The following is a 144,179-nucleotide window of genomic DNA, read 5'->3' on the forward strand; positions in this document are numbered from 1 at the left end:
TTAATTTCTTGAGCTTCAAATTCATTCTTTATCGATATTTAATTTGAAGTATATTAGTGCTCTAACTTGTACTAATAAGCTCTATTGTAAGAGTGTCTTTGTACACAAGAATTTGTTCTTGTTTCTTGTTGTTTTTTACGGTTCAGGTTGGTGGGGTATCGCTTGGAGAGGAGGGATCTATCCTATTTGAAGGAGTGTGTAAAAGGTTTGCTCCGCTCGGTTAGGGGAGTGGTATAGTGAATCCTTGGGTGGTGTACCTAAGGCGAGGACGTATGCAGGTATAGCCAAACCTTGTAAAAACTTGGTGTCACTCTCTTCCCTATTCTCTTTAAGTTACAGCACATATAAACGATGTGGATGCTTATTTGAATTGCTGGATGTTAATTTGCCTTTGGGAATTACAGAAACCATAAGAGAGTACGTTGATTAATCAATATTATTGCAGAAACCACATGGGAGTACATTGATTGATTAATACCAAAGCTCATTAATATATTGGTTGGTTACATACTTAAAACCGAGATACTTATTTGATATCGATGGTTGAATTTTGGAAGCTTTGCGAATTTTCTATTTTTGTGATATCAAGCTAACTTCATTGATTGGATTAATATCAATTATACTTGTGAAGTTGTTGTGTTTGAAGAGTGTGATTGCAAATTAGCTTAAATTGGAAAAGGAGTTAACTTTTAACTAAAGGAACTTGTAAAACAAAGGGATTTCAAAGAAAATTTTAAAAACCCAATTCACCCCCCCCCCCTCTTGGGAGTACACCTAACTTTTCATGATTTTTTTTTTTTTTTTGGTTTTCTATTTGATGTCTGATTGTTACATGATGAGAGTGTTTATGTGTGTTCTGTGAATCGAATACTAGTCGTGTTGTGATTTGAATGCTGGATTGCATACTCTTTGATTTGGGGCTTAGTTGATCTTAGGGTTTCCTAAAGGTTGGAAGATGGGGTTTTGGGGTTGAAGATGAGCTGACTTGTCTCAACTCGGTGAGTTGTGCCAAGGTTGACTCGCATGAGTCAACCCAAGGTGGGTTATGGCACGTGGGGGGAGGTTTTGACACGTGTTGGGTATGATCTTTCACAACTGGGCTCGGGACAGTGTTTGGAAAATATGGGCTTAGGGTGTTTTCAAAATTGGGCCTGAGTCAAAGCTTTTAAAACCGAGCTTGGGGTTACTTGAAAATGGGCTTGGCTTTCTGAAAACGGGCTTGGGTTATTTATTCCTTTAAAAAAAAAAAAAAAAAAAGGCTTTGGGCTTGGTTTAAAAGTGTCTTAATGGGCCTCTGGTATAGAAGACACTTGGGCTTGTTTTTTTTTTTTTGGGTTATTTGAAATGTGCTCTAAGTGTTTTTGTATTTTTTTTAAAAAAAAAAGAAAAAAAAAGGGCCTAGGTTTTGAAAGGGCTATGGGCTATTTTAAAAATGAGCTTCAGGTGAGTTTTTAATCGGGCCTTGGCTCCGAGGCTCAGGTTATTTTTAAAATGGGCTATGGTTATTTTTAAAATGGGTTGTTGGATGATTTAGATGGGTTCGAACTTAAGCTTAGGTTCCAATTCGGATCAAGGTCTGAGATATTAAATGGGTTAAGGTTTTCGAGTGGTTTCTCAGAACGGGTTTGAACCTGAGTCTGGGTTCAGGTTTTGGGGAATTGGGGCTTATTTGAATCATGGTCAGCTCAAGTTCCAGTTTGAACTTGAGGCCTAGGGGAGGAATACTTACATTCACACTCACACACAACATAGTTTATAATTCAAAAGATGATAAGCTCTTATATATTTTGTACCTCAAACCTTCCTCTCCTTTGGTCTTCTTCTTCTTCCTCCCATGTCTGTATGGTGTTAGTTTGGGTGTAGGGACCTGAAAATTATAATAATTAAATAATAGAGAGAAAGGAAAATTTTAAAAGGCAAAGCAGGGTTCGTCAACGAACGCCTTAGCTTCATCGACGAAGTCCCTTATACGGTTCATCGACAAGTCTCAGTGTCTCGTCGATGAAGAGATACCGAGAGGGGGTAATTTAGACCTATTGGTTCGTCGATGAGACCTTCATCGATGAACTTTCTTCTTCGGTTCGTCGAAGAGGCCACGTGTCTCGTTGACGAGGCCACGTGGCCAACCACCTACAAATATGCAAAAATCACATTTCCAACGAGAAATTTCGTCCATTTCTGTTTCTCTCTCTAGAAAACGATTGTTCTGCCTTCTCTCTAAGATTTCAGCTTCGTTTCTCCCCGTTTCAACGATCAAAAGCTACCATGTTGATCCTGGGGAGATTCTCTACAACTTAACCGGAGCAGAATTTTTGTTTGAGAAGTTAGGGCACCCAAATCAGGGTAAGTCGGTTATTTAAGGTTTATTTGGTTAGTAGGCTTTTTTGAGCCCTGATTTTGTATTAAATATTGATATACTAGGATTTGGGATGATTAAACTAAGGTGTTATGATTTCAGGGTTTGGGCTTCCAAACAACGTAGGCATGGGTTAAGGATCCCAGCGGGTGTAATCTTAGGAACTCAGGTAAAATGATAAGTGGTTTATAGTTTAGAAAATGTGAGTATGATGATTATATTAGATGTCAGTTGGTTGACAGGGAAATATATATATATACAATTTCAGGATTTTGTAATTATGAACGTCGTGGGCATGAGTTAGAAATTAGTAGACGAGCTTAGTTTGCCAGGTAAAGGAAATATGCTATGCTAGTAATTTTAGAAATTATTAACAGTAAAGTTTATGTATTTTGGGAATATGGTTTACAGATGTTTAAAGGTAATAAATTATATGTTTTTCCAAATCAGTATATAGTTCGTAAATTATTTTATTACTAGAAAATACAAATTTTAGAATATGGGATATTTATTTATTTAGTTGTATGGCATGAGTTAATATCAGATCAGTACAGATTTTACACAGCTTTCAGTATAACATGATTTACAGTATATACTCAGAAATATATTTTATAATATTTATAAAATACCATGATATACAGATTTCAGAACCATATCATTCAGATACTCAGTTATTCAAATATTCAATCATTCAGTTATTTAGTTATTCAATTATACAGATATTACAGTTGTTTAGACTAGCTTATAAAATGTTATGGTTATTACAGAATCATGGTAAAACAGTAAGATACATATATAGAATAGTATTATATAGTATCAAACCCTGGTGGACCAGATCAGTCAGCAAAGTATGGTACCGTAGCTATTTCAGATCAGAGTGCAACTACATATTTTAGATAGTGTGTGTATTTCAGTCAACCATGCCTTGAAAGGATTGCAGGCTCCCCAGAAGTCTAGGTTGAGGTGGTTGGTTTGACGATGGAGATGTTAGTTACCGAGTCATAGGAGGGATTGCAGGCTCCCTAGTATTCTGGGTTGAGGTGGCCGGTATGATGATGATAGAGTTTAAGTTGACTTATCCTGGTAGGCCAACCGGTGTTAATTCCCGCCTACGGGCCACACAACCCTGTCATGACGGGTTAAATCATGACATACAACCATCCAGGGAAGTCTTCACAGTTATATATATATATATAGAAAGAGAGAGAGAGAGAGATTTACAGAAATCAACAGACTTATCTACAGATTATAAAAGTATGATTAGATAGTAAGTTCAGAAACAGTTATATTTTAAATCACCTAGGTGTGAGTTACACAATATTTTATTTTATATGTCTTCCCAATTCAAATATTTATCAGTATATTATTCATGTAAACTCAATTGTCACACACTGGTAATAGCATATTTCGTCTTATTAAGAATTGTCTCATCCCATTGATTTAAATATTTCAGGTGATCCAGCTAGACGAGTAGATTAGGCTCGAGGGTAGAGAGGTTGTTTGCACTGCCCTGTCTGTAGGGTAAGTGTTTTCAGGGAGATGTATTTTTGAGTGGATTCCAGGAGTTTATGGTAGATGTTGATGGGGAGATGTAGAATTTATGTATATATATGTTTTAAGGAAAATACTGAATTCTGGTATTGTAATTTATGGTTGGACTGTTTTATGTTTTCCGCTACATAGGTGTTTTCCACTAGGTATTATCAGGGGTATCAGAGCAAAATATTTCACAAGATATTATATGTAAAAGAAATGGTATGTATTTTTGGGTCGTTACAGTTTTGGTATCAGTGCCTAGGTTGCTAGGTTCTATATACTCTAGAGTACAGCGGAAAACAATATTTGAATAAAGGAATGGAATTTCGAAGAAGGATATAACAGAATATCAGTGAGTTAATGTTAGGAAACTAGGGTGAGAATTTAGGGTTCTGCTCTGCAGTTCGGAAGTAGGAATTGCGAGGTGGTTTCTATGATTTTCCTAGGTGACGATTTCAAGAATACCATAGTAAACTATCGTCGTTTTATTTTTCCATATGGTAGGACTAGACCTTAAATTAGTGATAGAAGGTGTGAAGATATTTTAGTTAGATTAATGTAAGAATAGTGTTATGAGGTTTGAAATCTCAAAATTGCAGGATGAACCCAGGGGGTAGTAGTGCCCACGCTAGCGGCGATGATGGAGCAGGGCCATCTAGCATGGGCGGCGAGGACTCTGAAGCTGTTTTGTGCAGTGTAGCTCAACAAGTCATGGCTAAGATTGTACGAAGATCCAGGGAGCAAGGAGCCCCGACTGCAGCCCAGGGGTATACGATAGAAAAGTTTAGGAAAATGAACCCTCCAGGGTTTTCAGGAGCCGTTGATCCTATAGTTGCTGAACTGGATGCAACAGATGGAGAAAGTACTGACAGTGCTTCACTGCACCAATAAGTAGAGGGTCCTCTATGCCATGTACAAGTTGTCAAGTGAGGCCGAGAGATGGTGGATGACCATGAAATTATTGGAGTAAAGACTCATACCAGAGCCTATGACCTAGAACTAGTTCAGAGAGATATTCTTTAAAAAATATTTTCCTACCACTATCAGAAAGGCTAAAGTGCAGGAGTTTCTGAGTTTGACTCAAGGACCGTTGACAGTTCAGAAGTATATGGTAAAATTTATAGAGCTGTCATGATTTTCTCCATACATAGTACCGGATGAAGCTAAGAAGGCCAGAAAGTTTGAAAGAGGCCTGAGGCGAGAAATATATAAACAAGTGGTTGTTCTAAAAGTGCAGGACTTCTTTGAACTAGTTGACAAGGTCACATTAGCAAAGGAGAGTGAACAGAAAGATGTGGGAGCACCGAGCCAGAGGAAGAGAACCACGCCTCTTGGATTTTAGGTGGGTTCCAACTAGGGCCCATGGAGAGGAGATTGGTACGGAGGAGGTCAGAGGCAGATGATGGGGCACGGTGGTTCTCAGGGTGGGCAGACTTATCCCATTTGCCCTTGATGTGGTCGGAGACATTTGGGTGGATGTAGAATGGGAGAAAATGTCTATTATCAGTTTGGAAGACCCGGTCCTAGGGCTTGGTCATGTCAGGGATCTTCGGCTCATGTACCAACTCACAGGCTGTTTCGGGGTGGTTACTAGGCGCCCGTGGAGGCCAGTAAAGGAACACAGCACCGGCAAGGGTTTATGCATTGATGCCAGGAGACGCTAAGGCTACTGGAGATGTCATGACTGGTGTCCTTACTGTTTTACCATTTAAAATTGTTATTTTATTTGACCCAGGTACTACCCATTCTTTCGTGTCATCAGGATATGCTAAATTGGCTGGGTTAAGGCACAACTGTTAAATGTTGAATTATTAGTAGCCACGCCAACTGGATCAATAATGAGGCATAGGAGGATACTTAAAAAATTTTGATGGGCATTCAGGAGAAAGTACTACCAACCGATCTTGTGGTATTAGATATGCAGGGGTTTAATGTGATATTAGGTATGGACTGGCTAGCAGCTAACTACACCAGCATAGATTGCCCTCAAAAGGAAGTGATTTTCAGACCCCCCAGGTGAGTAAGAATTCAAACTTGTGGGTTCACGTGTGTGCGCCTCGCCACAGTTAGTGTCAACTATTCAAGTGAGAAGACTGCTTCAGGGTGGTTACCAAGGGTATGTAGCCTACATAAAAGAGCTGTCAAAGGAAGAATTGAAAGAAGTTGATATTCTAAGGGTCATAGAATTTCTATATGTATTTCCAGAGGAATTACCTAACTTACCACTAGACCAAGAGATTGAATTTACTGTAGATCTACTATCAGGGTCGGCACAGATATCTAAAGCACCGTACAGAATGACTCCAGCTGAACTGAAAGAATTGAAAGACCAGTTGCAGGAGTTGAGTTGATGGATAAAGGGTTTATCAGGCCTCGTGTGCCACCTTAGGGAGCACCAGTCTTGTTCGTAAAGAAGAAATATAGGACTATGAGGATGTGCATTGATTATAGAGAATTAAACAAGTTGACAGTCAAAAATAAATATCCTCTTCTCAGAATTGATGATTTATTTGATCAACTTCAGGGAACCCAAGTCTACTCCAAGATTACCATTCGATCGGGATATCACCAGGTGAAATTTAAAGTAGAGGACGTTTCGAAGACAACTTTTTGAACCAGGTATGGGCACTATGAGTTTTTGGTAATGTCATTCGGATTGACTACTACACCGACAGTGTTTATGGATTTAATGAATCGGGTGTTCCATTAGTATTTGGACTAGTTTGTTGTGGTATCTATTGATGATATACTGGTCTACTCGAAAAGTTTTGAGGAACATGAGGATCATCTGAGGCTAGTCTTGCAGGTATTAAGGAAGAGGAAGTTATACACTAAATTCAAGAAATGTGAGTTTTGGTTGAGGCAGGTTATTTTCCTTAGACATGTGATCTCTGGGGATGGCATATTGGTTGATCCGAGTAAGATAGAAGCAGTGGTGTGTTGGGTGAGACCAGTGAATGTTCAAAAGATCAAAAGTTTCCTAGGTCTTACAGGATACTACCAGCATTTTGTGAATGGCTTCTCTAGTTTATCAAGTCCACTGACATGACTCACGAGGAAAAATGTGAGATTTGAATGGACCGACGATTGTGAGCAGAGCTTCCGGGAGTTAAAGTAGCGGCCGATCACTGCACCAATACTATCTATTCCATCGAGAGAGAATGGTTTTATGATATACTGTGATGCATCCCAAAAGGGACTCAGGTGCGTGTTGATGCAACACGGGAGGGTTATTGCCTGCACTTCTCAGAAGCTTAAAGAATATGAAAAGAACTACTCAATACATGATTTAGAGTTAGCTGTAGTAGTGTGTGCTCTAAAGATCTGAAGACACTACCTTTATGGGGGGAGATTTGAAATCTTCACCGATCATAAAAGTTTAAAATATTTCTTCACCCAAAAAAATTGAATATGAGGCAAAGAAGATGGCTAGAGCTCATTAAGGATTATGATTGTACCATTAGCTACCACCCAAGAAAAGCGAACGTGGTGGCTGATGAACTGATCTGGAAAGCAGCAGGAGCAATGATGTCAGCAGTGGCGATTTAGCATCTGATTCAGATAGACTTGGAGAGGCTCGGGGTAGAGCTAGTAGAGGACGGTCACTAAGCATTTATTACCAACCTGGTGTTACAGCCTACCTTGCAAGAAAGAATTAAAACTGCCCAAAGGAATGACGCAAAGTTGGTAGAATTGATAGAGAAGGTTCAGGATGGACAAGGGAAGGTGATCAGTATATTAGATGATGGGGCTGTGAGGTTTCATACCAAATTGTGCGTACCTGTAGATGTAGAGACTAGGAGAGTTATCTTAGAAGAGACGCACAAATCTCTTTATACAGTGCATCCTGGTAATACTAAGATGTATCGAGACCTTCAAGAGTCATTCTGGTGAAGCTGTATGAAAAGGGAGATAGCTGAATTTATGGAGCAATGTTTGACGTGCCAGCGGGTTAAGGCTGAGCACCAAAGGCCGGCAAGACAGTTGTAGCCACTCCACATTCCTGAGTGGAAGTGGGATCATATATCCATGGATTTTGTTACAAGGTTACCACCGGCGTTGTATGGACAAAATGTCATTTGGGTGGTTGTGGATCAACTGACGAAGACTGCCCACTTCCTACCTATTAAAGCTAGCTACCCTATAAACAGACTAGCGGAGATATATATTTAGGAGATAGTTTGACCTGTTGGCCTAATAAGGCTTACAATTCTTATTTTGATGATAACAAATCAATGATGTGTTTAATATGGTTCAAGTAAAAGTTTTTCAGGAAAAAGGCAAAACTTAAAGGAAGTGACAAAGCTCAAGAGCATAAGGAAGCCAATGGATTAAAAAGAAATTTTGAAGCGCATAATAAAGCTTATGGATTACAAAGAGATCTTAAAGAGCATGAGGATTAAAGATATATTGGTGAAAGCTCAAAGAAAAGATTGAAAACTCAAAGATGATCGAAGAACAATATTGAAGATCAAAGGTTCATTATTTTAAAGATGTTCTAAATGTAAGTACTTCAAGTTAATTTCAAATATGAATTGAATTGAAGCTCTCAAAATATTCAGAAATATATTTTTATATATACTCTAAAGAATATTTTTTTTAATCACTGAAAAGAAAGGGTTTTGAAAAAGAAAAACTTTTGAAATAAAGAAAGGTCAGGCGACTGCCATGATATGACAGGCGACTACCAAATTAAGTAAGGGGTTTTTCAAAAAGACAATAGCAAGATAGGCGATTGCCTAAACATGTCAGGCGCCTGCGTGAACATGTCATGCGACTGCCTTGGTTCTGGCAAGCGACTGCCAGTATTCTATGTTGAGAGTTTGTTCTATGACAGGCGACTGCCAAGTCGTGGCAGGTGACTGCCACTCGAACGTTGGCTTAAAAACTCTTAACGGGAAGATTTTTTAAACAAAGTTTTTGGACATAATTATTTTCAAAAACTTGGAAACTATTTTAAGGAAACTTTGGGGCTAAGGAATTGCTTCTAAACATCTATAAATAGCCCCAATCCTCAAAAGTTTGAGACATCCAAGCAATTTTCAAGCAATCAAAGTTCTCAAAGGCTCTCAAACTTTCTTGTGTTCAACTGCTGAATTGCTACTGATTCAAACTCCGAAGCAAAGCTTTCAAAGTCAGAATCTTTCATATTTTGAAAGATATTTTGTGATTCATACTAAGTATTGAGCTTCAAATTCTTTTATATTTGAATTGCTTTGAAGTATTATTGTGCTGAATGTTGCACTAACCTACTCTGCTATGAGAGTGTTTTATTGTAGACAAAATCTTTGTATCTTGATTCTCATTCATAGATGATTCAGGGCTGTAGAATCGTTGGACCAAACAAGGGAATATCATTTGGAGAGGCGAGCTCCAGCCTAACGGAAGGAGTGTTTGTAATCGGTATTGTTCCACCCGTCAACGGAACTAAACTAGTGAATCCTTTGGTGGTTTGCCAAAGGCAAGGACGTAGGTTGGGTATAAGCCAAACCTCATAAAAACTTGTGTCTCTCTTCTTCCTTACTCTTTACTTTTTCAGCAAAGACTTATAATCTGCGTGTATTCTTTTAATTGATTAATTATGAGTGTTTAGTTGTTAAATAGACCGGAAGATAATTTGTTTTTGGTTTGATGAGCATTGATTGCAGAAACCGAAAGGGACTACGTTGGTTGATCAACCTAAACTTATTAATCTAAAAGTTTGTTTAAAACCTAAACATAAGGAAGACTTGTGAGTTTGGAATAAACACAGGGCTTACTCAAATTCAGCAATTTATTACAGGGCTATTGAGATAAAGATTGAGTTTTTGATTATCTTGATTGGTTGTGGTTGAATTTTTTTTATATTTAATTTTTGTGATTGATTGATAATTAATAATTAAAATTAAAATAATTTTAAAAAATTCCAATTCACCCTCCTCTTGGGAACCTATCCTAATTTCAATTAGTATCAGAGACTAGTTATAGCAAATGCCTAACTAGCAGCTATAAAAAGATCTAAATGGCTAACATAGGAGTAGCTCCTTTTGGAGAGGGCCAATCCTCAACTCGTTCACCAATCTTTTGTTGACATAACTAGACCTTTTGGAAAAAAAGAATGCAAATCTACCTCCAACACATGGATTGGAAAGCATGGGAAGTAGTTGTAGATGGAGACCTTGTTCCCACTAAAATAATAGATGGAAAACATATTCCAAAAGAGAAAAAAGATATGATTGATTCAGATTATAAGATGCTTCAAATAAACTCAAGTGCTATAAATGCTTTATATTGTGCCTTAGATGCTAACGAATTTAATAGGGTAATGGCTTGTAAAATAGGTAAAGAAATATGGGACACATTAGAAGTCACATATGAAGGAACCATTGATGTTAGAAACAATAGAATAGATATGTTAACTAGCGAATATGAAGCATTCAAATGAATTCAGATGAATCCATATCAAGTATGTACACAAGATTCACCCACATAATTAACTCCCTAAGTGCCTTAGGAAAAACATATACCACCTACGAAATGATTAGGAAAATTTTGAGAGGCCTTCCCTCAATATGGGAACCTAAGGCTACAGCAATTACCAAAGGAATGAACCTTAAGACTACCTCCTTAGATGAATTCATAGGATCACTTCTTACTTATGAAATGGCTCTAAAAGAAAGAAATCATGAACCAAAGTATAAGAAATCTATTGCACTAAAAGTATCAAGTCATAGCTCAAGCGATGAAGAAAGTGAATCAAGTGATCTGGATCAAGATGAATTAGCATTCATCACTAAGAGTCTAGAAAAGTTTTATAGAAGGAATAAAATGTTTCCTAAGAAGTTCAACAAAAGAAAAACTGAAAAGGTAGAATAAAGTAGAAAAGAAAATAAAAGTAAAAATGAACTTCCTACATGCTATCATTGTAAGAAACCAGGACATATCAAACCAGACTACCCTTTGCTCAAGAAAGACAAGAAGAAAAAGAAGGAAGCTATGAAGGCTACTTGGGATGACTCAAGCTCTAGCGAAACTGAAAACGAATCAAGTGGACAAGAGATGGCAAACGTATGCTTCATGGCAAACGATGAAGAGGTAAACTCCTACTACTCTTCAACCGAATCTAGCAATGAATCTTATGATGAGTCTTGCGATAGTATGGCCTCATACAAAGAATTACAAGCTGAATTATTTTCTTTACATAAAAGATTCATAAAAATTTCCAAAAGAAATATAACATTAAAAGATCAAAATAAAGAACTTCTGAAACAACTTGAATCATTTAAAACTATTGAAGAAGAAAAGGATTCTTGTATAAAGAAGTTAGAATAAGATGTAAGTAAAGCAACTCAAGAATTAACCAAAAATCATAAAGAAAACTTAAGTAAAAAAGGATTTGGGTTCGTAAAACTAACCAAATGAATCCTCCATTGTAGGTATGTTTTAGGACAACATCATCAACGGACAAGTGGTACTTGGACAGCAGATGTTCAAGACACATGATCGGTGATAAGACCAAGTTCACATCATTAAAACAAAAGGATGGAGGATATGTCACCTACGGCGATAATGCCAAAGGTAAGATCATTGGCATCGGGAGAATAGGTAAAGAACCTTCTATTACTATTGATAATGTATTATTGGTAGAAGGATTAAAACACAATCTTTTAAGCATAAGCCAATTAAGTGACAAAGGGTTTGAAATAATCTTTAAGAAAGAAAAATGCGTTATTCAGAATCCCAAAGAAAATAAAATCTTATTTATAGCTCTTAGGATGAATAATGTTTATTGTATAAATCTTGAAAATCTAACAAATCAAAACGTAACTTGTTTGGCAGTTATGAATGATATAAGTTGGCTATGGCATAGAAAGTTAGGACATGCTAGCATGGACTTGTTATCCAAATTATCAAAGAAAAATCTTGTAAAATGATTACCAAATACTAAATTCATAAAAGACAAGATATGTGACGCATGCCAAAAAGGAAAGCAAGTTAAAACTAGTTTTAAAAAGAAAAAGTATATATCTACTAAAAGACCCCTAGAACTTTTACATTTAGATTTATTTGGTCCAACTAGAACCTTAAGTCTAGGAGGAAAACAATATACTTTTGTAATAGTTGATGATTATTCAAGATTTACTTGGGTATTATTTCTATCTAATAAAGATGAAGCTTGTAATATGTTAATTTCCTTATGTAAGAAATTAAAAAATGAGAAAGGCTATAATGTAACAAGTTTTAGAAGTGACCAAGGAAAAGAGTTTAAGAACAAGGAAGTAGATAAATTTTGCAATGAACATGGAATATCTCACAATTTTTCAGCACCTAGAACTTCACAACAAAATGGAGTTGCAGAAAGAAAAAATAGAACTCTACAAGAAATGGCAAGAACTATGCTTAATGAGAATAATTTACCTAAATACTTTTGGGCTGAAGCTGTAAACACAGCATGCTATATTATAAATAGGGTATCTATAAGATCAAGTATAGATAAAACACCATATGAATTATGGAAAGAAAGAAAACCTAATATTTCTTACTTTCATGTTTTTGGGTGCAAATGCTTCATTCTTAACACTACAGATGATTTAGGAAAGTTTGATGTAAAATCTAATGAAGGTATCTTTTTAGGCTATTCTACAAATAGCAAAGCCTATAGGGTCTATAATACGAGAACTCTTACTATCATTGAATCAATACACATAACATTTGATGAATCCAACATTTATGAAAATAAAATTCAAAATGATGAAAAAGAAGATGTTTCACAAAAAGAAGAAGATCTTAAAATAAAGGAAGAAAATATTAAAGAGACCTCAAATGAAAACGTTGTAGAAAGTCTAGAACTACCTAAAGAATGGAAATATTCTAAAATTCATCCAAAAGAACAAATACTTGGAGAAACTTTAAAAGGTATAACCACTCGAGCTTCTTTGAAAAATATTTGTAATCATTATGCCTTTTTTATCTTAAGAAGAACCCAAAAATATTGATGAAGTTTTAAAAGATGACTCTTGGATTATAGCTATGCAAGAGGAACTAAATTAATTTGAAAGAAGTCAAGTATGGGAACTTATACCGAAACCTAAAGATAAATCAATCATAGGAACTAAATGCGTGTTTAGAAATAAAAAGGATGAAAATGGAGTTGTTGTAAGAAATAAAGCTAGGCTAGTAGCTCAAGGATATAATCAAGAAGAAGGTATTGATTACGATGAAACTTTTGCTCCCGTAGCAAGAATGGAAACAATTAGGATGTTCTTAGCTTATGCAGCCTATAGGGATTTCAAATTTTATCAAATGGATGTAAAAAGTGTTTTCTTAAATGGATATATAAATGAAGAGGTTTATGTAAAACAACCTCCTGGTTTTGAGAATTCAAAAAAACCAGATTATGTATTTAAGTTAACTAAAGCTCTATATGGATTCAAGCAAGATCCTAGAGCTTGGTATGAAAAACTAAGCAAGTTCCTAATCCAAAATAATTTCTCAAGAGGAAAGATAGATAGTACGCTGTTCATAAAAACCAAAAACAAAGACATGCTTATAGCACAAATTTATGTTGATGATATTATTTTTGGGGCAACCAATGAGGATTTATGTAATGAATTTGCTAAATCCATGCAAGAAGAGTTTGAAATGGGTATGATGGGAGAATTAAATTATTTTCTAGGTTTACAAATCAAACAAGCAAAAAATGGAACTTTCATAAATCAAACCAAATATATTAAAGATATGTTAAAGAAGTTTGATATGGAAGAAAGTAAACCTATAGGAACTCCTATGAGCACTTCAACTACTCTTGACAAAGATGAAAAAGGGAAACAAGTAGATACTAAGCATTACTGAGGAATGATAGGAAGCTTACTTTATTTAACAGCAAGTAAACCAGATATTATGTTTAGTGTATGTATGTGTACTAGGTTTCAATCAACTCCTAAGGAATCACACCAAACAGCAATTAAAAGAATCCTTAGATATTTATTAGGTACACTTGAACTAGGTTTATGGTATCCAAAGGAAACTGAATTTGAAATGATTAGTTATTCAGATGCAGACTTTGTTGGATGTAAAATAGATAGAAAAAGCACAAGTGGAACATATCATTTTCTAGGACACTCTTTAGTTTCATGGTCTTCAAAGAAACAAAACTCTGTAGCATTATCCATAGCAGAAGCATAATACATAGCTGCAGGAAGTTGTTGTGCTCAAACGTTGTATATGAAACAGCAACTAAAAGATTTTAAAATACAATATCAAACTATTTCCATAAAATGTGATAAAATAAGTGCCATTAATATTTCAAAAAATCCAATATCTCACTCAAGAACAAAACACGTTGACATAAGACATCATTTCTTGAGAGATCATGTGCAAAACGAAGATATAATGCTAGAATTTCTAAATACTAATGACCAATTAGCAAATATTTTCACAAAACCTTAATCTAAAGAAAGATTCATATATATAAGAAGAGAATTGGGCATGCTACATAGTCGTGAAGTAATCTAAACTCTGTTCTGCTTGGCAGGTGACTGCTAGGGTACTGACTTTTCAGATTCCACATAGACAGGCGCCTGCCACATTCTCTAGCAGGTGACTGCCTCGCAGCGGGTAGGTTTAAAACCCTTCTTAAGTCATTTTAACTTCCATCAGATGCCTGCTCATTCATCTTTCTCTCTGAAATTTTTCTTCTCTATCTTTTTCCATACAAATATCTTGTTCAAATCAACTTGAAACAAAGGTTCTAATCCTTCCCACTTACCACATCACAAACCTAACCTAGGGTTTTCCTGTTCTTCTCCTCCATACAAATATGCCACGATCCAAATCAGTTGGCATCAAGGGATCTTCGTCTTCAATAAGGATCAATAATGATGAGGTGGAGAAATGGTTAGTGACTCCACATGCTAAGCAACTTTATCGGAATCAGATTGCTTCAGCTGAACCTATTTTAGGTAAAGTTCTTGATGTAATGTTCTTCAATTCAGATTTTCCTGAAATCATGGAACTCTTTAAGGATATTGGATGGGATAAGTTTATTACATATCAAGCTAAAGGATATTATCCCAATGTTGTTCGGATTTTCTATGCAAATATGGAATGATGTGATAATGGGATCAAAACCAATCTGCTTGGGCAAAATATTCATCTAACTCCCATATCTTTGGGAAAAAGTCTTCGAATCAAGCCAGGAGATTTTGAGGTTCACATTGTTAAGAAACGATGGATTTTGTCCTAGGGTTTTACTCCACAAGAATTTTTGCCTCTAATCATGACTGAAACTCATGTTATTCTTGGGCATCCACCTCTTTACAAATAGCTTAATCTAAAAGCTCTAATCCTACACAAACTCATTACAAACAACATCTTACCACATTCTAGTTCTCATGATCATATTTCATTCCTAGATTGTTTTGTAATGTGGTGTATTCTCAAAGGAAAAAAGATGGATCTTCCAAGCCTAATTATCCAATGGATTATTATGAAAGTCGATGCTTCTCGTATTGTTTTACCATATGCTGGGATGTTAAATATGGTTTTTGCTCACTTTAATATTCTTACACCATCTTTTAACTTTACTAGCAAAACTCATTACAATATTTTTTTCTGATACCATTCTTAAACGTATGGGCTATAAGAACTCTCCTTAAGGATGGTTTCATAAGGGACATCGTCATGTATTATCTGCTCCACCACCTCCTTCATCTTCCATACCAGCACCTTCAGTTCAGCTTAATCCAGAAACTCCTTCATGGTTCGTTCCATTTTTTAATCATTATATGACTTTCAGTGATAGAATGAAATCTGGACTTGGTACTCTACAAGAGAAGGTTTCTTCTATAGAAACTCATTGTTCAAATATTGATAAGCGAGTTAATAAGATTGAACAACAGTTAGCCAGCTCCTCAAAAGGCAAATCTTCTATGAATATTAGCTCTGCTATATCAAGTGATGATGAATCTAGTGAACAAGAGGAAAGAGATGATGAAAGTGGATCTATGGAAGCTTCTGATTGATAAGTTTTCATCTATGAGTTATTTATCACTTTTATGTATTAAAGCTTTATCGGATAGTATGTTCTTGATGTTCTCAAAGTAGTACTTTGTATTGCAACATTTCTCTATTTTTGTTTTTCTTTCTTCTTTTTGATTGATGTCCAAAGGGGGAGAAATGTTTAAGAGAAGTGAGTGCAAAAATATGTTATGTCATGGTTTGTAAAACTTGTACTTATATGGATCATATCTTATGGTTTGTAAAACTTGTACTTATATGGATCATATATTTTGTACTTGTATGCATGGTTTATTCATGGATTATCTTTGGACTTATATGCATGGATTATACCTATAAAAATATATCAAGCTTATTGATAGGGGGAGCCATGAGTATTACTTCTTATTATTTTTACTCTCGATTTGTCATCATCAAAAAGGGGGAGATTGTTGGCCTAATAAGGCTTACAATTCTTATTTTGATGATAACAAATCAATGATGTGTTTAATATGGTTCAAGTGAAAGTTTTTCAGGAAAAAGGCAAAGCTTAAAGGAAGTGATAAAGCTCAAGAGCATAAGGAAGCCTATGGATTAAAAAGAAATTTTGAAGAACATAATAAAACTTATGGATTACAAAGAGATCTTAAAGAGCATGAGAATTAAAGATATATTGGTGAAAGCTCAAAGAAACGATTGAAAACTCAAAGATGATCGAAAAACAATATTGAAGATCAAAGGATCATTTTTTTAAGGATGTTCTAAATGTAAGTACTTCAAGTGAATTTCAAATATGAATTGAATTGAAGCTCTCAAAATATTCAAAAATATATTTTTATATATACTCTAAAGAATATTTTTTTTTTTTAATCAATGAAAAGAAAGGGTTTTGAAAAAGAAAAACTTTTGAAATAAAGAAAGGCCAGGCGACTGCCAAATTAAGTAAGGGGTTTTTCAAAAAGACAGTAGCAAGACAGGCGACTGCCTAAACATGTCAGGCACCCGCGTGAACATGCCAGGTGACTGCCTTGGTTCTGGCAGGCGACTGCTAGTATTCTGTGTTGAGAGTTCGTTCTATGACAGGCGACTGCCAAGTCGTGGCAGGCGACTGCCACTCGAATGTTGGCTTAAAAACTCTTAACGGGAAGATTTTTTAAACAAAGTTTTTGGACATAATTATTTTTAAAAACTTGGAAACTATTTTAAGGAAACTTTAGGGGTAATGAATTGCTTCTAAACATCTATAAATAGCCCCAATCCTCAAAGGTTTAAGACATCTAAGCAATTTTCAAGCAATCAAAGTTCTCAAAAGCTCTCAAACTTTCTTGTGTTCAACTGCTAAATTGCTACTGATTCAAACTCCGAAGCAAAGCGTTCAAAGTCAGAATCTTTCATATTTTGAAAGATATTTTGTGATTCATACTAAGTATTAAGCTTTAAATTCTTTTATATTTGAATTGCTTTGAAGTATTATTGTGCTGAATGTTGTACTAAACTACACTGCTGTGAGAGTGTTTTCTTGTACACAAAATCTTTGTATCTTGATTCTCATTCATAGACGATTCAGGGCTGTAGAATCGTTGGACCAAATGAGGGAATATCGTTTGGAAATGTGGGCTCCAACCTAATGGAAGGAGTGTTTGTAATCGGTATTGTTCCACCCGTTAACGGAACTAAACTAGTGAATCCTTTGGTGGTTTGCCAAAGGCAAGGACATAGGCCCCAGGGTATAAGCCGAATCTCGTAAAAACTTGTGTCTCTCTTCTTCCTTACTCTTTACTTTTTCAGCAAAGACTTATAATCTGCGTGTATGCTTTTAATTGATTAATTCTGAGTGTTTAGTTGTTAAATAGACCGGAAGATAATTTGTTTTTTGTTTTATCAGCATTGATTGTAGAAACCGAAAGGGACTACGTTTGTTGATCAACCCAAACTTATTAATCTAAAAGTTTGTTTAAAAGCTAAACATAAGGAAGACTTGTGAGTTTGGAATTAACGCGGGGCTTACCCAAATTCAGCAATTTATTATAGGGCTATTGAGATAAAGATTAAGTTTTTGATTATCTTGATTGGTTGTGGTTGAATTGTTTTTATATTTAATTGTTGTGATTGATTGATAATTAAAAATTAAAATTATAATAATTTTAAAAAATTCCAATTCACCCCGCTCTTGAGAAGCTATCCTAATTTCATGACCCCATGGAGTGCTAGTATCTATAGTTTCAGATCGAGACCCACGTTTTACATCACGATTTTGGAAGAGCTTATAGGAGGCTTTGGGGTCTCAGTTATCATTCAGCACAACTTTTCATCCTCACACTGATAGTTATATAGAGAGAACGATCCAAATACTTGAGGATATGCTACGAGCATGTGTGCTAGATTTTAGGGGTAGTTGGACCCAGTATATGTCGCTGGTTGAGTTCGCGTATAATAACAGCTATCAGTTCAGCATCGGGATGGCACCTTACGAGGCATTATATGGTTGGAGGTGTCGTTCTCCATTATATTGGAACGAAACGGGTGAAAGGTGAGTTCTGGGACCAGAATTAGTGCAATAGGCGTACGATAAAGTTTGACTTATTAAAGACAAAATCAGTGTAGCTCAAAGTAGGCAGAAAAGCTACGCAGATACTCGCCACCATAAGTTGGAGTTTGATGTGGGGGATCTGGTGTAGAGACCCAAAGAATTTTACCGAATTAAGTATTAAAAGACAAAGGAGAAAATTAGTTTTCTAAGGGAGTTCAGCAAGCCTCGTTGACGAGGAGCCTGCCGTGGCACTTCGACGAGGACACGTATCTCATTGATGAGGAATTACCAAGAGGGGTGTTTCAGGGCCTAAAATTCATCAACGAGGAATAAGTGATCGTCGACGAAACTTCTTGCGCTCATCAATGAGATGACGTGCTCGTCGACGTGTCTGCATTTTATAAATATGCTAAATCCGGATGTGTGGCAAGAAAATTTCGCATGTGGAGTTTCTCTCTCTAGAATTTTTGCCCTCCTCACCTTCTCTCTAACTTTCTAACCAATTCTTAGCTGGTTCGATGATCCCAAGCCGCCACATCACTCCTGGGAAGATTCTCTACAAATCTGCTAGAGTGATTTGTTGGTTAGGTTAACTTGGAAACCATCCCAAAATTTGGGTAAGTTAGTTAATTTCAGTTTTATTGGGCATTTAGTGTTTCTATACTGAGGAGAATATGTTAGGAAGGATAATACTGAAGTTTTTTTGGGGAAATGTTAATTTCAAGGTGTTGTGCTGGAAACACTGCAGGTGTAGGATTGAGTATTTTGTGGGCTTCTTAGTAAGCCAGGTAAGGGGATCAACTAAGTTAGAATTTTCCATTAAATTATTTATTATTTTACAACATGAAATTTTAGGAAAATACGTATAATATATAACTATGTTTGGGAAATACTGTTATGAACATTGATATGATTTAAAAGTGATTTATCAGAAATTATGATTTTGGAATAGATTTTACATTCAAGAGATTACCTATTATTGTGTGACATGAGTTTAAATTTCTATGTAAATATGTATATCAGAGTAATTATAAGCAATACAGGAACCATGATTTTATGATAATTATGTTAAACAGTACAGAAAATTATGTTCAGTATATAATGATATGCCGACGCAAATGTTGTGACTCATGTTATGTTATGCCGGCACAAATGCCATAACTCATGTTATGTTATACCGGTGCAGATGCCGAGATTCATGTTTGCGCAGATGCCATAATCATGTATGATAAGACAAAATTTATGAAATATTAACATGACAAATATACTTTTGAAATACGAAATAGCTATGTTCAGCATATGAAATTTATTATATGATATCAGAACCCGGATGGGATGGTTTAGTTCAGTTTCAGGAGCACGGTACCATAGTTATATATTCAGAATTATGATAGTGGGACCACATGACCAGTAGTGTGGGAGATGGCAGTCGATGTAGCTTTAGTGTAAAGTAGAGTAGTCCTCCTGGCAGTCCGGGACCAGGTAGGGGCAGGCTCATCATACTTATAGACTTATGATTGATCTAGCATGGTCAGTCAGCCATTGCTAGGTCCCGCCTTTAGGCTGCACAACCTAGTCATGTAGGGATAAGACATGACATCAGTTAGCTATCCATCCTGGGTGTTATTTCAGTATTTTATAGTTATATAAAATGATTTTCATGTATAGTAATCTAGTATGCTTTATATGATATGACAATCATGTTTTACTCAGTTCCGTTACATACAATCTTTACAAAATATGCTTATTATACTATTTATATGTATAACACGATAATGCTCATATCACCACACACTGATATTAGTTTATTTCTTTTACTGAGAGGTGTCGCACCCCAGCTTAATAAAAATTTCAAGAAATCCAAGTAGAGGAGCGGATAGAGCTCTGTGACAGTAGAGACTGGCGGGGCTACCCTGTCTAAAGGGTGAGTTGTTAAGCTAGGGTCAGGTTTATTTTTGGTAAAGACCCTAGGGTACTTTTGGTATTTTTGGTGGATGATTATATATATAACAGGTTTAGTGTAACTCTGGTGTTGTGATTGATTGGATGATATGTATATGATTACATTTCCTACTGCTTAGGTATCAGAGTTGTATTTTGGGTATATCCTTGATACCCATGGGTCTAGGTTGATTATGCTATTTAGTTGAACATGATATCAGACTTATTATATTAAATGTTATTTTATGTAAAAAAAAATACATGATAAATTAGGTAGGTCGTTACATCTGGTGTTTTTGAAAGTAGCACCACTGAAATGAGCTATAAGATTTGGGAAGAAGGGTAAGCTGAGCCCTAGGTTTATTGGCCGATTTGAGATACTAGAAAGAGTGAGTCCAATCGCCTACAGGCTAGCTTTACCACCAGCTTTATCTAGAATACATGATGCATTCCATGTTTCCGTGCTGAGAAAATACGTCCCAGATCCCTCCCACGTGATCAGCTGCGAAGAAATAGAGCTCAGAGATAATTAGCATATGAGGATATGCCAGTACAAATTTTAGATAGAAAGGAACAGAAGTTGCTCACTAAAATAATTCCACTAATAAAAGTCATGTGGAGAAATCATGCGTTAGAGGATGCCTCATGGGAGCTAGAGGAGGACATACGACAGAAGTAACCATATATGTTTAGTGAGGATCAGTAATAGTTAGGGATAATAATTCAGATAAAATCAGTATTGTTAATTTCAGTGCAGAGTAATTAAAGTATGAAATGTATACTAGATTATAGGATAGGTAATGTTTTTGGTTTTGGGAGAATTTTTTTTTGAGTGAATACTTGTAATCTCCAGAACCCTAAATGTAACCACAGTATTCCTCCGCCATAAGTGAGGGTTATTAATAAAATAAGTAGCAAATTTTCCTCAGAGGCTGGTGTATAGTACAAATAATAAATTTCGATGACGAAATTTTGTACGGAGGGAAGAATGTAGGGACCCAAAAATTATAATAATTAAATAATAAAGAGAAAGGAAAATTTTAAACTAGAAAAGCAGGGTTCGTCGACGAACGCCCTAGCTTCGTTGGCGAACTCCCTTATACAGTTCGTCGACAAGTCTCAGTGTCTCGTCAACAAAGAGATACCAAGAGGGGGTAATTCATACGTATTGGTTCGTTGATGAGCTCTTCACCTTCGTCAACGAACTTTCTTCTTCGGTTCATCAACGAGGCCATGTGTCTCAACGATGAGGCCATGTGGCCAGCCACTTATAAATATGCAAAAATCACATTTCCAAAGAGAAATTTCGTCTATTTCTGTTTCTCTCTCTAAAAAACGATTGTTCTACCTTCTCTCTAAGATTTTGCCTCTATTTCTCCCCGTTTCGATGATCAAAAGCTACCACGTTGATCTTGGGAAGATTCTCTACAACTTAGCCAGAGCAGAATTTTGGTTTGAGACGTTTAGGCACTATCCCAAAATCAGGGTAAGTGGGTTATTTAAGGTTTATTTGGTTAATAGGCTTTTCTAAGCCCATATTTTGTATTAAATATTGATATACTAGTGTTTGGGATGATTAAACTAGGGCGTTATGATTTTAGGGTTTGGGCTTCCAAACACTGCAAGCATGGGTTAAGGATCCCAATAGGTGTAATCTCAGGAACCCCGGTAAAATGACAAATAGTTTATAGTTTAAAAAATGTGAATATAATGATCATACTGGATGTCAGTTGGTTGACAATGTTAACCTTATAGGTCATTTCTGGTTTTGATAATAACAAATACTCTTTGTATTTGATGACTTTCAAATTTGTGTGCAGGATTATACTAACTGGATCACGTTGATAGCATGCAGCAACTTGAAGAATTATGAAGACCTGACATATACATACATACATATATATATATATATATATATATCATTTGTTGTAATATTATTGGGTCTATAATAATTTAAGTTCAATGGTCTGTAATAATTAATGTCTTACCTGCATAGTAGGATAGATAAGTTCAAGACCATAGATGGAACTTCTACACGCAGAACTCTTTGGTCGAAAAAGATCAAAATGCACAAAAAAGGCATGTTCGGTCGACCGAACTTCTACATGCAGAACTCTTTGGTTAACTGAACCTCCATCGGGTCAACATTTTGACCCTTCGATCAACTGACCATGTAACAACCTGCTTAACTTACTACATAATTAATCATGTTAAACATCCTGATACCATCACTAACAACATAATAAAGTCAACCTGAAACCCATGGGTAATTAGGATGCACCTGTCATACATAGCGGAAACCTGAGTAGCAGTAAAAATAAATTACATTACAATCTCCAAATCATAAATTGCATAATTCCAAAGTTCTCTACAATCCTCCATAATACTGTATATGTCCATCCTCAAAATATCAAAAGATATATCAAGGATCTTTCAACAAAACCCTACTGACCTAGCTCAAAAACTTACGCTCCTAACTGGGTAGTAATACTGCCTCAACGGCGGGCTCGGACCGCCTATCTTTCTGGATTCCTCGAAATAGTTTAAGCTGGGGTGAGACACCTCTCAGTAAGGGAAATAAACTAAATGTAGCTGTGTGGTAACATGAATATTTAGTGCTACAATAGATATACAGTACATGTCACATACTTGAAAACAATGTTAATAGCATAACTAAATAAACATATAATTTCATAATTTTACTAGATCATACTGCTCATAAATCATCTAATATAACTAGTAATTCTGAAATTTTCCCAGGATGAATAGCTAGCTGATGTCATGTTTTACTCCTCATGACGGGTTGTGCAGCTCGAAAGCGGGACCCGACAATGGCTGGCCAACTATTGTCAAGTCAAAAATGTTTGTAAGTACGATAGGCCCACCACACCCTAGTTCGGACTGCTAGGTGGACGTCTACAACTCTACACTAAAAGTCACATCGACTATCCATATCCCACCCCCTCTACTAGCAGGGGCAGTTAGCACAAGTCTGAACTAAACTGAACTGAACTGTATAGTTACAGTATTGTGCTCCTATAACTGATCTAAACTGTCATCCGGGTTCTGATAGCATATAATACATGATATTATAATGTTTAACGTAAATAGATTGATAGCATGTTTTGATTATTGTAATAACATAAATAAATACGGCCTTGCGCCAATTACATTCATAACTACGGCCTTGCACCGAAAACATTCATAATTACGGCATTGCGCCAAAGACATACATAATCCGCGGCCTTACGTCGACTATCATTCAAGGCCTTGCATCAAACATAACATACATACTAATCTAAATATATGTATTATTTATCATGTATTATGAAATCATAATGTACCGTATTATACTATTATTCTTGAAATAATTGCAAATATGTTTTTCCTGTAAACTTGATTTAGCATAATACAATTTGAGTAAAATAATATTCATGCCACACAATGCTGAATAAAACCATAATTTCCATTCTAAAATCATATTTCCTATATAACAGTAGTATTTTCTCAAATATGCATTTTTACCATCACATTCATATATATATATAATACAAGCTTCCTGAAAATTAATTTGTTAATAAGTAATAATGATTTTCATCTAAAATAACTACTTTAGTTTACTCCCTTACTTGACAACTAAAAAGCCCCCATAAAGTTTAGCCTTACACTCGTAGGCTTCCCCGTTCAACACCCTGAAAACAACATCTCCAAAAAAAAATTTCAGTATTTCTCCGTGTACTATATTTCTTATAACTATGGGAAAGTCAAATATTGAATTTGCAATGAAATCCAAATCAGCCCCACCAACGATCCACTCCAGCAGATTTGAAGAGAACTTTTCCAGGAGTGTCGCGGTGGCCTCGGATCCTCCAACCAGCAAGAATTCAGCCTAAAAACTTAGAGAGAATGAGGAAGGGACAAACAAGAGAGAGAGAGAGAGAGAGAGAGAGAGAGAGAGAGAGAGAGATGACCTATTGGTCTACACTACGCAACATATGTTTAGAGTCACTGCCACCCATGTTGAAAGCCCCTACATTGCCACTACTTCTAGCATTCATGTTGCTATTCCCAGAGTCTATTCTGAAAAGAAAATAAACATGGTCTGAGGACCCTATCTTCATAATACAACTCATACATTTATCTAACTAAAATCTCATATCATTTATCAACCTAACGTCCTTATTCTCAATTTAAGATTCAATCCAGCAATTTAGAAACACAACCCCACAATAGTTTACTATGACTTTCCTGAAATCGTCACCCTAGAAAATACACAAAAACCACTATGGAAATGCTGCTTCCCAATCACGGAACAAAACCCTAAATACTCTTCTTAATTTCCCAATATTAACTCATTGAAATTTTGTTCTATCCCAATTTCTATCCTTCTCAAAATTCCATTCCTATATTCTGGTATTGTTTTCCACTGTACACTAGAGTCTACGGAACCTAGCAACCTAGGCTCCAATATTAAACTGTAACGACCCAAAAATTCATGCCATTTTTTATAAATGTATATATAGACTGTATTATATCACTCTGATACTTGATAACATCTACTATAACATCCCGGTCCCAAGGTGGGCACCGAGGAATTCTTGTTTGTAAGACAACACACCTATGCAACGAAAAAAATAACATCATATAACCATAATTACAATACCAAAATTTGGTATTTCCTAAAACATTTATATACATATCTCTCCAGTATTCTCCAATAGATCATCTAGAATCTACTAATAAATACATCCCTAAAAAAACTTACCTTATAGACAGGGTAGCACAAATATCCCCTCTATCTCCGAGCCTGATCTACTCATCTAGTTGGATCACCTAAAATGTGTTAATTTATTAGAATGAGACAACTCTCAGTAAGAAGAAATAAGCTATTACCAGTGTGTGGCAACTGAGTTTACATAAACAATATACTTATAATTAACTGAAACTAAGATAATGTGTAAAATAAAATACAATTTAACTCATACTTATGTGGCTTAAAATAAATCTGTTCCTAAACTTTCTATTTAAGCATACTTTTAGTATCTATAAGTATATCAGTTGTTTTCTATAAAATTGTATACATATATACATAACTGTGAAAACTTCCTTGGATGGTTGTATGTCATGATTTAACCCCTCAAGACAGGGTTGTGAGGCTGCGGGCGGGATTTAACAATGGTTGGCCTACTAGGATAAGTCAATTGAAACCTCTATCGTCGGATTTGCCGCCTCAACCCAGACTACCGGGGAGTCTGCAAGCTCTCCTAAGGCACGATCGACTACTCATAAAATCTACACACTATATGAGATATGTGGTTGCACTCTATACTAAATTAGCAACGGTATCGTGCTCTGTAATCTGATATGTTCCATCAGGGTCTGATAATTTATAATACTATTTAATATATCTTACTGTTTTACCATGATTCTGTTTCAATTGTAATAACCATAACACTGTAAAAGCTGATCTGTATAAACTTTAATATCTGAATAAACTGTAATATCTAAATAAACTGTAAATCTGAATACACTGTAATATGTTATGGTTATGTAATCTATATATCATGGTATTCTATAAATGCTATAAAATATCCTTCTGTATATATATTGTAAATCATAATTCTATAATTTCTGTAAAACATCTTTCCGTATATATACTGTAAATCATGATACTTTGAAAGTTGTGTAAATTCTGTACTAAACTGATACTTGCTCATGTCGCACAATTAAATAAATAAAACCCATGTACTGAAATCTATAAAACTGTATAATCTTTATGCTCTAATTTGTTCAAAAAGCACACTATGAAACTCATAATCAAATACTATAATTTAATGGTAAAATTTCTAATTTAACTAACATAACATATTTCTTTTACCTAGCTAACTAAACTCGTTTACTGATTTCTAACTCACGCCTACGACACTCATGATTCCAAAACAATGAAATTATACATATATGTTTCCCTGTCAATCAACTGAATATTCTAAATAATTATCATGCTCACATCTTTCCCAAACACGCATATATATATATATATATATATATATATATTCATAATTTTCTAAACTATAAACTATTTATCATTTTTACCTGGCCCCTGAAGAAACACCCACTAGGATCCTTAGCCTGCCTGCGGTATAGGCACTAAACCCTGTATTTCAAAAAATCCTAATTTATCAGTTCAACCCCAGAACTACGTTCACATCCACAATCCTAAACCTATACCTTCAATAAATTAAATAAATCAACCATAAACACCCAAATAACATCCTTACCTCAGTTTTGGGATGGTACCCCAGAATCACAAACTGAAATTCCGCTTCGCTTAAGTTGTAGAGAATTTTCCCAGGAACCTCGTGATAGTTCTTAATTGTCAATCCAGGCTTTAACGAAGTGGAAATCGAAGGAAATTGGTGGGAGGGCCGTAGGGTTTTGAGAGAGAAAGAGAGTGTTTTGTTTTAATTTTTCAAATGAACTCTCGAGTTCCCTTTAAAAAAAAAAAACATTCTGCCAAGAAAACCGTCGCCGATTTTCTTTTACTCTCAAAAAATCGTCGTCGATTTTCTATTTAATCGGCCTAGAATTACCATTTACTAGTTATCGTGTGATGCCCCGATTTTCGTACAATTTTTTTTTCATAAATAATAATAAGTAAATAATTTACACGTCATCAATAACATCCACAAATCGGCCAAGTCAACAATCCTATTATCATTCATACAACCCGACCCGCATTGGGTATCGGGTAAAAAGTTATTTTATTTATTCAACCTAATAGCGGGAGACAATATATTTATAACATCCATAATACAATATCCAGAGTATTAACATACATATTTACACAATGCTATCTCATACCCAAAAACAATACAACCCTAGGGAATCACACCTCCCTAGTCCAAACTCACCCTATATATCAGGGTTCCAACTCCCTATGATCATGGAGCCCTATCACCTGGTCTATCCCTATTTCCTGAAAAATTTAGATAATTTGGGTGAGACACATCTCCATAAGAAGGAATAAATTATTTACAGTGTGTGGCCATATGAGTTCAATTATAAAACACTTTACTTTTCAAGCCATCGTTTCATCTGAGAAAATACACTGATCTACACATTCTCATAATCATATAGATACACAACACAAGCTTTTATAAGCTTTAAAATCATTTCTCAAGTTTATTCATTTCTAACACACATAATTACCTGCGAAGTTCCTGAGAATAGAGAAGATTGTCTACCTATACAGGTAGCTTCCCTCTACCCTAACACGTCATGTAGCCAAGAATGGCCACATCTGATATCTATCAGGGCACTCACCTTACTCAGTAAACCCTCAAGCAGAGAGTTTCACTTCGCCTCAATTATTTATTTTATAAAACACACACTTTTTCAATTTTCATAATCATTTCCCATTTTAACTCATTAAATATCTATGTATACATAAATTCACATTTATGTACTTTACATAATACATTAATTCACATAATTCCCATTCTCAAAATATTCACGATTTCCATACTGAGCATACCTCCTCAACGGCATCAGTAGGAATCTCACACACACACATACTGAGCATACCTCCCCAACGGCATCAGTAGAAATCTCACACACATACACAGTCTCCATACTGAGCATACCTCCCCAACAACATCAATAGGAACTTCACACACACACACACAGAGTCTCAATACTGAGCATATCTCCCCAACGGCATCAGTAGGGACTTCACATACACACATAGTCTCCATATTAAGCATACCTCCCCAACGACATCAGTAGGGACTTCACACACACACATATAGTCTCCATATTGAGCGTACTTCCCTAACAACATCAGTAGGGACTTCACACACACACATATAGTCTCCATACTGAGCATACCTCTCCAACGGCATCAGTAGGGACTTCACATACACACATAGTCTTAATACTGAGCATACCTCTCCAATGACATCAGTAGGGACTTCACACACACACACACACATACAGTCTCCATACTGAACATACCTCCCCAACGGTATCAATAGGGACTTCACATACACATATAGTCTCCATATTGAGCATACCTCCCCAACGGCATCAGTAGGGACTTCACACACAATTTCCATACTGAGCGTACCTCCCCAACGGCATCAGTAGGAACTTCACACACAATTTCCATACTAAGCATATCTCCCCAACGACATCAGTAGGAACTTCATAAGACAATTTCCATACTAAGCATACCTCCCCAACGGCATCAATAGGAACTTCACAACACAATTTCTAAACTGAGCATACCTCCCCAACGTCATCGGTAGGAACTTCATACACACAATCTCCCTACTGAGCATACCTCCCCAATGGCACCAGTAGGAAAGGAATACCACCCTCTCGCAATTATTGTGCGGTATTGGTATATCATCAATCATATTTCAGTATATCTCAATTCAGTTCATTGTAAATATTCTTATCATTTTCTATGCAGTTTCATTATCTCTTAATAATATATATCATATTTCACATATTTTCACATTTCTTAAAATACTCATATCAGTAATTTGTATGAACTCATTTTTCATGCCAATAATTTCTGCTCACGTATAAATATCACATCAATCATTCTCCATTTTCACATATTAATTTAAACAGTAATTCTAAAAATACTGTTATAATTTATTCCCCTTACTTGGCTTACTGAGAGTCTCGTTAACACCTAGATCCTACGCCCTTGGCGCCTGAAATTTAACTCCTACAATTTACATTTTTCCCAGGTTAATTAATCTATTTCTCCAAAATAATACCCATCTAACCTTCCCTAGACTTCATATACCTCAAATTAATATTTAAACTAACATTTAACAGCCCCACTTAATTTTCTGAATTTTTCCTGCGGGTCCTAAAATTACACCCGCGACGCTCACCCGGGCCTTAAATTTCAGAAATCTTACTTCAACCCCAGATGCTCAACATTTTAGCATTTCTAAATTAATACAAATTAATTAAAAATAAGTCCCTTAATAACCCCCGTACCCCAAATTTGGGGTTTTACGTACGACGACCCCACGAGCATTCCGTCCAGCTAGACTTGTAGAGAATCATCCCTAAATTCTCGTAGTGGTGTCCGTTCGTCGATTAGGCTTATAATTTGCAAGCAATTAAAGAAAAAAGAAAAATTGGTTTACCCTAGGGGATGCGCCTACGCTGCTCCTACCACCAATCCGCTCCGGTAGAAATGATGGTAGCGGAGAATGGAGTTCAGCGGTATCTTCAGATTTTCGCTCGGGCGAAAATCCGTCACAAAATCAAGAAGAGAGGGAGAGAGAATGAGAGGAGAGAGAGAGAGTTCCTGCACCTAGGAAAAGAGAAGAAAAGAAGAAGACGAAGGAATTAATTAAAAAAACACCTCTTGAAGCTTATTTAAGCTTCAGGAGATAATAATAATAATAATATATTTAATTAATATTATTAATAATATATTTATTAATAAAAATAAAAATAAATTTTAATAAATTTTTTTCTTTTTCTTTTTAATCTGATTAATTAATTAATTAATGTTTTTTTAAAAAAAACATTTTAAATTTTTTAAAATTTTAAATTTTTTTTTTTGAATCACTCCACTAATCTTCTATATCCCTTTTTGGGATTATTACATACCATCCTGTGGTAAATTCCAAAAATCGTCGCCGATTTTCTATTCCCTCCAAAAAATCGTCGCTGGTTTTCTCTGGTTTTCACCTCTTTCAGCCAAAAAACCACTTTTCCAATTTATTTTTTTATTATAATTTCTAGGTCTATATATATATATATATATTCGGTAGATTTAAATAAAAACACGGGCATGATCCATTCCACATATTTAATTTAACTCAAATATATTTAAATAATAATGGACATGATCAAATCTACGTACTTCAATTTTACTCACATATAAATTTAAATAAAACCAATATCACCTAATTCATATACTCAAATCTAATTGAATATAACTAAAATAAAAATGTGTTCAAATCCCCACAATTTAAATTAATTCCAATATATTCCCCAAAAAAAAAATATGTTATGATCAAATCCCGCAGTATAATTTAGCCCAGACATATGGATATAATTAAAATAAAAATGATCAATTTAAATTATACATATTTTAAAATAAAACCTGACCTAATCTAACCCACTTACATTTGCTCTGGAGTGGTGCCTATGACGTGCAAAAGACGAAATTTCTCCGGTTAAATCTTTGAAGAGCGGAGTTGGGACCCGGGAATGATGTTCATTCTTCAATTTGACCTAAAAATGGAAGAGAAATTAAGAGAGAGAGAGAGAGAGAGAGCTTGAAATTGTTTCCTAAAACTTTCCTGAAGCTTCGGGAAACTTATAACATATATATATATATATAATATTATATTATATTATTAATATATTATTAATTAATTTGTTTTTTTCCCACTTCCATGCTTATATTTTTTTTTTGGACGTTACATTCTTCCCTCATAAAAATTTTGTCTTCGAAATTTTGTTAAATATAACTCTAATTAAAATATTGTTTAAAGCGTAACTAACTAATAAGTTTAAAAAATATCCTAACCTATCCATTTTTATCCTCATCATGATTTATGGCTATACTCTGATAAAAATTATTCCTAAAGTTTACAAAATTTATATCCTGGTACTCTAATACCAACTGTAGTCACCCAAAAATTTACTTTGATACCAACTATAGTGATCCAGATTTTATACAACAGAAGACCTCAAATTTATTATACCAGAGTACTGAATAACTTTATTATAAGAATATCTCCAATATCAAATTTAACTCATTCTTAGAGATTCTAAATAGATCAAAAATAACAAATTTAATATTTAATTTAAACTGCGCTTTCTAATCTCACCCACGCTTCCACTACACTACTCTAATTCCGGTTATGTTCCTCAAGGTATCTAAAATGTTTGATAAAAATTGAGGTGAGACACTTTTCAATAAGTAAGGACTAGATTATTATCAGTGTGTGACTAAAATGAGCTTTACAGTGTAAAAATACATTTAATAATTTTACCTTAATAAAAACTGCACTTGAGTAATTGTGTATCAATTATGTAAAATTAAACATACTTTCCTTCAAATCATAATTTAGGCCTAATAAATGGCCCTGATCACATAAATATATATAAATATGTATAAAATACTCCCTTTTGGCCTATGCATGTCATGTTTAACTCCCGTGACTAGGTTGTGCCATCCGAACACTAGACTTAGCTTGGCTGACCAACCAGACTAAATCAAAGTATCATGTTTGTAAGCACGATTCCTCTATCACAACTTGGTTCGAAAATAGGTGTGTACACAACCCTTCTCAGGCCAAATCGACTATCCATCGCCAACACTTCTACAACAGTGTGGCTGCACTAATATTCCTCTATAGCTACGGTACCGAGCATTCACCACATCCGACCCATCAGGGTTCTTAAAACACATAATTGTAATTTATGCAATTAAAATAATATCATAATCTCATCAATATTCCCAATATAAAATATGTACAAAAATGTCATCCTTATTTTCAATCTCATTAATATTTGCAATAAATCACATATCAAACATAAACCGCAAAAATCCCCAACTTGCTCAATTATGCGATAAAATAAAATAAACTCATGTTACATGATTTGTATAATAATTATAATTTCATAAATTACCTGAAAATTTTTTATAAATATATATTTGATAGATTTAAATAAAAACACAGGTATGATCCATTCCATATATTTAATTTAATTCAAATATATTTAAATAATAACATACAGGATCAAATCTACGTACTTCAATTTTACTCACATATAAATTTAAATAAAACCAATATCACTAAATTCATATACTCAAATATAATTGGATATAACTAAAATAAAAATGTGTTCAAATCCCCACGGTTTAATTTGATTCCAATATATTTCCAAAAGAAAAAAAAAAGACCTTATTATGATCAAATCCCCGCAGTATAATTTAACTCAAACATATGGATATAATTAAAATAAAAATAATCAATCTAAATCAAACATATTTTAAAATAAAACCTGACATAATTTAGCTCACTTATACTATCTATGAAGTGGTGCCTACGACGTGCAAAAGATGAAATTTCTCTAGTTAAATCTTTGAAGAGCAGAGCTGAGACCCGAGAATGATATCTGTTTTTCAACTTAGCCAAGAAATGAAAGAGAAATTGAGAGAGAGAATGGAGAGAGATGAGAGAGAAAGAGAGCTTGAAATTGTTTCTTGAAGCTTCAGGAAACTTATAACATATATATATATATATACATATATATATATGTGTTATATTATAATATTATATTATTTAATTAATAATAATTATTAATTATTTATTTATTTATTTTTTACACTTCCATGCATATTGTTTTATTTAGTCGTTATAGTGGCTCAGCCCCGTAATTGAACTGAGGAGTTTTCGCCCTGTAATGGAGTGTAACTGGGGTCGCTTTGCCTGATTAAGTGAGCACTTAGTGGAATCCTCTAGCTGGTTAGCTTGAGGCGGTGACGTAGGCAGTATTGACTGAACTTCGATAACAAATATCGTGTTTGCTTTCTCTTCCCTATACTCTTTATATTTCCTGCACATGTATGTTTATAGTTGATCTATTGTGAATGTTGTGCATGTTTTAAATATTTCCATATTTTGGTATTTGAATTGGTAATCACTTAGAAAGACTTTAGGTAGAGTTATATTGATTGCAAATCTTAAAAGAGAGATAAATTGACCTAGAAAGTTTTAAATTTTCAATTCACCCCACTCTTAGGAATACATTATAACTCTCACTTTTTAACTTGTAAATCTTTTTATCACTTTCAAACACAATGAGAGTGTTCTAAAACTTGAAAAAGGAGTAATTCCATTATATTTTTTTATACCAAATGTGCAGTTTTAGTTTATAGTGGATAACATTCAATAAATATTGTCATGAAATAATGTAAGATATAATCTAGTGGACAAACTTTGCACAAATAATTTTGCCATTTCAAGCTACCAAAATATGGAAGAAAATAATGATAGAGAAAATTCCATCAACATTTATTTAAAAAAAAAATCTAAACTGCATACATAAAATGATAAATGTAGCAACCTAACAATATGACGAATGTAACAACCTAACAATCTTAAATCAATAAAAATAAACTAGTTATTGCAGTGGTAGAAAGGGATTCATGTAACTGACTCTAGACACTGCCTACTAGGATTTAAGGCATGGTTATTTTTTATTATTGTTGTTGGTGGTGGTGGTGGTGTCTTAGACGAAAAGGCGAGCTTCCAAATTATTTACTTATAAATAATCTTCAAAAATGAATATTTAATACTGATTATAGTTTTTTGGCCATTTGAATAAAGAGTTAGGCAGCCAAGAGTCAACAAGAATTAGCTATTTCGAAGTGTTCAATTAGCTATGATGGGAAGTGTTCATTTGAAAGATTGAAAGCAATCATATTCTATTTGGTTCATTGAGTTCATCGAAGAAGTAAGAAGATGCCCTAACTGCATGGGAGCACAAATCTTGCCAAGATAAGGGAACGAAGGTTTTGATGTGAGAGTCTACCTACATAGATCCGTTTATAACAATAAACTAAGAAGATATACATTGGGGCAAAAGGAGTTTGAGTTCCCAACATCAAGCTATCATGAGATGATAGATTTAAACTGCTATAGCTCAACCCTTACACTAAGGTAGAAAATCGAAGCACCTCATGTTTAGATTATGCTACTCGGTGACCTCCTTTGTATTTTAATGGAGCAAACTCATACTAATTGAAATTTTCATTCAATCCTTACATATTAGCATACATGCATTGCATCAAGTAGACATTCATTTTGCAAATCAGAGACCCAAATGTCAAGAAAATAAAAGAAATCATCTAATTCCAATATTCAAGGCTAATGTGCCTTCACAGTTCAACTTGAGACAGCAGACTTCAATGAGCATGGTTTTCTTATGAAGTCCTTGAAAAACCTTTTTTTTTTTTTTAAATTGAAATTGCATTTCCACTTTACACTTAGTTCATCCATTACATAAGGTATAGTTCAATAATGACAGTTGAACTTAACCTCATCTGCATTAAGTAAATCATTTACATCAAGTCTAACATTTGCATTTGCATTGAATTGTCACTTGCATTTAGTTTAGTTTAAGATTAGTGTTTCCATATATCATTTCATTTGCATCGTATTTCACATATACATCATCATGAAAATCAAAACCAAACATCATGTACCTACCTTGAAAGAACATTTTATTTTCATGAAATCCAACACGTTCATGACATCAAATTTAGTCTAGGAAAACCATGATGATGTATGTGTAAAAATTTCGGTAGAATCTCCTCTTAAAATTGAGTATACTCATCTATGTTTGCACCTGTTCAAAGAGAACAATTTTCATCGGCAATCGATAACAGTATTTTCACAACTTTCATACACAACTGTCTACATTCACACTACATCGAATAACTGTAAAAATTTTGGCAGAGTCTCCTCTTAAAATCAAGTATACCCATCCATGCTTGCACATGTTCAAAGAGAACAATTTTCATTGGCAGTCGATCACAGTATGTTCACAACTTTCATATACAAATGTCTATATTCACACTACATCAAATTATTATAAAATTTCGGTAGAGTCTTGTCTTAAAATTGAGTATACCCATCCATACTTGTACCTGTTCAAATAAAACAATTTTCATCGGCATCAATAATAGTATTTTCACAACTTTCATACACAACTGCATAAATTAAGACTACGCAAACAATATTTTCCAATTACATATACATTCTAGGGAACAACAAATAAACATCCCCAATCATACATAAATAATGCAATGAGGTCATACACATGACAACATAAGAATCAAACTAATGTATAATACAATATAAAGTACTATATCATTTAACCCCCACAGAGGGTATCTTGTGGTCACCCGTAATGTATACTTGTTTGGATAAATATGCAAATATTTGTATATTTGTTTAATTTTTAGCTATTGCCAATTTGAATTGCTTGAACATGCCTAGTACTATAACTAACACTATCTACTCCTGTGATAATTTCCCCCCCTCCCCCTATGTACAACAACAACACATGCAGTCATCGAAACACTGCTTGAGTTTCCTGCCATTTAGACCCATCCTCAGGAAATAGTAAATACCTACGAAAAATAGAAAATCGCATACTTTAGACTTCAATTAATTGGAAAATTAGTTTTTTGTATTACTTTGAAATCTATAAATAAAATAATAAACTATTTTGCATAGTTAATATGATATGACTGCATGTCCCCATATTACGCGATTGATGAGCTATGGATGAAAAGGGAACCTAGCTTTGCTTGAAGAGGATGTTGTGGAGATGTTAGATCTTGCCATCTTGGTTGTGATGATAGCAATGAAGAGAATGAGGAAGTTGATGTTTATCCAGTTTAAGGAAGTCATTGGTGGTATGAAGGGTGACGGCAACAACAATCAGGATGAAGAGGAAGATAAAGGGCAGTATAGCCTTTTTTGGACATGTCTTCCTCATGGCAATAAGATGTGGTCTTATGATAGATGATGAGAACATGGAAAATGTTATCTCAAAAAATGCATTGGAGGAACTAAGGGGATGTTTGGTATCTTTTATTTATTTTATATTTTTTGTTTCCATGCCTTTACCATGGAGAAATATGTTGTGTTTTTTTTTTTTTACGTTGCTTGTTTTGTTTCTCTTGCCTTTTTTTTTGAAAAAAAAAATTTAAAAACTAGATTCTTATGATTTTCAGTTTACGACAATTGCCACAATACTTTAATATAGAAAATTAAATTTTGTGGATTAATCATTCATTTTTTAGACAAATTTTAATATGATTAAAATAAAACGATCATCTTAATCATTCATTTTTTACACAATTCTTAATGTGATTAAAATAAAATGATCATGTGAATTTAAAATATACTTAATGTAGAACCCGTCCTTAGGAAATAGTAAAGACCTACGAAAAATAGAAAATCGCAGACTTCGATTAATTGGAAAATTATTTTTTTGTATTACTTTGAAATCTATAAAAAAAATAACAAACTATTTTGCACAATTAATATGATATGACTACATGTCCCCATAGTACGCAATTGATGGGCTATGGATGAAAAGGGAACCTAGCTTTGCTTGAAGAGGATGTTGTGGAGATGTTAGATCTTGCCATCTTGGTTGTGATGATAGCAATGAAGAGAATGAGGAAGTTGATGTTTTAAGGAAGTCATTGGTGGTATGAAGGGTGATGGCAACAACAATCAATGATGAAGAGGAAGATTGGGGGCAGCATAGCCTTTTTTGGACATGTCTTCCTCATGGCAATAAGATGTGGTCTTATTGTAGACGATGAGAACATGAAAAATGTTGTCTCAAAAAATGCATTGGAGGAACTAAGGGGATGTTTGGTATCTTTTATTTATTTTATATTTTTTGTTTCCATGCCTTTACTATGAGGAAATATGTTGTGTTTTCTTCTTCTTTTTTTTTTACATTGCTCGTTTTGTTTCTTTTGCCTTTTTTTTTTAAAAAAAAAATTAAAAACTAGATTCTTATGATTTTCAGTTTACGACAATTGCCACAATACTTTAATATAGAAAATTAAATTTTGTGGATTAATCATTCATTTTTTAGACAAATTTTAATGTGATTAAAATAAAATGATCATGTTAATCATTCATTTTTTACATAATTCTTAATGTGATTAAAATAAAATGATCATGTGAATTTAAAATATACTTAATGTAGAAATATCAATAAAATTTTAAACAAGTTGAAAAAAGAATAAAGCTCATTTTTTTAAAAAAATTACTATTTTGCAATTGTTGTGTACAATAAGATTGTTTTTGCAGCACAAAAAAGTGAGTTTTGAAATATAATAATTAAGGAAAATATTTATGATAGTTTTTATACCATTGATATATTTATGATTATGGGAAAATACCTAGTTAAGCTTTCCTAGAGCATTATGATTATTTACATCCCTTCTCTATCTCTAACATGAAAGACATTACTCAACCCAAAATATATGTATGTCATTTGTTAAATCAATACATAAAATATAGATGTCATATATTAAATTCAAATGCAAAATTAGTAAAATAATTAATTAACAATTACTAATATTAGATAATAAACAACATAAGAACATTTTAACAGTACACTACAGATCCATTACCGCTTCCACTCATGAAAAGCATAGCTTCTAATAATGATTACTTTGAAATTTTAAGCACTATTTTTTTAAATAAATTAAATATAAACAAATTAATACATGAAAAAAATCCTAATCTCAAATTGGGGTTCTCAAATGATGCTTCAAATCACCAAATTTGTTTCAATACAATCAAATTCAACGTATCAAATACTAATTTCTACCACGAACTAACACAAATTTGTACTCAAAATTCTAAATCTTAAAAAAACAAGAATAAAATCAAATAAACTAAATATGAACAAATTAAGACGTGAAAAAACCCTAACCTCAAATTGGGGGTTCCCAAATGATGCTTCATATCACCAAATTTGGTTCAACACAATAAAATTAAACGAACCAAATATTGATTTCTATCACAAACTAATACAAATTTGTATTCAAAATTTTGAGTCTTAACAAAACAAGAACAATGTTTAAATGTAGGAAACATACCTCATCTCCCATACCTTCCCCAACATTCGGATTTCGCTTTGTCTCACAACGGTTAGCTCTCCAATTTGAAGCAACGGTCACCTGCAAGGTTGTCAGATCGTCCGACTGTCCTTTCCACTTCTCACCCTTGGCCTGCTCTACGATTTACAGAGAGAAAGGAAGAAGGAAAACGTGAAATACCAGAGAAAAAAATGCTAGATCATCCAGCATTTTTTGGCTGTCATGCGTCAAACAACGCGTACCTTTCCCAAAGTAAAAAACATCGGACCATCCAATGTTTTTTAGGATCAAATGGGAAAATAAAGTTCTCCAAAATTTTTCTTAAATATTTTTAAATAAAATTAAATTAAAAATGGAAAAAACTCCAAGGTTGTGTCTGTAATATTATATATATATATATATATATATATATATATAATAAATACAAAAAAGGCATGTTGGGGTGGGAAGATGAGATCGCGTATGAGTGCCAACCAGACAAACAATACTTGAGAGAAGATAGCGCCCCCTGTCAGATAGTCAGGCCACCGGAGCTGTCGACTTCTCCTCTTCTTCAGGTTCAATTACATTCTCTGTCAAAAATGGAAATGCAGGGAGAGAATCAAAGATATTTCAGAGAAAGGGAAAGAATGCTCTCTGTATTCCTGTATATGTTTTAGCAAGCGCACAGTTGTGTGCTTATATACAATTGCCAAAGAATATTCTTAACTAACTGAGAAAATACAATACTGCCCTTTATATATAGCTGGGCAAGGAAAATGAGCAACTAACTATGGGAATAATAAAAAAAGAATATGGAAACAGAATGGCAGATGTCAATAATCAGGTGTGCCATGTGCTGTGTGTTGTGCTGAAGACATCTCCAATACCCCCCCCCCCACCAGTACAAGATGGAGCGTAAAGATTTACAACTCCCATCTTGGATAAGTGAGAAAAAAGAACTTTTGAAGGCAAAGCCTTGGTCATGGTGTCAGCAAGTTGAGCAAAGCTAGGGACATAACGAGTGCAGAGGCTTCCATCTTGGATTTTTTCACGAATTAAATGGCAATCGAGCTTGATATGTTTTGTTCTTTCGTGGAAAATAGGGTTCGCAGCAATGTGGAGGGCAGCTTGGTTATTGCAGTGAAGTATAGCTGCCTTAGGATAAGGAACTTGAAGAGCAGATAAGATGAATTGTAGCCATGTTAATTCAGAACAGGTAGCTGCCATGGATCCATACTCTACCTTTGCCGATGAGCATGAAACAACCGATTGTTTCTTAGACTTCCAAGAGATTAGGGAAGAGCCAAGAAAGATGCAGTAGCCCCCGACAGATCTTCTAGTGTTAGGGTAGGGGGCCCAATCCAAGTCACAGTAGGCCTCAAGTTGAAAGGAATAAGAACTAGGGAGAAGGAGACCTTGACCAGGAGCACCCTTGAGGTATTGAAGAACCTTCTAAGCTACCAGGAGGTGTGAATCAGAAGGGTTGGCCATGAATTGGCTTAAAGTTTGAACACTAAAGCATATGTCTGGGCAGGAGATAGTGAGGTACAGCAGGCGATTAACAAGTCTTTTGTACACACTGGGGGTCAGATAAAGGAGTACCAATGGACTTAGTGAGTTTAAGGTTTTGGTCCATAAGAGCCTTAGCAGGATTGCTGCCCAGGGTACCAGAATCTGCCAAAATGTCTAGTGTATATTTTTGTTGACACAAATGTATCCCTTTAGATGACCTTGCAATCTCTATGCCAAGAAAGTAGCGCAATGGGCCGAGGTCCTTTATCTGAAACTTGTTGTGTAGGAAAGCCTTGAAGTCAATCACAACATTGAGATCATTGCTAGCGACAAGAATGTCATCAACATAACTGAGTAAAATAACAATGATGTTATTTGTGTTGTGGGTAAAAAGGCTATAATCAGCTTTGGATTAAGAGAAACCAGATTCAAGCAAAGCAATGGAGAGTTTAGAATACCATTGTCTTGATGCCTGTTTGAAACCATGCAAACTTTTGAGTAACTTGCAAACTTGGTTGGGAGAACCTTTTTTGTAGCCGGGAAGCTTGGTCATGTAAATGTCTTCATGTAAATCCCCATGTAAGAAGGCATTGTTGACATCAAATTGATGTAGATGCCAACCCTTAATCGACGCAACAGCTAAAAGACATCTCACGGTGACTAGTTTTGCAACTGGAGAGAATGTCTCTTAGTAATCGACCCTGTCAAGTTAAGTGTAGCCTTTAGCTACCAATCTGGCCTTCAATCTCTTAACACTGCCATCAGAATTATATTTAATTTTGTAGACATATTTACAGCCAATGGGTACTTTCCCAGGAGATAAAGCAGTGAGTTCCCAAGTATGGTTTGCTTCCAAGACAACCAACTTATTATCCATAGATTGACACCAATCGGGGTCCTTAATGGCTTGTTTAAAAGTTTGTGGTTCATTGTGAGTGGAAATAATGGTTGAAAAGGCTTTATATGGAGGGGAAAAAGATTGATAGGAGAGAGTATAATGTAGGGGAAAGGGTTAACCTGAGGAAGACAGAAACTGCTTGTTCAACTCTAGGATGGGAGCAGCAATAGTAGTTTTTTGGCAATGGAAATCCTACAGATAACTGGGTGCACTTCTGGCTCTAGTGGACCTGTGAAGGAGAAGAGGAGAAGTGGATGGTGGGGGAGAAGCAGGGGAAGAGGAAAAAGGGGTTTGGGAAAGGGGTTGGGGTTCCTTGGGAAGGATAATGGTAGGTAATGATGGAAGAATAGGAAAGGAGGAAGGAAGCTAGTGGGAATTAAAGGAAATGATAGGGTGTGGCATGGTGGTGAGGAGAGGAGATGGAGAAGAAAGAGAAGGGGATGGTGTGTTGAGGAGGAGAGAATGGAAGGGAAAAGTTGTTTCATGGAAGTGGACATCTCGAGATAGAAAAACTTGCTCAATTTGTAAGTCAAGTAATTTATATGCTTTAATGCCGAAAGGATATCCTAAAAAGACACACGCTCTACCACGGGGGTCAAATTTATTCCTCCTATGAGAGAGTGTAGAGGCATAAGCAAGGCAGCCAAAGTCTCGTAAATGTTGGTAACTGGGTGGGATATGGAAGATGGTTTCATAAGGGGTTTTATTATGAAGGAGGGGGGTGGGGGTTCTATTAATGAGGTACACTGCTGTAAGAACATAGTCAGTCCAAAACTTGAGAGGTAGACATGATTGGAATCGTAATGCACGAGCCACATTCATGATATGTTGATGTTTTCTCTCAACAAACCCGTTTTGTTTGGGTGTTTCCACACAACTTCTTTGGTGTATGATGCATTTGGTTTGATAGAAATCTTTCATTTGGAATTTAGAACCATTGTCACTCCTAAGTATCTTAATTTTTGTCTGAAATTGTGTTTCAATGAGATTGCAAAAGGTGACAATACAAGTTCTAGTATCAAATTTATTTTGAAGCATGTAAACCTAAGTTGTTCTAGAGAAATCATCAACGAGAGTGAGGAAGAAATGGGATCCATCAGTTGCAATGGTGGAGTTGGGACCCCAAATATCACAATGGACAATATCAAAAGCATGTAAAGAGGAGAGCTCCGATTGTGGACAAGAAAGATGATGTTGTTTGGCTAAATAACAAATAGAACATGGCATTTTATTATTGTGTTTCAGAGTGCGAGTTACAATGGGGTCATTAATTAAAAGTCATCTGGAAGGAGAGATGTGGCCTAGTCTGTAGTGCCATAAATCTGAACAAGCGGTTGTCTGAGTAGCAAAAGTAGAATGGAGATGGTCTTTGAGGAGGAAAGTAGGACAAGCATCAACAAGAGCAGAAGGTGACACCCATGAGCTGAGTAGATGATAAAGGCCACCTCTAACTTTACCCATCCCAATCGTTGTCAAAGAAGCTAAGTCCTGAAGATAGCAAGAAGCAGACAGAAAAATTAGGCAGCAGGAAGCATGTTGAGCAAGTTGTTTGGCAGAAAGTAAGTTAAAATGAAAAGAAGGCACACACAAGACATGGTTCAGCACTAAGTGCTCAAAAATTCGCACAACACCAGTGTGGGTAACAGGGACTATTGTGCCATTAGGTAACTTGACTTGGTAAGAAACAACAGCGGTTATGGATGTGAAGAGGGAGGAACAACATATCATATGATTAGTTGGCCCTGTGTCAATAATCCAAGGTGGGGTGTGTGAGTTATGAAATATCTGTATGTGTGAGGCTGAACAAATGGCCATACTAGAAACCCGAGAGGTGTTGATATGACTGGAAGACGGAGATGGAGAGGGCTGAGCAGTAGAGAGAGAAGCCATGGGTGAGCAGGGTTCCTTGGGATGCAAAAGAGCAAGAAGTTGCAGATATTGGCTCTTGGTAAATGCCATAGATTCAGTTGGGACAACCTCATGATTAGCCTTTGGCAGAGCATTGGAGTGGGTGGTAGTGGCTGCAAAACTTTTGGGTTCCCCATAGAGTTTGTGTCCCGGGGGGTAGCCAAGTAGTTTGTAACATTTAGCAACAATATGGCCAGTCTTGTGACAATGTGAACACAAAGGAGGTTCAGCATTGCCAATCTTAAAACAATTATCAAAAGAGTGGCCTGGTATCTTACAGTGGGAGCAATATGGACGGCTGGTTTTCTGGGCATTTGAGTTGGAGGACTTGGGGGTGTATTTTGTGGGATTGTATGTAGGTTTGGCCATCATAGCCAAAAGGTCAGAGGGGGCAGAGGTAGGAATGAGTTGGTGTTGTCGTTCTTGTTGCAGGACCATAGAGAACACTTGGTTAAGAGGTGGTAGGGGATCAAGGAGCATAATTCGGTCTCTTGTGTTTGAGTAAGAGTCGGACAATCCCATGAGGAATTGAATGACACAATCACGATTGTAACGATCATGAAGAATCTTCAATTTTCCACAGTCACAACTGGGAAGGGGGTCATAAACAGCAAGCTCATCCCACAAACCTTTGAGACGACCAAAATATATAGCGACAAAATCCTGACTTTGTACTGAAGTAGCTAAATCACGTTTAAGTTGAAAAATGAGAGGACCATTTTGTTAAGTGAAACGATCCCTAAGTTCCAACCACAACATTCTGGAATCATCAACTAAAGCAAGGCTTGATTTCACAGAAGCACTTACAAAATTCTGTAGCCAAGACACAACCAGATCATTGCACCTCTCCTAGGCTTCAAAAAGAGGGTCTGAAGAAGCAGAAGGTTTAAGAAGTGTGCAATTGATGAATTCGAGTTTGTTCTTCGCACGAAGAGCTCGGCTAACAGTATGCGACCAACTGACATAATTATCAGCAGTAAGGAGGTCAGAGACCAATGCAGTAGTAGGGTTATGAGCATTCTCAATTCGAAATGGGTTAAAGGGGTCAGACTTCTCATTGAAGAGTTTGGAAGTATTATCATCTCCAACATGAAGTAGCTGTGAATCCTTCTCTGATACCATGTCAGAAATGGAAATGCAGAGGGAGAATCGAAGAGGATTTCAGAGAAAAGGAGGGAAAAAATTCTCTCTATATTTCTGTACATGTTTTAGCAAGCGTACAATTGTGTGCTTATATATAATTGCTAAAGAATATTTTTTACTAACTGCGAAAATACAATATTACCCTTTATATGGGCAAGGAAAATAAGCAAAGGAAATAATAAGAAAAGAATATGGAAACAGAATGGCAGACGTCAGTATTCAGATGTGTCATGTGCCGTGTGCTGTGCAGCCTGTGCTGAAGACATCTCCAATATTCTCCGCAACTGTACGGAGTCCGCGCTCCAGCACGGGAAAGATGATCTATCGGAGGCTTTGGCAGAGCAATACTTCGAGCTCCGGCCGTCGGTGGTTGTGTTTGCTGGCATCCCTAAGTTCATCGGCGTCACCGATTCCGTCGACGAAGTTCTCGAAGCATGGGACCTTGCTTCTTGGGTTTGCTTCTCAGTCGCTGTCCTCTCGTTACGCCTCGGCTTCGTTTCCTTTGGCTAATAAGCCAATTACTGTAAGTTCGCTATTCTCGTTGTTTGGGATGCTCAGGGAGTCGAATTGAGTGTGAATTTGTCTATTCCTGTAGATATTTTTTTATCAGTCTTTGTTAGATTCTTCGTTTCCTTTGGCTAATAAGCCAATTACTGTAAGTTCGCTATTCTCCTTGTTTGGGATGCTCAGGGAGTCGAATTGAGTGTGGATTTGTCTATTCCTGTAGATATTTTTTTATCAGTCTTTGTTAGATTACCGCTTTATGTAAAGGGTTAAGCTGTTTGGTTGTGTGCCAACAATGTAGATACTCCCCGCACAAGCAGCTCGACACCTGCAAGTGGAGAGATAAACACATGATAAATAACAACCATAATAAGGAATATAATATTTTTTTTTAAATTGCAAGCAACAAGACTAGAACCCAAGAGCTCTTTATTGTGATACCATGTTAGATTACCACTTTACCTACTTAAGCTTAGGTTGTGGGTCAACAATGTATATCAACCTTTAACAGTCTTTTCCTATAAATTTATTAATGGCGTTTAATTCATATTTCTTGCTCTATTTTTTAGTGTTAAATGTTAGTTTGAGTTCTTTGTAGTGATCACTGTTTGTTAGCTGCATTGCTATAAAAAATTTCACTCTGCTCCATTGATTTTTGGCGCAGGAATAGATACCGTTGGTTACAAGAAAATAAAAAGAATATAACAAAGTTCAGCTAACACTCAAAAGTTATGCATGCCTGATGCACTCTAGAAGAATACAAGCCCCCACCTAGTTTATCAAATAAATAAATAAACACTCAGTGTCAATGGCCAAACTACAAATGTGTGAAGCAACTAAACATTGACTAACTATTTTTTGAGAAATCTGAGGATAGTCGGTGAACCAACTAATAGAGCCACTAAGACTTTCTCTGATATTGTTTTGAATTGGTTTTGTTTTTGACGTTGTATTTGTAATTTGAATTTTGTATATTTCTGTTTCATTGTATTCAGGAGTTAGTTTAGGCAGACTTGTTATTTGAATCTTTCTGTTTCATTGTATCTAGGAGTTTGTTTAGGCAGAGTTGTTGTATTTGATTTTCCTTGTAATCTATAAATACTGATCAATGAAAAGTCATCTTGGGTGTGGCCTTTATTTCCTTTCCTATTTTCTACATTTCTCTTTTTATGGTATCAGAGCAATTTAAAATTGCTACTGCTATTCTTCTTTAAGCCACCATAGTTTTAACTAGAAACAATTAATCAAATTCTTCAACTTCCCAACCTGCGATTCACAACACTAACGAGCCAAACAATACCTTAATCACCATCAATATCTCAGCTCAGGCCCCACTTAAACTCACCAACAACAATTACATCTCATGGAAGCTTCAATTTCACACCCTCCTTATTGGATATGATCTCCTAGGATATGTAGATGGATCAAAACCATGTCCACCAGCTACTATTACTACAAACAACACCACTACACCAAATCCTGCTCACATCATATACCCCGATAGAGAAAATCCTTGATGGTCTTGGTGATGAGTACAGAGAACTTGTTCGTGTAGTCCAAGCCTGAGACACTATGATCACGTTTGACGAGCTTCATGCAAAACTTATGAATTTTGAAGCAACTCTCTTTGGAACAAAATCTGAACCTGCTCACTTTCTGGCATCGGCAAATCCTGCAAATTGAACCAACAATGGCTAGTGTCCTTTGAACATCTTAGGGAACAACAATAACAACAATTGGCGTACATCACAATTCTCTAAAAATAGCAACACAGGCTGGTGCCTCTTGTCAAACTACAATAATCGCTCCCCCGCATCCTCCAATGTCAGGCCAAACTTCAGTCGAAATGATCGACATCCTCGTCCCTATCTTGGCCACTGCCAAATTTGTGGGATTCAGGGACATACGGCCAAGAAGTGTCCATCCTTTCGCCTTGTTGCCATTCAGCCATCCACCACCACAAGTGCTTCAATGACCAACTCTCCAAAACCATGGCAGCATCAAGCACACTTTGCTGCGAACACTTCGTCCAACACTCCAACATGGCTATTAGACAGTGGTGCTTCTCATCATGTCACTGTAGACTTGAGCAATCTATTCCTTCATGCGCTTTATACAGGTTCCGACGACATCATGATTGACGATGGCATGGGTCTCCCCATCACTCACATTGGTTCCACTTCTCTTAACACTCCTAGAACCTCTTTTCAATTAAATAATGTTCTTTATGCACCTAACATGAAGAAAAACTTAATCTCCATTTCATAATTTTGTCTCTCAAATAATGTGTCCATTGAATTCTTACCCTCTTCTTTTCTTGTATAGGAACTTCGCTCGGGGGCAACTCTTTTGAAAGGCTAAACGAAGGACGGGGTGTATGAATGGCCATCCTCTTCTCCAGTAGATTCTCCTCTGTTAGCATTTTCTAGTGTCAAGACAACTTCCTCCGAGGGGCATCATAGATTGGTCATCCAACATCTCCTATTTTAAATCACATTCTTTCTCATTATCAATTATACTCATCCACATCATTGTCTTCCAATTTTCTATGTAATGCATCTCATTGCAATAAAAGTCACAAACTTTCCTTTTCTAATTCTTCCCTTGTGTCTTCTCAACCACTTCAAATAATTTTATCTGATTTGTGGACTTCACCTATTTTATCACATGATGGTTTTAAATATTATGTCCTATTTGTTGATCACTTCACCAAATACATCTGGTTTTATCCACCTAAGCACAAATCTGAATTCAAAGATGTTTTTATAAGATTTAAAGCTATTGTTGAAAAATACTTCACACTTAAAATTCGCACAATATATTCGGATAATGGTGGTGAATATTTGGCTTTAGACAATTCTCTTGCTACCAATGGAATCTCTTATCTTACTACTCCACCACACACTCCTAAAAATAATGGCTACTCTGAAAGAAGACACCGTCACATTGTTGAAACAGGTTTATCCCTACTCTCTCATGTCTCAATACCTTTAACCTTTTGGCCTCAATCCTTTGCTAGTGTAGTTTATCTAATTAATAGAATGCCAACTCCAACACTTAATCTTTGTCTCCTCTTGAAATTGTTTTTGGCACTTCTCTAAACTATTCAAAACTTTGGATCTTTGGATGTTTATGCTACCCTTGGCTTTGCCCCTATTCCTCTTCACAAACTTGATGCTCGCTGTAAACCATGTGTCTTTCTATGCTACTCTCTTACACAGTGCATATTTTTGTTTCCATCCATCCACGTCAAAAACATGTCTCTAGGCATGTTAAGTTTGTTGAGTCGGTGTTTCCATTTCACACACTATCCACTCACTTACCTCGTCCACAACCTGATATTGTGTCCACCTGGATTCCTCAGCCTATCACTATTCCTTTGCCAATAGCATCTTTGCCAACAAACGCCACCCCATCTGACGTGCAACCTATCAGGCAGCCTAGTGCGTAGTACTAACACCATCTACTGAACCATTAGCCTCAGCCACAAATACCCAACTTTTGCCATCCAATTCAACCACCACTGCACCTTCCCCCAACCCACCATCTCTCACAGTAACCACTTCCAATCCCTCCGCCTCTCAATCTACTCACACCCACACAATGATCACAAGAGCCAAAAACAACATTACCAAACCTATTCAAAAACTAAATCTTTCCACTCAACTATCTCCACCCACTGACATAGAACCCACCACTGCCACCCACGCCCTCAAGGATCAAAAATGGCGTCGGGCCATGTCTGAAGGATATGATGCTCTTGTTTGAAATGGGACATGGGAGCTAGTACCTCCTACTTCTAGTCACAATATAGTTGGTTGTAAGTGTATTTTTCGCATTAAACGACACTTTGATGGTTCTATTGACAAGTACAAAGCACGTTTGGTAGCTAAAGGATTTCATCAACGTCCTGGTGTTGGCTATCATGATACATTAGCCCTATGGTCAAGCCAACTATGGTGTGCCTTGTTCTTAGTCTTGCTGTTAGTCGTTGATGGTCTCTTTAAAAACTTGATATCAATACTGTGTTTGTACAAGGTCATCTTTCTGAAGATGTCTATTTGTCACAACCACAAGGCTTTGTTGATCCTGATAATCCATCTTGTTGGCCCAGGAGTAGAGTCTAGGGGGGGGGGGGGGGTGAATGGACTCTCTTGCGTATTTTTGCTTTCCTCTACAAAATATAAAACTTGGCTAGATGCAAGCAATTATATCACAATATAAATAATATAAATTAAGCACATGACACAAAATAAAGAGTATAAGGAAGAGAAGTTTAACACCAATGTTTTAACTTGGTTTGGCACCCAACCTATGTCCACGCCTTAAGACACATTCAAGGATTCTACAATCCACTATAAACTCCTTCACCGGCGGAAAAACCTTTACATCACAAAGGAACAAATCCCTTAATGCTCACCAAGAGCCTTCACAAGGTTCACCAAGAACCCTTCAACCACGGTTCACCAAGAACCCTTTGCTATCTAGTTCACCAAGAACCTTTTACAACAAGAAGATGAAATACAAAACAATGCTCCTTGAATGAGTTGATATTTGATACAATGAAAACCTTCAACTCTCTCAAAGTAGTGAATCACAACTAAAATAAAGAGCAAGAAAGATGTTGAGTACAAGGATAATGAACTAAAATGAAGTGTGCTTGGGAATAATGTATAATGACTAAAATCAAGGTTTAAAACAAGTCTTTGGACTTGTATTTATAGGTAAAATGGGCTACTAACTGTTTTATGGCTGTTGGGATGATATATTATAAGTTTACTTTGAAAACTAGCTGTTTATAGCCGTTGGGGCTTGAATCCTGATCCCAATTGTCGACTATTTGACCCAATTCGTCGACTAATTTACCCAATTCGTCGACTAATTTACCCAATTCGTCAGCTAATTGCCCCAATTAGTTGACTGTTTCAGCTGGGCTACATTTGGCCTGAAATCGTCAACGAATTACCCCAAATCGTCGACTAATTTCCCAAATAAAAAAAAGTCATCAACATGAAAGTTGTGAGATTTTTTCTTAACTTTCCATAGATACCAAGATCGCCCTTTTTGTACTTTTCTAGCAAAAGTTATTCCCCAAATACCGAAGGGTGTTCAAGAAATTTAAGAGGTGCATAACTTAGATTTTAAACCCAATCAGGACGAAGCTTTTAATAGATTATAATACTAATATGATTTAAAACTTGTCCCATATAAAAATACATTTGAGTATAGGATATTTTGACAAAACTCTTTATTTTGTACTTTGAAGACTCATAAGTATGAAACTTATGATTTGGGGAATCCTCTATACTCTTTAAATTAGTAGTTTATGCAATTGCTTAACTCTTTGTTTTTGTCTTTGAAGACCATGATTATTGAATTTATGACTTAGTGAAATCCTATATACTCTTGTGAACTAGTATGCACATGCAATTGCTCAACTCTTGCTCAGTATTCATGTGTGAAACAAAATTGCAAGAGTTACGATAGTTCCTACCTCAAACACTTCCTATTATATATATATATACTATGACTCTACATTAGCTTCCTTGGATGTGCTTGAGTTCTTCCAAGTGAGTGTCCTTTTGATCTTTCGTACTCGAACGTCTACTCGGTTTGATCTTTGGCTCTGATTCAGTACATTCATGTATTTGTCACTTGTACCTGTGCTAACTTGACTTGCAAAAATAGAATACACTTGGAACAACAGGTAGGTTAATATCATCAAAACACATTAAATATAATTATGTAGCCACTAAGGCTAACAATCTCCCCCTTTTTGATGATATCTAACTTTTTAAGATTTTACTTGATCTTTACATTTGAGTTTGTACTTATCATAGCTTGATATGTAAAGATTAGTTTCCCTAGAACCATTAATGGGTTGTTATCATCAAAACATGACAATTAAGATCATGTAGCCACCAAAGCTAACAACCTTCCCTTTTTTTTTATGATGGCAAACCATTGGTGTTCTTACAAGGTATTATTGAAAGCTCCCCCTTAATTTATGCATATGATTTGAATAAGATATAAATTTTGCTCCCCCTTACTATATGCATATAAGGCATAATTAAATCATTCAACTAGATATGTTATATCTAGTGGAGCTTTATAACACGCAATACAAAAATTAGAAAGTTCATTAAGATAAAACAGCAAACGAACATAACTTTCATTAAAATAGATTAAGTAACAAATCTGAACTTTAATTTAAATCATTTTAAGCATTACCATAGATTTGTACTTAATACACCTACCCATAGTAACCAATATACAACATCAACCTACTTCTCCCCCTTTTGATCATCATAAAAAAGAGAGGAACTATTCATTTTGCTTAAAAGGTAACCCAAGATGGGTTAAGGGGTTGGATGGTATGCATTACTCGTGTGGTTTTCCTTAAAGACTCAATTTTATGCAAAAAATATGCTGACTATGCATATTTAAGTTTTACCATCATATGTTCATATGACTTAAGGACGACATCTCTTATCTATAAGAGATGGATTTACCTATTAAAGCATGCTTCTGAACCTTTATTCAATATCTAAGATATTCATATTTGAAATACAAGGTTTCTATTTCACCCAAAAATAGGCTAGTTGAGTCCTTTTCCCTTGGACATTTTGGAGTAGTGATATCTTAATGTCTCAAGAAAGCAAATACTATTTCATTCCTTTTTAGTCCTAAAGAGCAAGCCTAAGTAAAGCTTGTGAGGGTGTGCATGCTACTTCATCCCATAAACTATAGCCATTAGCCAATGCTTTTAAAAGAAATAAACCAATTAACAAGATATATAAAGTTTTAAAGATCATATTGGTTTTAACATTTGAACTCATCAATATTGGCTTGATTCTCTAAAGTCCCCAGCATAGTAATCAAACGGTTATTATGTGTAAATTGGGATTTTATACCTTGAGCGCTATCCACAAAAATTTTAGCGTCTCTTATTTAGCACTATCTAAGCTCATTTAGTCAACACTTATTCCTTTTTACCTAGGTGTGGTTAAATCTACCTAAATCCTATTTTCTAATCTTGGGTTCTAAGGAAGCAATGGTTTAACAAGACTAGGTAATTTGTTTAGATACCCATTCTTCCTTGGGTCCTAAGGGATTGATTTTCTTAACTACCCATTCTAGCTTCCTTTCTTTGCCTCTAGTACCTCAATAAGGGCAAGAATCATGAATGTGCCCTTTTCTTTCACAATACAAATAAGTTTTGTTTGCATGTGAAGGATTTGTCTTATTATCCCTATTTTTGCTTGATGAGGCATAACCATGTGATTTATAAGAGGATTTAAAATTCTTTTTGTAAAAACTATTTCTTTTGACTCCTAAAAATTTATTGGAGTTTTCTTTTCCTCTTGTAAATTCGTTAATAGTTTTTCCATGATCCTCATCTTTCTTTTTCAAGAGAGTATTTTCTTTTAAAATATTTTCAATTTGATTTTTCAAATTTCCTAATTCTACTTGAAAAACTTCATGGTCTTTTTGAGCATTTTCAATAAGCTCCTCATTTTTCCTTTTAAGGGATTCATTTTCTTCTTTCAAAGAGAATTCCCTTTATTTAAATAAAGCAAGTTCTTTCACGATATTTTTGTTCTTCCTTTTTACTAAAACTAATTCATCAAATAGTTTAGCACAATTATTCACTAATTCTTCATACGAAGGAGTATAATCATCGTCACCAGAACTTGTTCCTTCTTGTTCGTCGGCCATGAGGCAAACGTGTGCTTCTTCTAATGTGTATATGTGATTAGAACTAAATGTTTCTAAGTCAATGCCTATTTCTTTCTTAGGCTTCTCTAAGTCTCTTACTTCTTTAAAGACCTCATATGTGTCTTGAAGCTAATCCCATATTTCCTTTGCGGTTTCACATCCGAAAATACGATTATATTCATCATCATTCAAAGCACAATAAAGAAAATTTTTGGTCTTAAAATTAAATTGTACTAGCCTCTTTTCCGTGCTTGACATCTTTTCTATTTCTTTTGGTTCCCCTTCTTTATATTTGAAGATGTAGTCTCCCTTTGTAATGATTTGTCACATCTCAAGATCATGTGATTGAATGAAGATCATCATTCGATTCTTCCATGCCGGGTAGTTGGAGCCGTTGAACATCGGCGGTCTAGTCACGGATTGTCCTTGGGAAGAGGTGTCCACTATATACGCCATTTGATCTTTACGCTCTGGAATTTACTCTGAAAAGTTAAGCGTCTCACTTTGATACCACTTGTTGGCCCAGGAGTAGAGTCTAGAGGGGGGGGGGGGGGGTGAATGGACTCTTTTGCGTATTTTTGCTTTCCTCTACAAAGTATAAGATGCAAGCAATTATATCATAATATAAATAATATAAATCAAGCACAAGACATAAAATAAAGAGTATAGGGAAGAGAAGCTTAACACCGATGTTTTAAAGTGGTTCGGCACCCAGCTTACGTCCACGCCTTGAGACACCCTCAAGGATTCTACATTCCACTATAAATTCCTTCACTGGCGGAGAAGCCTTTACACCACAAGAGAGCAAATCCCTTAACGCTCATCAAGAGCCTTCACTAGGTTCACCAAGAATCCTTCAACCACGGTTCGCCAAGAACCCTTTGCTATCTGGTTCACCAAGAACCTTTTACAACAAGAAGATGAAATACAAAACAATGCTCCTTGAATGAGCCGATATTTGGTTCAATGAAAATCTTTCAACTCTCTCAAAGTAATGAATCACAACTAGAATAAAGAGCAAGGGAGATGTTGAGTACAAGGATAATGAACTAAAATGAAGTGTGCTTGGGAATAATGTATGATGACTAAAATCAATGTTTAAAACAAGTCCTTTGGACTTGTATTTGTAGGTAAAATGGGCTACAAGCCGTTTTATGGCCGTTGGGATGATATATTATAAGTTTACTTTGAAAACTAGCCGTTTATAGCCATTGGGGCTTGAATCCCGATGCAAATCGTTGACTATTTGATCCAATTCGTTGAATAATTTACCCATCTCGTTGACTAATTACCCCAATTAGTCAACTGTTTCAGCTGGGCTACATTCTGCCTGAAATAGTCAACAAATTACCCCAAATCGTCGGCTTATTACCCAAATAAGAAAAAGTCATCAACATGAAAGTTGTTGGATTTTTTCTTAGCTTTGCATAGATACCAAGATCGCCTTTTTTGGACTTTTCTAGAAAAAGTTATGCTCCAAATACCGAAGGGTGTTCAGGAAATTTGAGGGGTGCATAACTTAGGTTTTAAACCCAACCAGGACCAAGCTTTTAAAAGATTATAATACTAATATGATTTAAAACTTGTCCCATATGAAAATGCATTAGAGTATAGGATATTTTCACAAAACTCTTTATTTTGTACTTTGAAAACTCATAAATATGAAACTTATGATTTGAGGAAATCCTCTATACTCTTTAATTTAGTAGTTTATGCAATTGTTTAACTCTTTGTTTTTGTCTTTGAAAACCATGAGTTTTGAATTTGTGACTTAGTGAAATCCTATATACTCTTGTGAACCAGTATGCACATTTAATTGCTCAACTCTTGTTCAGTAATCATGCATGAAACAAAACTGCAAGAGTTATGATAGTTACTACCTCAAACACTCCCTATTATATTATAACTCTACATTAGCTTCCTTGGATGTGCTTGAGTTCTTCCAAGTGAGTGTCCTTTTGATCTTTCGTACTCGAACGTCGACTCAGTCCGATCTTTGCCTTTGATCTAGTACCTTCATGTATTTGTCACTTGTACCTGTACTACTTTGATATGCAAAGATAGAATACACTTGGAACATTAGATAGGTTAATATCATCAAAACACATTAAATATAATTATGTAGCCACTAAGGCTAACACATCTTATGTATGCAAGCTTAGAAAAGCAAGTTATGGGCTCAAACAAGCTCCATGTGCCTGGTATACTGAGCTTCGCAAATTTCTTCTTGCTTCGGGTTTTCATAACTCACTAGTTGACACTTCTCTATTCATTTTCAAAAATGGTGGTCATCCTATCTATCTCTTGGTTTATGTGGGTGATATTATTATAACTGGTTCTCCACTTTTTGATGCCATTGTTGGGAGCTTACCATATCTATTACTTACTCGGCCGGACATAGCTTTTTCTGCCAACAAGTTGTCGCAATTCATGCACAAACCAACCTCAGATCATTGGATTCTAGTTAAGCGACATCTTTGTTATCTTTGTGGTTTGGTTAATGAAGGCATACTCCTCTACCGTGAATCATCCCAACCTTTGCATGCTTTCTCCAATGCCAATTGGGCTGGGAACATAGATGATTTCACTTCCACCAGTGCATATATTGATTACCTTGGTTGTAATCCAATTTCCTGGAGTTCCAAGAAGCAACGCTCTGTTGCCCGATCCAACACCAAGGCTGAGTATCGATCTGTTGCAAATACTCCTGCCGAACTCAACTGGGTGTGCTCTCTCTTGGCTGAACTTGGTGTGTCTCTTTCACATTCACCTGTGATTTACTGTGATAATAATGGGGCCACTAATCTCTATTCCAACCCAGTTTTCCACTCTAGAATGAAGCATGTGGCTATCGATTTCCATTTTATTCGTGATCAGTTCAATTGGGACGTCTGCATGTTGCTCATGTTTCTAGTAAAGACCAGCTTGCTGATGCTTTGACAAAGCACCTATCTAGGACACCGTTTCTTACTCTCAAGACCAAGATTGCACTCGCTACTCGAGCCCCATATTAAGGGGGCATAATAGAGCCACCGAGACTTCTCTGATATTGTTTTGAATTGGTTTTATTTTTTTACTTTGTATTTGTAATTTGAATTTTGTATATTTTTGTTTCATTGTATTTAGGAATTAGTTTAGGCAGACTTGTTATTTGAATCTTTCTGTTTCATTGTATCTAGGAGTTAGTTTAGGTAGAGTTGTTGTATTTGATTTTCCTTGTAATCTATAAATATTGATCAATGAAATGTCATCTTGGGTGTGGCCTTTATTTCCTTTCCTATTTTCTACATTTCTCTCTTTACTATAAGCTTTTCCCAAATTTTATGTCAGAGTGGATTAGTGGAATTGCGTTTCTCACAAAGTTTAGGGCTTCTCCGAGTATAAAAATTTTCTGAATTTTAATGACCTTTGCTCTGTCCAGTCTTCAAAGGGATTGGAAGGCAGCATTATTGTCGTTAGTTGAATTGTGGAGGATGCCTTATCCTCCATATACTGTACTTGTGTTTTAATTTTATTTAATGGAATTTTTTGTGATCTAAATAATTAAATAAATAAATTACAGAGGTATATGTATGTCAGTATATGTTTCACGAAGCTTCTGGGGACCAAGGTTCAATGTAGATCTGCCCCTGTATAATAGCAACAACCACCACCTCGGAAACAGAAAACTCATCCAAGAAACTAAAGAGACAGTTTACAACACACTCTATGTATATATTAACAGGTACATTTTGTTCCAGTTATTGGCCATTCCTTCCATTAAGTCTTGAGTGCGCAGCCTGAAACATCTTCTGTAAAATCTGTTGAATAGCTTGGAATCCTACCCAAAGCACTTTATTGTTCCCTTTCCATCAATGGCAACAAATATATGCAGCTAAAGCATTCTTCTTGCCACATGAACACCCACCATTTTTTTTAATGATATTAATCCAAAGCTATGTCAGTTCTTGTTCCCATTTATTGATGGTTTCCAATGTTTTAAAAGACTCAATCAAGGCTCGCCTCTAGGCAAGGCATGCCTAAAATGTCTCGAGGCTTAGTCAAAAAAACTAAGTCCAAAAAAGGCTAACGCATTACATGGTGAGTTAGACATATGTACAGTAGGCAAACCTTTTGGGCCTTCTTAGCTGAAACTTAAGCATTTTGGAAGTTTGGTCCTCAAGTTAGATTTGACTAGAAAATTTTAACTCTATGTTTATATAAAAGGAATGCCATAATATGAGTTGATTTCTAAAACTCTTGAACCTCAACCTTTCCAAGACAATTAACTTGTATCTTAGATCTTGAAAATAATTTGAAATTTGTAATGATTAGCTGTCCTTAGTCATGATTTACATTATGAATTCAAGGTAGCAATTTTTGAATCACTAACAAGTAGTTTGCAAATTATGCTTGCTTTTTTTTTTTTTACATTGTATTTGTGATTTTCTTAATTTTTCTGTATTTTTAAAGTATATGTAATTTATTTACATATTTTTATCTTAAAATAAAATTCTCAAAAAGCTTACACCCCAACGCCTTAAGGCTCATGCCTCACCTAGTAAGCATTAAAATGCCTCACCTTATGCCTTCACCTTTTGGAACATTTATAGTTTCTATGCAGAATTTCACCAAAATGCAGATCTACTTCTCTAGAAAGGCAAAAATTCAAGGATAAATGCTCTAAAATCCTTGCTAGAGGCGTTCACAAGTTGCAATATTGAACAGGAAACAACTGCAAATGTTATTGCTCCTTATTCAGAAGGGGAAAAAAATAAAATAGAACTCGTGCAGCTTGCGTCGACCCCCCTAAAGAGTTGTCATAGCTTCTCATTTGCCATCATTTGAGCATTCATCTCTATAAAAGCCTTTTACGTTGCCTCTGGGCTCCATCGCAACTTGAAATGTAACAGCTAGTTCTATTGCGTGGCTCTATTGCCACTTGACGCATATATCATCTAATTATGCAGAAAGCTAAGAAAGATTGAATATGCTTGCCTTGGTCAATGATTAATTTTCTGTCCTCTTATATTTATCTTAGCATCATATATGGGTTTCTTTTTTATTGGAAATTAGCATCAGTTCTTACATGGAGTATTATTTGGTTAATTTTTTGTTTATTGAGCACTTTTTCTGTCTCCAAATGTGATCAGTTGTTGCAGTTCTTTATTTTTAATCTTATCAAGGTCATACTGTAAGCAAGGAAACTGTGTGTCTGTGTTTAGACTGGTTGTTCATCAGCTTTTTCTTTCCAATGTTTTCCTTCCAGATGAAGTATGTTTGATAAACTTTAGGTATATAATTTCATTATTAGTTGTTGATATTACATTGGTTTGTAGTCCATGTTCTAAGTCTTATCTACTTTGTTAGTATCCCTTACTTTGTGAATTAGCATCCAGTGATCTCTTGTGAATTCTAATATTATTTGGGTTGTTTACTGCTGCTAGTTATTCAATCATTTTAATATGATTTGATGGCAATTTTTTATTTGGGTGCTTTCTACCTGGATTTTTGAAATGTACTTATGCATACTTTCTACTGGTTCATTTTTAAGGTGAACATGGCATATAGTTTGATGCGGTATTATTTTTCAACTCAAGCTTTGGTTGATCTTCCAGCGGGTGGGATAGTTGATGTGCCTCTGGCACAGACTGGTGAAGGTATTGCTGAATGTGAGCTTCTCAAATGGTTTGTGCATGAGGTGAGTGAATATGCCAGTTTAACATTTTATTCCCTGTTTGACTATTTTTCAACTCAAGTGTGTGTAGGGTATATAATTGAAATCCTTTCATCCAACTATGCACGGTTCATTCCCCACTCCCCCCTCAACCTCAAGACCAAAAAAAAGCCAAATTTAATTTATTTTTTTGTCCATGAATTCATTTCAGGTCTTCTTTTCAAATATTAATGGTGTTTATTTTAATTTATATTGCTTTTAGATGTTGAGTTCTGTGCCTTACATTGGATTCCTGTTATGGTTCACTGTTTTTCTGGGGAAGAAAGATACAACTTTTGTTCAAGAAATTTTTTTAGTGGAACGATTTCGACCATCTTTTGAAACTCATATTTCTGGTCCTGGCTGAATTTGTGGCGTTGGTGTTGCCATTCTATAGTTGGATCTAATCTTTGTCTAATGGGAATGAAGACTGCTTTTGCTGGAAAAAATTAACATTGATATTCTTTCTTGTCGTAATATCAATTATGTTGGCATATCAACCTGAGCGGGTTCTAAGTGACTTTGGATGTCTGGAGCAACCGAACAATGACAGGGCATAGGAAAGAATCTCTCTCTGGGTGGAGATAATTTCCAATCTAGAAAGCATTTAAACGTTGTATGAAAAAGAGCTGCTGTTTTGCTCAGCTCTTGGAATGACAAAATTTTCACAGTATTTTTTTTTTCTTGAACTCTGTGTGGGGTGTTTGTGTAGAATGGCCTGAAACAATAATTTTAACCAGGATTCTAATTCCTGGACCAACTTCTTCAAATTGTTAAATGTGGTCTGGTAGGAGTGGGTTCTAGCTATGTCGATAATTTGGTCAAATAGTAACTGAAAATGGTTTGTGGATGCAAGACTTGCAACTGATCTCAGGTAGAACCCAAGATTTGCTGACCATGCCATTTACTGCTGCAGCTTGATTAGAAAATTTAATGTTTTGATACATTGCAATAGTAACGGTGTCAACTCTATCTCTGAATTTGTTTCACTTTCTGAGTGAAATAATAGTTCAGGTTTAGATCAATTAAATGGGGGTGCCTGATGTGTATTCTCATGTTATTGAACAAGGCCATTTTTTATCTGTTTTCTTTGAAAGGATTTGATGAGTATTTTATGTCGTAGGGAGTGTGGGGTTTTATTTATTTATTTATTTATTTAAAGCCTTGTTATTTTTGGTTCATTTATGATATAGAATGTCATGCACTGTTATGGTCTTTTCATCTATTTTTAATAGTCTAGCATCTTGAGTTATTATTTATAGTTTCTTTAACAGCTTTTGTCTTGTTCATAAGCCTGCCATCTTGGCACCTTAGCATGCCGTGGCCTATTTCTTTTTTTATATTGAAAATATTATCTTTCTGATGAATGGACATGTTATTTTGTTGGATAAAACATTTCTTTCTGTTTATGCGATTATTGATCTCTAGCCTCATTGTTTTGATATATGAAAAAAAAAAAAAAAACTGAATTTTGATAAAATTAGACTGGCAGGGGGATGAAGTTGATGAATTTCAGCCACTTTGTGAAGTTCAGAGTGACAAAGCTACCATAGAAATAACAAGTCGTTACAAAGGAAAGATTTCTCAAATTCTTTATGCTCCGGGTGATATTGTGAAGGTATCAATTGGAAATTCACTTTTCAGATTTGAACATTTGTTGTAATTCAGAATTTGTGCTAGCTATTGTCTTTCCCTTGTCAATCATTGTGCATGTAATGGGTCATTTTCGAGTGCAATGGTGAAAATATTTGGGTGTCAAGTACAAATACACGGATTTAAGCCTTGAGAGCAGCCACTTTGCATAAAAATATCAAAGGATAGCCATGTCTGGCTCATTCCTACCCGGTCCTGTCTGGTGACATAAAATCTGTACAATGGCCTTTTTTTTATTAATGATAATGAGCTGATTACCATAAAAAATCTCCCCAAGAAAATAGATTGAGGTCATGTTTTGTTCGTAATAGCTTACAACAGAAAATGTTGCCTTGTCATCATAAAGCATATGACACTGCAAAAAAACGATATTTACTGATCCATAACATGGAATAGATAAAGGAATGGCTATGCCCAAATTTCACTATGAGAATCTCAATTCCTATTCTATTTCATATTGGATGAAATAATATAGACTTTTACATGAGTGACGTTTTTCAAAATTATGATATCTCTAGAATTTTTATTCCATCCTCACCTTATTCCTTTCTATTCTATGAACACACAATTCCATGAACAAATGTAACCTAAGAGTTTTCGTAAATATTTCATCTTGTCTGATACTGGACATATCAGCATTGTATCAGTTCATCTCTTTTGTCTAGACTCTTTTGTGTTATGACATTCATCCATGGTTCTAACTTTGCAGGTTGGAGAAACTCTTCTAAAGATAGTTGTTGAAGATTCTCAGGCTCCTACACTTACTTGTAAGGGTTCAGACAACATAATGTCTTTGCATTCTGAAGTATATGACTCTACTACTCAAAGTTCTGTCCCAAACAAGCATAACATGGGTGGAGTTCTATCCACACCAGCTGTTAGGAACCTGGCAAAGGAATATGGTATAAATATAAATGATGTCCAGGGAACTGGAAAAGATGCGAGGGTGTTGAAAGAAGATATCCTTAACTATGTTGCCCACAAAGAGACTGCTAGAGAACCACTTTCCTCACTAAGTGTTAATCCTGCAGAATTTTTGCTGGAAAGAGAAGAGAATCGGTGTGCATCTTCTGCTGATGGATGGCAATACAAAGATACAACAGTTTCATTGAGGCACGTAATTAGTACTTCAAATTACTTAAAGTTGCATGTTACTCTGTGCCATTGAGTTGTTTTATGTCAAATAACAATATACAACCACCACCATCTCCTTGAGTCTGTTCTATGAATCCTATTCCTTCATTGTGCCTGATATAGGACTGTACCCTCTGAAAGTTGGAGGGATGTGAAAGAAGAAAATAAAAACCCCAAATCATAATAAGCAGAACATTTGTTATGCTTTAATTTTTTGCCAAATTATTGTGAAAAAGAATAATCCAAGCACAATCATTCAGTGTAGAACTCTTTTAAGTTACAGTTCACAGACATTCATATGTAAGTATCTCCTCTGATTGTAAGTTTGGTGGTTTCTTTTTAGATTAGTTGCTTTATTGGCCACTTCACTGATGCCCTCTGCTGAATCTGCTACTTGTGGCTAGAATAGTAGTCCTTGAAAGCATGTTGATTGGAGGAGAGTTCTTTAATTTCTGCCCTGCAAGTAGTTATTCATGCTAAAGGAGATGAAGTTAGCTAGTTAATGATGTGTCATTGTAGGGGATTCCAGCGTACAATGGTTAAATCAATGACAATGGCTGCGAAAATTCCCCATTTTCATTATGTAGAAGAGATAAATTGTGAAGCACTTATCGAGCTTAAAGCATCTTTCCAAAGGGAGAATTCTGATCAAGATGTGAAGCACACATTCCTTCCGTTATTGATAAAGTCACTCTCAATGGCATTGAGCAAATATCCATTAATGAATAGTTGCTTCAATGATGAATCAACTGAAGTCATCCTTAGAGGTTTGTTGATGTTACTGCTGCTTAGTTGTTGCTACTGTGTCATTACTGGCTGCTTCTATGTTTCTGATTAGCAGAGCATATTTAATAAGTTATATAATCAACTAAGTGATGCATCTGATTATGTATGTTCTTGCAGTGACTCCATGATTTTTCGGGACAATTTTTGTCAGAATGTAGTTTATTGAGTCTGTGTTGCTTCTTGGTTGCTATATATATATATATTTTAAGATATTTTTGTAAGAATGACAAATCAACTGAAGTCATCCTTAGAGTTAGAGGTTTGTTGATGGTACTTCTGCTTAGTTGTTGCTACTGTGTCAGTTACTGGCTGCTTCTATGTTTCTGATTAGCAGAGCATATTTAATAATTATAAAATCAATTGAGCAATGCATCTGATTATGTATGTTTTTGCAGTGACTCCATGATTTTTCAGGACAAATTTTATAAGAATGTAGTTTATTGAGTCTGCGTTGCTTCTTGGTGGCTATATATATATATATTAAGATATTGAAGAATTGACATGCTTGTTCTCATTGATTAATTTTAACATGCTAAAACTTGGCATTTGCCTCTTCGAGGTCTGAGGTTGATATCACTGGGCTTGTTTTTTTCTCTCATCTTCTTTGCTGCTTTTTTTTTTTTTTTTGGGGGGGGGGGGGGGGGGGGGGGGAGATGTACTAATTTTTACATAATTTTTCACCAAGTGGACTCTTGATATTGTTGGTTCAAACTGAAGCCAGTGTGTTGATAATTGGACCGGATCAGCTGGTTCAACCAGGAAACACAGTTACAGGTTCTTTTCTAGTTCAGGTGAGACCGACAACTTTTGAGTGGTAAAAACCTGGACTAAACTGGATTGGAAGTGGATGAACCTGTTAGAGGTTATTAATGTTTTTTAGTATTATTATTGTGTTAGTATGTTAATTAGTGAGAGTTAGTAAGGGTATTATTGTCATTAAACTGTATTTAATTTGTATTATAAATAGAGGGAGAGACCTGGTCATTCATTTTAATCAAATCTTAACATGGTATCGAAGCGTGATCCAACCTAAACCCTATTCCCCTCGTCCCCTCGGCCGTCACCGGAAAACACCATTCCCATGGCTGTCCTTCCCAGATTCACCTCCGTCCCATATAATTTCACAAAACCAACCATACAACCATGAACAGAACCCCCTGAACCCTAACCCCACAAAACCCCATTGCCAGAGGAGCCCTCACGCAACCCACGCACCAACCAAATGCCGGCAGGGCTGACCCCACGTGCCGGCGCGTGATTGAAGTTCCAGCCACTTTGTTTTCCTCTGCCATGCTTTGATTCCTTCTCTAGACTATATTATCAAGCTGTTAGGCCAGTTTTTTCCTAAAAAATTCAACCTTTTTCGACCATGCACTCGTGGTATTCCATTAATTTCTGTTCAGGGTTTGTGAAGGCTTCTTTGTGAGTTTTTTGGAGTCGTGGCAGCATTTGTATGTTCAGTTGTGAGGCTGTGGCAGTGCTATATCCATTGGTGAGTTGTTCACCTCATCTGTGGTTGTGTCGGTGCTTCACATAGTTTTTGATTGTCCCGATTAGTGATTATTCTTCTTGTTTTTGGTGTGGTTGCTGACTTGTGAATGCTGTGGCAGTGCTATATCTGTCGGTAAGTTGTTCACCTGTCGTTGTGTCGGTGCTTCACATAGTTTGTGATTGTCCCGATTAGTTTTTATTGTTCTTCTTGTTTTTGATATGGTCGCTGATTAGTGAGTGTTAGGATGGAATCTATGAATCCCTAAAATTTTTTCCTACATCGCTGCTACAAATAACAACTCAAAAGTTGGATGGAAAGAACTGTGTTCAATGGTCTAAAACTGTCTGGATTTATTTAGCAGGATTAGGGAAATCTGAACACTTGCTCCAATCTGATCCTTCTAATGAGAAAAGAAAAGACGTGTGGGTTCAAGAAGATGCCTTGATTGTTTCCCTTATATGGAATTTGATGGGGCCACAGATTACACGGATGTGTATACATCTAGATACGTGCAAGGACATTTGGGATTATGTCAACCTTCTATACTCCAGTAACATGGCACGCATGTATGATTTATCCCAGGAGTACTTTCAGTTACAACAAGGAGATAGGAGTATTGCAGATTATTTTGGAGAGATGAAGCATATTCATGAGGAGCTTAATGTCGTGCAACCTATAATTGCCGACATTCGTGAGATGTAGATGCAGAGGGAGCAGATGACAGTTCTTCGTGTTCTAGTAGGCTTGAGACCTGAGTTTGAGACAGTCCGGTCCTAGATACTTAGTAGTGTCGAACTGCCATTATTTGTTGATGTTTATTTGCTTCCTTTAGCACATAGTCTCTTGCTCTTGCATTTGGCTTTGAGAAGACAAACTTTGCTACACAAGGTGATCCTAGTTCTTTACTAAACAACCACAAAAGTTATAGAGGTGGTTCAAGTGGTTGTAGTGGTAGAGATGGACAAGGTGGAGGTACTCCTTGCAAGTGCACTCATTGTGGACGGAGTAATCATACTATTGAGCAGTGTTGGGATCTTCATGGCAGACCTTCACATGTTGCCAATGTAACCATCACTGACTTCACACCTTTGGGGGCAGCCAATGCAGCCACCACCAACTCCTCACCTTTGGGGCTGAGTGGGGGGCAACGTACTATATCCATGGCAAAGGAAGAGTATTCCAAATTCCAGCAGTATCGAGAGTCACAGCAAACTTCTCTTCCCATTGTATCTCTTGCCCAAACAGGTAATCACATAGTATGCCTGTCATCTAGTTCTTCTCGTCCTACTCCTTGGGTCATAGTCTTCGCTGCCACTGATCATATCACAGGTATACCTAGCTTCTTGTCCACTCTCCAATATCTTGTAAATTTACCTTGTGTTACTCTTGTTGATGGATCCACTACTACAATTAAGGGAATTGAGACTATAAATCCCATTTCTTCTATTTCTCTTCCTTCCATTTTATATATTCCCAAATTTCCTTTCAATCTTGTGTCCATTAGCAAAATTACTAAATCCATTAATTGTTTAATGACATTCTTCCTTGATTTTGTGGTTATTCAAGATTTGAAGACGAGGAAGATGATTGGAAGAGGGTGTGCAATTGGTGGACTCTATCACTTTGAGCCGCCATCTCCTTCTACCACCTGCACTGCTGCTGCCACACCTTTCCAAATTCATTGTCGCCTTGGTCATCCTTCATTGGAAAAGTTAAAATGTCTTGTTCCTGGTTTGAGTTATGTGTCTAGCATTGATTGTGAGTTTTGTTAGTTGGGAAAGCACCATTGTGTTCCTTTCGCTTCCCGAATCAATAAATGGGCTACAAGACCTTTTGTGTTAGTTCATTCTAATGTTTGGGGTCTTAGTAGGGTTGTGTCCAAGTTGGGTTTTTGATACTTTGTAACCTTTGTGAATTGATTATTCAAGAATGACTTGGTTATGTTTAATAAAAGATCGTTCTGAGTTATTTCATGTATTTTTTGCCTTTTATTCTGAAATAAAGACTCGATTTGGTTTGCCAGTTCGAATGCTTCAAAGTGATAATGCTAAAGAGTTTTTCAGTGCACAATTCACGACTTATATGATTCTGTTTGGTATTGTTCATCAATCATCCTGTGCCCACACTCCTCAGAAAAATGGGTTGCAGTCTTGCAGAGAGGAAAAATAGACATCTTCTTGTAATCACTCGCACCTTACTTTATCAAATGCATGTACCTAAAGTGTTTTGGAGTGATACTATGCTTACTGCTTGTTATCTAATCAACAAAATGCCATCCTCTGTTCTTAGTGGTAAAATTCCCTACTCCATTCTCTTTCCTAATTAACCTTTATTTTCTCTTCCTCCTCTTATATTTGGGCGTGTGTCATTTGTTCATCAACTAACTCTTGGGATGGATTAGTTGGATCCTGGTGCTATAAAATGTGTCTTTTTGGGCTATTCATATTCTCAAAAAGGATATCATTGTTATAGTTCTATGTTGCATCGTTTCATTGTTTCTGCCATTGTTACCTTTTTGAGTCTACACCTTACTACACCCAATCATTGAGCGCTTTTGAGCTCAATGAATTTCTTCCTTTGCCTAATCTTTCATATTCTATGTTGCTATCCTTGCCCCACCAACCATTTGAGTCTCCATGTAGTTCATGTCCTTCTCATTGTCTTGATCATCCTAATTTGCAGGTGTATTAACGACTGTGGCTCAAAGGAAGAGAGTCCCCTCTATCTTCTACTACCATGCCTTTGGTTTCATCATCTAATGATCATACTACCCATGATGTTGATCCTTCTATTGCTGTTTGGAAAGGTAAACGCACATGTACTCGACATCCTATTCCCAACCATGTTTGTTATGATTCCTTATCACCCTCCTATTATTGTTTTGTTATTGCTCTATCATCTACTACCTTTCCTAATTCTATTTCAAAATTCTTAACCCATTCTAGGTGGAGGGATGCTATGGTTGAAGAGATGAATGCTTTACATGACAACGGTACTTGAGACTTGGTACCTCTTCCTCGTGACAAGTCTATGGTTGGTTGTCGCTAGGTTTACATTGTGAAAGTCAACCCTAATGGTTCAGTGGCTCGTCTAAAAGTCTGTCTTGTTGCTAAGGGATACACTCAGATGTATGGTCGGGATTATTCTGATACTTTTTCTCCGTTTGCCAAATTTGCATTAGTACGTCTGTTCATCTCCTTGGTTACTACTTGTCACTGGCCTCTGCATCAGTTAAATGTGAAAAATGCATTCTTGCATAATGACCTCGAGGATGCGGTTTATGTGGAGCAATCACTTGGGTTTGTTGCTCAAGGGGAGTTAGGCTTAGTGTGTTAGCTCAAGAAGGCTTTATATGGTTTAAAATAGTCTCCTAGAGCATGGTTTGGTCGTTTCAGTGTTGTAGTACTTGAGTTTGGTCTTTGAAGGTGTGTTGTGGATCATTCCATGTTTTAGCATCGTACTTCATCAGGTAGGATCCTTCTTGATGTTTATGTGGATGATATTGTTATTAGAGGTGATGATGATAAAGGTATTTAGAGTCTCAAATTTTTTTCTATAGATTAAGTTTCAAACCAAGGATTGGGGACTGTTGAAATACTTCTTGGGTATAGAAGTATCTAGCTCTCATATTGGGAACTGTTTTGTCATAGAGGAAGTGTTTTCTTGATCTGTTCGATGAAATTGGCTTGTTGGGATCAAAACTGGTTGATACACTCATGGATCCTAACAGCAAGTTAGTGCCGGATAGGGTGATTTGCCACCTAATCCTAGACAATATCGGAGATTTGTTGGAAAGTTGAATTATCTCATAATCACTTGGCTGGATATATCTTTTGCAACAAGTGTTGTGAGTCAATTTTTAGATTCTCTGAGGACAAGTCATTGGGACACAATAATTCGCATCTTGAGATATCTCAAAGGTGCACCTGGGAGAAGTCTTTTATATCGTGATAAGGGTCACACTTATATCCATGGATATATAGATGCATATTGGGCTGTATCACCTTCCGATTAGAGTTCCACAATTGGATACTGTATCTTGGTTGGTTGTAATTTGGTTTCTTGGAAGATTAAGAAACAAATTGTGGTGGCAAGGTCAAGTGTTGGATCAGAATATAGAGTTATGGCTCACATTGCTTTTGAACTTGTCTGGTTGAAGAACATGTTGGAAGAATTGGGTATTTCTCATTCTCAGCCTATGAAGTTGATGCGTGACAATCAAGTTGCACTTCATATTGCCTCCAACCTGGTCTTTCATGAGCGGACGAAGCACATTGAATTTGATTACACTTTGTTCAAGAGAAACTTGTGCAAAAGCTCGTTACAATCACTTTTGTGAAGTCGGACATGTAGCTTGTTGATTTGTTTAAAGTTCTGTTGGCCCTAGAGTCGAGTCTAGAGAGAGGGGGGGGGGGGTGAATAGACTCTTTTGTGTATTTTCTTTTTTCTCTACAAAATATAAAAACTTTGCAAGATATAAATGATTATATCACAATATATAAAATATAAATCGTACACAAGATATAAATTAAAGAGAAGGGAAGAGAAGCTTAACACCGATGTTAACGTGGTTCGGCCCCTTGCCTACGTCCATGCCTTGAATCACACCCAAGGTTTCCACAATCCACTAACACAACTCCTTCACCGGCAGAGAAGTCTTTACACCACGGGAACAAATCCCTTTTGCTCACCAAGAGCCTTTCAGTAAGGTTCATCAAGAACCCTTGCAATTCGGTTCACCAAGAAACCTTTTACAACAAATGGATGAATATGATTTAGAAAAACAAATGCTTATTGAATGAGCTAATATTTGATACTATCAAATCCTCACACAACTCTCTCAAAGTAATGTAGCATACTAAGATTGAAGAGCAAGAGGGAAGTTGAGCACAAAGATGATGAACTAATTGAAGTGTGCTTGCAAAATGATATATGATTACTAAGATCAATCTTTACACAAGCCTTTGGACTTGTATTTATAGGCAAAATGAGCTACTAGTCGTTTTATGGCTGCTGGGCTAATAAATTAATTGTGTAGAATCCCGACGCCAATTGTTGACGGATTCCCCCAAACCGTCGACGGTTTCCTCTAGGCAAAAATTCAATTAACTCTCTGCCTGAAACCATCAATGCACCTGGGCCAAACCATCGACAATTTGTCCTATTTCTTTACAAACTTGATTTTCTTGTTTACTTAGGTGCATGATAATGGTTTTAACCCAACCGGGATCAAGTATATAAAAGATTTACAACACTAGGATGATTTAAAACTTGTTCCTTATGAAAACGTAGTAAGTATAGGATATAAGTATAAAACTCTTTGATTTTGTTCTTTGAAAACTCATTAAGTTTTGTTTTAAGAGTTTGGCGATATCCTATATACTTATATCCTAATATGAAATGCATTTGCTCAACTTTTGCTCAATGATCTTGCATGAAACAATACCGCAAAAGTTATAGTAGTTCTTACCTCAAACACTCCCTATTACACTACAACTTTGTTGGATGTGCTTGAGTCCTTCCGAGTGATCATTCACTTTGATCTTTCCTACTCGAATGTCCACTCGATCTAATCTTTGCTTTGGATTCAGTACGTTCATGTATATGTCACTTGTACCTGTACTAACTTGATCTGTAAAGATAGGTTAAACTTGAAAATACATCAAATATGATTATGTAGCCATTAAGGCTAACAATCTCCTCTTTTTTTATGATGTCTAACCTATTGAGTGTAACTTGATCTTAGCATTTGAATTTGTACCTGTCATAGCTTGGTATGTAAAGATTAGTTTGCTCAGAACCACTAATGGGTTATTATCATGCAAATGTGACAATTTGGATTATGTAGCCACTAAGGCTAACAGTCTCCCTCTTTTTGATGATGACAAACCATAAACTTACAAGCTCCCCCTTAATTTATGCATATTGTTGAATAAGGTAAAAATTTTATTCCCATTTACTATATGCATATAAGGCGTAATTAAATTATTTAACTTTATATTTCATATTCATTGGAGCTATACCTTGCAGTTATACAAATTAGAAAGTTCATTTTATATTTGAGATAAAACAACAAATAAATTGAACTTTCATTAAAACAGATCGAGTAACAAATTTGAACCTCCATTAAAATCGTTTTAATTCATTTTATATTTAAGACAAAATAACAAATAAACTGAATTTTTAATAAAATAGATTGAGTAACAAATTTGAACCTCCATTAAAATCGTTTTAAGCAACACTACAGATTTGTACTTAATACACCCACCTACAGCACCCATCCTACGCCTTTGATCATCATCAAAAAGAGAGGAACTATTCTTTTAGCTTAAAAGGCTTCTTGGTGATAGGAGACATGTTCTCTAGATTAATCACTAATGGGAGGATACCATAAACTAAGATTAATTTCCCCAAAACTCGATTTTATGCAAGAAATATGTTGACTATGCATATTCATAAGTTTTACCATCATATGTTCATATGACTAAGGAAGAAATCTCTTGTCTATAAGAGGTGGGTTTCTTAGGCATGCTTATGAGATTTTAATCAAAAGTAGATGACCTAGGTTGTTCATCTTAGAAATACAAGGTTTCTATTTTTACCACAAAAATAGGCTAGTTGAGTCCCTTTACCTTGTACATTTTGGAGGAATGATATCTCATGAAGACTAATGTCTCACGAAACCAAATATTGTTTCATTCCTTTTTAGTCCTAAAGTACAAATGCAAGTATAGAGCTTGTGAGGGTGTGCATGCTACTTTATCTCACAAGTTATAGCCAATACTTTTAAACACAGTTTAAAATATTATATTGGATTTTATCATTTGAACTCATCATATTGACTTAATTTTCTAAAGTTCCCAGCGTAGTAATCAAGTAGTTATTATGCGTAAACTAGGATTTTATACCTTGAGTGCTTATTATGACAAATGTTTCCAATTTTGCACTATATGAACTTACTTAGTCATCACAATCCCTTTTTACCTAGGTATGGTTAGATCTATCTAAATCCTATTTACTAATCCTAGGTTCTAAGGAAGTAATAGTTTAACAAGATTAGGTAATTTGTTTAGGTACCCTGGGTCCCAAGGGTTTAGTTTTCTTAATAACCCATTCTAGCTTCCTTTCTTTGCCTCTAGTACCTCTAAAAGGGCAAGAATAACAAATGTGTCATTTTCTTTCACAATACAAGCAAGTTTTGTTTACATGTGAAGGTTTTGTCTTATTAACCCTATTTTTACTTGATGAGGCATAACCATGTGATTTACTAGAGGAGCCATAATTTAATTTCTTTTTGTGAAGGTAATTTTTTTTTTTACTCCTAAGAATTTATTTGGGTTTTCTTTTCCTCTTGTGAATTTTTCAATAGTTTTACTATGATCTTCATATTTCTTTTTCAAAAGAGTATTTTCTTTTAAAATATTTTCAATTTGATTTTTCAAATTTCCTACTTCTTCTTGAAAACTTTTATGGTCTTTTTGAGCATTTGAGGTAAGCTCAATTTTCATGTTCAGTGGGATATTTTCTTCTTTTAGGGGGGAACAAAGACAAGGTTCCTTTTGTTTACATTTTTGACAATTTTTCTTCAAGATTTGTGTTCCTTCTTTTGACTAAAACTAATTGATCAAATAATTCAGTGCATTTAGTTACTAATTCCTCACAAGTATAATCATCATCATCATTAGAGCTAATCTCTTCTTGTTCGTTAGCTATGAAGCAAGAATGTGCTTCTTTCTCAATTTCATGATCGGTGGATAATGCATCGATTTTATCCCAAGTAGCATCATTCATGGCATCATAATCTCCATTTTGAAAATTGCCTTCGTTTTGATTTAGAGGGCAATTTATCATGTCGTGCCTAGTGTTATTGCAATCACAGCATTTAATACTATTATTGTTTGACTCTTCTCTTCCTATTTGCCTACCCAGCTGCCTTCTCTTACTTAAGAGTTTCTTAAGTTTTCTTGTGAAGAATGCTATTTCATCCTCACTATCTTCATCTTCTTCTAATGTGTCTTGGTGAGTAGCACTAGATGAATTTGAGGCAAAACCTATTTTTTTCTTAGGCTTCTCAATGATCACTGATGACTCGGTTAAAGCTTGGAGAACTTTTTGAATATAATCTTCTAATGAATAAGTTCTTCCAAGTGCTTCTAAGTTGTTTATGAGGTGTGTGAACCAAGTGATAATGGATGTAATTTCTTCACCTTCATTTATTCTAAACATCTTATATTCTCTTACTAGCATGCATATTTTTGATTGTTTATTTTGAGATGTGTCTCCATAGGTGTTTTGAAGCATTTCCCACATTTCTTTTATGGTTTCACATCCGCAAATACGACTCTATTCATTGTCACTTAACACACAGTTAATACAATGTCTTGCTTTAAAATTGAGTTCCACTAACCTCTTTTCGCTAATTGATAGCTCCGTTCTCGTCTTCGGAATATCGTCATTCTTGTCATTTTTCTTTGTAAAGGAGAAGTCTCCAAGTTATTTTTTTTTTACTAATTTAAGAGTTGTTACATCCTACGTCACTACTTCATTCGAAGTTATTTTAGGTCTGCCCCTCCCTCTTCTAGTACCGTTAACAATAATTAGCTCTCTCTTCCTTGCTAGTGCATTACTTGCCCAAATCAGCTAAGTTGCTCCTCTCTTATCTTATCTTCTACTGTCGTTATGCCTAACTTATAACAAATATGTTGGTTCCTTATTTATTCTTCAGTGTTATACCACTCATCCACCGAGCATGCACATTTTGGACACTTTTACTTTTGAAAATGTTGTTTCTTAGTTGCTTGACATTCTAATCCATATAACATGGCTAGTCTTATAGCTATCTTATAGAACTTTCCTTTTAATTTTAGTGGTATTCTATGATCTCATAGCACACTCGAAGCACTCCTTCATTTTACCTAGCATGCTTTAACTCTATATACTACATCATTTTCCATTTCTCCCTCTACTTGTATAGAAGATCCAAGTTAACAAAATCTATAAGTGTTGTTAATTTCTTGATTATCAAGTTTAATCTTATCTTCAATGTTCCTCCTTACTTGGCAGATTTTACATTCCATGTATTCTGTATTGTTTCTACTTATCTTTAAACTTTTAAGCCCTAACACTATTCTCCAAATTTCTAACTTGGACTCTACCCGACTCCTACTTTCATCAATCAAAACAATATCTTCTACAAAAAGCGCACACAATGGGACCTTGTTTTTTATTTTCCTAGTCGTAAATCACTAAAGCAAACAGATAAGGCCCAAGTAGAGCCTTGATGTGCTCCTATTGTGGTTGGATATTCTCTAGATTCTCCTCTTACAGTCCTAAGCTAGTTGTTACTCTATCATACATATCCTTAATAGCATTAATATATCTGCTGCATACTCCCTTCTTTATTGAAGTCCACCAAAGAACTTGCCTAGGTACTATGCTTTCTCTATGTAAATAAAAACCATATGCAAGTCCCTCTTCTTTTCCTTGAACTTTGTCATTAATATTCTTAGTAGATAGATAGCTTTTGTTGTTGATTTCCTAGGCATAAAATCAAATTGATTCTTTGAGACACTCGTTTCTATTCATATTCTTTGTCCAATTACTCCTTCCAATAGTTTCATCGTTCGGCTCATAAGTTTAATTGCACGATAGTTTTTGCAATTTTGAATATCACCTTTGTTTTTGGATATAGGTATTAATGTGTTCTTTCTCCATTCCCTCAGCATTTTCTTGGTATTGATAATAGTGTTAAATAAGTTAGTTAGCCGTATAATTCCTTTATCCCCTAGACATTTTCAAACTTCAATTGAGATGTTAGATTTCCCGCTTATCATTTGTTTTAAAGCCATCTTAATTTTAGTGACTCTAATTTTGCGAATAAAATATAAAGTGATATACCATGCTTAGTTGAAGAACAAACTCAATTACTACGACACCGAATCAACTAGACCATGTTGCGAGATATTGCTTTAAACATTACAAGGATTTCTTAAGCTGGAACGCTAAACTTGACTCTCCTTGAGCAACAAATCCATGTGGTTGCTCCATATAGACCTCGTCCTAGATCACCACATAGGATGCATTCTTCACAACTAACTGTGTAGAGGCCAATGACACATTGTGGCTAAGGAGGTCGACAAACGAATTAAGGCAAGTTTGGTGACTGGGGAGAATGTGTCAAGGTTTTAGAACCAGATTAACAACAACAAGAGACACTGTACTAACAGAATAGGGGTGACAAGAAATTATAGCAAACAAAATAGAGATTGGATGTTGGTTACAAGTGAATTTACTTTTTTGAATATCACTACAATCAGCATCTAGAAAAATAGGATCATCAAACAAGGGAACTAGAGGCATAGAAGTAGAAGAGAAGTCGAAGTAGACTCTCCTCCCTTGAGTTGTTATTGTGTGTAAACTTTCAAATTAGGATGATCCAAGTGACATGAAGAACTCAAACTAATGAAGATGCAGGAGGACTAGAGAAAGATAAGAGAACAAAATAGAGATTGGATGTTGGTTACAAGTGAATTTACTTTTTTGAATATCACTACAATCAGCATCTAGAAAAATAGGATCATCAAACAAGGGAACTAGAGGCATAGAAGTAGAAGAGAAGTCGAAGTAGACTCTCCTCCCTTGAGTTGTTATTGTGTGTAAACTTTCAAATTAGGATGATCCAAGTGACATGAAGAACTCAAACTAATGAAGATGCAGGAGGACTAGAGAAAGATAAGAGGTTAGGATTTGTAAAGCTAAGCAATGGAGTGATTAGCAGGGCTTAAGGAATTCATAATAGTACGGTGTAGACTTAAAGAAGGTGACATTAATAGAGACAAGGAATTAATGTATAGTACGGCTATAACATCGATGTCCCTTTTGAGTACAAGAGTAGCCTAGAAAAAATATATTTAATTGCACGAGGATCCAACTAATCCATTCTTGGACTTAACTGATGGACAAAGGACACATGGTCAAATATACGAGGAAGAAGTGAAAACAAAGGATCCTTTGGGAAGATAACTAAATATGGGATTTTACCACCAAGGATAGAGAATGACATTTTATTGATGAGACAACAAGCAATGAGCACGAGATCACTCCAAGAAACTTTGGGGATATTCATTTGATACAATAGGGTATAAGTGACTTCGAGAATGTCTGTTTTCTCATTCTACAACTCCATTTTGTTGTGAAGTGTGCACAAGATGATTGATGGATCATATTAGAGTTAGTCATATAGTAGTGTATTGGGTAATGAAGTACTTCTTAGCATTAATACCATGAAGTGGTCCTTATTTGAGACCAAAAAGTACAAAAGATATCAAATAAGCTCTTTTCATTAAATACATCCAAGTCATCCTAGAGTAGTCATCACTAACTATAATGAAGTATTGAAATCCCAACTTTGATGTGATGTCACATAACTAGGACAAACATTGGAAAAAGGACTAACATGAAAGGGCTGACTGCATGTTTATTGACTCGGGAAGCAAAGGAAACAAGATAACTTTCCCAATTGACAAGACTCTTCACTCAAGATTAGTCACAGAGCTTAAAGTAAGAACTAGCTATTTTAACTTATCCAATGAGATGGTGAATTTGATGTGGTGTAGCAGAAGCACTACAAGCAATAGAAGGAGAGATCAATTCGAAGTAGTAAAGTCCACCAGCCTCACATCCTATGCCAATCATCTTCCTCCTATTCTTATCTTGATTAAGAATAGAATCAGGAAAGAAGATTACACAACAATTTAGTGACTTCATAATCTTTTTAGTAGACATGTGATTAACGGAGGATTTAGGAATGTACAAAATAGAAGAAAGAGAGATTGAGGGAGTAGGATTTACTGTTCCTATCCTTTTAATTGTAGCAATGGACCTATCTATTGTGGTAACTCGAGGTAGATTTTTAGAAAACAAGAGGGCAAAAAAGAAGGTTACACGTGTAATATGGCTGTAGAATTGATTACCCAAGGACTAGCAAGAGAGATACTAACTGACATGTAGGTTGTAGAATTACCTTTTTGAGCAAAAGATGGAATGTGATGATCTTGTTAGGAAGATACTGCAAGAACCTTGAATACTCCTCCTTTGACTTTTGAGACAGTTATAGAATGTTGTTCACCAATGGCGGATTAAGTGACTGACGAGGGAAAACATGCTTCTAGGATTTGGGGGCTCCATTCCAACACACGCACAATCTCAACTACAATAGCAAGTAGAAACCAACTTTGAACAATATACTTTTGGGATTGGTGGACTCCATCCCAAACACACTCGACCTTCAACAATCAAAGCAAATTGCAATCACACGACGAACAAATAAACAACTGAACAAATCACAAACACAAAAAATACCACTGTTGCAGGCCCTAATGAACTTAGTAAGCATTGACAAACTACTTTGGGCAAGTATCAAACAATCATTCCTAGAGTGCTGCGCATAAGCAACCAAAATATAAGACCTTTAGGCAAAAAACCATTGCCAAAAAGTCAATAATATGTTTATAGAGGGATTCAAATAGTGTAGAATCAACTCAAGCCAAACACATGCCTATATTAAGCTTCACATTAGGGCACAGGGTTGACCCTGCCTACCTACTACAACACATGAGAGCACATGGGAGCATCTTGTACAGTGGGATTTCAATGATGGGCAAATTGGCAATGTTTGTGGGTGGCTATGGTGTTAGTTGCGTAAAATCTAAAGGGGTTTTTGTGTTCCTGAACTAGTAATCTCATCTAAGGAATTACCAGCAATTGTTGTGGCTTTTGGCAGCTACTGGCTGGTTCAAGCCTATAGTGGTGCTAGCAATTGTCCTACGATTGTAGACATGCAACGGATTTAAGGTTTTGGGCTTCAGTTGGCTGTGGCAATTAGGTTTAGGTCTTTGAACCATGTTTTGGTACCATGTTGAAGAATTGGGTAAATTTGAAACCTAATCACAATGACAAGTCATTTCCCTCTATTTATAGAATATGAGGAGACAAAATAATGGTCATATTGACTCATGCACTAACTCACACTTACTAACACAACAATAATACATAGCAGTGACACTAAATAACAACTAGTACAACAACAACAACAAGCCTCAAGTCCCACTAGGTGAGGTCAACTACATGATCCTTTTATGTCAATTCACCCAATTGAGAGAATTTTTATTTACTAGATTAATAGCTATTAAATCCTTGCTTCTTTCCAAGTTATTTTAGTCTACCCCTACCCCTACCTCTTTTCATGTCAGAAGCAATAACTAACTCACTCCTCTTCATAGGTGTGCTATTAGGCTTGTGTTTCAAATGCCCAGACCATCTAAGTTGCCCCTCCCTTTTCTTGTCTTTGACTGGTTCTATACCTAAATTATTGCATATATGCTTGTTCCTTGATTTATATTTTAATGTTACACCACTCATCTATCTTCACATTTAATTTTCAGCAACTTTTACTCTTTATATATGTTTGTTCTTGGTTGCCCAACATTCTAAACAATAAAGCATACTTTTCCTTATAGCTGTCTTGTAGAACTTTTCTTTTAATTTTAAGAGTATTCTATGATCACAGCCGGTCCCAAGCCGGGGTAGAGGAGGAGGGTTGCATTAGGTAGTTGACAGCCAGTGTAAAATTTGTCAGATCACTATGATATGAATCCTTACCGAATATTTGCTTGGGCGTCTCCTACGAGTGACGTGTTGCACTTGTACCACTCGAGTGTAGCGAAAAGTGGGCTAGGTTGTCGCCCTGAAGCGATGCACCGTTTTGGCACCCGGGTACGGTGTCGAATATGCAAAGGTTCCTGCATCATTCTAGATGTGGGCAGGTAAAGACATTAGTATAGGAAACGAGGATTAGATTAGCAACTTGGAATATAGGAGACTTACTGGTAAAAACATGAAAATTGTAAATACAATGATCAGAAGAAGAATTAATATAATTTGCCTTCAAGAAACTAAGTGAGTGGGGGAGAAAGTTAGAGAAATTGATAAATCAGGATTTAAACTTTGGTACACTGGAAAAGAAAGACATAAGAATGAAGTAGGAATTGTTATAGACAAAAACTTAAAAGATAGCGTTGTTGATGTAAATAGTGTAGGGGATAAAATTATAAGAATCAAGATGGTATTAGGATGAGATAATAAATATCATTAGTGCTTATGCTCCTTAAGTCAACTTAGTAGAAAATCTTAAGAGACAATTTTGGGAAGATATGGATAGTATTATACAAGACATACCAGGGATTGAGAAAATATTTATAGGAGGAGATCTGAATGGACACGTTGGAAGGGATAATTAAAATTATGAGAGGATGCATAGAGGATATGGATATGGAGACAAAAATGAGCCTGGGGAGATGATCTTAGACTTCGCTATGTCATATGATTTTAGTATAATGAATACTTTCTTTAAGAAGAGAGAAGAACACTTAATAACCTTTAAAAGTGGACAAAATAGAAGTCAAATAGATTTTTTTAACTAGGAGGGTAGATCGTTTATCATGCAAGGATTGTAAAGTTATTCGAGGTGAAAGCCTAACCACACAACATAGAGTCTTAGTGTTAAATATATGTATTAAAAAATAGAAGAAAAATGATAAAATAAACCAGTGTAAGAGAACTAGGTGGTGGAACATAAAAGGTGAAAATGTAATAAAAATTAAAGATAAAATGATCAAAGATGGGGATTGGACTATAGAGGATGGGATGGATACAAATACTCTTTGGAGTAGATTAGTTAGCTCTATTAAAAAGATAGCAAAAGAGATTTTAGGTGAATCAAGGGGAAGATTCTCAAATAGCAAAGAAAGTTGGTGGTGGATAAAGATGTACAAAAAGCCATAAAGACAAGAAGAATTTGGTATAAAACGTGACAAAAATGTAGAAATAGACATAACTTTTAAAAGTATAAGGAGGCAAGAAAAGATGCAAAAAAAGCTATTAGTGAAGCTAAATACAGATCATTTAATAGTTTGTATGATAGATTAGATACAAAAGAAGGGGAAAGAGATATATTTAAACTTGCTAAAGCTAGAGAAAGGAAGAGTAAGGATGTAGGAAATGTAAAATGTATAAAAAGTGAGGATGATATTGTCTTGGTTAAGGACAAAGACATTAAAGAAAGATGGCGAAGTTACTTTAGTAAGTTGTTTAATGAAAACCAAATTGAAGACTTAAACTTAGAATTGTCAAATAAGGAAAGGCTAAAAATATGAGATTTATTCACAAAATTAGAGTTAGTGAAGTTAAGTTTGCACTAAAAAAGATGAAAAATGGGAAAGCTATGGGACTAGATAACATCCCAATTGAAGTTTGGAAATGCTTAGGTGATAACAGAATTATATGGTTAACTAATTTATTTAATACCAATGTTTTAAAAGGCGAAGATGTAAGACGAGGCGTTTTAATCCTTAAAAGGCGAGGTGTAAGCCTTAAGGCGTTGGGGCGTAAGCCTTTTAAGAATTTATTTTTAAGATTAAAAAAATGTAAATAAATTTTATATATTTTAAAAATAAAGAAAAATTAAGAAAATCACAAATATTATGTAAGAAAGAAAAAATATATATGCTTTACAAACTACTTGTCGGCCATTCAAAAATTGCTAACTTGAATACATGACATAAATCATGACAAGATAGCTACATTATTACAAAGTTCAAACTATTTTCTTGATCAAAGATACAACTATCTGTTATTTTGGAAAGATTGAGGGTCAAGAGTTCTAGAAATCAACTCATATTATGAGATTCCTTTTATACAAACATATAGTTAAAATTTTTTAACTAATTTTTACTTGAGAATCACACACCAAAAATGCGTAAGCCTAAATTAAAAAGGCGCAAAAGGCATGCCTTTTGCAAAAATGCGTTAGCTTCAACATATAATGCGTTAACCTTTTTGGAATTTGGTATTTTAGATTGAGCCTCAAGGCATTTTAGGCATGTTGTGCCTTGAGGCGAGCCTCGATTGATCCTTTCAAAACACTATTTAATACAATTATAAAAACTAAGAAAATGCCAGATGAATGGAGGAAAAACATTTTAATACCTATGTATAAAAATAAAGGAGATATTCAAAATTGTAATAACTATCGTGGAATTAAACTTATGAGTCATACGTTTTATGCTTGAGAGATTTACCACAGAGGCTATATATCTTTTAAGAAGATTAATGGAAAATTTTGGGGAAAAATGAGGGACTTGTATATGATATTTATTGACCTTGAGAAAGCATATGATAGGATACCTAGGCAAGTTCTATGGTGGATTTTAGAAAAAAAAGGGTGTATGTAGTTGGTATACTGATGTCATTAAGGACATGTAAGATGGAGTAATGACTAGTGTAGGGACTATAGATGGAGAAACTAGAGAATTTCCAATCACCATAGGTGTACATCAAGGATCTACTTTGAGTCCTTATCTTTTTGCTTTAGTGATGGACCAATTGACTAAGAGTATTCAAAATGAGGTTCCATGGTGTATGTTGTTTGCAAATGATATTGTATTAATTGATGAAACTAAGGACGGAGTAGAGGCTAAGTTAGAATTATGGAGAGAAGTTTTGGAATCTAGAGGTTTTAGGATAAGTAGAAATAAGACAAAATATATGAAATGTAATTTTAGTAATGATAGGAGGAATATTGGAGTTAATGTTAAACTTAATGATGAAGAAATAAATAACACTTGTAGATTTCGATACCTTGGATCTATTATGCAAGCTGAAGGAAAAATTGAAGATGATGTAATGCATAGAGTTAAAGCAGGCTGAGTAAAATGGAGAAGTGCTTCAAGTGTGCTCTATGATTGTAGAATACCCTTAAAATTGAAAGGGAAGTTTTATAGGACAGCTATAAGACCAGCTATGCTATATGGATCGGAATGTTGGGCAACAAAGAATCGTAATATCCAAAAAGTACTAGTTGCTGAGATGAGAATGCTTAGATGGACGAGTGGTATAACATTGAAAGATAAATTAAGGAATGAACATATTTGCGGTAAGTTAGGTGTAGCTCTTATAGAAGATAAGATAAGGGAGGGATGACTCAGATGGTATGTGACTCACTTGAAAAATGAGTAGCTCGGAAGCTATCCCAAGTATAGGAGTTCAGTCGTGTAATACTTAGCCCAATGGCTAGATTGTCTCCTCAGGGAATGTAGTTTAGTTCTAAATTTTACATATTTCCAATCAGAAAATAAGAAACAAAAGGGTCACTGAACACAGTTCAGATTTTGGTTTTCTGGGATGTTTGAGATTTTCTTTTGATGAATTAAAAGAACGTGCAACTTAAGTTCTGAATCCTAACACGCACTATATTAGATTACAACGAGAAACAACCCTATATTTAATTAACCAGGCAAGAATTAAATCCTACGTTGAACTTCAGACAAGGAAAACCTAAAGACGATAACTTTCCTTCGTAGCTTAAGCGTGCAATTAAAAAAAAAAAAACTTAATCAAACACAAACTCGAACAAAAACCAAATTTTAAAGCAATCAAGAACGCAACCCCAATTTAACTTTTTAACAACTAGTCAATAAACAGAAACACGATAAAAATTCAGACTTCACTTAAACTGAAATTAAAATAATTAAAACCCAACAAAATTTAATTCTTAAAGAAGATTTTTTTTTAGAGACCAAATCAAACTTTGACAATGAAAAATAACCAAGAAAAAAAATTAACTCTAATAATAATGTTAAATAAGAAAAGAAAGAAAATAAGCTAACTTTAATAATAATAATCCAACATGATTCAAAAGTTCCAAACTTTAAAAGAAATTCTCCTAAAAATTAACAATATGCACTAAAGTATTTAAAAGAAAGAATTAAAAGAGAGGGAGAGAGAGAGAGAGAGAGAGAGAGCCGTGAGTTGAGGGCAGCGGCAAAGGAACACAACAACAGAGCAGCTGGGGAAGCTCTCGGCTGGGCAGCAGCTGCACAGCAGCAAGGGGCTTCAGTTGGGTGTTCACGGCGGCAGCAAAGGAGCAGGGGCAGCTGTGGGCGGTGGCAAGGCAATAGCAGCACTTAGCTACACAGCAGGGAGGAGGGTGTCGGGTTCAGCTACACAGCAGCAAGGAGGCTCGGGTGCAGCAGGCCGTAGGGGGAGAGAAGTAAGGGAGAGAGAGAGAAGAGAGAAGGAGAAAGAGAGAGTTTAGGGAAGAGAGGAGAGTTGGAGAGGGAGACGAGTGCTGAGAAAGAAGAGGAAGAGAAGGGAAGAGAGGGAGAGTGAGGTAGAAGAGAAGAGAGGAGAGGCCCGCTGGGAAGAAAGAAAGGGAAAAAATATATAAGGCTCTCACCAACGAACCCTACACACCCAGCGCCAAAAGAAGAGGACCTGGCTGCATGGCTGGGTCAAATCAAACCGATATTATATATATATATTTATTTTCTTTATTTGTTTCTTCTTCTTTTTTTTTCCTTTTTTGTTTCCCAACGCACAAGGGGGATTTTGACCTTTCTAAAGCCTGTATCTCTCAAAGCTCAAAACACGAAAGTTGTAGAGCATTTTCTCGACTTTCTACAACATTTTGAATCATTTCGATCGGAGTTTGAACGAGAAAGTTACGCTCAGATTACGAAGTACCATCGGCTTTAGCATCCATAACTTACGCTGTAATAACAAAATACCAAAAATTCATAAATTATTCAATAAAACTCAAATATTATAAATAGGGCGCAATGTTAAAATATTGAGCGTAATTAGGCATTTAATTAAAAATATACTCCTTAATGCATGAATTAAAACACCTAATTATGCAATTTAGGCGCGCAATTACACCCTCCAACTAAAGTTTTGCTAGTCCCTAGCAAATAAGGAAAAAAAACTAAGAAAACTATCAAATCCTATCTACCTCCTCTTTCGTGGGAAATACGGTTGCATTTACCAAATGTAACAAGACTTTAAACCCCTAGGTCAATCTTAGTGGACGAGTTGTAGTCTCGTGAAGGTTTCTAGGGTGACACCCACAAACTCCAATTCCAATGAATATTAAATGAATGTACATGTAACACGAATATACCATTTCACATACATGAGTATCACCATATTACACACAAGCTCATACACAATTCACGCAATTTCGAAGCAAGTCATTCATGCAAGTTTCATCATTAGACGACCATTAAGAACAGTATACTCACATAGAATCAACCAACAATACAATACAGAGTTAATGTAGTCATATAAATTCGAGTATAAATAGGCGACATCTCGAGGTATGTGTAATGTGTATGACTCGTTACACCCAGGATACCAATGGACACCTACAAAACGGTCGTTTTGACTCAGTCTAACTGGTATACCCTAAAAAATACTTAAAAAGAATGGGTTTGCTCGTCATAGGTGAGGAGGAGTGTCGCGATCAAACATCCCACAGATTGCAAGGAACAAATGGTAAATGTATGGAGTGGACTAGTTCGAAAAAGATCCAGCCTATTTGTGAGGTGTCGGGTCTTTCACCCTAGCATCTTCTCACCTACTCGTCATATCCAACCAAGACTACCCTAGATTAACTTATTTAACAAATCAGGCGTATTTGAGGCATTAAGCGGTTGAAGAGTCTTCATACGTGGAAAACATGTGTCGTGTTCTTGACTTTTTGTAGTATTTGTGTGGAGCTGGTATTAACCTTTCATTTCATGTGCATTTCTATTTTTCTTATTCTTTCTTCTGCTTATTCTTCAATTTCTGTCTTTTCATTGTCAATTAGGACAATTATTATACTTCTTTTATTGTCTTCATACCACAAATGAGAATTAAGCTCAAACAGTAGTCCATGAACTAAGTCTATCTCTAGGGGTGGCTTAGCCTTCACATCTTGAGTAGGTTACAAGGCCTAGGTTTCTATCTCCCTATTAGATGTCACCTCTAGGCTAGCAAGTCAAAAACAGAGACTAGTGTACAAGAATCGTCCAAAAGAAAAGAGAACTAAGTTTCATGAACTCTGATTTGATGTTAACACTCGAAAGGACGATAAATAGCTCAAGGATACCTCACAAGGTGTCATAATCGCTACGGGTGTTCTCTCAGTGCTCACAAGGAACCCTAAGTGCAATGAATCACGTGAATGTGTCTATTCAGTCTCATGAGATGCCATGTAAATACTAGAGTTTATATAGACAAATTAACACGAGTGTACTACCAATCAATTCTTCATGGAGTTACAAAGTCATATAAAGAGGAACTACACATAAATGACTCTAGTGTGTAATTCTTAGATTATATGCAAGTATGTGAAGGGTATATGTCAGTGTTAATCATGGTATAATCATCCATCCTCAATACCCTTTATTTATTTATTTTTTTATTAATACAAAATTCAACAAGTAGACGTGCACAGTGTCACATGCAAATTTTTACCCCCTCCAACTAAAGTGGAACATTGTCCTCAATGTGAAAGCATAGGGAAAATAGAAAAACTGTGCATGTGGAAAGTAGAGCGTACCTGGGTGGAGAAGTAAGGGAAAAGAAAAACTGAAACTATTGAAAAATGTACTTGAAAATAAACTAAAAATAAAGCAAGGTAAAACAAAATGAAAAGAAAGGAAAGAAAAACATCACAGTTTGTCTGGCGGAGGCTCTGGAGGAATTTCATCTGGTGGGTGCAGGTTTATAAATTGAATCGGCGAGTCTCCAAATTTGAATCACCACAATGAATCTGTCTTGTTACTTGCACAAAAGTTGGCCTCAAATAAATCAATACGTTCTAAGGTACCAGAAAAAACATGTGCAGAATGTCTTCTTTGTCTTAACAAGAAATGATCTTTATTCAGTATATTTTTCAGGAAATTCACTTCTTTAAGAACCGATCTTTGAGGCAAAGTTGTCAGAGCAGTTACTTTTGGTTCTTCAGAAGCATCAACATTAAAATTTTTACCTGGTTCCTTGAAAATTAAACTCTTACTAGTCTGCTCACCCTCTTTATCAGGTGTACCCATCACCTTACCACTGTGGGGATTTGCTTCAATATTGCACTCATTGACATTTACTCAAGTAGGGAGTGATGGTTCCATGACTGTCAATTTCTGAGGGTAAGATACTACTGGTTGGTACTCCTTATTGGTCTCAGTCTCCACGTTAATTGACTTTTCCAATTCTGGGCTCGCTTTCTCTGATTTTTCTTTTGACCTCATCTATCTCAGTTATAACTTCAAGTGTCGGGACAACTGTCGGTCTGTCAATGAGTATCTCAAGTTGGGAAACTTCTTTTCCACTTCTCGAAGTAATAACGACCTCCACTGTCTCAAGAGAAACATTATGTATTTGTTGCTATTGGTGCTGGTATTCTTGAGGATTAGGTTGAGGTTCTACCAGAAATTCCCTTTTTTCTAAGATATTCAACTGTGTGCTTACCTCATTAATGGTGTCCCGCAATTCATTCATGATCTAAGTATTAATCTGCATGAACTGCTGAAGAGCATCCTCAAGAAACTTCTTTGATGGAGCAGGTGCTGCATTAGATTGAAATTTTGAAGGTGCATAGCTCTGAGAGATCTGTTGTGATTGACACTGATGCTGAAGGGCAGCCTGACGATATGACGGCTGATAAGGGGGTGCATAGGACTAGGAAGGTTGATTCCAAAGTTGCTCTGTACTATTTTCTTTTTCCATTTCCATAGCCTCCACTCTTCTAGTGAGTTCAGCCAAACGTGCTTCAACACAAAAATCATCTTTCAGTTCATTCCACTCTCCACCATGTATTGCTTTCAATGGTTAAGCTGCAATCGGTCTTCTGTCAATCCTAGTGTTCCACTGCTGAGCATAGTCAGTTAAATGATCCAGAAAATCCAATGCCTCATCAGGCTTCTTGTCGAAAAAATATCCTGAACACATAGTATGAACGAACTGCTTCAATTCAGGAGTCAACGCAGTGTAGAAATAGTTGACCAGGCGCCATGATTCAAATCCATGGTGGGGACACATATTAACCAGATCTCTAAATCTCTTCCAGCTTTCATGAAATGTCTCATCAACTCCTTGCATGAATCGACTGATTTGTTTCTATAAAAATTGAGTTCTCTGTGAGAGAAAAAATTTATGTAGAAATTCGTTTTGCATATCAGCCCAACTAAAGATAGAATTAGGCCTAAGAGAATTAAATCACGTTTTAGTCTTGTCTTTCAATGAAAAAGAAAATAGACGCAATCGAATGCCTGATTAGTAGCAGTCCCATCTATGAATGTAACACATGCAAGCTCAAAATCAGTTAAATACTGATACGAATTTTCACACTCCATCCTATAAAATTGAGGTATCGTAGATATTATTTCAGGCTTAATGTTAAAGTTCTGTGCATTCTCAGACAATATGATGTAAGATGGTTGTGTGATTCGTGTGGGCTACAAAAAATCCATAAGCGTGCGTGGTGTAGGTGCAGCTATATTTTCTTCAAAACTTTTTTTTTTCTTTTCTTTTTCATGAGAAAAATTAAAATAACGAGAAAAACACTAGTTTGAAACTAAAACTGCCATTCCCCAGCAACGGTGCCAAAAACTTGACTCACTCGAAAAATAAGTAGTTCGGAAGCTATCCCAAGTATAGAAGTTCAGTCGTGTAATACTTAGGCCAATGACCGGATTGTCTCCTCAGGGAATGCAGTTTAATTCTAAATTTTATGTAATTCCAATCAGAAAATAAGAAACAAAAGGGTCACTGAACACAGTTCAGATTCGGGTTTTATGGGATGTTTGAGATTTTCTTTTGATGAATTAAAAGAACGTGCAATTTAAATTCTAAATCCTAACACGCATTAAATTAGATTACAATGAGAAACAACTTTATATTTAATTAACCAGGCAAGAATTAAATCCTAAATTGAACTTCGGACTAGGAAAACCTAAAGACGATAACTTTCCTACGTAGCTTAAGCGTGCAATTAAAAAAAAAAACTCAATCAAACACAAACTCGAACAAAAACCAAATTTTAATGCAATCAAGAATGCAACCCCAATTTAACTTTTTAACAACTAATCAATAAACGGAAACACGATAAAAATTCAGACTTCACTTAAATTGAAATTAAAATAATTAAAACCCAATAAAATTTAATTCTTAAAGAAGATTTTTTTTTAGAGACCAAATCAAACTTTGACAATGAAAAATAACCAAGAAAAAAATTAACTCTAATAATAATGTTAAATTAGAAAAGAAAGAAAATAAGCTAACTTTCATAATAATAATCCAACATGATTCAAAAGTTCCAAATTTTAAAAGAAATTTTGCTAAAAATTAACAATATGCACTAAAGTATTTAAAAGAAAAAATTAAGAGAGAGAGAGAGAGAGAGAGAGAGAGAGAGAGAGAGAGAGAGAGACGTGAGTTGAGGGCGGCGGCAAAGGAGCACAACAGCAGAGCAGCAGCGGAAGCTCTCTGCTGGGCAGCAGCTGCACAGCAGCAAGGGGCTTTGGTTGGGTGTTCATGACAGCAGCAAAGGAGCAGGGGCAGCCGTGGGCGGTGGCAAGGCAGCAGCAGCACTCAGCTACACAGCAGGGAGGAGGGTCTTGGGTTCAGCTACACAGCAGCAAGGAGGCTCGGGTGCAGCAGGCCGTAGGGGGAGAGAAGTAAGGGAGAGAGAGAGAAGAGAGAAGGAGAAAGAGAGAGTTTAGGGAAGAGAGGAGAGTTGGAGAGGGAGACGAGTGCTGAGAAAGAAGAGGAAGAGAAGGGAAGAGAGGGAGAGTGAGGTAGAAGAGAAGAGAGGAGAGGCCCGCTGGGAAGAAAGAAAGGGAAAAAATATATAAGGCTCTCACCAACGAACCCTACACACCCAGCGCCAAAAAGAAGAGGACCTGGCTGCATGGCTGGGTCAAATCAAACCGATATTATATATATATTTATTTTCTTTATTTGTTTCTTCTTTTTTTACTTTTTGGTTTTCCAACGCACAAGGGGGATTTTGACCTTCCTAAAGCCCGTATCTCTCAAAGCTCAAAACACGAGAGTTGTAAAGCACTTTCTCGGCTTTCCACAGCATTTTGAATCATCTTGATTGGAATTCGAACGAGAAAGTTACGCCTAGATTACAAAGTACCATCGGTTTTAGCGTTCATAACTTACCCTACAATAATAAAATACCAAAAATTCATAAATTATTTAATAAAATCTAAATATTATAAATAGAGCGCAATGTTAAAATATTGAGTGCAATTAGGCATTTAATTAAAAATATACTCCTTAATGCATAAATTAAAACACCTAATTATGTAATTTAGGCGCGTAATCAGTATAGACACCTGCAACATAGGCCATATAGTGCACTAGTGAGGAAGAGTGAGTTAATTAATGTGGGGGCCAATAGAAGGGGTAGGGAGAGACCTAAAATAACTTGGGAGGAGATAGTAAGGATTTAATATCCCTGAATCAGTCAAAAGAAATGGTCCATGATCGCATAAATTAGTGAAAAAAGATTCATATAGTCGACCAGTGGGACTTAAGGCTTGGTTTTTGTTGCTGTGTGTGTATGATCACACGACACACTTGACGTACTCCTCCATTTTACCCAACCTGCTTTAATTCCATGTATTAGATCCTCTTCAGTTTTTCCTTCTACTTGCATAATAGATCCAAGATATTGAAATCTACTAGCGCTATTAATTTCTTGATTTTTCAAGTTTAATCTTCTCTCAACTTCTCCTTTCTTTATTGAAATTTCATTTCATGCGTTTTGTCATATTCTTACTTATCTTAAAATCTTACTCTACTCCTAATTTCATTTATTGAGACAATATCATCTGCAAATAACATACACAAAGGGATCCCGTTCTGAATACTCTTAGTGATTTTATCAATCACTAAAGTGAAAAAGTAAGAACTCAAAGTAGAATGTTGATGTACTCCTATATTGATTAGAAAATCTCTAGATTCCCCTCCTACAGTCCTAACGCTAGTCATTACTTTGTCACACATATCCTTAATGACCTCAGTATATATACTACATACCTCTTTCTTTTCTAAAACCAACAAAAAAATTCCCTAGGCACTCTATCATATGCTTTCTCTAAGTCAATAAAAACCATGTGCAAGTCCCTCATCTTTTTCCTAAACTTTTCCATTATTCTTTTTTTTAGAAATCCCGAGTATGTTGGAGTAATTTAGGGAGGTATATATGTAGAGGATTGTATACTATTGAGAGAGATTCTTTTAGGAGATTGTTTCCATATTTAGAATTCCTGATTGTATTATAAATATTGTGTATTGGCTTGTACAAAATTATTCAAGAAATACAGAATACCTATTTTGATTTCATGGTATCAGAGTTAGGGTTTCTATAATTCTAGTTAACGATGGCAGAAGGAGCTGTCAACAATAGAGCTCTGTCGTCCGATCGATTCCTCGACATTCGCTCTCTATCTTAACCAAAAACCGCAGTCAATCGCGGCGGCGGTGACGAGGTCGACGAGGACGATATCTTCTAGACTGTCGATGCCGGCACTAATCAGGAGCGCCGACGATGTCATCACGGGATCTTGCAAGCGGAGACATCTGGCATTCTGGCCGCATTGCTGGACGATGACCGGGATGGGATTCTCAAAGACTGCCTGATCTTGTGTCGCAAAGCTTCAATTTCATCATCGTCATCATCATCAAGGATGATTCCTTCCATGCCAAAACCCTCTCCAAGTAGGCACAAGAGAGTGAGCCCTAAGTTGTTGCAGTCGATGCCTTCTCGGAAGTTCCATCAGTTGGCTCCGATGAAGGTGCCAGTGCTGTCGAACGGAAAGCCTCTGATTTAGCAGTTGCTTCTCCATTGCCCGATGACTCCTCGTTGCTCCATCAATCCAATCTCTTCTAGGGATGCTGATCGCCTTCTTCACTTTATCTGGAGGCCAAATCCGGTGTCAAACACTGAACCTGACCTCTTTCGCGATGAAGACGCCCTTCGGCTTCAAATTGCTGGATCGCCATTTGGGGGAAAAGTACTTCTAGGGCCGAAGGTAATTTTTCCACGCGACGGGCTAACAAGGTATTGGCTTCTTGCACACGTATTCCTTCTGGTTCGTTAGCCCACCGAGGTAATTTTTTGACAGCCTTAAATACCATATCTCATTTCAAATCACCATGGATAATTGGTTTTGGTGCCTCTAATCATATAATTGATTCTTATCATCTATTCTCATCCTATTCACCTTGTGCTGGAAATTTGAAATTTAAAATTGCAGATGGATCACTCTCATCTGTTGTAGGCAAAGGGAGTATTCAAATCTCTGATATCTATAAGTCTAAAATCTATCCTACATGTCCCTAAGTTGTCTTGCAATTTTTTATCCATTAACCAGTTGACAAAAGATTCCAATTGCTCTGCTAAATTTGTTTCCTCTCATTTTGTTTTCTTGGACCTATCATCGGGGAAGACGATTGGCAATGCTAAATGTCACGAGCTAAGCTTGTTCAGGGCATTATGCTTGCCTGTGACCGCTTGCCTCGTGTGTTTGGGATGGGTTTCCATCATGTAAATACTAGTGTAGGGTTATTTTCCAGTATTTATTTCATTGTAAGCCAAATAAGACAGTATGACTCCTCGGTCACTTTGATGTTTCCTAGTGCCAGAGTGAGAATAGCCCAGAAAGCTCTTTAGGGGAGGGTGAGTGTTCATCAGTCATTGTAAAACTCACTAGCAATTGTCAACGTGCTTAGCCTACTTGCCTCCCTCGCTAAGTACAACATGTCAATAGAGGATTTGTTAATGAATTACGTTTGCTTGAATGTTTACTACTTGCTTGCCACGACTTTCATGAATTGATTACTATTTCCGCTGCTATCTGAATGAATGTTAATGAAAGTGCTTCGTGGATGAATGTTTGTAAACAATAGGCTGGCTAGTTAAGCAAGAGTGCTCTAGCTAGCGCCGCACGACCCTTCACAACGGTGTGAAAATAGTCGGACCGTGACACTTGGTATCAGAGCCAAGTCGGTGACACTTGGTGAGAGCCCAAGGTTGAGTTGCTACGTGAATTCGATTGCCTTCGTTGTTGGATTTGGGAAGCTTTGGTAAGTGAACATGGCACCAAACAATGCTGAAAGAATCGGTGCACTGGAAGCACAGGTTGAAGAGACAACCAACAATATGGCCAATGAGATGGCCCAACTGAGGGGACTTGTTGATGAAGTGATGGGATCATAGCAGCATCAAGCAAGTTGGACAAGTGAAATGTCAGAGGACTTTCACCACACTGTGGAAACTTTGCAAGCCCGGATGGCAGATCTGGATGCAAAGATGAATGTGATGGTTCTTCCTATGGAGAACTCCAACACTCTAGGAGTTAGCAAGACCAAGGTGCCAGAACCCAGGACGTATGGGGGTGCTCGAGATGCCAAGAGTTAGAGAACTTCTTGTTTGATGTGGAGCAGTACTTTTGCGTTGTGAGGATGGCCTCGGAACAGACAAAGATGGATACTGCGACCATGTACTTGGTTGGTGATGCCAAACTGTGGTGGCGTACCAAGTACAGAGAAATTGAAAATGGAAGCTGTGTAATTGATAGTTGGGCAGACTTGAAGAGAGAGCTCAAGGCCCAATTCTTTCCTGAGAATGTTGAGTATAATGCAAGGAGAAAACTGAGAGATCTCAAGCATATGGGGTCGATCAGCGAATATGTGAAATAATTTTCTGCTCTAATGTTGGATATTCGGGATATGTCGGAGAAGGACAAGTTGTTCTATTTTCTTGAGGGGATGAAACCGTGGGCAAGGACTGAACTTCATAGACAAAGAATTCAAGACTTGTCTACCGCACAAGCTGCTGCAGAACGCTTGACGGACTACGCCGGTGATGAGACCGCTTCGTCCAAACGGTTTGGCGAAGAGGGAAACGGTGGAAAGTCTTTCAAGAATGGCAAACCCAAGAGTGGGGGAGTCGACTCTAAATCATCAACCTCAAAGGAAGTTTCGTCGTATCAAAGGTTCAACACACCCAATGGAAAGGGGAAGAGTAAAATTTCGTGCTACTTGTGTAGTGGACCTCATAGAGTTTTTGAGTGCCCTCACAAAGCATCCCTTAATGCTTTACAGGCTTCCATTGCAGAGCAGGCAGTGGAAGATGATGGGGAAGAGGATGATGCCCTGAGGGTGGGTTCAGTGCGGCTGGTGAGGAAAAGTAGGCAAAAACACCGAAAGTTACACGAGCAAAAGGGTTAATGTTTGTGGACTTGAGAATCAATGGGAAGAGCACCTGTGCTATGGTGGATACCGGGGGCTACCTATAACTTTGTTTCGCAACCAGAAGCTTGGAGACTCAACTTATCCTTAGAGAAGGATACAGGACGCATGAAAGCAGTTAATTCTGTAGCCCAGCCTACTCTGGGAGTAGCCAAGCAAGTTACTGTGAAGCTTGGGCAGTGGGAAGGTCATGTGAATTTCATAGCAGTGCCATTTGATGACTTTCCAGTCATTTTGGGAATGGAATTCCTAAGGGGAACGAAGGCAGTGCTGATGCCTTCGGCTGGTTCCCTATGTCTGATGGGAGATCACCCGTGCATAGTGTAAGCTGTTGCAACAAAAGGAGACGATGGGAAGTTCCTTTCAGCCATGCAACTCAAGAAAGGTTTGAGGAAGGGAGAGCAGACATATCTAGCCACGGTGGTGGTAGATGAAGAAGTAGGCAAAGAGTTGATGCCTACAACCATCCAAGCGGTGTTGGATGAGTACAAAGAGGTGATGCCGGATAAGTTGCCTCACGAATTACCTCCACTATGGGGTGTGGAGCATGAGATCGAGTTGTTTCTAGGAGTGAAACCACCTGCAAAAGGGTCATATCGGATGGTGCCTCCAGAGTTAGCAGAATTGAGGAAGCAACTTGATGAATTATTGGAAGCGGGATATGTTTGCCCTTCCAAAGCACCATTTGGAGCACTGGTGCTATTTCAAAAGAAACATGATGGGAGCCTGCGTATGTGTGTAGACTACCGCACGCTTGACAAGGTGACAGTGCGCAACAAGTATCCTATTCCGTTGATTGCTGATTTATTGGATCAGTTGAGTCACGCCAAGTACTTCACTAAACTTGACTTGAGGTCAGGCTACTATCAGGTGAGAATTGCTGATGGGGATGAGCTGAAGACTACTTGTGTGACACGGTATGGGGCATATGAATTCTTGGTGATGCCATTCGGGTTGATGAATGTGCCTGCAACATTTTGTACCTTGATGACCAGGTTTTCCGTGAGTACCTTGACAAGTTTGTCGTGGTGTACCTGGATGATATTATTGTCTACAGTTCCACTCTGGAGGAACATAAAGAGCATTTGCGGAAGGTGTTCGATTGGCTGAAGGGGAATAGTCTATATGTGAAGAAAGAGAAGTGCTCTTTCGCTTAGCAGAGCATCAAATTACTTGGTTATGTGATTGAACAAGGTCATATCAGAATGGATATGGAGAAGGTAAGGGCAATTCAAGAATGGAAGATCCCAACAATAGTGAAACGTTCCTTTCTTGGCCTTGCCAACTACTACAGGAAGTTCGTAGAGGGGTATTCACGGAGAACGGCCCCTATGACAGAACTACTAAAGAAGGGTCATGGGTGGAACTGGACGGAGGAGTTCTAGGGAGCCTTTGATGACTTGAAGGATGCCATGATGAGAGATCCGGTGCTGGCTCTTCCAGATGTCATGAAACCTTTCGAGGTACAGACAGATGCATCAGACTTCGCCCTTGGAGGAGTCTTGGTATAGGAGGGGCACCCTATTGCGTACGAAAGCCGTAAGCTTAGTGAAGCAGAGCGGAAGTACACAACTCAAGAGAAGGAGATGCTAGCGGTGATACATTGTCTCCGTGTGTGGAGGCATTACTTACTTGGGTCAAGGTTTGTGGTGAAAATAGATAACTCAGGTGTTAGCCATTTCTTCACACGGCCAAAGTTGACACCCAAGTAGGGCCGATGTCAAGAATTCTTGGCAGAATTTGATTTTTCATTTGAGCACAAGGCGGGGCGATTGAACCAAGTCGCGGATGCACTTAGTGAAAAGGCCAAACTGGCGGCCTTACAAATGGTAACACATCTGACTTTAAGTACTGTTACCACAACGATGCGGGAGTGCATCAAGGAGAACTTAGCCAAAGATCCAGTTGCGCAGAACTTAATGAAACTTACCGAAGAAGGGAAGGCACGACTGTTCTGGATGGAAGATGGATTACTAATGACCCATGGTAACCGGCTCTTTGTGCCACAAGAAGGTGATTTGAGGAAGACATTGCTGAAGGAATGTCATGATACCATGTGGGCCGAACATCCAGGATGGCAGCGCACTTTGGCCTTACTGAAGCGGGGGTACTATTGGCCGCACATGCATGATGATGTGGTTGATTATACCCGAACTTGTCTCACTTGCCAACAAGAAAAGGTGGAGCGGAGGAAAATTGTTGGGCTGTTGGAGCCCCTAATAGTACCGTCCAAACCGTGGGAAAGTGTCTCATTAGACTATATCACCAACTTGCCCAGAGTGGGAGACGCAGGGTCTATACTTGTTATTATAGACAGGTTTTCGAAGTATGGTACATTCATAGCTGCACCAAAGTATTGTTCGGCAAAGGAGACAGCACAGTTGTTTTTTAAGAACATTGTGAAATATTGGGGTGTTCCCCACGACATTGTTAGTGAGCGAGACTCAAGATTCACCGGCAACTTTTGGAAAAAACTTTTCAGAATCCTTGGTTCACGACTAGAAATCTCTTCGAGTTATCACCCACAGACAGATGGACAGATGGAGAGATTCAATGGGTTACTTGAAGAGTACTTGCACCACTTTGTCAACGCCAACCAAAAGAATTGGGTGCAACTACTTGATGTGGCTCAGTTTTGTTTCAATGCCCAAAAGTGCTCCACAACCAACAAGAGTCCTTTTGAGCTTGTTACAGGCCAGCAGCCGCTGTTACCTCACACAGTGGATGAGCCATACAGAGGAAAGAGTCCCAGGGCGTACGTCTTTACCAAAGAATGGAGAAAGAATGCTGAGATTGCCCGAGCCTACCTAGGGGTGAGCAAACAGTCGATTCGGCCAAATTCGGTTAATTAACCGAAAATTTTGGTTAAAGAATCCTGTTAACCGAACCGACCGAACCTTTTGGTCTAACCGAACTGAACCCGACCGAATTTATTTTTCGGGTAATTCGATTAACCGATTTTAACCGTGAAACGAGGAACGGAAGGGGGAAAGGTGTACTGGACTGGTGTATGTGTATGTGTATCCGTCTGAAACAAGGAAAGGTGGGGGAAAGTTGAAGCCTTGAAGTCCTGAGTCACTGAGTGTAGATCCATCGCCATGCCCACGCGAGGGAAGAGCCGATCGAAGAGGGATTCGGGATCGGAACGGGTCACGAACTGGGAAGATTGGAAGAGGGGCTCAGGCGAAGCCAGGAAGAGGCGATTCGCAAAGAGGGAGAACCGGAGAACTGAGAAGTGGAGATTGATGTGGAGGAAAGGTGGTTGGTTAGGGAGACGATTGGGCTCGGGCGAGCTTGATGCCAGTGAGGAGGAGCCGCCGAGCCGGGGTGGTTCTCGGTGAACTGCTCTGTGCGCGAGACTGTGAGAGAATAAAAATGAGAATGAGAGGGAGCTTGAGTGCTGGTGACGATGGCGAGCGACGACGATGGCGATGGTCGCAGGCGATAGCATCGCGTGAAGATAGTGGTGCGAACTGTGGTGGATTGAGCTCGGGTGAGCGAGAGAGAGGCGGCCTTCTGACTTCTGAGTTTCTGAGAGCACTTAGAGTGAGAGCTGAGAGGGAATGGAAATATAGAAGATAACAGGATTTTTTCTAATTTAAATTTAAAATTTAATTAATTATTAATTCGATTAATCGGTTAACCGAATTAATGTTTTCTATTCACCGAACCGAAACCCGATTCCCAAAAATATTGGAATGTATAGCCGAACCGACCAAACTGGTTTTTTTAACCGAACCGAACCGACCAATTTCGGTCGGTTAATTCGGTTTTCCCCGAATTATGAGCGGATGAAGAAGTGGGCAGATCAGGGGAGAAGACCGCAACACTTCAACGTAGGTGACTCGGTGCTTGTTAAGCTCAATCCTGAACAGGTCAGGTCACTACGAGGACGAGATAGGAGACTACTTCGCAAATATGAAGGACCAGTCCCCATCTTGGCCAAAGTCGAGAAGGTCTCCTACAAAATCGACCCTCCGTCTTGGATGAAAGTGCATCATGTGTTTCACGTCAGCTGCCTCAAGCCGTACAACGCCGACACCGACGATCTGAGCAGAAAATCAGTCAGCCAGAGCAGAAGTGAGTACAGTTCAACTTGACAGACGTTAAGTTGAAGATATCCTTGCAGACAGAGAATTCACATCCTTAAGGAAGAAGCGGCAGGAATTCTTAGTGAAGTGGAAAGGCCTTGGTGACGAAGAAATTAGCTGGGTTTCTGCGGAAGATATGCAACCGTTCGTAGACAAAGTAGAAGTGTACCTAGCGTCAAAGTCTACGAGGACGTCGACCACATAAGTGGGGGAGAATGTCACGAGCTAAGCTTGTTCAGGGCATTATGCTTGCCTGTGACCGCTTGCCTAGTGTCTCAAGCTCTTTTAATCGCACTCATATGAAATGGCTTGTTACTTTAATTGATGATTATACTCGTATTTGTTGGGTTTACTTGTTGAAAGATAAAACTGAAGTCCGTTCTATTTTTGTCAGTTTCCATTCCATGATTCAAACACAATTCCAAACTCACATTCATATTTTACGTACTAATAATGGTACATAATATTTCAATAATATCTTGGGACATTATCTTCAAGAAAATGGAATTGTTCATCAAAGTTCCTATGTGGATACCCCTCAACAAAATGGGGTTGCTGAACAAAAAATAGGCATATTCTTGAAGTAGTTCGGGCATGGATATTCACTACAAATATGAAAAAATATTTTTGGGGCGATGCCATTTTAACAGCTACATATCTCATTAATCGAATGCCTAGTCGGGTTCTTCCTTTGCCACTCCTCTCCAAAAATTCCAAGAATGTTTTCCCAACTCTCGGCTCCACTCCAATCTCTCTCTGAAAATTTTTGGGTGTACTACATTTGTACATGTTCATGCTCACAATCAGGATAAATTGGAACCTCGTGCCATAAAGTGCGTTTTTATTGGTTACTCTCCTACTTAGAAAGGCTACAAATGTTATGACCCTGTCACAAACAAATTGTTTGTTAGTCTTGATGTCACGTTCTTTGAAATCCCTCCTTACTTCCAAAAACCCTCTCTTCAGGGGGAGAAGTGAAGTGAAGATCGGTTCTTTGATTTCTCTGTTGATAAGTCTGTTCCATATACTGAGTTGCAATTTGTGCCATATATTGAGTCTGCCATTGCATCATTTTCTGACCTGTTATGTGCAAAAGATCACTTAAACTTAGGGGGAGATGCAGAAAAACAAAATAACAAGGAAATACTTGTTTACTCAAGAAAGCCAAAAACAAAGAATAGAGAGAATCTCATACCTGAGGCACCAAGAAAGTTGAAACTGGTGATAGCTCCGAGCAACCATGTGTCCATGCCCAATCCCGATCAAGTAATAGATGGCCATGAGCTTCCTTCTGATAAGTCTACACTTGATGAAATCAATTTACCCATTGTAGTTAGAAAACAACTGGTCATGTACTCTATATTCCTGGTCAAAATACATGTCTTATAAAACTTAGTCTACAGGGTGACGTGCTTTTACTTCTAACCTTGACAGGATAAAAATTCCAAAGAATATCCAGGAAGCCCTAGAGATTCCTGAATGGAGAGAAGTTGTCATGGAGGAAATGTGAGCCCTAGAAAAAAATGGAACTTGGTACGTTATGAATTTTTTGAGAGGGAAGAAGCTAGTAGGCTGCAAATGGGTCTTCACAGTGAAATATAGAGTTGATGAGACAGTTGAATGGTATAAAGCCTGACTTGTTGCAAAAGGGTTTACATAGACCTATGGCATTGACTACACGGAGACATTTGCACCAGTGGCAAAATTGAATACAGTTCTGGTCCTCCTGTCCTTGGCAGCCAACTCAGATTGGCCACTACAGCAACTCGACATTAAGAATGCATTTCTAAATGGCGAGTTAGAAGAAGAAGTCTACATGACGATGCCACCAGGTTTCAGTAAGAAAGGTGAAGAAAACAAAGTATGTAAACTGAAGAAGTCCCTGTATGGACTCAAGCAATCTCCCAGAGCATGGTTCGACAGATTTGCGAAGGTGATAAAGAACCAAGGATATCGACAAGGGCAATCAGATCACACTATGTTCTTCCAACAGTCTGAAAGTGGTAAGAAAACAAATTCTGATTGTGTAAGTTGATGATATAATCCTAACTGGAGATGATATAGTGGAGATGGAAAGATTGAAGAAAGTCCTAGCTACTGAGTTTGAAGTTAAATACCTGGGACAAATGCGGTACTACTTGGGAATGGAAGTTGCTAGATCAAAAAAGGGTATTAGTGTCTCTCAGCGAAAGTATATCCTTGATCTCCTAACCGAAACTGGCATGCTTGGATGCAAACCTAGTGAAACCCCAATTGAAGTAGTAAAGAGGGTTAAAGACTACGGAATACCAGTTGAAAAGGAGAGGTATAAGAGATTGGTTGGTAAACTAATTTATCTATCACATACCAGACCCAACATTGCATTTGCGATAATTGTGGTAAGCCAACACATGCATTCACTGAAAAAGACTCACCTAGATGTTGTGTACAAGATCCTCAGGTACCTCAAGGGCTCTTTAGGCAAATGACTCTTCTTCAAGAAATGTGAAAACAAGGAAGTAGAAATTTTCACAGATGCGGATTGGGCAGGATCAGCGGAAGATAGAAGGTTTACCACCAGATTTACACCTTTGTATGAGGAAATTTGGTGATTTGAAGGGGTAAAAAACAGAATGTAGTAGCTCAAAGTAGTGCTGAAGCTAAATTCAGGGCAGTTGCACAAGGGATATGTGAAGGACTATGGTTACGAAAACTCTTGGAAGAATTACAGATTCCGGTGAAATTCCCTATCAAATTCTACTGTGACAACAAAGCAGCCATCAGTATCTCTCTCAATCCAGTTCAACATGACAGGACTAAGCATGTAGAAGTGGATTGACACTTTATCAAAGAGAAGGTTGAAGAAAGAACCATCTGTATGACTAATGTACCTACCAAGGAACAGATAGCAGACATCTTTACCAAAGGGCTAGCTTGATAGAGCTTTGATGATTTCATCTGCAAGTTGGATATGATCAATATCTATGATCCAACTTGAGGGGGAGTGTAGAAATCCTGAGTATCTTAGAGTAATTTAGGGAGGTATATATGTAGAGGATTGTATATTATTGAGAGAGATTCTTTTAGGAGATTGTTTCCATATTTAGAATTCCCGATTGTATCATAAATATTGTGTATTGGCTTGTACAAAATTATTCAAGAAATACAGAAAACCTATTCTGATTTCATTTTTTAAAGATAAATAGCTCCTATTGTTGATCTCCCTGGCATAAACCAAATTGATTTTCTAACACAATCATTTCTTGTCTTATGCTTTGTTCAGTTGCCCTTTCACAAAGGTTCATCATATGACTCATAATCTTAATTCCGCGATAACTATTATAATTTTGAATATTGCCTTTGTTTTTGTGTAAAGGTATTAACCTGCTTTTCCTCCATTCCAATGATATTTTCTTGGTTTTTAGAATAATGTTGAATAGGTTAGTTAACTATATACTTCTTTTATCTCTTGAACATTTCCAAACTTCAATTGGTATGTTATCTGTGTTAGTAGGACAGACAACAAACTTACCTTAAATTGTTCTACACTTATTTAGGAAACAAATCTGTCAAACCTACCATAAATTGTTGTATAGTTATTTAGGAAATAGATCTGTAAATATCTTTCCTGAATTAGGGGTCAATGCTTAATGTTAGGATATGTTGTAATTAGGATGCTTAATGTTAGGAGATGCTGTAATTAGGAGATATTGTAATTAAGGGATATAGACCATTGCTGTAACTAGGAAATACTGTAATTAAGGGATGTATACCATTGCTGTAATTAGGAAATACTGTAATTAAGGGATATATTGTAATTATAGAAAATGACTTCTATATAAAAAGGACCACCTGATTGAGGGTCATCGAGCAAATCTGACATGGTATCAGAGCCACTCTCTGAATCAACCTTGTCTTTGGTCCAATTTTTGTGGTTCTAGGCTCTGGTTTTCTGGTTTCTTGGGTGCGGGTTCTGGTTTTTGCAGTTTTTTTTGGTGAATTTCGAGAGATTCTAGTTATGGCTAACAATACCAACTCAGAAGTCTTTCAAACTCGGTTTACAGGGAAGAATTATGCTGCCTGGGAGTTTCAGTTTCAACATTTTGTTATGGGAAAGGAGTTGTGGGGTCATGTTGATGGGAGTGATCCAACACCTACTGATCCTATGAAGTTGGTTCAATGATGGGTGAAAGATGCTCGCGTGATGAGTTGGATTCTTGGGTCTGTTGATCCATTGCTTATACTCAATTTAAGGCCTTACAAGACGGCTAAATTGATGTGGGAGTACTTGAAAAAGGTCTATCATCAAGATCATTCCGCCTTGTGATTTCAGTTGGAAATTGATCTTGCTGCCTAGTCCCAAGGTACACTCTCTATTCAGGAATATTTATGTGGTTTTCATAATCTTTGGGCTTAGTTTTCCGACTTTGTGTATGCCAACGTGTCGGCTGAGTCTCTCTTTGTTGTTCAAGCAGTCCATGAAGCTAGCAAAAGAGACCAGTTTTTAATGAAACTAAGGCCAGAATTCGAGTCTATTCGCTCAAACCTGATGCATAGGGATCCTTCACCATCTCTTGACGTGTGTTTTGGAGCACTTCTTCAAGAGGAACAATGTCTTCTTACTCAATCTTCGCTCCCGTAAGAGAATGCTGTTGCATACGCTGCTCAAGGCAGGGGGAGGGGTCGAGACATGCGTACAGTTCAGTGCTACAGTTGCTAAGATTATGGGCATATTGCTGCCCATTGTGCTAAAAAGTTCTGCAGCTACTGTAAACAGAAGGGGCACATAATCAAAAAATGCCCAACACGTCCTCAAAACCGACCCTTGAATGCTTATCATGGTACTGCTACTGGCCACACTTCTGATGGGGTAACCAGCACTCAAAATCTCGCTCCAGTGTCACCTTCCACTGCTGCTACACCTGCCTTTACACCAAAAATGGTGCAGCAAATAATTGTATCAGCATTTTCCGCTTTAGGGCTGCAAGGTAAGGGTACTACCCTCTCAATCTTGGCTTGTTGATTCTGCTGCATCTGATCACATGAGTTCTCCTGATATACTTAGTAATGTTCGTAAGTACACTGGTTCTTCTAATATTCAAGTTGCTAATGTTCATCTTTTACTGATTACTGGGGTTGGTGATATCGCACCATCACTTACTAATATTTTTGCATCACCTGGGCTTTCTACGAGTCTTATCTCGGTGGGACAATGAATGGATGATAATTATAATGTTTAGTTTTCTCATGATGGTTGTCATGTGCAGGATTTGATGTCAGGGAAGACAATAGCGAAGTGGCCTAAAGTTGGGAGACTGTTTCCATTATACTTTTCCATTCCTAGTATCATTTCTTTGGTTTGTACTACTGTTTCCAATAATTGTGAAGTATAACACAAACGTTTAGGCCATCCAAGCAATGCTGTTTTATCTCATTTGCTGAATTCTGGTTTGTTGGGAAAAGAAGATTCTTCTTCGCCTCATTCTTTGTCTTTTGATTGTTCTACGTGTAAAATTGGAAAAAGTAAGATTCTTCCCTTCCCTTCTTCTGGGAGTAGGGCAAAGAATTGCTTTGATCTAGTTCATAGTGATGTATGGGGCATTACTCCTGTCATTTCTCATGCTCATTATAAATATTTTGTGACATTCATAGATGACTATAGTCAGTATTCTTGAGTATATTTTCTGTGCTATAAGTCTGAAGTCTTTGCTGTTTTCAAATCATTTCTAGCATATGTTGAGAATCAATTTACCACTAGCATTAAGACTTTACGATCTAATTCTGGTGGGGAATATATGTCTCATGAATTTGTTGAGTTTCTTCGTCACAAAGGAATTGTTTCTCACTGCTCATGTCCTTATACGCCTCAAAAGAATGGTGTGGCTGAGCGCAAAAATCGACATTTGTTAGATGTTGCTAGGACCTTGTTGCTTGCATCTTTTGTTCCTCCTAAAGTTTGGGTTGAAGCTTTAGCTACAGCAGTATATTTGATTAATAGGTTGCCTTCTAAAGTGCTAAATTTCAACTCTCCATACTATCTTCTGCATAAACGGCACCCTAGCTTTCTTGACTTAAGACACTTTTGGCTGCCTGTTTTATGCATCTACCTCCACATCAACGTCACAAACTCTCTATTCAATATGTGAAATGTGCCTTTATGGGATAAAACTTATCTCAAAAAGGATTTGTGTGCTATGATGCTTCCCCCAATAAATTTCATATATCTCGTAATGTCATTTTCTTTGAGCATCAATGTTTCTTTCCTAGTTCTCTTACATCATCTCTTGCAGATTCTGTTCTTCCTCACTTTGATGATTTGATATGCCCTTCTAAATGCTTTAAGCCTAGTTTTGTGTATGAACTCCGTCAGCCAACTCTACCCCTTCCTGAGTATGATCTGCCACCTAATCTTGATCCCGTTTTGCATCATTCTTGATGATCTGGCCGTGCTTCTCATCCACCGAATAGGTATGGTTGCCCTCATACCTCCTTCACGGCTACCTTATCAACTGTGTCGATTCCTAATTCCTAGTCACAAGCTGATAAACATGAGTGTTGGAGAAAGGCTATGCAGGAAGAACTTCAAGCACTTCAAGAAAAGCAGACTTCGGACATAGTCCCTTGTCCTTCTCATATCAAGCTAATTGGGTGTAAGTGGGTTTTTTTTGTGAAACTTTGGCTTGATGGGTCTGTGGATCGTTATAAGGCTTGTTTGGTTGCCTTTGGTAACCACCAGGAGTATGGGGTTGACTATAAGGAGACCTTTGTTCTTGTCGCTAAAATGACCACTGTGCATACTATTATTGCCATTGCAGCCTCTCAGGGATGGTCTCTTTGCTAGATGGATGTGAAGAACGCATTTCTTCACGGTGATTTATAGGAAGATGTTTACATGACACCTCCTCTTGGCCTTTGCTCATCGTCGACGCCGAATGTGTGTAAGCTGAAGTGCTCTCTGTATGGTTTGAAACAGGCCCCCCGGGCCTGGTTTGATAAGTTGCGGGCTACCTTACTTCGGTTTTCTTTAATCCAAAGCCAATATGATTCCCTCGTTGTTTCTTCATATGACTTCTATTGGTATCATTCTTCTTCTGGTTTATGTCAACGACATTGTCATCACTGGGACTGATTCTGCTCTCATTGATCAGCTCAAGCAACATCTTCATGATTCCTTCCATATGAAGGATTTTGGTCCTCTCCGGTATTTCCTTAGTTTGGAAGTTTAGTTCGATTCATCTAGGGTTTTCCTGCATTAGCATAAATATACAGAGGACTTGATTTCGTTGTTTGGTTTGCAGGACTCCTCTTCAGTGGATACCCCCTTTGGAAGCGAATGTCAAGTATCGACGTGAGGAGTGGGATCTCCTTCTTGATCCTACGGTGTTTCGACAGTTAGTTGGTAGTCTCAATTATCTCACTATTACACAGCCTAACATCTCCTTTGTTGTCCAGCAAGTTAGCCAATTTATGCAGCCTCCTCATCACCTTCATCTTGCTGCGGTCCGCCGAGTTATTCGATATCTCCGGGATTCCTTTCACTGTGGCTTGTTCTTCTCTACTGGTGCTCCCCTTCGCCTTGTGGCTTTTAGTGATGCTGACTGGGCAGGATGTCCTGATACTCGCCGGTCTGTCGTCGGGTGGTGTATGTTTCTTGGTGATTCCCTTATCTCTTAGAAGAGTAAGAAATAGGATCGTGTTTCAAAATCTTCAACCGAGTCATAATACCGTGCCATGTGGGCAGCCACATGTGTGGCTCCATGGCTTACATGCTGAAATAGGTTTTCCTTAGTCTACTCCCACTCCTCTTCATGCTGATAATACGAGTGCTATTCAGATTGCTACAAATCCCGTCTATCATGAGCGTACCAAACATATCGAGGTGGATTGTCATTCTATTTGGGAAGCTGTCGATACTTGGGTTATCTCGATTCCACATGTCTTAAGCGACCTTCAGATAGCGGATGTCTTCACCAAAGCTATGACACGACTACATCATTAGTTTTATGTTGGCAAATTGATGCTTCTTGATCGACCAGCATCAATTTGAGGGGGGATGTTAGTAGGATAGACAACAAACTTACCATAAATTGTTCTACATTTATTTAGGAAACATATATGTCATACCAACCATAAATTGTTGTATAGTTATTTAGGAAACAAATTTGTAAATATCTTTCCTGAATCAGGGGTCAATGCTTAATGTTAGGAGATGTTGTAATTAGGATGCTTAATGTTTAGGAGATGCTGTAATTAGGAGATATTGTAATTAGGGAAAATGATTTCTATATAAGAAAAAGACCACTTGATTGAGGGTCATTGAGCAAATTTGACAATCTAGTCCTATAGATTTCGTGCTTTTCATCTTTTTTTAAATCCATTTTAACTTCAAGGACTCCAATTTTGCGAAGAAATCACCTATTTTTAGACTTTTCCTAAAGTATCTTTGGAACCTCTCTTTTATGTCTTCTTCTCTAGTTAAGGCATAATTATTCTCATCCTTTATACATTTTACATCACCTAAATCTCTACATTTTCGTTCTCTACCTCTAGCAAGTTTGTAAATGTCCCTTTCTCTTTCTTTTGTATCTAGTCCATTATATAAAGTATCATAAGCTTTATGTTTAGCTTCACTAATAGTATTTTTTGCATTTTTTCTTGCCTCTTTATACTTTTCAAGGTTTTTTATATTTGTACAACTTTGTCATATTTTATACCAGTTTTTTTTTTTTTGTCTTAATGACTTTTTGGACTTCTTGATCCCATTACCAACTTTCTTTGCTACTCGAGTATCTTCCTTTGTACTCACCTAAAATCTGTTTTTCTGTCTTTACGATAGAGTTAGTCATCTCGTCTTAAACAATAGTCGTATCCACCTTACCCCCTATTGTCGAATCACACTCTTTGATCATTTTATCTTTGAATTTTACTATATTTTCTCCCTTCAAACTCCACCACCTAGTCCTCGTGTGTTGATTTATGTGACTTTTTCTCTTCCATATATATAATATTAGGACTCTATGTTGTGTAGCAAAGCTTTCACCTGGAATAACTTTACATTCCTTATAAGATAGACAATCCCCCTTCCTAGTTTAGAAGAAATCTATTCAACTTTTATTTTGTCCACTCTTGAAAGTTATTAAGTGTTCTCTTTTTTTAAAGCAAGTATACAACGTAACCAAATCGTAAGACATGGCAAAATCTAAAATTTTATCACCAACCTCATTTTTATCTCCATATCTGTGTCCTCCATGTATCTTCTCATAACTTATACTATCCTTTCCAATGTGTCCATTCAAACCAACTCCTATTAATTTTTTTTCCAATGTTGGTACCCCTAGTAAAATATTATTCATATCTTCCCAAAATTGATTTTTTAGATTTTCTGCTAAGCTTATTTAGGGAGCATACGCATTAATGGCATTTACTATCTCTAGGCCTAAGGCTATCTTGATTTTAATGATCCTATCCTTTATTCGTTTAATATCAACTACATATTTTTAGTCTTTGTTTACAATAATTTCTACCCCATTTTTATGTTTCTCTTTTACAATGTGCCAAAGTTTAAATACTAATTTTTCAATTTCTCTAGTTTCCTTCTCTACCCATTTCGTCTCTTGAAGGCAAGTGAAGTTTATTTTCCTTCTAAACATTGTTTCCACTATTCCCATGCTTTTTCCCATAAGTGTTCCTATATTCCAAATTTCTAATCTAATTTTAGTTTCTTGTGCTAACTTATTAGCCCTTTTCCTTATACATTGATCCAGTATGTTCCCTTGACCCGGGTGGATTTGGTAAGGATTCATGATATATAGATTTGACAAGTTTTACGTTGGCTATCAACTACCTAACACAGTGCTCCTCCTTTATTCGGGCTTGGGACTGGTTGTGTGTACAAAGATAATTTGTGTTGCATAGGCGAAGTGCAAGTTCAAGTTTTTTTTTTTGGGTGCAAACTTATTTCACATAGACTATAAAGCAAGAAATAAAAACCCACACACCTATCCTAAGCAATCTAAACATAAAGAAAACTAAACCACACTAAAAAATATAGTAAAAAACTACCCTGCATTCAGTTCACAATTTTCTAAAACTACAGTAACTAGTAACAATGTAAAATGTTTGTAGCAATGGTCGACATGCAAGGCATGTAGTATTCAAAGCTCCTTCAGCAAATCAGGACTAGAGTCTAAGGAGAGCAAGTGAAATGAGGAAGTGAATATTTACTTCTATCATCATATATGTGAGCATAACACAAATGTAGTTAGGAGACGTTGGCATGCTATATCTGAACGTGGCACTCGATCAATGTGTAGACAAGGAGAGGTTCAGAACATATCATATGCTTTTGTGCGCACATACACACATACTCGAACCACATGTGCATAGATTTATGCCCATTGTTATTTTAACAGGAGTGCGTGTATGTCTACAAAGGACAAATGTTATAATAGGTTTCCACTTCACTACATTCTCAATACTACTGCTGGTGGAGCTGTCAACTGTGTTTGGCATGGTTGTGCATTTACTTGCTTCTGCATGTTGTGTTAAGAAGAGTCGAGCATTCCAGTCATCAATATGAGGAGTGTCATTGATATTGCAATCATAAGCTTGATGAGCTCTTCTTGAGGACTCTTGTGGATGTTGAAACATGTCCACAAGTTCTTAACTTGAGTTTTACACATTATCTATTTGATGGGATAGTCTGCTCAACATAGATATGTTTATAATAGATGTAATTCCTTATTAGAGATATTTGTGTCAAGTTGCCATAATATCTAATTACTAATGTGTTACTCCTTTTTATTATTGTAATGATCATAGGCTCTCACAATATTGGAATCGCCATGGCTACTTCATATGGTTTAGTTGTACCAAACATAAAGAAGGTCCAGTCACTTTCAATCTTGGAGGTTAGTTTGATATAAACTGGTTCTTGCAATGCTCCCTGCTTTTTCCTGAAATCGTGAAAAAAATTTTATAAAATAAAACATGCTTTAGTAGAGTTTAATTATGGGCAGTAATGATATTTTCCTATTTTTTGTTGTCTTATTTTTTCAACTTACCCTGTCTTCCTGTAGTTTAACTTCCTCAATGATGGAAAATTGAAAATTACAGCACATTGAAAGCTCAATGCTTTAGCAATCTTGTCAATGGGGTACCTCATGTAGCTTTGCACAGATCTGAATCTGCAACCTAGTACATTGATGTAATGCTTCTCTGACAAGCAGGTTTCACCTATCAAGAGGACAGTAAAAAAGAATGAGAAGAAAAAAAAATGTGACTATCAAATGTTCAGTGATGCAATTAACTTTATATTTGATATACATGTTTTAAAATTTTCATTAAGATTTATACCATTCTCGCATTAAGATATTTAGGTTGCGAGAGAAACTGCTAATGGAGTCTATTGCATTAAATTTTGTCAGAGGCTTAAAGAAAGAACCTGATGTCATCATATTGATGCTTTGAAGTGTTCATGCTGCTTATTGTCTTTCTGCTGACTTTGTTGCCTGAACTAGGATTCACTGTCTGATGTTGCACTGTTCTGAAAACTGATGAAGTACATTTGACCCTCACTTTGATGAGAGTTTTGTGCAGTGGGATGCCATGAGAAGTACCTCAATTGCTGGATGTAAAGGCATGAATAGTGGATACATTTTTCAGACTCAATATATATATATATATATTTAAAATGATGTCTCTTCCAGCAAACTAGGGTCTAGAAGATAATATCCATAAGTTTTCCATTTGCTACTCTAGTTTAGTCATCAAACATCTAAATCGCATGGCTTCTTATTTCAGTGTCGTAACATGTTTGAAGGCTGAAACTTATTATTTTTTATCCTGAAATTCTGTTTTTTATTTATAAAATTACAAATTAAATTTTTCCATATATAGATGTGGAAAAACCAACTTATTTATTTGGTTTTGGATTAATATCTCAGAACTGAACGATTGCCACCGCACACATTTTATGTCAGCATTGTGTTTTTTTGTCAATTTCTCTATAATATTGATGAGGAAAAAAAAAACATTGTCTTAATTTTCTTCCCAAAAGGTGTCAAATTTTCAGACCTGTTGATTTATTTGTCTTCTCCTTTTTTAATGGTGCTTCAAACCACACATGCTTTTCTTTCTACTTTCTTTGAATATGTTTCAGATAACAAAGGAGCTATCACGACTTCAGCAATTGGCAGTAGATAACAAGCTTAGTCCTGACGATATATCTGGTGGAACAATAACTTTGAGCAATATTGGATCTATAGGCGGAAAGTTTGGTTCTCCCATCCTCAATGTACCTGAAGTTTCCATAATCGCAATTGGCCGAATCCAGAAAGTTCCACAGATAGCGGATGATGGGAGTGTTTATGCGGTGTCAATCATGAATGTAAGTAGTATTCTAGCTTTTCCTCTCTTTTAATACATAAAGTATCATTATGAGGAGAAAAGCATTCCTTTAAAAGAATCTCATAACAATCACGCCATGGATGATACCTCATATTTTATTGTGTAACTTAATTTTTGTAAAATATATTGTGAAAAATAAAGCCATGCTTCCTCTTGCCACTTAATATCTCAGTACTGAATCACCAGAATATCTATTTATTGCCACTTCACAATTCCTCAACGTAGGCAGGTGTAATGGGACAGGAAAGCTATTGTGGTTGGCATGTCTAAACATGATATAATTTTTCACCGATGATCTATTTTTGAAATCGCAACCAGTTGGCATAACCAAGTGAGCAATATCAGAAAAGCTTTAAGTTAGCATGAATATAGGTAGTTGAATTTACTGGGATGGAGAGGAAAGCTGACAAATAACAATGTTATTAGTGTAATTGAAAATAGATAAACATTGTTTCTTTAACTGTTGCTAACATGTAATTGGCCTCCCAGATTGAGAAATGAAATGAGGTGACCATTTCTGACGATGTGTTTTTCCTCTTCAGGTTAATATTGGCGCAGATCACAGAGTTCTGGATGGAGCCACTGTTGCTAGATTTTGCAATGAGTGGAAACAACTTATTGAAAAACCGGAGCTGCTGCTGCTGCATCTGAGATGATTGGTCTCAACTTGACTGGTTATAAGATGTGATGTCTTTATCCTCTTCAGGAGCATTTCTTTCCGGGCTGTTGAGGGTTGGGGACCTACTCGCCCCGGGGATCAGTGCCAGTAAGATTTCATGGCGAAATGAAATATGAAGTCATTTGAATCTTGTATAGACTTTCAGTCCAATAAACACTTTCAGGCCAATAAACACTTCAGATGTAATCATCTTCCCCCTCGATTATATGGCATTAATATGGGCATAAAATCTAAGATATTTGTTGTTGATAGTTGATTTATCAAACAAATGTATTTAAGAGCCCATTTGATTGGGAATAAGAGGAGAAATGAAATGGGTTTCCCTCCACCTCTCTTGTTTGATTGGTTTACAGGTGGAGAGAAGAAAGAAGAATCGGAGAAAAAAGAAAAGGTGGAAATGAATCATTTTTCTTTTAACCATATAAACTAGTTTCTGTTCTTTATGTCTACTTCTCTCTGACTCAATTGCGCTTCAAGTTTTCTCAAAATTGAAATGTCGTCAATATGGAGCTAATGGGGATTTAATGGGAGAGAGAGATGACTTTACATGTATTCTCCTGGGATTTGTAAATGAATATCATAGTACTTATGGCTTGTATAGTGTTTTCTCACTCGAATAAAATAAGTAGTCTCTATTTTATCATTGAGCATGAATGTCTCTTGCCTTCCTAATCCCTTGGTGTTTATATTGATATTTCATGATTATGAGTGGTTTCCAAGACTTATGTGATGCTCACGTTTGCAAGTTTAAACGGGTGATTATTGGCGGACTTTGTTGGGGAGAGCCTCGACGAGTGTCGCGCGGCCTCGTAGTTGAGTCTAATCTAGGGGTCCGTGACACTTACCCTAATAGCCTCCCATTGTGCTCCTATTATGTTGGGTGATTTTAGTGATTTTTTTTGTGGGGACGGGGGCACATTTCTTAAGGTTTGGTAAGAAGATAAAGACTTCATTTAAAGTTTTAAAAATAGTAGAAACTTCTCCTAAGATTTGTCAAAAATATACAAATCTTCTTTAAAAGAACTTATCTTTTTACAAGATGAGAGGGGAGATCTGTGTCTTTTTAGCAAACTTTAAGGAGATTTCTAAAATTCTTGAAATTTCAAGAGATATTTCTAAAATTTTTAAACTTCAAGGAAGTCATTGCCTTTTTGTCTAATCTTTAGTGTCTTTTGTCCTTTTTAAAAAAAAAAAAAAAAAATTACATGAGCATAAACCTTTAAAGATCATGCTTTTTTGAACATATTTGTTTTATTAGAACACAATCTTCCCTTTAAAATTTTAATATTTTGTTTGTTGGATTTTATTCTATAATTTTTAGTTTTAGAAATTCGATATTATTTCTTAATATTGTTCCCATTTTATTTAGTTCTCAAGAGAAAAGTAATAACGTAATGTATTGAGAAAGCTTGTATGATTGAGAATTAAGAACTCCAATTGATGTTTTTCCTTTTTGGTTTTTTTCTTAATTTTTCTTTTTATTTTAATTTTCTCTTTGATTTCCTTTTCACTTTTCTTCATTTTTGGTTGTTTTCTTTCGTCAAATCCTCTTGCATTAATGGTACCAGTCTCATTTCAACCTAATGATTTTCATTGTTGCCGCAGTCTATAAATGTTGCCTTCCATCTCAAACATCTCCCATCCACCCTATTCTTCTTTCGCAACCTTAAAATCTTTTCTTGTAACCCTAGCATTTTGTTAGCCACATTCGCTCCTTACAATTAATTACCCACACAAAGCATGACCCAAACCCTAGTAGTCGCCCTTTGAATAATCCCCAGTCACAATATTCTTCCTATTCAAACATAGAAATAGTAAGTAGAAAAAAAAAAAAAAAACATAGAAATAATAAAACAATCACCCTCAAGTTATATTATTCTTAATTGCACATGTGAACAATATTATGAAAGCTACATTATTGTATGTAAAAAATATGATCAACATTTTAAAACTAAAGAAATGTGGGAAAATATTTTGATAATTATGGTCAGGTTCCATAAGTTCACATGCATCAAGTATGTTTTTTTTTTTTTTTTCAAGAATAGACTTTATACATTGCACTATATGATTATTTCAAAAATAATATTATTGCTTAATTGTTCTTAATTATTGTCAAACTTGATATGAATGAAATGATAGAAAATTTTTGGGGATGATACAAATAAAAAAAAGTCAATTGTCTTAACTTCAATGTATTTAACATAGTTTGTCAAAGCTAAACTGGTCTTAATGAGTTACAAATAGAGTTGCAAACAAACTAAGTCGAGTTGAGTTTTGATTAGGTCAAGTTCAACTAAATTTTTTTAAAAGAAGTTGAGCTCAACTTAAGCTCAAATAAAGTTTAAAAGCTACTATTTGAGTTCACTCGTTTAACATCTAAAAGATTCAAGCTTGATTCGACTAGAGCTTGTCTAATATTAATAAACGATTGAGTTTGAGTATAGCTCAAAGTCTAGGTTTATGCAAAAGAACTCTAGCTTGAGCTAGAATTCGGCCTACTTAAGTCAATTCAAGCACTTAATAAAGAGAAATATGTTTTTAAAATTTTAAATAAAACATATAGAATGATGTCATTTTAAATGAATTATAAGTTTTTAAATAAGCCTTTAAATATGCTTACAAATGAGTCAAAAAATAAGTCTATACCTGAACATATTCATTAGTTTATTTAATGTTTGCTCCCAAGCCTACTATTGTGCTATAATTGAGCTTATTTTCAAGCTAGTCAAACAAGTTAATAATGAGCTAACTTGTGAGCTTAACAAGCCAAGCATGATTAAATTCAAACTTAGATCGTTTAGCTAGTGAACTTCAAATGTAGACTAAAGCATATTTAATGAGTTAGCTCACAAGCCTACTATCGAAATCGAACTATTAACAAGTTGACTTGAGCTAGTTAAACAAGTTATTAAATGAACTAGTTTCTGACCCTAATGAATCAAGCATGATTAAACTCAAACTTGGCTCATTTAACTAAGCCTCAAATGTAGGCTTGAGCTTAACTCACTCGTTTTAATATCTCTTAGCCTAGCTTTGCATGCCTACTTAAGGTTTGGATTTGACAACCCAATTTTAGTTCAAACAACATAGATCTAGCTCCATCTATCACATATCTCACAACCTAATTATTGTGGGGCTAATCCTTATGTCAAGCTAGCATAACCATGAGGCCAAACTAAAGAGCCAATCAACTATAGTGTTCCAAAAGACAACCACGTAGCCTTATAAAGTTACTCTTTCTAATGGAGAACTTAAGGCCCAATTCCTTCTTGAAAACGTTGAGTATAATATTAGAAGAAAGTTGAGAAGCCTCAAGCATAGTGGGTCAATTAGGAAGTACGTGAAATAATTTTCTATTTTGATGTTAGAAATCTAAGACTTGTCAGAGAAGGACAAGTTGTTCTATTTTCTTGAGTGGTTGAAATTGTGGATAAGAACATAACTTTATAGACAAAGAGTTCAATACTTGACTACCACACAAGTTGCTATAGAACACTTGAATGACTACGTTGGAGAGAATTTCACTTCATCAAAAAAGAGTGAGTGGAAATAGCGGACAGTGAGGAGAGGTGAATAAACATACCTAACCATGTTGGTGGTAGATGAAGAAGTAGGCAAAGAGCTGGTGCCTATGACCATCCAAATTGTGTTGGATGAGTACAAAGAGGTAATGACGGATAAGGTACCTCATAAGTTGCCTGTACAATGGGGTGTAAGGACCTAGTGGTAATTCCTTGACTAGGGAAAAACAACCTTATTAAAAGGCTACCACTTGGCTAAGACACTTGAAATGATGGGGATCAACATGCCTCTTCTATTTCTTTTACCGATATGATGACACGTGGACGACCTCCCGATGTCCACTCCTTTGATGATATCGTAACACGTGGACGACCTCCAGATGTACACTATCATTAAATTTTTTTTTTTTTTTGTAGGTACACATGGGATTAATTAATAATCATACTTGAAGATCATCTACTTCTTGTGATGGAAGACTTTTCTTTGTTGGAGACTTTTGTTGAGTTTATATTTTTCTTGGATATTTTATTTCAAGATTATTAGGTGCTTGAAGACCTAAGTGAAGTATTGAAACAAGATCCAACTCAAGACCCATGTGGGCCCCACACGGATTTGAGCCTCCCTTTGGCATATGTCTCATATTTAATTTGTAACATTGTAAGACAACTTAGCGTGTATGTATTCTTAGTAAGTTGTGAGAGTAGTAGTTAGTGAGTGTATTTAATATGTTTGTCTCCATGCTTGTTCCCCATGCTTTGTCCCCTCATGTTTTGTTTCCCATGCTTGTCTCCCCATGTTTTCCCCTCCCCCTCCCCCCCCATGCTTATTTCCCATGCTTTGTCCCCCCATGCTAAGTCTATATATACCCTTCTCATTGTACGAACAAAATGAAGTTTATGTTTTTGAAAGAATTCCATTGTTGAAGTTTGAAAGCTTTGTACAATCTCTTGATTGTGCAATGTGAGGCTACGACGTTCTCTCCGACAATCAAGTGGTGAGAGACCACTCTATCTAGCGACTCCATCATCCCCTCCTCCCATTCTCCCCCTCATGGCCTTCCATCTAACACTCACACAACCACCACCATAATACACCCACACGACCACCTTCCTGACACTATGAAGCTACTTTCTTATTAGTGTTTCAAAAAGCTTGTTCGAAAGACCTACGATGTGATCTAAGCTTGTGGTGGATAATATCAAGTCATCCAAAGATTTCCTTTTGTGAGTTTGTTATTTTTATTTAGCCCTTATTTGACTGTAAACTCTTACTTAATATTGTGTAAACCTTTGCTTGGAGCCTAAAATTTCATATTTGAATAGCACATTTGAACTCTTAGATTTCAATATTGTTACTTGCTAGCTAATATCAATTATATGAATATTAGTTTGTTAGCTTACAACTTGTAATTTTGGCTTTTAAATTAGCATCTTTATGCATAAAGCTTCATTCTTTGATCAGTAACTCTTAGGACTTATTTTCTGGACAAACACATACACCTTTTCAAAAATCCGGTAATATGTGAAAGGAAGCATAATTTATGGTGTTTGTGTTAGTTAATTGAATTCTTAAACCAAAGTGTTTTAAGTGTATGTGCTTGTGTAAGGGTTGAACTGTAGGACTAGGTCGACCAATATCTTCCTACATCATCTTGGCATAAGAGCCTAGGTCGAATTAGGCAAACCCTCTAAGTCTCATTTTCCCTAGCAGCTCGCAGGTTTTCAGTACTGATGGTTTCAGACAGACAGTCGATGGTTTAGTCTTGTATAGCTTGTGCAAATTTAAGTTTTGGAAATTTGGAACTTAGTTTGGCTAGGTTTGAGGACAAACCTCCAAGGAGAAGCATTGTGTTTTATGGCAACCTGAGCCAAAAATTGTTATGATGGTCGTAGGAATGATATGGACCGTGATACACTCCTAGGTGACCTACAAGATTACAAGTCCATGTCTTAAATCAAGACTTGACCAATGCACTTGTAAGAATTGAGAGGCTGGAATCTGGTTTAACTCTTAACCCACCACCAGAAAATCTGGGACAGCCCCTTCAGGTTGATCATGAGCTTGCTCCCCATCACTCTAGGGAGCAAAACCACCCTCCAAGAGAGAGGGCACCACCTCAAGAACGACCTCCCATTCCTCCCCCACAAAGACCAGATACTCCTAGAAGGTTCCAATGTCATGTTCCAAATTGGAATGATGAGGATTATGATGAAAAGGAAGAATCAGGAAGAGAACAACCCTATATTCCCGAGGAAGTAGCAAGTAAGGATGAGTTGTTAATTGAGGAAGATGAAAATGATAATCTGAATGTTATGAGGTGCATCATGGTGACCCCTCGAGAACAAGAGGATTGGTGACGCACTTCTATTTTCCATACTTATACCAAGTGTGGGAATAAAAGTTGCAAAATGATCATTGATGGAGGAAGTTATATGAATGTAATTTCAAAATCAACTTCAGAAAAATTAAATTTGAAAGTTGAACCTCATCCCCAACCTTACAAAGTTGTTTGGGTAAATGCAGCAACAATGCCCGTAAGCCATAGATGCTTAGTCCCCATCAAAATTGTGGACTATGAAGCTGAAATCTAGTGTTATGTCCTTCCGATGGATGTTACACATATTCTTTTAGGAAGACCTTGACTGTATGACCTTGATGTTTCACACAATGGTCGTGGCAACACCTATACCTTTAGGTGTAATGGGAAAAATATTGTCTTGAGTCCCCTTGAGCCTAAAATTGATAAATAAATAATAATAAAAAAAAGATAAGCAAGACAAGAAAAAGAAAGACTTGAAAGGAAAAGAAGAGGTCGGGAATTCATTGCATGTTCTAAGTAAAATCCAATTTGAACAAGAGAACAAAGAGGCACAAGTTGTCTATGTTGTGGTGATTAAAGAGAATGATTCCTTTATTCCCAAATATGAGACACCATCTGAGGTGTCACCCATACTTTCTGAGTTTGAGGATGTTATTTCTGAACCTCCAAATGAATTGCCTCATATAAGAGACATTCAGCATGTCATAGACCTTGTTCATCTTTATCCAATTTGCCTCATTATGGGATGAATCCTAAAGAACATGAGAAATTCAAAAGGTGTAGAGACTCGAACGCATAAAATAAATAAGAAAAGGGTAAAAAGGGAATTTTAGTAGGGTTCATCGACGAAGCCAGTATATTCGTTGACGAAGTCCCTTCAGTTCTTTGTCATTGAAATTCAAAGCGTTGTCAACGAAGAAATATCGAGCAAACCAAGAAAAATATCTGGATGGGGTTCGTCGATGAAGGTAGAGCTTTGTCCACGAATTGAATGGCTAGTTCGTCGACGAAGGCGCTGCTTCGTCGTCGAATTTGACTCAGTCAAAGGCTCTATAAATATCATTTTTGGTTGCTTAAGGGGTAAGAAAACCCAAAAGCTCTCTCTCTCTCTCTCTCTCTCTCTCTCTCTATGATCCTTCATTGTTCATCATCTGTTTCTACGATCATAAGTTTCTGCGTGGATCAGGGGAGGAAACTCTACAGTTATAGCAGATCAGATCGTCATTTTGAAGATTTTCTGAATTGTCCCTAAAATCGAGGTAAGGATCTGAATTTATTTTCGTTTCGGTAGGTTTGTAGTAGATTGAATAATATTGAAGTATTGTTCTTCGGTTTATAAGTTTTGAGAACCCGGTTCGTTGTTTTGGGAGCCGTATAGTTCGTGTTTTGAAATTTGGAAATAGGTAAGGGGATTTGTTTACATCAGTCATTTTTAGAAAACTAAACCTCTAAAAAGTTAGCTTATGTTTATAAGCACATATTGATTGCTTATTTACAAAGTTTCACCCGGTAAAAATGCTGGTTTTACGATTTTACGGTTTTGGTAAAAATAAGAATTTTGGCGTATGGTCTCCAAACTTTTCAAAACTTCTTTATTTGGATTAATCTTAATGTATGAGATGCTTGAACCCCTTTTTTCCATTTAAATGCTATTTATCAAGTTATATACTATATAGCGGATTTTTTATCAAACGAGTGTGACATATGATATTAAATAGAATATGTGAATCTATTTAAATACGTATATGAACTATGGAAACTGGAGTTCCATTTTGTTATGTGAAAAATGTGGAAAATAGGTGTCGGTTATATACCGAGCTATAAACATAAAAAAGGTTAAATCGAGAGGTTGTGTGCTGGTTTATGCAACAGTACAATTGCATGAGTTTGTGAAAATACTGAAACTGTACAGGTGATTTGTGAATGTGAAACAAGTTAATTCTTTTTACCGTAAATTATATATATGATATTTGGAAACCGTAGCTTGTTACTATTAGAGCCTTAAAAAGCTCACCGTTATATCAGAGCCTTAAAAAGCTTACCGTTATATGAGAGCCCTAAAAAGCTCAACGTTAAGCGTGGTTCCATTACTTTATATATATTAGATACAGTGCACCCACACATATGATTTTCAGTGTGGGTATCGAGATAGTTGGCTAGATATTGGAGTGGCTAGTGTTGGATTAATGGACCAGGTGGTACCAGTCGGATTATAGTAAATCGCACAACCCGAAGCCAAGGGGTAAAACGTGTTGGCATTTGTTATTATTGTATCTAAGCTGGACAATGTTCTAAATATGCATATTTATGATTTGAAAACTAAAATAGGCAAAGTCACAGGTTTGAGTACCAAGCGGAGAGATCGTACAGTGTATGGACCTGTACCCTACTTTAACCTCGGGAACTCTTGCTTGTTATGATGCTAAACCATCTATCATAGGAATTATGTCTATATATCTCCTATATTACAATATTGAGAATATGCCTTATATATATCTGCTTTCAATTGAAATAAATGCATGTGGTCACACACTAATGTAATATCTTCCACCTTATTGAGAAGTGTCTCACCCTAACATACAACCTTTGTTTTAGGTCCTCCAGGACGTCGGTCCTAATTGCTAGAGAGACTTGAAGGTTCGTTTTGATTTTAGCTTATGTAAGTATTCTATATATGTAATAAACTCAATCTAGAATATCTTTTGGAGATTTTGAGAACATGTTATGTTTTAAGTATGATCTTATGTAGTTGAGGATACAGTTAGAAGTTCTGGTATGTCTTTTAGATTTTCCATATAGATGTTTATGTTTTCTAGTGTGCATGAGATTTTAGATTAGTATGAAATACTCATATGTCCCTATTCAAGGCGGGTTGTATATGTATGTTTACCAGAGACAAGTGTATTATATAGGTGTAGTAGCACTCTGGAGCCATATAATGGGCCGGGGCGTTACAGTTGGTATCAAAGCGTTAATCAGCTAGAAGTGTGATATGGTTCACACTGCCTGATTATAGAAATGCTCGGAACTTAGGTTGTTAGGTTCTGTAGATTAGACTTTACCATAGTTTAGGATATGGATAAAACATTTGAGTTTTTCTTTGTATACCTGGAGACAGAAATCCATTGACAGACTTCTGTGTTTTTCTGGATCAATCGAAAGGTTCAGAAAATCATGGCAATCCATTGACGATTTTGTTTCCAAGTGGAAGGGCAGAACTTGAGTTAGAATGAGAATGTTAAATTAATGGAGTGCATCAATATTAAGAATATGGATTTAGGGAACTAAGTCTATAGTATTGTAGTATTAGCTGTTACTTAGGCTATTACCCTTCTAATGGATGTTCACAATTGCTTTTCAGGATGGAATCCAGGGACAATATTGCCCACGTGGGAGGTAGTAGTAGTGAGGGTGTCGGCCATGAGGTTGGCAGTGACTCTGTGACTATATTACGGAATTCCGCATAGCAGCTTATGGCTGAGGTGGTGCAAACGAATAGGGGGCAGGATCGTCCCACAATGGAGATGCGATGCTCTATTGATTAGTTCACTAGACTGAAGCCTTCGGTTTTCATAGGAAGTGCAGATTTGATTTGAGCTGAGAATTGGATCCAGGAGATCAAGAAGATCCTAGATGTTCTAAACTGCACAGAGAAGCAGAAGGTAACCTTTGCAACGTTCAAGTTGTTAAGGGAGGCAGAGAGATAGTGGGTGTTAAAAAATAATATGGAGGAGCACCGACCGATACTAGTAGCGATGACATGGGGCCGTTTCAGAGAGTTTTTCTTTGAACGGTACTTTTCAGCCACAATCAGAAACGTGAAGATAGAAGAATTCATAAGCCTGATGTAGGAGTCGCTGACAGTGCAGCATTATGTTGCCAGATTCCATGAGCTATCCCGATTTACTCCATTCATGATACCAGATGAGGTGATGAAGGCCTAAAAGTTGCAGGCCTGGAAAAACATATTTTGTTGACAAAATAATATTAAATTTGTTTTCAAAGTTTCCTCAATTCAACATTAGTATTCCCAAAACTATACTAAATCATATATAAATTTCTAAATCAAATATTGTATATTCAATAATTAATTTTCTGAAAATACCTAACTTAATCTATCCCCTTACTTGGCTTACTAAGAAGTCTGCTGACAACCCTAAATCCACGCCCCACAACGTTCGAAGCTCAAAACCCTGAAATTACATTTTCCTCAAATTAATCAACTCAAACCCCCATAATATTTCTCATTTAGCATTCCCTAGGCCCCATATACTTCAAATTAACAATTAAACCCTAAAATACCTTACTTACCTGGGTTTTGGAGTGGTGCCCCGAAACTCCAACTCAACGATCTGCTCCGGTTAATTTGCAGAGAATCAACCCCATGAACCTCGTGGTAGCTTCTGATCATCAAAACGAGCTATAATCGGAGCGAAAAATAACAGAGAAGGGGTTTAGAGTCGTAGGGTTGAGAGAGAGAGAGAGAGAGAGTGTGTGTGTGTGTGTGTATGTGTGTGTGTGATTTGTTTTGATTTAACAAAATGGCTACTGGTTCTTCTTTAATTTCAGCACAACCGAGAAAATCGTCGACAGTTTTCTGCACCCCTCACAAAATCGTCGACGGTTTGGGTTTTAACCCTCCTTTTTTACCGTTTTACATGTAATCGATTCGCGGTAAATACAAAACCATCGATGGTTTTCTGCGCCCCTTTCCAAACCGTCAATGGTTTGGTCTTCACCAAACCAAATTTCCTCTTTTTTTCTATTTTCTTATTATTTAAATTTCCCGGGTCTCTATAGTCTCACCTCTTTATAAAAATTTCTTCCTCTAAATTTGATATTTATCACCTTTCCATTCTTAAGGAAAAACACCATAATTTTATTAATTACCCTCACTTATGGCGGAGGAATACCTTAGTTACATTTACGGTGCTGGCAGATTACAACCATTCAAAGAAAATTCTCCCAAAATTGTTCATATCCTAAAACCAAAACACTACCTATCCTACACTACACTATACAAATCAAAATGCATACCTTATTATTTACTTTTACTTACTAGCTTAGCTCTTATCTCCACCGAATAGATGTGGATATTTCTGGCGCATCTGTTCCTCTAATTCCCACGAAACTTCCTTAACTACATGATTACACCATAAAACCTTTACCAGTGGAATCCTTTTCAAGCATAGTTCCTGCTCTTTCTGATTCAAAATCTGCACTGGCACTTCTTCATATGTCAGAGTATCCCTAAGCTTTAGTGCCTCATAACTGATCACATGGGAGGGATCTAAAACGTATTTCCTCAATATAGAAACATGAAATACATCGTGAATTCTGGACAACACCAGTGGTAATGCCAACATGTAGGCCACTGGACCCACTATCTCAAGAATCTCGAATGGTCTAATGAACTTAGGGCTCAGTTTACCCTTCTTTCCAAATCTCATAATCCCTTTCATCAGTGCAATCTTCAAAAATACATGATCCCTTGCATCAAACTCTAACTCTCATCGGCGAGTGTCCGCATAGCTTTTTTGCCGACTTTGTGCTGTTCTGATCTTGTCTTTGATAAGTCTGACTTTATCATGAGCATGTTGTATTAGCTCTAACCCCAAAATCCATCTTTCCCCAATCTTTTCCCAGTACAACAAGGATCGGCACGTCTTGCCATATAACGCCCCATATGGTGTCATCCCAATGTTGGCCTAATAACTGTTATTATAGGCAAACTCGACCAGTGGTATGAACTAGATCCAATTGCCCCCAAAGTCCAACACACATGCTCATAGAATATCCTCCAGTATCTGTATCATCCTCTCCATCTGCCCATCTGTTTGAGGATGGAATGATGTGATGAACGACAACAAAAAACCCATGGCTCCTTGCAAATCCTTCTAGAAACGAGATGTGAACCTTGGGTCTCGGTCTGATACTATGGACACTGGCACACCATGCAGTCTAACTATCTCCTGAATGTACAACTCTGTTAGTCTGCTCATGGTGTAGTTAACCCTGATGGCAGGAAGTGGGAAATCTTTGTCAGTTGATCTACAATTACCCAAATGGCGTCTTGTCCATGTAATGCCGGTGGTAACCCTGTGACAAAATCAATCATAATGTGCTCCCACTTCCATTTAAGAATATAAAGCAGTTGCAAAGATACCGTCGGTCTCTAATTCTCAGTTTTCACCTACTGGCATGTCAAATACTGATTCACGAATTCAATGATCTCTCTTTTCATATTGCTGCACCAAAAAGATTCCTGAAGATCCCTGTACATTTTAGTGCTACCAGGGTGTATAGTATACAGGGATCGGTGTGCTTCTTCCATAATAACTTTCTTAATTTCAGCATCAGTTGGCACACAAAGTCTGTATGGAACCCCAAAGCTCCTTCATTTGAAATACTGAACTCCGCCTCCTAACCACTCCACACCTTATCTAAAATCTTCATCAATTCCACATCTTTCACCTAAGCAGTTTTAATTTTTTCCTGTAATATGGGCGGTACAACCAAATTAGTGATAAACGCCTGATGATTACCCTCGACAAGCTCCACCTCGAGTCTTTCCAAATCCATTCTGATATGATGTGCAATTATTATTGCTGATACAGATGCGCTCCCTAATTTATGACTCAATGCATCAGCTACCACATTTTCTTTTCCTAGATGGTAACTGATGGTGCAATCATAGTCTTTAATCAGCTCGAGCCACCTTCTCTGTATCATATTCAGTTTCTTCTATGTAAAGAAATACTTAAAACTCTTATGATCTGTAAAGATTTCACATTTACCACCATATAGATAATGCCTCTAGATCTTTAAGGTGTACACCACTGCAGCCATTTCTAAATCATGTGTCAAATAATTCTTTTCATATTCCTTGAGTTGCCGAGAAGCATATGCCACCACATTTTCTTACTGCATCAATACACATCCAGTTCCTTTTAGGGACGCGTCATTGTAGATCACAAAATCTCCATCCCCTGATGGAATGGTCAAAACTGGTGCAGTGACAATCATTATTCCATTCAAACTTAGCATTCTTCCTAGTTAGGCATGTCAGAGGCCCTGATAGTCTATAAAATCCCTTTACGAACCAACGCTAATATCTTGCCAATCCCAAGAAACTTATGATCTCCTAAACATTCTTCAGTCTCACCCAATTCATCACTACCTCTATCTTGTTGGGATCTACAATGATTCCATCCCTGGATATTACATGCCTAAGGAATACAACTTTCTCTAACCAAACTCACACTTCTTGAATTTGGCATACAGTCTCCTTTCTCTGAGCATATGAAGTGTCAGCCTCAAGTGCGTCTCATGCTCCTCAAAACTCCTTGAATAGACTAGTATATTATCAATGAAAACCACTATGAATTGGTCCAAGTACTGTCAGATCCATGAATATAGTAGGAGCATTCGTCAGTCCAAATGGCATGACCAAAAACTTATAGTGGTCACACTCGGTTCGGAATGCTGTCTTAGAGATATCTTCTACCTTAACCTTCACTCGATGGTACCCAAAGTGTAGATCAATCTTTGAGTAGACCCGTGTACCTTGGAGCTAATCGAACAAGTCATCTATACAGGGAAGAGGATACTTATTTTTAACTATTACTTTATTTATTTCTCTATAGTTTATTCACATCCTCATCGTCCCGTCTTTCTTCTTTACGAACGTAACTGGCGCTTTTCAGGGTGACACACTGGGTCTGATAAATCCTTTATCTAACAAGTTTTCCGACTAATCTTTTAACTCTCTCAACTCTGCTAGAGCCATTCTACAGGGTGCTTTAGAAATTGATGTCATCCCTGGAAGTAAATCAATGGCAAAATCAATCTCACGGTTGGGAGGCCATCCAGATAGCTCCTCTGGAAAATAATCTGAAAATTCTTTCACTATTGGAATATCGGCAGGCTTCAATTACTTCCTTTACACAAGCTATATACCCCTAAAAACCATCCAAGAGTAGCATCCTCGCTTGAATAGCTGACACTAATTGTGGTGAGGAGCACATGTGCGACCCCACAAATTTGAACTCCTGCTCCCCAGGAGGTCTGAATATCACCTTTCTCTGATGATAGTCGATGTTGGCATAATTAGCAGCTAACCAGTCCATTCCCAAAGTTATATCAAATCCATGCATGTTTAACACTATAAGGTCAGCTGATAATATTCTTGCCTGAATATCTACTAGATAGCCTCTGAGCAACCTTCAACACCTCACTACAAATCCTGTCGGTATAGCTACTGATAACTCGGTGTCTAACAATTGAGTTTCTACCCCACATAATTTAACGTATTCCATAGACACGAACGAGTGTGTGTTGGAATTAGTGTGATCCCAAGAGGGGGGTGAATTGGACATTTAAAACTTTTTCGCTAATTTAAACAATTACGCTGATTCACCACATCTCATATCCCATTCGAAATAAAACATGTATGTAAAGTAAGTGAGCAATATGTGCATACATACACATGTGCTGCATATCTCATTTAAATTAATTTTGTGTACATGCAAGATGGTTATAACAAAACATGAACAAACATACACATACTGAAATTAAGGTGTGGAAAGTAAATAAGATAGGGATAGAGAGACATACGATATTTGTTATCAAGGTTCGGCCAAACCAGCCTATGTCCCCGCCTTGGGCATACCTCCCAAGGATTACACTATCCCTGCTCACTTAAACGGGCAGAACAGAAGTCGTTTACATCCTCTCCTTACAAGGCGAGGAAAGCTCCAGCTTAATTACAAGGTTGAGCCCAACTTGTCTCACTTACGGGACTGAGACTCCCTAGTTCAATTAATGGGATGAACCCAACTGGTATAATAAAATCATTTTTGTACATAAAAATGCTTCTGAAAATACAAGCAAAGATGTAACACGTTTAAACTCTACTATAATGACTTGCAATTTAACTTGGGTTTTTTTTTTTTTTTTTTATATACCATGAAATTTATAATGCTCTGATACCAAGCTGAACTAAACCTAATCATCAACCTAAGTAGCAAGAATCAAAAATCAAATAAACATAACCATATGTAATTATATACAACACCAGAGTGCTAAAATGATCCAAAGATATACATGTGTAGCTATTCCCCAAAATACCCTCAACTGGGCTAGGGCTATATAAAAATAATCCCAAAAATACTCACTTTATTAACAGGGCAGTACAGAAGCCCCTCTACCTGCGAGCCTGACCCGCTCGCCCGACTAGATCACCTGAAAAATATGAATTTATTGAGATGAGACGACGCTCAGTAAGACAAAATATGCTATTACTAGTGTGTGGCAAATGAGTTACAATACTATGAAAATTTGTTGCTATATAATCATATGTTAGCTTTACCGTGATCCCAAGAGGGGGGGATGAATTGGCATTTTTAAAATCTATCCCCTAGGTATTCCTCCTAACAGCAGTATGTTCACAATCCTATGGTCAATCTAGTGCGAGTAATATCATAAATTAAATAAAGCAATTTAATCAATTACATAAGCACCAGAAAGCAGTAAAGAGAAGGGTGACACACAGATATGTTATCAAGGTTCAGCCAACTGCCTACGTCCCTGCCTTGGCTAACTAGCACAAGGATTATCACAATAACTTACTCACTTAAACGGGTGGAGCGGCACCTATACAAACTAAGTCAATTAGCACAGGACTGACCTCAACCTTTACAATCCTTACTGGGCTGGATTACCGTCCCCTCAGGCCATGCCTAGAATCACTCAGATATATAATCAAATGGTACAATATAAGGGTGCTTTCACATAAAGCAGATTTGTACCCAAAATGCGCACAATCACAAACACCACCGATGATTTAAAGTGTCAGCTCAATGTGATCTAAATAGTTCAACTCTCAAAGATATTTTCTATCAGTGTAATGCGTACGTGAGAGTGTCAACAACAATCTGTGTATTTCAAAATATTCAATCAAACATTTTCACACAGAATATCAAGCAAGCCTCAAGAGTATCGATCAGCAGGATATCTCAATCACATAAATATGTATATGCTTGGACTTGCAAAATATATATATGATCTTTGTTTTTAGCAAGAATATATGAGTGAATAAATATTGCCACAAAGATGTTTCACCTGAAAAACAAATATCTCCTCAAATGGTTTTCAAAATAAAGAGCAATAGATATTTGTAAATGATTTTGAAAATATTTCGCAACCAAAAGCAAATAAGAGTTTCTCAAGATGTTGCAACGAATATGCAATATCAGAAGATCTAGTAAAGTCTTCTTAAGATGAACTTATCAGTAAAGTCCCCTAAAAATCCTTTTGGTTTGGCTCTCAATAAAAATGGATCAATCTCACAACAACAAGAGAGCAAGCCTTCATATCTAAACACTCAAGAACACATACAGATGATTTAATGAGTTTTGAATGTAAGCTAGAGTGTATTTGGAAGAGTATGAGCAATGAGAAATATTTTGCTTGAGAGAGAATTTGATTTTCTGTTTTTGCTAATCGATGCTTAATTCTCCCAAATGAAAGGGTATATATAGACATACCAGAATTTTTGACTGTTGGGGACCTATTAGGAATTATTGAAAAAGTTTAATGACATTTAAACCATTTTAACCCTACTTAAAAAATATTTAACCGCGGTAAAAATCAGGGCAACCCGAGAGGTCCGGTCGACTAGAAATGTTTTGGTTGACCAAGTCTCATATGGTTCGGTCAACTAAGGGAATTTTGAACCAAGGGCTCGATCGACCAGGAGAGGGCGATTTCTCAATTTTTTGAGGTTTGGTCAATCAGACCATTTTGAACTGGCTGGTTCGATTGACCAGACCGCTGGGATTTCTCCTGAGAACCCTCGGTCGGCCAGGTAGTTGGTGTACAAACCTAGCTCAGTCGACCAGATGGTCAAAATGTTGACCAGAGAAGGTTTCGGTCGACCGGGGCTTTTTGAACTACTTGGTTCGGTCGACCAGGGCCTTGGTCAACTGTTAACCCAGGCCTGCTTCGGTCGACCAGGGCAGAATGAACTGCCTAGTTTGGTCAACCGAAAGTGCACAAAGTGTGCATTTCGGTCTCGTTTTAATACACGCAAATCCTAATGTAGTGCCTAACAAACATGGGTGCAAATGTGTGTGTCCTAGGGTCATTTATGATTATGAATACACTGAAAAAGTCCAGTGTTGGTCGATAAGGTCTTTCTACGATCACTTTTAGATCGTATCTGGTTTGAACTTACAAGATAAACCATGCATGTGTTATACGTGCTTATTACAAACCAAATATCCTAATTACTATTACAGACCAAATAGATGTGAAATGCATTACAAAAAGAGATTGGGTCTTCAACTTTACTTTCTCTTTGTGCCGTCAATGTATCTGCTAATGTAGACCTACACATGAACTAGATATTCATTAAATACAAGAGTATTTGTCATTATCAAAACCGGGCGTGACCTATAAGGTCAACATCATATATAACTGAATCTGTAAATATAGTACAAGTAATAGAAACCATCACCATTCCTATGTTGCTTAACATATCTGTATTTTAGGTTTCTACTCAAAATACTTCTAATATATATAAGTATACTCTCTGTCTCTGTAAATCTGTATATACATAATAATAACTGAAAACTTCCCTGTGGATAACAGTGTGTCATGATTTAACCGCTCATGACAGGGTTGTGCAGCCCGTAGGCGGGATCTACCCTGGCTAGCCGACCAGGGTAAACCACTATACTCCCTCAGTCAGATCGGCCACTCCTCAACCCATATCTGATGGGAAGCTTGTCCACGTCTGGACACGATTGACCTACTACCACGTATTATCTGAATAGGTGGTTGCACTCTGAACTGAATATCTGTAGCTACGGTACTGTGTTTTGTTGTCTGATCCATCAGGACTTGATACTATATAGGTAACTGATATCTATAATATACTGTTTTTACCGTGATTTCTAAAATAACCATAATCCCATAGAATTTATCTAAAATTATAAATAAACTATCTGAAAATCTATTTTCTGTATAACTGAACTGCTGTCTGAATATCTGTATATTGGGGCGTTATGGTACTGATAAATATGTTATTCTAGAATTACTGAAAATGCATATTTCTGAGTATACTGTTCACTGAAAAATTTTGTCATTCTATATCATGCAAATATCATGGTATTTCTGTTAATGACTATAAACATGGTATTCACAAATTCTATCAATATAGTACTATTTCTGTTATCGACTCAAGCCACACAAATACATACTAATATTATCAAGTTCTGGAAACTGTAATATATATATATATATATATATATATATATATATAACATGAATAATAATTTGATAAAAATATATAATTCATGCTGAAATCATAAAAGAGTTTCCTAGCATAGCATATTTCCCTTACCTAATTGTTGAAAAGCTCTTATCGTATACTGGTCATACACCCGTAGGGCTTCCTATTCCTCACTCTAAAAACCACATTTTCCAGAACAGAATATCAATATTTCTTGGTCTACATCATTTCCTACAACTATCAGAAGGCCAAAAACTGAATAAAAGACTTTACCTTGATTCTGGGGAGAAATTCGACTTAATCCCACTGACGATCCGCCCCAGCAGACTTAAAAAGAACTCCTCTAGGAGCATCGTGGTGGCCTCAGATTGTCGATCTGGCGACTGACGAGGCCGAAATCGAAGAAAGATGGAGGAAGAACCATCCAAGAGAGAGAGAGAGAGAGAGAGAGAGAGAGAGAGAGAGAGAGAGAGAGAGGAGAGATTTATGCCAAAAATTATGCTCTAAACCAAGTTTAGGCTATTTATACTGTGGCTTTTGTCGACGAGCCACATCACCTTGTTGACGAGGTCAAGAGACAATTCGTCGACGAACCTTGACCTTCGTCAACGAAATTCAGAGTCGCCCAAACATCCTCTCGGTATTTTCTTGTTGACAAAGTTCGCCCTCGTTGACGAGGTCCTGTAATACCCTCGTCGACGAATTTCCTGTATTCGTCGAAAAGGACCAAGGAAAAATTTTCGATTATTACCCACAAAGTGCAATGTTGTCGACGAATGTGAAGCGTTTATCAACAAAGTCTGTCATCTCCTTCTGTTCTTTTTCCATTCCTATCCCTCTTAATTATTTAAATACCATTATTCTTCAGGTCACTACATCTACAATGCACTCTAATATGATATGAGTTATGCTCAGTAGAGTAAGGGTGCTTTTCTAAAAATAATTTTGCAATCTTTGAAAAGAATGTATATGATAAAAAACTTCAAAGATTTAAACCCTACAGAATATTTTCACCAAACACTATTTTTCAAGAATGAACCGGAAAACCTAGGGTTTTGGTTTCAAATGATTTTACATAACAAAAATGCCTATACAAATTACTCTCTTGTAAAAATGATTTATAACTAAAAGAAAGAGAGTTTTGGAGAGTAAAAGATTTGCCCCAAGAAAAGAGTTTTGTAATAAAAACATATTTTAGGGGAACTTTGATTAGGATAAAATTAGAAAAAAAAATTGGCTAATCAAGGTTACTAATCTAAGTTATGAAAGGGGTATTTATAGTTTTTCAACAAAATATGATCGTTGGGGACAAATTAGGAATTTTGAAAATGTTTTAATTAAGTTTTTACCCTAATTACCCCGGTGAAAAATTGGCAAACTGAGAGGTTCGATCGCCCGGTCCATAAGGTCAGTCGTTCGAACAGACACGCAGGGAAAAAATTAATTTTCAAGTTCGAGTGCCCGAGGAAAGGTTCGGGTGGTTGAGCCAAGGCGATTTTCCAAACGCTCAAGGGTCCGTCACCCGATTCACAATTTGGTTTACCAAACTTCACATTTCGGTCACCCGGGGTGTTTTTGAACTAAAATTTCGGTCATCCAAGGACAGTGGGAAAAGTTACTTTGAACGTTCAATCGACCGTGGACAATTAGTTCAAATTAGGTTCGGTCACCCGGGCCTCAATCAACTTTTTGACTATTTACACATTCAGTCGCCTGAACCATTTTAACCTTTGAAGTTTGGTCAACCAAAGTCCTTTTAAAACTCAAGTCATGTTCTAATTGGCCTCTTCATGGGGACCTATGGTCAGTTTACAGCCTAGGCATTTTAATTTAGCCTAAAAACCTAGCATCGGTCGACCGAATTTTTTACAAACTTCTTTTTAGCTCTAACCTTTGACCCTAAAGCTATTCCAAAAATTTTGTATGATTTTAGTCTTTTAAAAAAAATATTTTTGGTGAAATTTTCTAGTCCCTAGGGTCTATCTACAGTCAATTTGAGCATTCAACCATGTCATGCAAATGCATGCATTATTACATACCAAAGATAAAAAATTAAATGTAGATACAATAAAGAATAAATGTCTTCTTCTCTTTTTTGCTCCTCTTCATGGAATACGCCAAGCGGTTATGTACTCTTTAAGTGCTTCTGGCTTCCATTTTCCTTGGTCTTATGTGCGTGCCAAAATAAAAACTTCTACAAGCACTCAATGCACAGATAAGACACTAGTGCTTCGTCAACATCAAAACATGGATCAGACTCAAAAAGCCAACAGTGTGTGGCCCCTGAATAAAATAGGATAATAGCTTTAATTGAAAGCGTATTAAATGTACATGTCATCACCGACTGCCTTAGCATCTCCTCGTGTTAGCGCATAAACCCTCGTCCGGGCTGTGTTCCTCTATTGGCCTCCTCCGGGAGCCTAGATATTTCCTCAGAATGGTCTGGGAAAGGGAGCATTACTCCGTTGTGCATGATAGTCTCATGCCGAGTGACCCGAACCACCACACTAGTAGCAGACATTTCTCCTCACTCGACACTCTCCCATGTGTCTCATTGGACATTTCCTTGTTGTCTATTTTGACAATATCTTGATTTATAGCCAAACCATGAAAGAACATTTAATTCACTTGAGAAAAATGTTTGAAGTGCTAAGAGAGCAAAAACTATATGCAAACTTGAAAAAGTGTACTTTCATGACCTCTGAGATAATCTTTCTTGGATTTGATGTGTCTAAAAGTGGAGCTTTTGTTGACTCTGAAAAGGTCAAGGCTATTTAAAATTGGTTTACTCTCAGAAATATTCATGAAGCAAGAAGCTTCCATAAGTTAGCCACATTTGACCGAAGGTTCATTAAGAACTTTAGTACCATCATGCACTCATCGCCAATTGTCTTAAGAAAGGTGAGTTCATATGGCCCAAAGCTGCAACCAAAGCTTTCTTAGACATAGAAGAAATGATGACAAAAGCACCTGTTGTAATGACCCCAAAATTTTTCCATAATGACTATAAAAATAACATCATCATTTACTACCTCTAATACCATACATGCAACATACAAGGACCCAGTGGGGTCCAGGGTAATATCCTTCCATAATTAATTTGATCAAACAAACGAACAAACAACGGAAGCGAATTATTCTTCTAATATCATATATACCAGAGTACTAACCCTCAACCTTTGTATCGACATCTCCCAAAATATAATACAACCCAGTATACCCAAAAACCTCTAGATATAAACAAAATAGTATTCTACCAACACTCACTCTCAACTAGCTCGTTTAGGTCTCGCTTTGGAGCTTCTAGACTTGATTTCCTGTAGACCCTAAAAAGACGATATATTTCCTGAGGTGAGACACTTCCCAATAAGGCGGAATAAATTATTATCAGTATGTGGCTAACATGAGTTCCAGTGAAATCAAACATATTCTTTAATTTATTTTAGCTGACAAATATAGCATTTGAATAATATAACTCACACCTATACAGTTGGAAATACGCATTTTCTCGATATTATAAAATAGCTCAATAAATAATATCATTTACATAAATTTACATATATGCGTAGAAGAAACCCCCCTTTGGAGAAACAACATCATCATGTATGAACCCCCATGATCAGGTTGTGGGGTTTGAAGACTGGACTTAGCCATAGCTGGCCTACCACTAGGCTAAGTCAGAGAATCCCGTCTGTTAGTCCGATTTGCCAACCCAGTCTGGTCCGACTCCAGAGGGGTACAACAACTCTTTGCAGCCAAATCAACTGTCTAAAGTCCTACACATCTCACTACTGTGTGGCTGCACTATCTCATTCACTAGCTACAGTATCGTGCTCTCATCACATCTAGTCCTCAGGGTTCTTAAACCATATAATGCAATTTAAGTAATAAAAATTGTAATATAATCTCATTTTATAATTCGATATAAAAACTTGTCATGTCAAACACGACATTTAGCCGTCATATCAAACTCGACATTCAGTCATCATATTAAACCCGGCAAACAATTGTCATATCAGACCTGACATACAGCTGTCATATCAAACCGGGCATACAATCGTCATATCAAACATGGCATACAGCCGTCATATTAAACTCGATATACAACTGTCATATCAAACCCGACATACAGTTGTCATATCAAACCTAACACACAGTCATCATATCAGACCTGACATACATTCGTCATATCAAAAAGATGCAGGTTTAATTACGCAAAGACCATAACATTCTCACACCACACAGTTTTGACTGATAAATCATCACATAATAAACTGCTTGAGGTAAATATATTTTTTCTGAAAAACTAGGTCTGATCATCTCCATAATTTTATTTAACTTAAAATACCTAGATGATCAAACCTACTCACTTTGGTTTTTCCCCAAATACGAATAATACTCAAAACCACCAATTTCACATGCCTGAACCATTCAGAGAATCATATACTACATATACGAGTCCATATACTCAAGTTTAAATAGTTCGAATTTAAGAAAGGCTGACATAATCTATTCCCCTTACCTATTCCTGAAAATCTGCCTACCACATTCCTTGGAACGAATCCTAGATTTTTCCCCAACTCACCGAGGAAAGGGAAACCAGCAAGCTGAGAAGAAGGAGAGAGGATTGGAGAGCACAATGGAGACCCGAGAGAGTTTTAGAGAGAGAGAAATCCAAACCCTAGGAGAGAGAGAAAGAGAAAGAAATTATTTTTCTAAAAAAAATGAGCTTACACCTATTTATAAGTAAGTTGGCTTGGAGGAAAACCATCGACGATTTCCTAAAACCGTCGATGATTTGGCCACTTACCAAACCAAATTCTTCCTTAAAAACATCTCGGTAGTTGAAACTGTTGACGATTTTCCTGAGATTTCAAAAACCGTCGGCGGTTTGGTCTTAGATCAAACCTTCCAGCCTTAAATCGTCGACAGTTTTTTTCTGAGTTCTCTAAAACTGTCGACGGTTTGGCATGTACCAAACCCATTTCCTTCATTTCTCTTCTTTTTTTATTTATTTTTATTTTATTTTTCTGGGTTAGAGTTCCTACACCGGTGCTACACCTTCCTAACTTTTAGAAATTGTTTTAAGTAGTTTGTGATGCTTCTAGTGTAGGCATAGGAGGAGTGTTTAGTTAAGAGGGCCGTCATGTTGCCTTCTTTAGTAAAAAATTGAATGAAGCAAAGCAGTTATACTCCACCTAGGAAAAGGATATCTATGTTGTGGTTCAATCTTTGAGGCACTAGAGACATTACTTGCTCCCACAGGAATTTGTACTCTTTTTTGACCACCAGATCGTTAGATACTCGAGCACCCAGAAGAAATTAAATCATAGGCATGTAAAGTGGGTTGAATATATTCAACAGTATACTTTTGTGCTCAAACATCAAGCCGGTGTTGAAATAAAGTTGTTGATGCCTTGAGCTGAGTTGTAACCACTTTACAAACCTTAGAGGTGAAAGTCATTGGTTTTGAGAGTATTAAGAGAGTGTATTCCCAATGTCCTGATTTTTGTAACATCTTTTCTAATTTGTTCCTAGATCCCACCTTGATTTTATGATCCATGATGGATTTCTGTTTAAGGGGACTAAGTTGTGCATACCCTCTACATCTCTATGTGACCAATTGATATGGGAATTGCATCAAGGCGGTGTCGCAGGTCACTTTGGTAGATATAAGACTATTGCCATGGTAGAGGATATATTCTTTTGGCCTAACTTAAAAAGGGATGTTGCTAGAATTGTATCTCAGTGCGGTACATGTCAAATTGCAAAGGGTATGAAGAAAAATACTATATTGTATACTCCTTTACCTATGTCCCATACCCCTTGGCAGGACATTAGTATAGATTTTGATTTAGGACTCTCTAGGACTGCTAGAAGGAATGACTTTGCGTTTGTTGTTGTGGACAGATTCTATAAAATGTCACACTTCATTCCATGCAACAAGACATATGATGCATATAGAATAGCCAATATCTTTTTCAAAGAAGTTATAAGGCTACATGGTATTCCAAAGACTATTGTTACTGATTGGGATGTAAAATTTGTAAGCTACTTCTAGAAAACCTTGTGGGCTATGTTAGGTGCCAAACTTCGGTTTTCTAGTGCTTATCATCCCCAAATTGATGGGCAAACTGAGGTAGTTAATAGGAGCTTAGATGACCTATTGGGATGCCTAGTAGGTGAGAGCGTAGGTTCATGGGATTTGGGTCTTCTTATGGCTGAATTTTCATTTAACAAATCAATGAATAGAACCATGGGATTGAGCCCTTTTCAGGTTGTCACTGGTTACCAACCTAGGAAGCCCATAAATCTTGTCCCATTACCTCCACAGGCTAGAGTGAGTGAACAAGCTGATGCTTTCACAAAGCACATACATGACCTATACTCTAAAATAAGAATGAAAATTAACTTGAATAATTAGCATTATAAATCTAGTGCTAATATACAGCGTAGGTTTCAAGAATTTTCAAAGGGTGATATGGTTATGAACTGTATTCGTTCCGAACGGATTCCTATAGGAAAAGTAAGAAAGTTGCATGCTAAAAAGATGGGACCTTTCAAAAGTAAAAAAACAAAATTAGTTCTAATGCTTACATGCTTGATATTCCTGTTGATTTTGACATAAGCAATGTTTTTAATGTTGAAGATCTAACCCATTTTTGTGAATCATCATCTTTTGTGGAGCCATCCAATACTCACTATAAAAAACAAGGTTATTAGTCAGGGTTTCAAAGCGTCACTAATAATTCAAAATTGTCACTAATAAGTATTAGTGACGGTTCGATCAGTATTAGTGACGATTTGAAATTAATCGCTAAATCTGTGGTTACTAATACTTATTAGTGACGAATCCAGAAACCATCACTAATACTGCACTTTTAGTGAGGTTTTTATTCCGTCACTAAAAGCCTAAGACCGTCACTATAAAATCTACATTTTTTTCAACTCAAAATTGTCACTAAAGCCCAAGTATTAGTAACGGTTTAATAACCATCACTAATGACAAGCTTTTAGTGATGGTTCTCAAACCACCACTAATAATGGTTTATTAGTGACATTTATTAAACCGTTACTACTACTTGGGCTTTCATGACGATTTTGAGCAAAGAAAATGTATATTTTATAGTGATGGTCTTAGGCTTTTAGGGGTGGTGTAAAAACTGTCACTAATACCTCTTCATGCTATTATAAACCATCACTAATACTTTTAAATAATTACTTTTTTTTTTAATTCCTATAAAAACCTATAATTACATTTTAGCATACATAAAATTAAACTAGAATTACTAAAACATTCATAAATTGTTCAAAATTAAAATACATACAAATACAAATTTACTTTAAAATATAAAAATTAATTATTTTCAGATAACAAAAAAATACAGGAAAAGTCAAAAGTTATGCGCATCCGACTGTAGTGCCTGACATCATCATAGTGTTGTGACAGCCACAAACCCTACAAAGTAATAATTATACAAAAAATTAGTATACAATTTGTTAACAAATATGTATACTATAATTAAAAATGATTTGATAACAAAATAATCAGACATTCAGACATAGTTAAAAAAATGATACAATTGTAAATAACAAAGTTTGATCAGTTGGAATTCACCCCACTCGGTTCGGACCCCGTATGTCCGAATTGTAAGCTAAGTGCTTAAAATGAACTAAGTTTGTTAAGTTTGTTTGTATTTTAACTTTACTTCTAAGTGGGAAAAAAACTCTTAGGGAGGATTTTTTGGGCACCTTCAGCTCCGGCACGTCCAACTCAATATGATGGATGCGTTGAGACTCACCCCATTCGGTTTGGAACTCGTATGCCCAAATTGGACACCTGAATGCTTAAAATGAATTAAGTTTACTATGTTTGTATTCTAAATTTACTTCTAAGTGGGTAAAAAGCTCCTGGACAAGAGTTTTTAGGCACCGTTAGCTCTGGCACACCCAGGTCAATGTGACGAACATGTCAGAACTGAGCCCATTTAGTTTGGACCTTGTATGCCCTAATTAGACACATGGGTACTTAAAATGAACTAAGTTTATTATGTTTGTATTCTAACTTTACTTTTAAGTAGGGAAAAAGGTGCTAGAGAGGAGTTTTTAGGCACTGTCAGCTTCGGCACGTCCAGGTTAATGTGACGGACGTGTCGGGACTGACCTCACTCAGTTTGGACCTCGTATGCCCGAATTGGACACTTGGGTGATTCAAATCAACTAAGTTTACTAAGTTCACCTCTAAGTGCATAATTTTTAATCAAGGAGGAATTTTTAGGCACCGTCAGCTCCAATACGTCGAGCTCAATGTCACGGAAGTGTTGAGACTAACCCCACTCGGTTTGGACCTCGTTTACCCGAATTGGACTCTTAAGTGCTAAAATCCACTAAGTACTTAGGGTTAGGTGAAAGTGAGTCAAGGTAGCTCTCAAGTTACATACTCTTGGAATAAATCTACTCGAGCAACTTGATATGTCCAATTAGTTTGAGTTTCATAATACTCCTTACATACCTAATTAACCTTAAATGAGTTTCTATAATTTTATTAGCTACTATAATATTTATATTTATATATATATATATATATATATATTTTATATATAAAATATTAGGGGCATCAAGGGTTAATGGTTAAGCTCTTGGGTGATTGATTTAACCTCCATTTGATTCATATTGAAATTCTTCTTTCATTCGTTAGTGCATAGAGACTTTATAATATCAACTCTATTAGTGAAATAGAATTAAGTTGAAAATTGAATGTAGTAAATTTGAATGGAACTAAAACAAGATAAGCTGAAAATTAAATGTAGTAAAAATTTGAATGGAAATATAAAAATTAGACATAGTGGGTCTTCTTCAAAGTTGGAAAAAGATGTTTTACACCTTTATGGTCACTTCCGAATCCACTAACACAAACAAGATAAGCTGAAAACTAAGTTTACTATATATGTATTCTAACTTTACTTCTAAGTTGGGAAAAAGGTCTCGCAGAGGAATTTTTGGGCACTGTCAGCTCCGGCACGTCGCCGAGCTCAATGTCACGGATGTGTCAGGACTCACCCCACTCGATTTGGACCTTGTATGCCTAAATTGGACACATGAGTGTTTAAAATGAACTATGTTTACTATGTTTGTATTCTAACTTTGCTTCTAAGTGGGGAAAGATCAATTGGGGAGGAGTTTTTGGGCACGGTCAACTCTGGCACGTCCAAGTCAATGTGATAGGTGTGTCGGGATTGACTCCATTTACTTTGGACCTCGTATGCCCGAATTGGACACTTGGATGCTTCAAATCAACTAAGTTTACTAAGTTCACCTCTAAGTGCATAATTTTCAATCGGGGAGGAATTTTTGGGCACCGTCATCTCCGGCACATTGAGCTTAGTGTCATGGACATGTCGGGACTAACTCCACTCGGTTTGGACCTCATATGCCTGAATTGGATACCTGAGTGCTAAAATTCATTGAGTGCTTAGGGTTGAGTGAAAGTGAGCCAAGGTAACTCTCAAGTTACATACTATTAGCCTTAGTGGCTACATAATCATATTTAATATATTTTGATGATATTAACCTATTTGTTGTTCCAAGTGTATCATATCTTTGTAGATTACATTAAGTATAGGTACAAGTGACAAATACATGAAGGTACTGGATCAAAGGCAAAGATCAAACCAAGTAGACGTTCTAGTAGGAAAGATCAAAAGGAAACTCACTCAGAAGAACTCAAGTACATCGAAGGAAGCTGATGTGGTATCATATGTAATGGGGAGTGTCTGAGGTAGTGTTTATTGTAACTCTTGCAGTTCTGTTTCACACATTTTATAGAGCAAGAGTTGAGCAAATTGCATATGCATATTAGGACACAATGGTATATAGGATTTCACTAAGTCTTCATAAGATATCATTCCTCCAAAATGTACAAGGTAAAGGGACTCAAGTAAGCATATTTTTGGGTGAAAATAGAAACCTTGTACTTTTGATATGAATGAGTTAGGTTTTAAATAAAGTTTCAGAAGCACGTTTTAGTAAATAAATCCATCTCTTATGGATAAAAGGTGTCCTCCTTAATTATATAATTTTTTATGATGTATGCTTAAATTTGGATACATAGCAAGTATATCTAAAGTATAGCATATCTTATCCCTTACATAGAATTGAGTTTTATGGGAAGAAGACCTTTAAAATTTTTTAACATGTGGTCCAAGCACTGTGAGTTTCAAGATAACTCCTAAAACTAAAAGCCACAATGCATAAAAATGTTGTTTTCAAATTGTTCATGCCCAAATCTTAAAATTGAAATCAGAATAATACAAACCAATTTCATGTCATTTGTTCATAACAATACAATTCTCAAATCAACCATAATAAAGTCAACATTTAGAAAACAACTCAAGTTAGAATGATAGAGCACATACTTCATCTGCTCTGGTGATTGTCAAGAAGTAGGTCTAAGAATGCATGTAAAAGGTAATGACCCTTTTCGAAACCAGCGGTAGGGTAGGGTACTAAGGAAATAGGATGTCTCTAGGCCATGCTCCAAAAGTTGGGACTTTGACAACTACTAGAATTGCAAACATTTGCATACTCCAATCTTATGCACAAATCATCCAACATTAAACTCTTTCCTAAATATAACAATGGATAAGATTGAAATCATCTACTTACTTGTTTTGAATCTGAACCACAAATAGAGTGGTTTTAATCTTCTCCATTATTATATTTAGGAAAGAGTTTAATGTTGGATGAATTTATGCAGAAGATTGGAGTGTGCAAGTATTTGCAATACTAGTAGTTGTCAAACTCCCAACTTTTAGACCATGACCTAAAGACATCCTATTTCCCTAGGACCCTACCCTACCGATGGTTTTGAAAATGGTTATTACCTTTTACATGTTGTCTAAAGCGAGGAGGATTCACTTGCATCATCTGAACGAGTTTGGCACAGCAATTGTTCCATCTCCTCTTTTCAATTCTTTATAGCTTCCAACTCCGCTCCCTAGGTGGACACCCATTGTTTTAACTCTTGATTCTCTGCTCCCCAGGTGGACACCAATTTTTTTTAACTACTGGTTCTCTGTCTCCACCATCTACAGCCTGACATCCATCTTCTCTACTCGAGACTCAGTGGCTCGACACGCTCGGTCAATCTCAGCATGAGAAGCTGCACTCGAAGATAATGTTAGGGCAATGTATCCACTCCCAAGACCATTCAATCGACCCCCCGCTCGTTCCTCAAGCACCTAAGTGCAGATTTGATCATCTGTCAGTGGTTGACTACCCTTAAGAATGGGTGCATTCCTCATCTCGACCTTTTTTTCCTATTTTCAGACATAAAAATGTAGAAAATGAATAAATAAAAATACAACTTTGACGTTTTGAATTCAATAATGAACTAAATACTATAACTGACTTACCTGTTTGCTCAAAGCACCGTCGCACCACTCCCCCGATGGCCTCTGATGTGTTCTCTGATAAAGGGACGACCTCGGCTCCAGTTCTCTAGTGACGGGATCATGCTACATTATCATATAAAACGTCATATTAATAACTTCGGAAGTGTAAACATAAATAACACTTGTAATGTAAAGCTCATATTGTTTTTATAGCAGTTACCTTTCAATGATTTACAAATAACTTCGACCCACTGCAATGCTTCGTATCTAACTTGCTACAGTTCTCAGCATTTTTTTACAAATAGCCTACAAAAAACATATAATGAAGAATTAATTATCCACATCGATACCAAAAAGTAGTTATTATAATCTAAACACATCACCTGATAACTAGGGTCATGGAAATGGCAACACACCACCTCCTAATCCTGCTGAGAGATCTTATAGTGTGGATGTGCTTTAGCCTCATTTTTTATCTCCTTAAAATTCTTTTGCATTTTGCTACGATAGCTCTTAAACTGAGCGCACAACTGCACGTTCACCACCTTTTTGACATGCTCTGCGGTGAAAATGTCAATATCAAAACTTTCCTACATATGAAATACAGATATAATATTAGACAGTTAATATTGTATGAAAAGTAAAATAAATAGTTTAGGGTTACATACCATGATGCGCTGGTAGAGAACCATGCACTAATTCTCCACCTTTGGCTAGGTGAAGCAGGTCACTGGAGCATATTGTAGGCATATAATGTCGAGCTTCTGTGTCTAGGTTACGCACCAATTGTCCTACGGTGCCATGTAGCCTAGGGGAATGTCGATCAGGATCCACTACCCAATCCTTTCCATGTGCTTGTGAAGCTCCGTGTTCTTTGCTGCATCACAACCTGACCTTGTTGCTTGTGTCATTGAGGTCGATGCTGAAAGAAGAGTTAAAGGATTCATTATAAATACACGTGTACGACAATCAATATATTAATATAAGTCAAATACTCATAATCTTACCAACATTGCTCATAATGGTGGGCAACTCACCCTAGGTTTGATCCCCAGCTGATGGATGCATGTCAGGATGGGTTCCCGAGAGCTTAGATGGTGCCGCATTAGCACTGACACTATCTGTCAGTCTTGAGGATGATGCATCACCCTGGTGGGATGTCATCGTGGAGAGCCTGTTCTAAACTAATCGACGACCTCCTAGTGTCATGTCTACAAAATAATACACAAGTAAATATAAGAAGATTGCATAGTAAATGGATGCATATTAAATATATTTTTAGTTATTTAAACATATTAGATACATGGTAACAACATCACATGCTTACCCCCTATACATCCCCAATATCGATATCATCAGCACTTTCTAGTATGTTTTCCTCCTCACTACAGTACTCAACCACGGTTTCATCTTCCCCATCAGTTTCATAATTGTCGATAAAGTCAACATGTACAGAAGATTCAATTCCAATGTCATTAGTCCATACGTATTTTGTCATGGCACCAACCCTATTCAATGGTATAGGATCGGATCCTACGTCAGTAACATTGAAAACAGATTGCGTTGCTGCACTAACAGATGGCTCATCTTCTTGGAAAGCATCCTTGCTGACACTTTTCTCCTCATCTGTGACTTCTGTAACATCCTACAAACTTCGGGGAGGAATTTTTTGAGCCACATGCCATTCACCCTTCAATTTTGTGTCCTTAAGGTAGAACACTTGTTTTGCCTGCGTCGCTAGCACAAAAGGGTTATTTTGATGTCATGTCTTACTAAAATTGATACTGGTAAAGTAGGCATCCGTATTTATCCCACTCTTTTTATTGTTAATGTCCCACCAGGCACACTTGAGCAAGTGGACAAGTCTGTTGGCTCCATATTTAAGCTCTATAATATCATCCAAGACACCAAAGTAGTCAATTTTCTCATCTTCTTCTATGCCTAGCACGACAACCCCACAATTTTGGGTTCTTCTATCCAGTTTGAGGGACTTTGTATGAAATCATAAGACGTTAACAATGCAGCCACTATAGCTGTTAACTCATTGTTCGGGGCCACATGCCAACACGTACAAATCTTTACTTGTCATTGGTTCTTTATTATAAAACTTGACTTTCATTTATTAATTAAAAAGGAGTTTAGATGAGTAAACCGTCAATATTGAAATTGTACATTTCTTCGAACAAATATAAAATTTGTTACTTACACAAAAAATTCCTTCTTATGTCTTTCGCCAACATTCCTTTCATTTTGAGCCAAAAGTTCAGCTTTATATTCACTATATGCAATAATAGTACATGTTAATGTCAACTAAGTACATATATATATATATATATATTATATATATATATATTATATATATATGCATATGTAAATATAGTGCAAAGTAAGGAGTTAGGAACCACGTACTTGATATATGGCACAATTTTATCATACTTATTGAGGACGTAAAAATGCACCTTTTGTAGGTCCTCCATATCAACGAAATCATAAACACGTCCACCGAACAGCCAAACATTTCCTCGAAATATAAAGCTCCTAGGTTCTTCATCTTCGACATTAGCATGAACATCTACATTTTGCTCCTCACGAGTGAACCTTATGTCAATATCATGTACATACATTGATCAAAATGCAAGACATTCACTGTCAATGTATACATCAATGATTGAACCTTCCGGTCGTGCCTTATTACACACATAACCCTACAAAGTTGAAAAGAACCTATATATTTTACATAGCATTAGTGACTTCTACATAAAAAAAAAAAAGTGAGGAAAATCATGTGAACATTATAAAGGACTATACAATTTACCTCTCAATAGGATACATCCAATGATATTGCACTGGTCCTGCAATTATGGCTTCCTTTGGTAAATTGATGGCTAGGTGGACCATCACATCAAAGAATGCTGGTGGAAGTATTTTCTCTAACTTGCATAGTATGATTACAATGTCCTCTAACCGTTCAAGTATGTTTATGCTTAATTTCTTGGAGCACAACTATCTTAAAAAGATCCCCAGCTCAATCAGTACCAAGTGAACATCTTCAGTCAAGTGTTTGTGAAGGAAAATTGGTAGAACCCATTGCAAAAGGACGTAACAGTCATGAGTTTTCATTCCTAATATCTTCTCTTCCTTCGTGCTTATGCATTGAGATATGTTGGATGCATATCCATCAGGGAACTTCACTGATTTCAACTATTCGAAGAAATTATTCTTTTCATCCTTCAAAAATGTGTAACATGCTGATGGCATGAGAAGCATGTCCCCGTCACATATCAGACGTAACTCAGGCCATGTTCTCCTATCTTCCATATCCCAGCGAGCATTTGTATTGTCCTTTGTCTTCCTATTTATATCTAGCAATATATAAATGACATTCTCACAAATGTTCTTCTCGATGTGCATAACATCCAAGTAGTGGCATAGTGGAAGACCTTTCCAGTATGGCAACTCGAAGAAGATGCTTCTCTTTGTCCAATTTAACTCATTTTTAGGACATTTCATTTTTGTACTACTCGGTGCTTTCCCAAATTTCACATCTTTGATCAACTTAAGCTGGTTTAATATATCTTCCCCACTTAGTCGGTTTGGCTGCAACCTTCGTTCAGATTTTCCATCAAAGCTTCTGATACCATGAGTCCTCCAAGGATGTCCGGGTCGTAGAAAATGATGATGACACATAAAGCATAACTTGGGTCCATGCTTCAAGGGTAAGAACCCAGCATCCTTATTACACAGTGGGCATGCTAAGTAACCTTTTGTTCTCCAACCTAATAGATTGTCGTAAGTGGAAAAACATTAAATGTCCATAACAGTGCAACATGCATCCGAAATTATTTTCCAAGTTTCCACATTAAATGTCTCCACTCCTTTTTCTCATATGTCTTTCAACTTATCAATTAATGGCCTTAGGTAAACATCAATATTATTACTAGGTGCCCTCGGTCTGGGAATAATCAAAGACATGCAAATGAAGAGTTCTTTCATACATTGTCATGGCGGCATATTGTATGACATCATCATAATTGGCCACATGCTATACGGGTTGTTCATGTTACTGAAAGAATTGAAACCATCTGAAGTAAGGTCAAGTCTGATGTTGTGAGGATCACTAGGAAACCATGGATACATTTTATCAAACTTGGCCCAAGATTTCGAGTCCACTGCATGGCTAAGGGTTTTTTCCTCTTGAAGGTGATCTTTATGTTATCTCATATCTGCAGCAGTCTTTCTACATATGTATAATCTTTGCATTCATGGTATTAAAGGACAATATCGCAAAAATTTTTAAGGGAACTTTTTACCCTTCTTCTGATTAGTTTTATACCTCAATTCACCATATTCTAGACACTCGTTTGCATTTTTCAGTTCACCATAAAAAAGTGCGCTATCATACCTACACGCATGTATTGGAGTGTAACTGAGACCCAATTCATGCATGTAAGTCTTCATCTCATAAAAAGATTTGGAAGTGTTTCAACATTAGGCAATGCCGCCTTAATGAAGCTTAAATGCATGTTAAATGCGCTCTGAGATAACCTATGCATTGTCCTTGCATGAAGTAACTTTATGAGGAACTCCAATTTTGAGAACTTTGTACAGTTTGGATATAGGGGTACCTGTGCATCCCTCACGAGATTAGCAAATGGTTTACCGAATTGATTTAACTTACTAGGATCGTAAGGTATGGTACCTACTGAAGTAGATTCATCACTAGTAAGCAACACACTGACATCGTCCATATCCACTGCAATCTCTCTTTACAAGTCACCTAACATTTCGATTAACCCTTCCGAACGTGTATCACCACCTACTATATTTGCCCCCTCATCTTCATCATCATCGCTCTAAATTGGGTAATCTTCACCTTGGAACACCCATGTTGTGTACCTTTTCTCTATTCTAAAGTCTAATAAATGTTTATGGACCAAACCAATGTCTCGAAATTTTATGTTTTGACATTTCTTCCAAGGACACCTTATTCTATTGGCTTTGTCTGCATGAGGATGCACGAACTCTATGAAATCATGTACTTTCACGTATTCTAGAAAAAAACTACCCAGAGCCTTCATCCAACTCTTATCTATGTTCATTAATTACCCTATAACATGTTCAAATAGATGGTGTTGATTATTCCCGCATAATGTTTATGACGCATGCATCGTGAATCCTAAAATCAACCACCTTCAGTTTAAAGGGTACGAATTCTATCCCATTTAGAAATGTTGCATTTACATTTCAATCAATCTGTAATGACTTGAGGAATAATGGTATTTTAAACAATAAGAGAAAAGGGTAAAATGGAAATTGAATAGAAGGAGGCAGCAACCTTTGTCGACGAGAAGATACTGAGAGGTTGTTTTGGGCGACTTTGAATTTCGTCGACGAATGGGGGAGTTCATTGACGAATTTTCTCTTGACCTTGTCGATGAGGTGACATGGCTCGTCAATGAAGCCCCTAGTATAAATAGCCTAAAACTTAGTTTAAACACATAAAAATCAGAAGTCTCTCTCTCTCTCTCTCTCTCTCTCTCTCTCTCTCTCTCTCTCTCTCTCTCTCTCCTCCCTACAGTTTCTCTCTCCTCTCTCTTCGATTTCGGCTCTATCGTTCACCGGATCGATGATCTGAGGCCACCACAACGCTCCTGGGGAAGTTCCCTCCAAATCTGCCGGAGCGAATCGTTGGTGGGAGCGAGTTGAAATTCATCCCTGATTCAAGGTAAGGTTAAATATTGAGAATTTGGTCTTCTCGTAGTTGTAGGAAATGTTATTTACGGGAAAATACTGAAGTTTAGTTCTAGTAGTTGTTGGTTTTAGGGTGTTGCTCGGAGAACCCTGCGGGTGCAGGACAAGTAGGTTTTTAGGGGGTTTCTTCTTAGTGTCAGGTAAGGGAATGAACTAAAGTAGTTATTTTTCCATGCAAATTAGTATTATTTATCATAAAATTAATTTTCAGGAAAGCATGTTTTATATTTGAATATTATTGATAAAATGCATATTTGGGAAAATACTACTGTTATATAGGAAATGAAATTTTAGAATGAAATGTATGATTTTACTTAGCATTGTGTGGCATGAATATTATTTTACATGATAAGTATTATATTATGGCAAATTTTACAAGTAAAGTATGTTTTCAGGAATTATGAAATAATACAGTACATTATGATTTTGAAAGTACATGATAATTGATTTATTATTCAGAATAATATGTATGAGATATTCGGCACAAGGCCGTGATTGATAGCTGGCGTGAGGTCGTGTTTTACATATGATTTCGGCGTAAGGCCGTATTTATGAAATGTTTGGCGCGAAGTCGTATTTATGAAATTATAGAAAATGCTATCAATCCATTTATGTTAAACGCTATATTATCATGTATTATATGTTATCAGAACCTGGATGTTAGTTTAGTTCAGTTTTAGGAGCACGGTATCGTAGCTATACAGATCAGATATCTATGTTCAGATTGGTGCTAACCACCCCACGAGGGGGTGGGAGATGGATAATTGATATGGCTTTCAGTGTAGAGTTGTAGACGTCCATTCGGCAATTTGGACGAGGGTGTGGCGAGCCCATTGTACTTACAGACATTTTTGACTCGACGGTGATTGTCGGGTCCTACCTTCGAGCTGCACAACCCGTCATGGGGGGTAATACATGACATCAGCTAGCTATTCATCCTGGGTATGTTTTCAGTATTATTAGCTATACCAGATAGTTATGATTAGTACGATTTATTAAAATATGAAGGTATACGTTTATGCAGTTATTAAATGATTAATGTTTTCTGGTATGGAAAATATACTGTATATCTATATTATCATTAAATATTCATGTTGTCACACAATTGTATTTAGTTTATTTTCCCTTACTGAGA

General features: G+C 36.6%; 1 protein-coding gene across 4 annotated transcripts; it reads left to right on the top strand.

Annotated features, from left to right (window-relative positions):
* The first annotated feature begins 43,674 nt into the window (after window positions 1-43,674).
* LOC131152091 (lipoamide acyltransferase component of branched-chain alpha-keto acid dehydrogenase complex, mitochondrial) lies at window positions 43,675-108,406 on the top strand. Of its 4 annotated transcripts, XM_058103722.1 has the most exons (9): window positions 43,676-44,000; window positions 57,234-57,380; window positions 58,888-59,013; window positions 59,758-59,950; window positions 60,080-60,161; window positions 60,702-60,949; window positions 105,498-105,586; window positions 106,837-107,064; window positions 107,627-108,406. In XM_058103722.1, exons 1-9 carry the CDS (start codon window positions 43,680-43,682, stop codon window positions 107,738-107,740), a joined length of 1,548 nt encoding a protein of 515 aa, XP_057959705.1. In that variant the 5' UTR covers window positions 43,676-43,679; the 3' UTR covers window positions 107,741-108,406. The 4 variants fall into 4 exon arrangements, with proteins under 4 accessions (XP_057959703.1, XP_057959705.1, XP_057959704.1 ...); XM_058103720.1 differs by having other exon boundaries at window positions 43,675-44,000; window positions 59,758-60,161; XM_058103721.1 differs by having other exon boundaries at window positions 59,758-60,165; window positions 60,712-60,949.
* Window positions 108,407-144,179: the final 35,773 nt, after the last annotated feature.

This window comes from Malania oleifera, chromosome 3 (genome assembly GCF_029873635.1).
Source record: "Malania oleifera isolate guangnan ecotype guangnan chromosome 3, ASM2987363v1, whole genome shotgun sequence".
Classification (NCBI taxonomy): domain Eukaryota; kingdom Viridiplantae; phylum Streptophyta; class Magnoliopsida; order Santalales; family Ximeniaceae; genus Malania; species Malania oleifera.

Bases quoted from the DNA above. Each gene is read 5' to 3' on its own strand.
- LOC131152091 (XM_058103720.1), top strand. From the start codon at position 43,680: ATGGCAGACGTCAGTATTCAGATGTGTCATGTGCCGTGTGCTGTGCAG. The intron at 44,001-57,233 runs GTAAGTTCGCTA...TTCATTTTTAAG, and splicing joins TGGCTAATAAGCCAATTACT to GTGAACATGGCATATAGTTT. The intron at 60,162-60,701 runs GCACGTAATTAG...GTGTCATTGTAG, and splicing joins GATACAACAGTTTCATTGAG to GGGATTCCAGCGTACAATGG.